The 121,896-nt window shown below is 39.5% G+C and overlaps 1 protein-coding gene and 1 long non-coding RNA gene across 2 annotated transcripts; one reads left to right on the forward strand and one right to left on the reverse strand.

Annotated features, from left to right (window-relative positions):
* Positions 1-36,964: 36,964 nt before the first annotated feature.
* Positions 36,965-104,776, reverse strand: LOC133094336 (uncharacterized). The gene is made up of 3 exons (XR_009701455.1): positions 104,679-104,776; positions 102,121-102,227; positions 36,965-37,049 (listed from the first exon to the last, which is right to left on the reverse strand). It is a non-coding gene; the product is annotated as an uncharacterized LOC133094336 (long non-coding RNA).
* NRSN1 (neurensin 1) lies at positions 104,757-114,679 on the forward strand. The gene is made up of 2 exons (XM_061194872.1): positions 104,757-104,945; positions 114,281-114,679. Exons 1-2 carry the CDS (start codon positions 104,757-104,759, stop codon positions 114,677-114,679), a joined length of 588 nt encoding a protein of 195 aa, XP_061050855.1.
* Positions 114,680-121,896: the final 7,217 nt, after the last annotated feature.

Genomic DNA, 121,896 nt, shown 5'->3' on the forward strand with positions numbered 1-121,896 from the left:
TTATAATAGTCTATTTTAAGCTAATAACTTTAACTTTGAATGTATACAAAAGCTTTACACTTATATACTCCCATCCCTGCATATTATGTTTTTGATGTCACAATTTACATCTTTTATTCACTGTATCCATTAACAAATTATTGTGGTTATTTAAAATATATATATGTATATATGTCTTAGAAATAGCTTAAAATAGTCTGGTGAGATTGGTTAATATTCTAACTTTTACAGGATGATTATGAATTATGTTTTCATAACCTGGGAGAACTTTCAATGCTCACTAGTGATAGAGAAATCCACCTTATAAATGAACTACTGAAGCAGTTACAAACAGAATACTAAAACAGAATATCACTCCAAAAGGTCTGGAAGGAAAGAATAAACTAATAGTATTTTAAATCAAAACAATCCAAATTTTCAGATAAATTTAAGCTACTTAGCCTAAATTCTACCCATAGTCCTAATAATATACAATTTATATAAAATAAATTCTCATAAATTCTCATATGAGTTCTTATAAATTTGTTGCAAGAAAACCTATGAATCTTGAATATATTTATCCACTGACAGACTATACATTGTCACATTATATCACATATTGTTGAAATTAATGTCATATACACAGACATATGCTTGGAAAGTACAAGTTACATTTCAAAAAAAAAGACCCCATTAGACATACACATAAATGATATACTTCCAGGAGATTGAATGTATTGGAAAGACACCAATAAAGGGCAGACTTAGCATCACTTAGGGAAGGACCATATTGAATATTTATAAAAACAAATGCGGCTCTTGAATTCCAAGGTATACACCCTGGGTAAATGTGCTAAGGATCCTGCAACTGGAAATACAAGTATACTTAAGATCTAACACTTCAGCTTACTAAAAAGCCAACAGAAGCGAAAGGCTTCTGGAGGTAGACATCTAACTCAAGAATTTGGAGATCATAAAGATGATATCAGCTGTATATTACTTCTTTCTAAGACTTTTGCAGCAAGATCCATAATAAGTCAATGGACTTATATCCAGTCTTACATTTTGTCTCTTTTTCTGACACTGATTGCCATGTTCTCTCCGTTGGGTTTGCTTGAGTTACTGGATTATTAAAATGGCTAATCCTTTTTGCCCTTCTCTAGATAGACTTCCTTTCTGTCTTTTAAAACTCCTTAATTTGCCATTATCAAACAACTGAATGGATGACAATCTTTCCAACTGTTGAGTGTGCCATTTGACCCTAAGTCCCACTATTAGAATGAACCTTAATACATCAACATGCCTTAATTGGACCTAAGTCTCAATAATTAGCTGCTTCTATTTATTTGTCATAGAATCTCAAAGAAACTCAAAGAATGTCAGGGGTAGAAAGGGACATAGGACTAATAATACAAACTATGATCCAATTATTTTCTCAAAAAAATCTATATATTCAGAAACCATTACATTATGTTTATGTTTAATTATACCAAGGGTGAAACCAATTAAAATGTAATAGTGATTCCTAACAACCTCTCAGTCTGCTCAATGCGCACCCTTATGATTATTCTTCTCGTGTGATCACAGAGCCTTCCCATTCTTACCCAAAGTGTGTCCTAGACTTTGACACGGTTATCCAGCCTTTTCAAGTATTCAAAATGAATTATTAAAAGTCTGATACAGTTACTCACCACAAGGGATCCAAGACACCAAATTTCATCAGTTCCTGTAAAGATTCCAACTCTACATTAAGATATATGATCTGCAATTAATCTCTCACTATGCCCCAAGTAACAAACAAAACAGTTCAAATTTTAGAGACCAAAAAAAAAAATCAACATAAATTCATGAGCTAGAATATTCCTAGACAATAAAATTGCCTTTAATTATGTAGTCATTAAGCAAAATGGAGTTTGGAAGGTAACTCATACCTGGGGAAGCACTTCAGGAAAAATGGGATAATCAGTTAGTCAACTGAGCTCTTTGGTTGACCAAACTAAACTATGAGGTTTATTCTCTTGGTTAGGTATATGGGAACTAAAGATCTGAATGTAGAGTGGATTTCAAATGTTACTTATGATCCTTGTAATTGTGGTCTTCTTCCTGTCTTATAGCTGGGTGCTTATATATTACTACACTGCCATTATCCTAAGCAAGGAGTAAAATTTCTGAGTCATAGGGCATATTTATGACCAAAGACTCATCCAAAGTAATTTCACAATTTTATTTCACCTACAGTGATGAGCCTTCCAATTACTCTACATTCTTGTCAATATTTAGAAGTGACAGTCTTAAATTATAACCATTATAGTGGATAAATGATGGTATTGTGCCAGCTTTAATTCACATTTAATTCACGTTCACATTTGTGGTTGAGCACAAAGGTTTGTTTGGCCTTTGGATAGCCTCTTTGTAAAGTGTTGGTTCAAGTCTCTAAACAATTTTTTCTTCAATTACCTTTCCTTATGGATTTGTAGGAGTTTTTTATGTATTCTGATATAAACCTTTTGCACCTGTTCGTATCATAAATCTCTTCTCCCAGTCTGTGACTTGCCTTTTCACTCCCTTAATGGTGTCTTTTGGTGAAGAGAAGCTCTTAATTTTAATGGATCTTTCTCTTTAGTGATTTTGTTTCCTGTTTAAGAAAACTTTGTCTATCCCGAAGTAATAAAAATAATCTCTTATTCTTTTTCTAAATTCTTTATTATTTTATATTTCACATTTAGATATGCCTTCCACATGGTATTAGATTTTGCCATGATGTCATTAAGGATAAAGTTTCATTTTTTTTCCATGTGAATTTCAAATTGGCCTGGCACTCTCCAATGGAAAGATCATCCTCTACCCATTCCTCTGAAGGGCCACTTCTATAGTAAATCAAGTGTCCATTACATATAGATCTCTCTTTATACCAATATACAATAATAATTACTCTAGCTTTGTAATAAGTTTTGCTCTCTGGTAGAGGTGTTCTTCCAAAATTGTCATGGCTATCCATGGCCTTTCCATTTCCATAAATATTTTAGAACTAGCTTGTGAATTTCCACAAAGAAACACCTACTAGGGTTTAGACGGAACATACCTTCCAATTCACTAACCTTATCTTCTGCTGTTTCCAGTCTGTTGTTACACCCATCAGACGAATTCTTAACTACAAATATTTTATTTTTCAGTTCTGAAATATTCAATCGATTCTCTTAATGGATTCCAATTCTCTATTGAAATTCTCCATACTTTTATCTATTTTGTTCATCTTTTCCTCCATATTCTTAAACATATTACTCAGTTATTTTAACCATATCTGATACCTCCAATAACTTTACCACCCATATGTCTTTTCTGTTATCTGTTTTTCACCCCTTCCTTCCCACCTCCCCTGCCACCCGCTGTTACTTTAACATGCCTCATAAATTTGTATTGGCTGCTTGACCTTGTGGATAAAATATTGTGCAGGATCTGGATGATGTTATATAATCTTCCAAAAAGGGTTAAAATTTTGCATTTATATGTTGGGTTTTTGTTCATTCACTTGTTTGCTGTTGTTTTGTTCTAGTTGGTTCTGTTTCATTTTGTTTTACAGGAAGGTAGCATAGGAGCAGATCGTTTGATCCTGCCAAGCCTTTGTTTTAGGTTATATTACCACTGGGCTACTTCAGTTTCCCCTGACTACTGGAGCGCAACACTCACTCCTAAAACATTCGCTTTGCTTTTGGAGTGTGGCCATTACTTCTAGAGCCTCCATAGTCCCAATATTAAGCCCAGAAGATTTACCAAGATGTTTATCTTGAGGGACACAAACTTGAATCTATTTTTTCCCAGTACCTAATTATTGCTCAAATCTCTACTCAGATCTTCTGACTCCTAGCTGCTATTTTCTGCTGGGTCTCTTTGAGACTCACGTGTACAAGTGCACCTTAAAAGTTGGTTGACTACTTAAAGGGAAGTTGTAAACAGATTTGGGGTCTCCTTTTCTATTTTCCCTCATCGCTGAGATTTTTCCCCTCTCTAAGATATTGACCAGCTGCTTTGTGGCCCTGAACTCTTACCTCTGTGCCAGCAGAGCAAACTGCCACATTCTGATTCATTTCCAAATAGAGGATTTGTAGATGTAATAAGTTACCATCCCCCAATCTTATAGTCTTAATGAACCAATCTATTCCTAAGTAACACAACATCCCATGTATTTTTGTTCTTGAGTCACTTTATTAACTGGAACACTGACCTAGAATCATGCAATGCTAAAACTAGAAAGGATTCCATAGATTTTTTTCATCCAACACCTTCATTTCAAATATGAGAAAAATAAGCTACACCCAGAGATTAAATAGGTCCAAAATCTCTAATATTCTATTAAACAAACTCCTACTTCCAAAGCTTTATATAGACTCTCTCATTGTGCTACATCTTATCATTTTCTTCTCTCCCTCTCATTCTTTCTTTTTCTTTAATTTTTTAAAATTTATTTATTTATTTATTTTTGGCTGAATTGGGTCTTTGTTGCTGCACACGGGCGTTCTCTAGTTGTGGCGAGCGGGGGCTACTCTTCGTTGCGGTGCATGGGCTTCTCATTGCGGTGGCTTCTCGTTGGGGAGCACGGGCTCTCGGCGCACAGGCTCACTAGTTGTGGCTCGCAGGCTCTAGAGTGCAGGCTCACTAGTTGTGGCGCATGGGATTAGTTGCTCCAGGCATGTGGGATCTTCCTGGACCAGGGCTCGAACCCGTGTCCCCTGCACTGGCAGGCAGATTCTTAACCCCTGCACTACCAGGGAAGTCCCTCTCCCTCTTGTTATAATAAGGCTTTTTAAATTGATCATGAAGTTTTCTAGTTACTACCACAAAGTGACAATTCTACATCCTCACTTTTCAATATGGTTATTCTTGAAAAACTTATCTCCCTAAGTATGTTGGTTGCTTAAGCAAATTTTGATAATGTTATGCTCACTGCTCTCCCTATCCTTGAAGTGACAGTAATAAGGATTTCTTCTTCAGCTGAATCCAAGAAAATGTTTGCCTCATTAGCTCAGGAAACACTGTCACAAGCTAATTCATTCAGTAGCAGAGGCAAGAACAGATAGCATATGGTTTCACTCTGCAAATGTGCTCTCAATACATTAAAAAACAAAACAAAACAAAACAAAGCAACACATTTATCTATGTCTTTGTCACTGTGGAATTAATGTCCAACAAACAAAATCTATACACGGTGACTGTCACACAAAAGTAGCTTTCATTTCTTTCCGAAATAGACAACTTGGCCCACAAATTAATTCATCTTCTCATGAAAACTCAGCTACTGTTGGAATTAGAACCAGAGTCTTATGGAAGAATTGATACAGACATAGTCAGCTGGGTAAAGTTTCTATTTCTTCTGAGCATACAGGGACAATATTTTTTCCCCTGATATCCACAAGTAATATATCCAATAATAAAACTACAAACAGAAGTCACAGTAAAAACTGCTTTTCCCTCCTGGCCAAACAGTTAGGCAAAATTTACCAGCCTCCCCCCTTATAATTAGATGTCACTGTGTTCTAGTCAATGGAATGTGGTCAGTTCCAGATCTGGCCCATGAAGACCTCCCACCTATGATCTTACTCTCTTTCTCCATCTGTCAGGTGCATGCAGAGAAAGATGGGCCATTTAAAGTGGTAGATCCTTATGATGGAAGATGCCTGAAACCCAGAGTAACTTGTAGAGAAGAGTTCCCCAAACGCTGTTACTGTCGATCTACACTGGACTACGCTATTTTTAGAATTTAAGGTACTATTTGATTTCTTTGCAATATAGAAAGTTTCCTTCCTAATCCCTACAACTTTTATTTCTTTTTCATGATTTATTTCACTAGCTATGTTCTGCGGTAAAATGTTGAATAGAGGTGGTGATATCTGGTATCTTCTTATGCTTCATATTCAAAGGAATGTTTTCAACAGCTTGCCATTATGACGTTTGCTGTAGGGCTTGTTAGGAACGCTTCATCAGATTAAAGCTTTCCCTTTATTCATACATTGCTAAGAGATTTATCACGAACAGGATTTAATTATAGGCTTTTCTGCATCTATTTAATAAACTGCATGTTTTTCCTTTTATTTTATTAATACGGTGAGTTACATTGAGTTAATAATATTAAATGAACCTTGCATTCCTGGAATAAAACAAGCTTAGCTTAATGTACTATCATTTTTTATTTTATATAATATATTATCATTTTTATATTTTTATATCATATTTGGTGTTCTCTGTGTTATTCAGGATATTTCCATCCATATTTGTGAAGTTTGCTAGTAGTTTTCCTTTCTTATAATGCCCTTACTAGGTTTTACTGATAAAGTTATGCTGGTTTCATTAAATGAGTTGGAGACTGCTTCTCTTTTTCTTTATTTCTGCTAGATTATCTGTTAATATTTGACAGAATTCATGTTTAAAGCCATGAGTACCTAAAATATTCCTTGTAGAAACATTTTTAATTGTATATTCAATATCTTGAATAGCTAGAAGACTTCAAATTTTCCACAGCTTCCTGTATCTTTTATAAAGTTGAAATTCCCTAATTATTTGCCTATGTGATTTAAATTTTTTAATTTACTGGCACAAATAATGTGTTATTGATCATATCTTTACATCATCATTACATCAAGATTTGTACTAATGTCCTCTTTGTTATTTCTACTGTGTCCCTTCTCTCCTCTTTTTTTTAAACTCAGTCTCACTAAAAGTTTATCAATCTTATTAGTCCCATCAAACAACCAGCTTTTGGCCTTGTTGATCATCTCTAGTGTGTATTACACATTTTAAATTTCTACTGTTACAATTTTATTTCCTTCCTTCAACTTTTGTTGAGTTTATTTTCCTATATTTTCTAACTTTTTTTAACATCTTTATTGGATTATAATTGTCTTACAATGGTGTGTTAGTTTCTGCTGTATAACAAAGTAAATCACCTTTACGTATACATATATCCCCATATGCCCTCCCTCTTGCATCTCCCTCCCACCCTCCCTACCTCAACCCTCTAGGTGGACACAAAGCACCGAGCTAATCTCCCTGTGCTATGCAGCTTCTTCCCACTAGCAATCGATTTTACATTTGGTAGTGTATATATGTCCATACGACTCTCTCACTTCGTCCCAACTTCCCCTTCCCCATCCCCACGTCGTCAACTCCATTCTCTACGTCTGCATCTTTATTTCTGTGCTGCTCCTAGGTTCTTCAGAACCATATATTTTCCCTTAGATTCCATACATACGTGTTAGCATATGTTAGCATATGGTATTTGTTTTTCTCTTTCTGACTTACTTCACTGTGTGTGACAGACTCTAGGTCCATCCACCTCACTACAAATAACTCAATTTTGTTTCTTTTTATGGCTGAGTAATATTCCATTGTATATATGTGCCACATCTTCTTTATCCATTCATCTGTCGATGGACACTTAGGTTGCTTCCATGTCCTGGCTATTGTAAATAGCGTTGCAATGCACATGGTGGTACATGACTCTTTTTGAATTATGGTTTCCTCAGGGTATATGCCCAGTAGTGGGATAGCTGGTTCGTACAGTAGTTCTATTTTTAGTTTTTTAAGGAACCTCCATAGGGTTCTCCATAGTGGCTGTATCAATTTATACTCCCACCAACAGTGCAAGAGGGTTCCCTTTTCTCCACACTCTCTCCAGCATTTATTGTTTGTAAATTTTTGAATGATAGCCATTCTGACCGGTGTGAGGTGACACCTCACTGAAGTTTTGATTTGCATTTTTCTAATGATTAGTGATGTTGAGCATCCTTTCATGTGTTTGGTGGCAATCTGTATACCTTCTTTGGAGAAATGTCCAATTTTCCAAGCACCACTTATTGAAGAGGCTGTCTTTTCTCAATGGTATATTCTGGACAGCTACATGTAAAAGAATGAAAATAGAACACTCTCTAACACCATACAGAAAAATAAACTCAAAATGGATTAAATACCGAAATGTAAGGCCAGACACTATCAAACTCTTAGAGGAAAACATAGGCAGAACACTCTATGACAGAAATCACAGCAAGAGCCTTTTTGACCCACCTCCTACAGAAATAGAAATAAACACAAAAATAAACAAATGGGACCTAATGAAACTTAAAAGCTTTTTTGCACAGCAAAGGAAACCATAAACAAGACCAAAGGCCAACCCTCAGAATGGGAGAAAATATTTGCAAATGAAGCAACTGACAAAGGATTAATCTCCAAAATTTACAAGCAGCTCATGCAGCTCAATAACAAAAAAACAAACAACCCAATCCAAAAATGGGCAGACGACCTAAATAGACATTTCTCCAAAGAAGATACACAGATTGCCAACAAACACATGAAAGGATGCTCAACCTCACTAATCATTAGAGAAATGCAAATCAAAACTACAATGGGGTATCACCTCACACCAGTCAGAATGGCCATCAACAAAATGTCTGCAAACAATAAATGGTGGAGAGGATGTGGAGAAAAGGGAACCCTCTTGCACTGTTGGTGGGAATGTAAATTGATACAGCCACTATGGAGAACAGTATGGAGGTTCCTTTAAAAACTAAAAATAGAACTACCGTACGACCCAGCAATCCCACTACTGGGCATATACCCTGAGAAAACCATACTTCAAAAAGAGTCATGTACCACAATGTTCATTGCAGCTCTATTTACAATAGCCAGGACATGGAAGCAACCTAAGTGTCCATCAACAGATGAATGGATAAAGAAGATGTGGCATATATATACAATGGAATATTACTCAGCCATAAAAAGAAACAAAATTGAGTTATTTGTAGTGAGGTGGATGGACCTAGAGTCTGTCATACAGAGTGAAGTAAGTCAGAAAGAGAAAAACAAATACCGTATGCTAACACATGTACATGGAATCTAAAAAAAAAAAAAATGGTTCTGAAGACCCTAGGGGCAGGACAGGAGTAAAGACACAGATGTAGAGAATGGACTTGAGGACATGGGGAGGGGGAAGGGTAAGCTGGGACGAAGTTAGAGAGTGGCATGTACTTATATATACTATCAAATGTAAAACAGCTAGCTAGTGGGAAGCAGCCTCATAGCACAGGGAGATCAGCTGGGTGCTTTGTGACCACCTAGAGGGGTGGGACAGGGAGGGTGGGAGGGAGACGCAAGAAGGAGGAGATATGGGGATATATGTATATGTATAGCTGATTCACTTTGTTATAAGGCAGAAACTAACACACCATTGTAAACCAATTATACTCCAATAAAGACGTTAAAAAAAAAAAAAAAAAAAATATATATATATATATATAAAGGGGGAAACTCCAAGAGTGAAATTCCTCCGGGGAAGGATTCAAGAAGTAGTCAGCATCTGTCTGCCGCTAAGGAAAAAAATTCTGTCATAGGCTATTGCTCACCCAACTCTACCCATGCTTCCTCAAGATTCTCAGTGAAAGACTTATACTTTGGTTCCAATTTTTCATATCTGAAATAGGAACTGAAGAACTTGATAAGGCACAATATCTTTTCCCAGCACAGGAAGTTCCCAATGCACCAATCTGCCACATTCCAATGCTTTGTGAGTTGGATTTTGGAACTGAGACTACATTTCCCTGTAGTAACAATGATATTAATTGCAAATTAGACCCCTAAGCAAGTTTACAAAAGCCTGCCCAATTTAAAATGCTGCTGATACTCTGTAAACTAGCAATGGAAAACAGAATTCTGTCACATAACTAGGGAATAAATTTTTTTAAATGTTGAGTAAGAAGTAATTTATCTTGAATGGCACTGCATAAAGAAAGCAAGGTTTAAGAAGGATCATTAAGAAGGAAGATTTTGAAGAGGCTTTCTGGTAACTTTAAAAATTCTGATGGATGACAGAATAGGTTAATTAGCTATTGTCTAATTTTAGTTCATAAATTTTGGTTCTTCTTATTCTTAGCATAGCTTCAATACTGTTGTTGGTGGGGTTTTTTTGTTTTTGTTTTGTTTTGTTTTGTTTTGTTTTTCCTGAGGCATAACCACCCATAGAGATGGTTGACTCGGGGCTCTTCTCAAGGTTGTGATGGTGTTGAGAACTCATACACGGTATAAAGAGAGTGGGGAGGGGGTGGTGAGTGAAAAGAAAGAGGTCTAAATCAGAAGTTCTCAAAGTTTAGCATGCATCAGAATTCCTTGGTGGACTTGCCAAAACACAGACTTCTGTGCCTCATGCCAGATCGTGTGATCAATAGGTCTGGGATTGGGCAGAGAATTTTCATTTCTAACAAGTTCCCAGGTAATGTTGATGCTGCCAATCTAGGAACAACACTTTGAAAACAAAAAAGTCAAAACACAGAAGGTTCAAACCAGAAACAACACTAAAACCTTGCAGCAGGCACTGCTGTTGGCCGGGCTGGTTGTACATTATCATGATGCTTAAGGATGTCGTGTCACTGACCGACTGCTAATGATATGAGTGAATGGGTTGGGAAGGACCACTATGTCAAGCCTTTTCCAGTGTTCTGAGATGTCTGAAAGCAGGTAAAAGGATTAATAGTTCTTCCCAGATTTTTATTATTCTTCTTACACTATAAGGAACAATTTCTGGGACTATCTGAGATAATTTCAGAAGCTGATTTAACCCTTTTAGACCACAAACACACTCTTTAAAAGGTGTCATTTTATAGCTTACTCAGCAAGTATGGATTAAGTGACTACTACTTGTAAGACACTGTGATAAATAGGAGATGTGGGGTGGGGGGTAGAAAATGATTTCATCTAAAGGCAGAGCAGTCACGTATATGAATAACTAAAGTCAAAGTATCCTAAACACATCCTAAGACTGATACAGGTAAAATGCAACAAGAGTTTAAAGGTGGGAAGGATGCTCTCTACCTGGAGAAACAAGTCAAGAAAAAAGCAACATTTGGGCATAAACTTGACTAAGAGATAAGGATATGGATTTAAGGAATTGGGAGTAAAAAAGGGAAATGACAGAAGAAAAATATGTGCCCAGGAAGAGATAACCATGTGAAAAAAGTTATACCAGTGAGGGTAGAACATATATAGAAGAACAGCAAGAAGTTCCAGTTGGCTGGAGTTCAGGAAGACTAGAAACGTAAGCTAGTGTTAGATCATGAGGCCCTTAAATAGCAGCAAATGAGTTTGGAATTGACTAGGTATCAGGAGAGCTCTGAAAGTTTTTGAGTATAGAAGTGATCATTTGGAATGATGTTTTAGGGTAATTTATTGAGCAGCAGAAAGTTTGGAGGTGGTAAGAAACCAGGGTGGGGCAATAAGGAGAGAGCAGGGGAAAGCTGTAATGGATAATGTAGGGTAGAATCATCACTACCCAGATTTGAGGTCAAGAATGAGAGACAGAGATGAGAAAAAACGGACCCTAATGTTTTAAAACTTAGTGACTAGTCAAATGGTAGCATATTCAACAGGAATGTGGAAAGTTCTGAGAAATATTCCAATGCTAAGAGAATAGCTGTACTTTATGGGTATCACGGATTCTCACAACGTAAGTGGGATGAAAATTTTGTTATAAAATCCTAACCTTGCCTGGTTCCATTATTCAGCCCCACTTGCCTTGGACTACAACCCTGAAGTCAATGGCTATCAATTTTTTTACCTCAATTCACATGTGAGAGAGTGTAAATACATAACTAAAGCAAAATGTCAAGAAGTACTTGTACTTAACCTTCGCACATATAATGCACTCTGATATTTTCTATCCTGTTCCATTTCACTTTTTAAAAATAGTCCTTGCAGTCACCAAATTGATTCCATGGCTCATTAATGGGTTGCATCCCAAAGTCTAAAAAACACTGTCATAAGCTGTAAGATTCAGCAATTATGTAGATGGTATTGAAAGGGAAGAGCAACTTCTACCATATATAAGGGGAAAACATATGTAGATGGAATGCATTCTTCTTACTCTCCAGAATATTTTACATTACTTGTCCACAAATGTAAGATACCTATAACTATCAAGGCTTAAAATAATGGACAACTACCCCCCGTACAGAGGACTATATTCTGTGTCTAATTTAACAAGATGCTCAAAGTATTAGACACTGCTCATTTGTGTACCTTATGAAAACTTAGTACTGTATATGAAAACACGTATTTATAACCTAAAAAAACTGAGATGGGGAAGCTGAGCATTACATTTCAAAGGCAACCTTCACTCTATGAAAGAATTATTTCAATAAGTTTAAATAGAAATAATTCTCCTAATGCACTAAGTCGCTAATAAAATTAACTAACCACTTGACAGAACCAGCTAAAGGGAAACTAGGTTAAATACCACTGTCAATTTCCTTTTAATCAGAGAAGAAAAGAGAGCACTGAAACAGGAAAGATGTTCTAAGGAAAGATGTCTCCATTTATAAAACTGTTCTTTATACCCAACTTTTTAAGGCAGGGATGTTGCAGCCAGTGGTGATAGAGTATGCCTTGCTCCTCAGCTAGGCCTGGCCAGAGGGTAAGAATTGTCCATGGATAAGCTGGGGGTATAGTTTGTTCACTCACTAGCTTTTATCAACCATAATATTGGGTTGGCCAAAAAGTTCGGGTTTTTCCATAAGATGTTACGGAAAAACCCGAATGAACTTTTTGGCCAACCCAATACATCACTTTAGTGAAACAGATTCCACATACGCACTTCCCTGACGGAAGACTGGGAAAAAACAGACAAGTGGATTGTCTTGTCACAACCAGTTCTTACTCTATAAGGAACAGAATAAAAACTAACCCAAAGTGGGCCTTACCAATCATAGTACACACATGTTATTCTCTAAAAACACAGAGAGTTTAGTATGTTACACACATTTTACAGGTAGATAAACTTGAGTTCCAAGAAGTTAAATACCTTGGCCAAAGCCAAATAGCTGGAAAGTGCAGAGCTGAGGTTCGAAGGTAAATTCCTTCCTTTCTTACAGTCCCCAATATGAAATAAAAGGAAGTTGCACAAGAGCAAGTCAACTGATTTCTAGCGTAGTCCTTTACGGAGCTTTATTCAAAAAGATAATTGGCTTCAGAGTGTATGTTTGAATATACAGTATACGCAGTGGGATCTGCAATCAAGACCTTCAACAATAAATCTTCCCAGATGCTTGGCTGGTGAGATTGTTTTCCCTGTTTCTTCCACCCACTAATCTGTCTACTTCCCTCCACCTTTGAGTTTTCATTTCTTTCATCAGTAGCCATGGTAACACCCAAAGATAAAACACAGGCAGGAGAGTCTCACAAGCATCTTGAAAGGCGGAAGCTTGCCAGCATTTTTCATCAGGGTAATACTGTGTACCACACAAACAAAGCAGCATCCTTCTCATTCTTCCCCATTCATTTCCCACCCACTTAGTGGCAGCCAAGGCCATTTGTGAAGCTTAGTAGATGACTGTCTGGTACATTTGTATTCATAAACTTGCAGATCAGTCTTTCAATGTTTCAAAAAATGCTTGAGCTGGAAATGGTTGGATTTGCCTCACCCTTCCCTATTAACCCTTTCCTAAGAACTAGGAATTAGCCAGAAATGAGCTTTTCTGTGAGATGGTCTGTTCATTGTTTACGTTAATCAGAGGTGATTTTAAATCATAGCACTCCTTCTGGCCTCCCACATAGACTGGGTATTCAATCTCATTTTACTACAAAGAGGCTCTTCTGAATTTTCTGCTGGATTGTGAATAGTGAAAGATAGGAGAGTGGAATCTGAAAACAGGCTTGGTTCAATGTGTTTTACTTAAAAACAGCCTTGATTAGACTCATGAATATCTGGTTCACCCAGCCAGAATACCTAATTTTTTATTGCATTGCCATAAATCAGAGGAGATTACAAAATTATGATCATCTGTCTGGAACACATTAATACATGGAGAGTTTGTAGGCATGAATGCAGTGTGGATGGGCACACTGTATGTATGTTTGAGGACAGGTGTGAAAACAATAGTCTTTTTTTTTTTTAAGCTTTATTATATCTCCAATTGCCTGATTTGGCACTGATGATTATTATTTAGAGTTCTTCATTATTTTTTATGGGCTTTCTCTACAAAATACTGATGACATTCTAATGGACAAAATCCTTAAACAGCTTATCTCTTTAGGATGCAAGACACACTGACCTCATGTTTCCTTGACCACCTCAATTCTAGCAATAGATGTTTTGTAAGAGCCTATTAAGTCACAGCCACCGATGCTTATATACATACAATAGCTCATTCATTCTCCCCACAACCTTTTGTGGTATGGATTTTTCGTCCCTGAGTCACACAGCAAAGTAGTAGCAAAGTGGGAGTGAGATGAAGACCCTGTGACTGCTCACACTCTCTTCTTCCAGCTTCAAATCAATTACCCAGAGCTGCAGCACTTCGTTGGCATTTGAAGGTATTCCCCTGACTGTGAGCCCTCCTTCTGACCACTGTATTTCTTACCTTTGCATGTCTTCCACTGAGTTCTTTGGCCCATTATCTCTTCTTCGTCATAGTGCATCAGCATCTTTAGCACAAAATCCTTCCTAGCTCGACCAGTTCAGCCTTTTGTTCAGCTGCACACTTGATTCCTACAAATCTGTTTCCAATTCTTCAACTGTACTCACCTTGGCACTTACCCACCCTGAGTAAATCCTACACCTGGAGGTCACTGGCCAGCAATGGATAAAGGCAAGAAAACAAGTGGATTGTTTTCACATAAAGCAATGCTAATCAACCCCAGTTTAGTTCTCATCATTCCTTTCCATTCCATTCCATTCCTGTGGTAAGCCTTTACTACATCTCAATTTGATCCCCAGTCACATTCCTCAAACTCTATTCCAAAACTTTTGCCCTCAAACTCCTAGCCACAGTCCCTCATATCTTTATCTTAACAATAGGTTCACGTTCCATTTTACCAAAGTGATTGAAGCCCTTTAACACAAAATGCACAGCTTTCTCCTCTTCATCTCAATCATTTTTTTTTTCTCTTTCTTCCACCTTAGGGGGAGAAAAATGATTCATCTCAGAATCTCAACCATCATGTATTGCCTTTCAACAAACTAAATGACACAAGAAGAAAATAATCAGTCAAATGCAGAATATGAGACATTCTACAATATAAATGGCTCCACATTTTTAAATGGCATGGGAGAAAAGGATTATGGGGGAAAGACTGTTAGAAATTGAAAGAGGCTTAAAAGAAATAATTACCAATGCAATGGATAGACCTTACAGTGATGCCGATGCAAACAAGGTGTATATAAAAGGACACTGGGAGACAACTGACGACAATTAAATAGGGGCTGGGTATTAGATGACAGTGAGAAATTGATGTTAATTTTTAGGTCTGATAATAGCGTTATGGGTGTGAAAACAAAGGTCCTTATTAGTTTAGAGACACATACAAAATTATTATGAGTGAAATGATACATGTTACCTGGAATGTGTTTCAAAAGACTTTGGCGACTCTTTTTTTCCAGTGTGGGGAATAGATGAAACAAATTTTTGAAAATGTTGACAATTGTCAAAGCTGGGTGATGGGTACCTGGGGAATTATAGATTGACTCTACTCTTGTGTATGTTTGAGAATATATATATTGAAAATTTTGAAAAAAAAACAAAGTGTAGGGGAGCAAAATTTGCCACCCCAAAATGTGTCTCTTTGGCATGAGTATTATTTTAGGCTGATTATTTTCAAGAAACAAACTACACAGAAAGTCTTTCTTTTCACACCCCCTTTAGCTGCCTAAAGAATTTAGATAAAGGGCCTGTTCCCTAAATACAGCTATCACCAGAGGTATCTGCAAAGAATATGGGCTCCGTGGGGTGGAGGAAACTCAGCAGGGCCTAAAGAGTAGAGTCCACTCTGTGTCCCATTGTCTGTGCGTGGCCCAGAAAACATTTTTTTACCAAACATTTGCTTTTCCATCTCCATGTGAATTGCCTTCCTCCCCTTTAAAGTCCCAAACCACTACCCACAATGTCCTCTTTTGTCTTTAGCTGAAGAGGGTATTTAAGGTGAGGGCTTCAGCCATTTTGGCGAATTACTCAGTTCTCCTGGGTCTCTCCCATGTACCCACGTTATTAAACTTTTGTTTAACTTTCTCCTGTTAACCTGTCTCATGTCAATTTAATTCTTAGAATAGTCAGAAGAACCTAGAAAGGTAGAGGAAAATTTATTCCTCTCAGACAAAAGCAACTAAAAATCTTTTTAAAATCATTATTTAAAACTCATTCTTTTTTTCTAACATCTTAAATCTCCCTCTATTTGGTTGTTCACCCACCCTCCGCCTTCAAACAAGCTGGCCTCTTCTGTCCTAATCTTCTCTGAATAGTACTGTTTCCGGAAGCTATAACTATCTCCCTATCTTTCTTGACACCCTGAAATTTTAAGAAAGGAGTCCAGATCACTTCTGCCTTTCCCAAAATTGCATTCACTCCTTATCCCCCCCATTTCCTCTCACCCCTGGCAATCTGATTTCTGCTCTCATCACCACTTTGCCAGTTCTAAAAATCTAAGGTGCTACAGGACTAACCTTTACACAAACAGAAGTCTGTCTCTCTGTCTCTTTCTGCAGCCACCGTCTCTTCTCTTCTAGACCATTCAAATGCTTTATTTACGTTTGTTAACTCACATAATCATAATCATCCTAACAATCCTATGAGGTAGGTACTATTATTATCCCCATTTTAGAAAAGGGAAAAATTGAGGCTGAGGAAGGTTGAATAACTTGTCCATGGTCACACAGCTAGTAACTGGTGGGGCTGACAGCCTGGGCATTCTGACCTTTTGCCCATGCCCTTGACTGTTATGCCAAATGCCTTTTATTGGAGATTAGCATAGGACTCCTTCTTCTCCACAAGCCTGTGTGTGTGATGTACAATGCCACAAGGAGATAAGTGCATTCAGGACTGTAAAAAATTAATAAACAGAAACCTCAATTAAGTAGAGTCTGGAGACCAGAAGGGTGAGCTTTCATGCCCTGTGATGACAGCAGAACCCAACAGGAAGAAGAAAGGCTCCTCTTCTTTCCTGGCAAGGACTCAGCCAATGAAAAACCATGGACTCTGTTTTCTAAAACCCTCCCAACTTCCTTTGCCTCCCTATAAAAGTGTTCTCCGTCCCTTGCCGTGCAGGGACTTGCACATATCTCGCCATGGTTGCAGACTCCAAACTGTAATTCTGCTGATCCCAAATAAACTCACATTTGCTAGAGAAATATCTGGCAGTCTATTTATTTCAGGTCAACATTTTGGTGGCCCTTACAGGAACCAGAGAAGATCCCCGAAGGCTCCAGGGCTGGTGAGCAAACAAATGCTTTACCTACAAATTGAGCTCCTTGAGCTCACTGCTTTTCTCGCCAGCCTTGGAGTTTGAAGGTACCTCTTTCTCCTGAATCCAAGATCACACTCTCTTTGCATTTGAAGCTCTCCAGGTTTTATTCAGGATCTGCTTAAAGGCTTTGTCCTTCTGAGTAAGGCCTTGTTCTGTATGTGAATACTCATTTGACACTTTGGTCTGATTTTGAGATTAGACTGTTTTAATCAAAGCTGGGTGAAAATGTCTTCAGCCCATTTTTTCAGAAACAGAGGTTGCATCTCTGAAGCTGCCAGTTTTTCAGCCTTCAGCCTATTCCTCTGGAAGGGATATTCTTGGGAAACTGGGTAAAAAAGACTTCGGTATGGCTCCTCCAGGATCAAGCTGTCTCCTTAGAACTGGCTGGGATTAGCCTACAAGCAGTTTGAATTGAGTTGCTTGAGCTGTTTGAGTTGTTTGAAAATTGTTCTTTTACTCCAGAGAAAAACCTCTGAGAAATGGGACCCTGGTTATCTAAATCTTCACACACACACACATACAGTTGCTCTGGACAATTTTATGTTTAAAAACCACAGTCCTTCCTCAGGCACATTTCTAACTAAATGAACAGACCTGACCAAAGGCAATTTAGAATACCAATGGCCATTACAGGGAACTTTTGAAATCCCAAACTTAATTTCCTTAAAACTGAATTAGACTACAATAGCTCAAAAATTTCCAAAATTGAGTGGAATGCTTATTACTTCAATTGGTATTTTGAGGTCTCCCTCCCAACATTATCAGGGGTATAAAATTGTGTCCCTGCCAAATAAGATTTTAAGATTAACTGAGGCAAACAAACAATTGAGAAAGATAAAATGGCTCCCAGAGCCTCAGGCTCTTCTTCTTTGGCTACTTTGTCTCAGGCTCTATCTCTTTGCGCCATCTTATCTCTCTCCTTTGGCTCCTGTGGACCAAACTCCACCTCCAGTGGCCTCTTCCTCTTTCCCTTCTGTGTTGCCTATACCTCCTCTATACCCTCAATTCCCCCACACAAACTTCCCCTTTTCACTGAAACTCTCCCCACTCTCTTTTCCTCTGAACTTGTCAAAACCTGTCCCTGTAAAATGAAGCCTTATGAGGATCCAGAAGCTAAACCTTTAATTTCTTATATTCCTTGGACTAAAGCTGAACTGCCAGCCATAGTCAAGGATTTTCCCCTAAGTAACTGAAGATTCTCACAGATTTGCTGAGGAATTCAACATTATCACACATTATTATTCACACTTATCAACCTGGTTTCTCTGACATATACCAGCTAGTTTATATGCTTCTCAGTGAAGGCCAGGCCAGCACTGGGTGAAAACCACTACCTGGGAGAATCCTGAAAGATCTCTAGAATTACAGCTGAGAGACCAGCCCGCTAACTTATTGTGTGATCATGCTCAGGCAATTGCTAGGCAACTTCATGGAGCAATTCCCAGGGCTTTTTCAAAGTCTGTTGACTGGAACGAAATTCAGCCTTGCACACAAAATTCTAATGAACCTGTTCATGACTATTACAATTGACTTCAGATTATTTTTAAAGAAAATCTTGGTCTTCCTTCAGATGTTGATTCTGCCAGGTAGTTTTCAACTCTATATTTATTAATGGACTGAACTGGGATCTTTCCTTTCTAGTAAAAAGGACCAGGATGGAATTGGAAACTGTCCATTCCAGATTTAGTTAATCTGGCAAACCAGCTCTCTCACAATCTAGATAAGTCACCTAAAAGTAAGACTGCAAAGATTCTTAATCTTCACCTCCAGAAAATAAAGGCTCCTAAATGAAACCAAAATCCTCCTAGTTTCTGCTATTTTTGCAAAGATCCAGGACATTGGAAAAGAGATTGTTACAAATTTCAATACTTCTAGATGCCTTCAGTCCTCTAACCTGCCTTCCTCTAACCTGCCTTCCAACTGCTCCCAGTTCTCAATGACAGGGCTCCAAGGAACTACAGGAGGTTTTCCCAATCCTCCCTCTTAACCAGCTTGGAGAAACATTTCTCCAGATTGCGGATGAATCTCTTCCAGTCCTAAATGACACTGGAGCCACTCTCAGTGCTCAACCTCACTGCTGTAAAACAGCCCCTGCCTCAGAGTACTAAAACAGTTCAAATAATGGGGATTTCTAATGAACCTCAAGAGGTTCCTATCTCTGAACCTGCTCCCTTTTGATTAGGCCCTTTGAGAGATACACACCATTTTCTCCTTAGTCCCTCAGCTCCTACTCATTTATTAAGCCAAGACTTCCTAGAGAAGTATGATGCCAGAATTTCTTTCTTCCAAAAAAAGGAAATAATTGTAGAATTTGACAGTAGTCATAAAAGTACCCAAGAAGGTGAATTAAATGACCAGTGACCCTCTGACATCTTTTATTTGTTCCATCTCTGATGGTACTAGAGCTGATTCTGGAAACACTGATCATTTGTCCTCATTGAATCAGCTACCACCTTTCTTATGGGTAAAATCACCAACTTATGCTGGCAAAATTCACAGCACACCTCTCATCAAGATTCAAATAGATCCCTCAAAACCTCTTCCCAGAGTTAACCAATACCCTATAAGTAAAGAAGCCCTTCAAGGCATAAAACCCATAACAGAGATTACAAGGCTCAAGGCCTCATTATCTCTCGTACTAGCCCCTGTAAGACTCCAATTTTACCCATAAGAAAATCTAAGGGCCAAAGCTGGAGCTTTGTCCAGGACCTCCCAGCAATAAATGACATTGTAATCCCTCAACACCCTGCTTTTCATAACCTTCATACCTTACCAACATCCATTCCTACCAGAAGTAAATTATTTACTGTAACTGATTTATGCAGTGCATTCTTTAGTATTCCAGCTAATGAAGCTAGCCAATACCTTTTTTGCCTTCACTCAGGAAGAAAAACAATTCACCTGGACAATAATGCCTCAGGGTTTTACTCAGAGTCCTTCTTATTTCTCACAAATCCTGACGGCCGATCTGGATAACATAAAGTCCCCTAGAGGTTCTATTTTGTTGCAATACGTGGATGATTTACTTCTTTGCTCTCCTTCTCAGCCTCCTCACAGGAAAGTAGCATCCACTTGCTAAAGCTTTCAGTCTTAAAGGAATGTAAGGGTGCCAAAGAAAACTTGCAGTTTGTCCAAACCCAGGTTCAATACTTAGGGCATCTGATATCAGAACAAGGGCTACACCTACATCCAGATAGACTTCACGGTGTCCTAAGTTCCCCCAAACCCAAAACTAAGCACCAATTGCAAGGTTTTCTCAGACTAGTTGGTTATTACCAAAACTGTATTCTAAATTTATCTCTTATGGCCAAACCTCTATATGTTTTACTAAACAATAACAATCCTGACCCAATTTTATAGGAAGAACCAGAAGACATAGCCTTCAAGGCCTGAAAGGAGAGTTTGATAAATCCACCTGCCCTTCAGCATCTCAATTAGCAGATTCCCTTTTTGCTTTTTGTATATGAAAAGGAAGGGAATGTCCTTGAGGTACTCAGCCAAAAACAAGGGCACCCCATCTACTTATGGGGTATTAGAACCAGCAACTGGCCCAGTGGCACTGGGATACCCCCTTTGCCTCACAGCCATTATGGCCACTGCCTTTTTGGTTAATACCACTGAGAAAATCATTGTGGGGACCCCTATAGCCATTTTTATACCTCATGAAGTTGAGGTTCTCCTGAATTCTCCTGACACTCAACATTTCTTAGCCAGATGCCTCACCTCCTATAAAGTCCTTTTGTTAACTGCTCCTCACATAACTCTTTTACACTGTAGTAACCTTAAACCTGCTGCTCCTCTCCCCTCCATCACGGACAAAGTCCTTCACAACTGCTTAACACTGATGACTGATGGACTACCTCCTAACTCCTCCTGATGATCTGCAAGAAGCTCCCTTGGGTAATGTTGACTTCTCAAGGTTCACTGATGGGTCTTATTTAAAAGGTAGCAGTGGCAAATATTGTGCTGAGTATGCTATTGCAACTCTGTTTGATGTTGTTGAAGCAGCATCTTTACCTATGGTTACTTCAGCCTAACAGGCTGAATTATACACCCTTACATGGTCTTGTACTTTAGCCAAGGACAAAACTGACAATATCTATACTAATAGTATATATGCTTTTGAAGTAATTCATGATTTTGGAATATTGTAAAAGCAATTTGGATTCCTTAATTCCAGTGGAAAAAATATGTTAAATGGCCCCTATATTCAGAAATTATTGGACGCAATACTTTTGCCTGCTGCTTTACCTGTTATTAAGAGTCTGTGGCATTCTGAACTTGACTCTCTGGAAACTAAAGGAAACCAACTTGCTGATATTTCCTCAAGGAATGATGGCCTTAAAGGGACCAACAGCAGCCAAACATCTGTCATGGTCCAAAGGGATTTTTTCCCAAGTAATAACTTAGAAAAACTGGCTAGGGAAGCCCAACAATTGGCCTCAGAAAAGGAAAAACAAGATTGAAAATTCAACAATTTTTGGTTCAATAAAAATAGTTTGGTTTGGACCAAATAACAACCCAGTCCTACAGAAGACTAAAATTCCCACTCATCACCACTGTACATGCATTAAACCATTGGCCTACTGACAAAATTATAACATTCATAAATCAGTACTGGTGCAGAAACATTAACAAGGCCATAAAAAGTGCCTACCTCACTTGTCCCACTTGTCCAAACTACAATCCAAGAAAGCCTGTTTGTTCTCCTCTCAGACATTTTAAACTACCTAATGGACCATTTGAGGTCTGACAAATGGATTTCATACAGTTTCCTCTATCTCATGGATATAAATATGTTTTAGTCATGGTCTGCATGTTTTCACAGTGAGCTGAAGCCTTCCCTTGAAGACAGGCTGCTGCCTGTTTTGTGGCTAAAATCCTTTTGGAAAAGATTATGCCTACCTGGGGAACTCCTCATTTACTGGACAAGTACTTCAAAAAGTCTGTGCTGTTTGGCTGGTTTTACAAACACTTTCACTGTGCTTATCACCCTCATCCTCTGATTTAATTGAACACATAACAGCATTATTAACACTCAACTGGAAAAATTTGTAGAGGTCCTCCAAATACCTTGGCCAAAGCATTGTGATTGGTCCTTCCAAATCTCAGATCCACCCCTTGTGAAACTCATAAACTCTCACCCTTTTAGATAGTCACAGGATGCTCAATGCACTTGGCTCCTGCTTCTTTTGACCGACTACTGATAAAAAGGAGTATTGCCCATATTGTTTTTATTAAAATAAAAATTGCCTTTATTAAAAGTAACCATGTTTTGGTAAAGCAATATTTTTACAGTGCATTCTCATGAAACAAAGACCTTAAACATCACACCTTGCAACGTAGAGATTTTGTCTATTGGAAAAGACATCTCCAAAAGAACTCTCGTTAATCTCACCAGAAAGCCCCCTATCAGGTACTTCTAACCAAGCTTTATGCCACCAAACTCCAAGGAATATACTCTTGGATGCATATAACACACCTAAAGAAAGCACCAAACACTGACTGGACCCTCACATCATCTGATGACCTAAAAGTAAAGATTTCTCAGAACTGAAGCAAACAGCATCTGATGAGACAGCTTTCCCAAGATAACTGAACCAGGCCTGTTGGAAGTTTGTTGCCAACCCTTGATGATGACATAACACTTCAGATGATCGCCAATGTCTATCATCTTAATAACATATGGACTTTAGATAAAAAGTGCCTGAGAGTTCTTCCTCCTATTCCTGTGTTACTCACGTGTGATCTCAATAGGTTTGTAACCTGTACTCTACCTCTGACATGAAACACTACACCTAGGAAAGGTCCTTCTCAACACTGAGGGACAAATAGCTGCTGAAAATAGAAAATCTGACTCTTGATCAGTGATGGCTTTTAGAGAAAGATCTTGATCACAAGGGGGAAATGTAAAAAATAAATAAACTGAAACCTCAATTAAAGAGAGTCTGGGAATCAGAAAAGGGAACTCTAACACCCTGTGATGACAGCAGAGCCCAATAGGAAGAAAAAAGGCTTCTTTCCTGGCAAGAACTCAGCCAATGAAAGGCCATGGACTCTTTGGCTACTACAGTCCTCCCAACTTCCTTTTCCCCTTTATAAAAGTTTCTTTTTCCCTTGCTATGTGGAAACTTGTACGTGGACCACCATGGTGGAAAACCCCAAACTGCAATTCTCTGTTAATTCCAAATAAACCCATCTGTGCTGTAGAAATTATCTTTATTTCAGGTCAACAGCACTTGGAGGTTCTTTCACAGTGTTCTGAAAAATCACACCTAGGATTTTAACCTGAAATCGGACACCTCATACATCAATCTATCTGCTCTACTGAGTTTTGACTTCTTGAACGCATCAGTTATGACCTACTTGTCTTTGTTTCTCAATTCAAAGGAGATGTTCAACCACACAAAGATTCTGTCCATTGAATGAATAACTGTTTCACCTGAGCATATTTACTTGGCTCCAATTGGGAAACTGGGTATGGAATATGCTTGCTCTGGTTGTCTTATCTATCAAATCTTAAAAGGTCCAAATTTAATAAACTTCAACAATGTCATACCAAGATCCACCTGATTCAAATCTGTCCAAATATCAATTACAGTACCTTTTAATAATATGAAAAAAATTGTCTAATTTATTACATCCAGAAATTAACACAGAACTGCTACTTGCATTGTCAAGTTCATCTCATGCTGATTGATTCTGTTGCTCATGACAAAGGTTTCAAAAGTACTGAGTTGAGGGCTTCCCTGGAGGCGCAGTGGTTGAGAGTCTGCCTGCCGATGCAGGGGACACGGGTTCGAGCCCTGGTCTGGAAAGATCCCACATGCCGCGGAGCAACTAGGCCCGTGAGCCACAACTACTGAGCCTGCGCGTCTGGAGCCTGTGCTCCGCAACAAGAGAGGCCGCGATAGTGAGAGGCCCGCGCACCGTGATGAAGAGTGGCCCCCACTTGCCACAACTAGAGAAAACCCTCACCAAAAAAAAAAAAAAAAAAAAAAAGGAAAAAAAAAGTACTGAGTTGACCAAAAAGTTTGTTCGGGTTTTTCCGTAACATCTTGTGGAAAAACCCGAACAAACTTTTTGGCCAACCCAACATTACAAATCTGATTCATGATCAGAATCACAAGATTTACAGTGATTATTATTTTAACTTCCCTTCATTCATTATTAATGCCAGTTCATCTCAGGAATATCTGATTCTGTTTAGCCTAGTTGTTTTCAGTTGTTTGGATATTGCATATTCTAAATTGTTGGAACTTGCATACCATGCCTTGAAGGTTTCTTTCTTCCCAGGCAATCTGCAGGGAAAGCATGGTATCAACACACCTAGAGGAAGGGTTGTGTCTTATGCCTCTTTCTCTTTCAGTATGTACTACAGATCCTGTCATACACTAAGGACTCAGTATACATTTGTCAAATTGAATTGACTTACATTCTATCTTGAATGACTGATATTTGAATAATTGTCAGTATTACTTGGTCTTATTTGGAGGGAGAAGGGCTTATTTTAGGGAGCACAATCTTGTAGGGGCAGAAGATTTTTTTCCCACTTTCCCTTCTAGTTTCTTTTGCTGGCCTAATAATTAAATTAACATAAAAGAGATTAACAGAAGAAAAACACTTTAATTATGTGCGTACAGGATCCCCATAAAGACATGAGACTCAAAGGCATTCAGGCAATTGAGGCTTATATGCCATCCTGAGTGAAGGAGAAGGGGGTAAGGGTCTGGGGCTTCAAAGGGGAAGAAGACAATACACAGGAAGATGAGAAGAGCAAATATTTGGTAAACAAATGTTTGCCTTGCCATGCAGATAAGTCTTCTTGATATAAAAAGTTATCACTGGTAATAGCTCTCCTCTTGGTACAGGTCCCCTATCTAAGAAACAAAAAAATTTTTAGGCAGTTAAGGGGAAGGTAAAAAGTTCTTCCTGAGTCTGCTGGGCCTTTATTGCCTTCAACTCAAAATAATCCACATGCCAAAGTGGCATATTTTGGGGTGGCATATTCTGCTCCCCCTCAATCTCTGAGTTATGACTTCCTGGTTTTTCTATTACATTTCTTCACATATATAAATTACATTAATAGAATCTTAGCAAACCATAAGAACATTTTAGATTTTATCATCTAGTGCCACCAGTCTTGCTTTTGACAAAATTAGATATTAACTTTTGATCACACATATTTGCAGAATATTAAGCTTTAATAAAGTTGAAGATAATATTATTAAGTTTTATTAATCATTTGCAAACTGGTGTCCTAGGTATTCTAAAGAGATTGTTACTACTTCTTTCTTTGTTTATTAACTTTAAACCATAGAGTTTCTTTACTCACATCTGTTCTCTTTTTCATTTTAACATTCTGCCAGGTATTAAGTATCTTTTGTAAAGACTGGAAAAGGAGGGTGTTTTCTTGTGTAGAATGATGGTGCATGCTTGAAAAATATGTTATAGGTACAAAAACATGGCACAAGTAATAAAAAATACTATATGAAAGTTCTCAACCAAGCCATAAGGATAGAAAGACAATTAATGCCAAGTGAAGTAAGAAAAAGAGCCAATGCACAGCTTATTGCCTGTGTTACACAAGAAAAACAAAACAAAAAATCCTGTTTCCAGCACTTTGTGAACCTGCTAAAGACTAAATGGAATCGGATATATAGGCATTTCTCTGATAGTTAAAAGAGGTTAGTATCCAAGTACTTCGTAAAGACGTTAATTAAATCCAGTTTCAGTCTGTGCTAAGGCACTGTTGTGTTCAAGTTGTAAATAAATTAGAACTGTTCTAAATAGATTAAGTACACTGCACTCCAAAGAAAAACAGGAGTTTCAGCATGTACATAAATGCATTGTGAATTACCTCTTTTAGGAAAAAGAAAAAGGAAAAATAGAAAAACAAAAGTGAGATATTATTAACATCACTGAAATTCACAGACCACAGTGCTGCTGTTGGTGGGCCTCTCATACATAAATACATATTAAGCCCCTACTATTTGTGCATCATACAAACATACAGTGCCCAAAGGCCTTCATAATCCAGTTGATTAAAAAACACATAAACACAGAAAAAAGCATTGTCATGATTGTCTACATAGAAGATCACAAGGGATATACCCCAAAAAAGCTCTAGAACTAATACATGGGGTTAGCAAGGTCACAGGATACAAGATCAACACACAAAAATCAATTACATTTCTATTCACTTATAACGACCACGCAGAAAACAAAATTTAAAAACACAATGTCATTTAAAATCTCTTCAAAGAAGATGAAATGCTTAGGTATAAACCTAACAAAACAAATACAGGATCTATATGGAGAAAATTACAAAATGCTGATGAAAGAAATCAAAGAAGGCCTACATAAAAGGAGAGAAATATTGTTCATGGATTGGAAGACTCAACATAGTAATGATGTCAACCCTCCCTAAATTGATCTATAGATTTAATGCAATTTCCATCTAAATCTCAGAAACATACTTTGTAGACATAGACAAGTATTCTAAAATTTATATGAAAAGACAGGCCAGAATAGCTGAAATAATCTTGAAAAAGAGGAATAAAATAGGATGAATCATTTTATCCAATGTTAAGGCTTACTGTATAGCTACAGTAATCAAGAGAGTGTGGTATTGACACAGAGATAATCACATAGATCAATGGAATAGAATAGAGAACTCAGAAATAGATCCACACAATTATGCTCAACTGATTTTTGACAAAGGTGCAAAAGCAGTTCAATGGAAAAAGTATAGTCTTTTCAACAAATGGTGCTGGAGTAATTGGATATCCATAGGCAAAAAATGAGTATCAACCTAAACCTCAAACCTTATGCTAATATTAACTCAAAATCATCACAGACTTAAATGTGAAACAAAAACTATAAAATGTATTAGAAAATACATACGAGCAAATCTTTAGGACCTAGGGTTAAGCAAAGAGTTCTTACACTTGACACAACCAATGATATTCATAAAAGAAAAAATGAATTAACTAGACTTCATCAAAATTTAAAAATATTTGTTCTGTGAAAGACCCTGTTAAAAGGATGAAAAGATGAGAAAATATTTGCAAACCGCATATCAGACAAAGGACTAGTACTTAAAATATATAAAGGACTCTCAAAACTTAACAACAACAAAACAAACAAGCAATCCGGTTAGAAAAAGGACGAAAGAGATAAAGAAATATTTTACTGAAGAGAGGATACAGATGGCTAATAAGCACATGAAAAACATGTTCATTATCGCCAGCCATTAAAGAAATACAAATTAAGACCATGATGGGATATCACTACATACCCACCAGAACAGCTAAAATAGAAACTCATGATAACACCAAGTGCTGGCAAGGATGCAAAGAAAATCAATCTTTCATACATTGGTGATGGGAATATAAAATTGTACAGCCATTCTGGAATACAGTTGGGTAATTTCTTATAAACACTAAACATGCATGTAAACAACAGTGTCCTATTATATAGCACAGGGAACTATAATCAATATCTTGTAATAACCTATAATGGAAAAGAATCTGAAAAAGAATGTATATATACTATGTTTAAATATACAGTATATACACAAATGAATATATATATCCAGATTTATGTATCTGAATCACTTTGCTGTACACCAGAAACTAACAGAACATTGTAAATCAACTATATTTCAATTTGAAAACAAAAACAAAAACACACACAAAAAAACTAAACATGCAGTGACCATATGACCCAGCAGTTGCATTCTTAGGCATCTATCCCAGAGAAATAAAAACTTCTGTTTACACAGAAACTTATTTAATAGCAGTTTAATTTATTATAGTCAAAAACTGGAGAAAACCCAAATGTCTTTCAAGAGGAGAATGATTAAACAGATTGTGAAAAAAGACAAAAGGTAAATATGTCAGGTGACAGATGTGTTAACTCAATTGTGGGAATTTTCATAATGTATATGTATATCAAATCATTATATTGTACACTTTAAATATATTACAATTTTATTTATCAATTATATCTCAATAAAGTTGGAAAAAAAAAAGAACTATGGTACATATGTACCATGGAATACTACTCAGCAATAAGTAGGAACAAACTACTTATGCTCATAAAATCTTGAATGAATCTCAAGGGAAATTCATTGAGAGTGAAAAAAAAAGCCAAACTCAAAAGGTTACATACAGTATTCCATTTATATGTCATTCTTGAAATGAAAAAATTAGAGATGGAGAACAGATTAGTGGTTGTCAGGAGTTAGAGATAGGCAGAGGGGGAGATGAGGATGGCTGTAAGAGAGCAAGAGGAGAGATTCTTGAGGTGATGGAATTGTTCTGTAGCTTGACCATGGTGGTGATCATATGAATCTACAAATGTGGAAAAATGAATAAAATTAAATACACATACACACAGGAGGACAGGTACAACTGGTGAAATCTAAGATGGATGGATTATATCAGTGTCAATTTCCTGGTTGTGCTATTATACTATAGTAATGCAAGATGTTATCATTGGAGGAAACTAGGTGAAGGTTACAAGGGATCTCTCTGTATTATTTCTTACAACTTAACATAAATCTACAATTTTTTTCAAAATAAAAAAATTATTTTAAAAAAAGGCATTGTCACTTAATAATCTAGATAATGCGTACCATAGGAATTCATAGCAGTAGAGAAAAGTATGGTCTGGAGCTACAAGTCAAAGACAGGACTTTCCTAAGTGAGTTCATGAAGTATGGTAGGATCTGCTTAGGCATAAAGGAGAGAAGTGACAGCTTCATTCATAGAGTAAAAATAAGGAAGCAAAACTTCCCAGTTTCTGCTAGGAAGATGAGGTAAGCCAAATTTCAATAACATGGTGGGCAAGCAATGGAGTTCCTCTGCCCATTTTTTAATCAGGTTGTTTGTTTGTTTATATTGAGTTGTATGAGTCCTTTATATACTTTGTATATTAACGCCTTATCAGACATATAATTTGCAAATATCTTCTCCCATTCAGTGGGTTGCCTTTTCATTTTTGTTGATAATTTCCTTTACTGTGCAGATGGTTTTATACTAACTGGACCAGAGGAAGCAAAATCAGCTCAGATTTCATTCCTTCTTCTCTTTTGAAAAAATGCATCTTTCATTTTAAAAGGGTAGAACAAACATGTTACAAAGGAACAGGGCCTAATATTCATCCATTCCTTCACTGATTCATCAAATAAAATACTAGGCTCATGCAATATGCTTGGTATTTTGCAAGAGGTACAAAAGTGACATAAACATGGTATAGAAATAAAAATGTGACAAGGGTCTAAAAGTGAGCAAAACCAGGTGGCATCTGTTTCCTCAAAAAGTTTACCAATTTAGTGTAGGAGACATGTTAATTCAATTGTCACCCAAACAAATGTAAAATTATATTTCCAACGTGTGATGAAGAAGAAGCTTACAGGGCCATGACAGCATATATTAGGAAGATTTGATTTAGAGGAACAAAGGATTGTGTGAGGAAGTGGCTGGGAAAGGCCACTTTCCAGGAACAGATGACTGAGCTGGGATCTGAAGATGAATGGGTGTTAAATTAGGAAAAAAGCATGGCGGAGAAGAGCCTGCCTGGCAGACGAATTATGAATGCAGGAGCCTCTTAATAGGGAAGCAAGGCGTGCCTGCTCAAGTGCTATAAAGAAGAAGGCAGAGTGCAGTGTAGCTGCAGAGGTAGGCAGGGCCCCCCGGACCTCACTTTCTAAGCCATGGTAGAGATTTTATCCCAGAACAAAGGGCATTTGTTGATGGGATGGTATAATAAGATTTATATCTCAAAAAGACCACCATGCTTATCAGGATTAGACTCGTGGTGCCCAATTAGGAAATACTGCATTAGCCCAGGGGAGAAACGATGTATTTTGAACTGCTGTGGGAGAAATGGAATTAACAAGAAGGGGAAAATGCGAAAAGTATTTTTAGAAGGTATAATCCATTGAATTTTTTGATGGATTAGATATGGAGTAAGAAGGTATCCATATGACTATTTTCTAGTGTCCCAGTTTGCAGAACTGACCAGATGGTGGTGCCCTTCAACAAGCTAAGAAACAGTGAAGACCCCAGCTGGGGCTGGAAATCATAAGTTCAAGATAGTTTGAATTATGTTTGAGACATCCAAGTGGAGATACCAAATTGACAGTTGGATATGTAATTCTGGCACCCAGAGGCAAGGTTTCAATCAGAGAAGAGATTCTAAGAAAGCCTTCTGCTGATTCAAAGATGTTAAAATCTCCCACATAGATATAGTTGTAGACATAGAGATACAGAGAGAGACATATATTCAGGTATTAAGAGAAATTATAGAAATAAACTTGTATTTATGGTTCCAAATACTTTAAGAATTATGCACTAAAGTATCAAATACCAAAAGAATGCAAATGGACAAATATTTTGAAGGGAGAAAGGCTGATTCCACAAACATAAACTGGTGAGTTCAAAGTTAAGCACCAAAGGACCCTAGAACAGATGAATAAGAGGATGATTTGTGAGCTCTTCAGAAAGAAAACCATAATCACTAGGTGCCCGAACAGGCCAAAGATTAGTCAAACTCATTCTAATCCTTTTGTTTAAAGAATTATCATTAAAATGTGTCAGACTTAGGATCTGGATTTCAGCAAGGCATTTGACAAACACTCTTAAAATACCCTTATAAACAAAGAACAAGCTAGATGATGACATTGATAGGTGCTAGAGAGTTGGCTGCAAAGGTAGATTTGTGGTCCATCAAGAAGAGGGTAATGGTGATCTGCGGTGCTTTTACTACAGTGCTGTCCTTTTTCTAACATTATTACGACATTTACATTTTAACATTTGGCTGTGAGAATGATATTGATCAAATCGGCAGATGATAAGGTTAAAATTTAAAATAAACAAACCCTGAATCCTAATGTTTCCAGAGGAGTCAGTAGTTTATCAACTGGTGCTGATTTTGCACCCCCTCCCAAAGATATCTGGTAATGTGTGGAGACATTTTTTGTTTTCATTACTAGGGGGAAGGGAGGAAAGGGGTGAAGTGGTGTTACTGACATCTAGCGGGTAGAGGCCAGAGATGCTGATAAACGTCTACAGGATGTAGAGGACAGCCCCACCCCTGCCCCCATCAACCAGGAAAGAATTATCCATTCCAAATATCAATAGTACCAATGTTGAGAAAACCTGACATAAATGAACAGATTAGAACAAGAATTCAGATGTAGCAAAATAAATAAAGATCGTTATAACATCCTATATTTACTGCCTCCCAATATCAACTGTATAAATCATGGGCAAGGTATTAGAGTCCCTTCCTCCCACTACAGTAGGGGCTGGAATGAGTCTTCTTGCTCCAGCTATTCATTCAAAAAATATAAACCCATTTCCAGAGACTGATTTACTTTCTCAGGGCTTCTTTTTCTTTCTTTGTAGAAAAAGAGGTTGAACATGATGGTATTTATTGTAGGCTAGAAAATGCCCCCCCCCCCAAAGATATCCACATCCTAATCTCTGGAATCATATTTGGATAAAGGAGGTTATGTGTGAGATACGTGCATAAAGTTAACAGGTTAGATAACAGGTCCCAGGGGTCCATTCAAATATGATTCTATAATTCTACTGCCATTAGGAGGAGTGGAGTAAGTCAAGTTTCTATCCTACATTTGAAGATTTGTTCATTTAATGCTTAGCTTCTTTTCCAGACCAAAAATTGTGACTTCTTTTGCCCTTACTGATGGTATTATCATCCAACATTAAAGCACTCTTGACCTTCTCTGAATACTCCAAATTCTTTTGGACTTCACAGTTGTAGAATCTCTTATAGAAACCAGCCCCGAATCCAGGTGTGACCAATTATAAGCAGAACTAGATAACAGCTGCCTATATTCTATTTTCCTGCTAAAGTACCTACCGACACAAACTCACATTTGCTTTTCTAAAATGGTGAACAGTTCAACCTTGCCATCTTTTCTGAGTATTTTTGAACTTCATTTTGTAAAGATCTTGCTGATCCTCCCCATACGAATAAGATAAACTTGGCAGGAATTGAACTTAGCTCTATTTGTTTCTGACCTCTAATTAAATGCTAATCCTATCCTTCAGAGGGCTGATGTCCTCAGCCAACTTATAGTGTATTTTCTCTTCCCTTTCTCATGTTCTCCAACCAACTAGATAAATAAGAAAGGACCCAAGAGAGAACTCTGAACCCTCCTCTTTGGCTGTGCCTATAAAAGAGAAAAGCAATGTGGAAATCAAAGAGCCAGTTATTTAAGAAATATAATATCAAACTACTGTTTTTTTCCTAACATTTTAACTGCCTCTAGACCAGCAGAGCAGTTATTATCTCCTCCCAAGCCGAAAGTGCTTCATCAATTACCATTTTCTGGGCATGACCTATTATGCCCATGACTCCAGCCTGTGATATAACTACCTAAGAGAAATCAAAACTTTGTCAATTGTTTCTAAGTATTCCACAGAAGCCCACAATTCTAATACAGGTTCCCCTTTTTAGAAAGAGATCCTTGAAAGGTACCATTAATATGCATTATTATTTACAATATCCTCACTGTGATATTATAATTTATAATAAGAAATACATATTTGGCCTTCTTCCCCACTCCTGGCACAGAGCTCTAAAACTTCTGGAATTTTCTAAGTGATGAGAGCAATAATGATGTTCTTCAATTATGTTAATGAGATGAATTTGGAAAGCCCCTAGGTAACCTAAGGATGGGGGCTGGTTGTCAGAAGGACCAACCGTGTGATTAGACAGTTGGAACTTTCAGTCCCACCCCCTCACACCAACCTCCAGGGAAGGGAGAGGGGCTGGAAGTTGAATCAATCCCCAGTGGTCAATGATTTAATCAATCATGACTCTATAAGGAAGCCTCCATAAAAACCAAGAAAGGACAGGGTTCAGAGAACTTCTGGGTTGGTGAATACATAGCGATTTGGGGAGAGGGGTGTACTCAGAGAGGTCATGGAAGTTCTGAGCCCTTTCCCCATACTTGCCTTATGCATCTCTTCTATCTGGCTGTTCCTGAGCTATAACCTTTTAAAATAAACTTAATATGGTAAGTAAAATGTTTCTCCAAGTTCTGTGAGCCATGCTAGCAAATTAATGGAACCCAAGAAGCAATCTATTGTAATCTCCAATCTATAGACAGTGGGTCAGAAGCACAGGTGATAACCTGGATTTTCAACTGGCCTCTGAAGTGGGGCGGGAATGGGGGAGTCTTATAGGACTGAGCTTTTAAACTGTGGGTTCTGAAGGTATCTCCAGGTAGATAGTGTCAGAATTGAGTTGAATTGTAGGACACCCAGCTGGTGTCAGAGAACTGCTTGGTGTGGGGGAAAAAAAAAACCAACGTATTAGAGATGGGTGCAGAATTGTACCCACCAAAAACACGTAACAGTAGGTACTAAAGGGCACACTACAAAAAATTATATTCGCAGCTACTTAGACTTGCTTCCACTGAACATAAAAACCTTGTCTAACCTATTTTTGTATGCCATTTTGATTTCAATTGTCCTGTAACAAAATTCATGAAAACCAGTTTTAATCAATATGCCAATTTTATTTCTGAAACATGCAAACAAATCAGTAAAGTTTTATTTGAATCCACTGACAATAATATACAAGTGAATTCTAAAGTCAGGATCTTCAACTTAAATCTAAGCTTGCATCAAAAAATGGGAAAATGGAATGTTATATCCTAAGGTTGTTTCTGTTTTCTTTTATAGAGACAGAGCAATTCACTCATCAACCAACACAAATTCACTGAAATCCCAAAAGGTACATGATCATCGCCAATAAAAATGACTGGGTTTGAGATGCATTTTATTCATATAAAAATGCCATGTAAATGCTGAATAATTATAAGTCATTATTTCAAATCTGATTTGTGAGGCAAAGCATTTGTTTGGCAAAGACTTGTTCCTCTGCTCCTAATTACTCAGCAACCATGAAAATGACTACAAATGATTGACACCTTATTTACAAGAACTTTCATATTTTCAGGCTATAACATTTATGCTTATAGTGACAGTTCTTATTTAGTCCACCTCATGGGGAGTCACAAAAGTTTAGACATGTACAGTGAATAGCAAAAATATTTTCTAGGAACTAAAAACTTGGCTTCCACAAGCAAGACAAATAGCATGCCTTCAAAAACATGATCAACTGGTATATTAAAGTGAGTTTACTAAGCCAATTAGGTATAAACTATTTATTAGCACAGAATGTATTAAACTCCATTCTCCCTAAAAGCTAAATGACTACATCTTTCCTTCATCCTATATTCTATCAAGTATTATGGTAGTTTTCAAACTGTGTTCAAAAGGGCCTGAGGCATCCTGCTCTAGGCCAGAATCCTACATGTGATCTTTCGGGCCCAACCATAGGCTTTGCCTGGCAGGCCTCATGTTGAGAAAGCTGCCATTCCCACCTTAGACTTGGTGCAGAGCCCGTGCCCTGCCGTCTCTGCTGTGAGTTGCCTTCCACCCACCCCACCCACCCACTGGCCATGCTCATATTTGCATTCCTAGCCTAGGCACCTCCTTTCAGAAGCCTCTTTGTGTATGTTGGGGGAGGGGGGCAGTGTCTCCATTCTCCTAGGCCCCAGGTCCATAAAATGGCAAGAGCCTTTGATTTGGGGCTCCCTTAGCAATGAGACCACCCCATCTCCTATCTGCACCAATCCATCTGATCTCTGTCCAGTGCTAGACCATGGGGAAAAATGGGACATTGGGGAAACTAGCACCCTTTCTTTTTGGCTTCTTGCTTACACCATCACAGTAGTGAATAAAGGCTTAATTGTTACGTTCCATTTGACTTGTCCTGATTGAACACTACCATACCTGGAAGCTCCTTAATAAAAGAGTTCCATGGAGGCAACTTGAGGACGTCATGAGGGAGGTGAAGTCAGGTAACAACAGTCCTCCCAGCAACCCCTCTTCCCAAAACACACCTACTGGTTTCCATCAGAATAGCTCTGAGTCTACCTGTTTTATATGTTGATGTTATGAGCAAGATTTCAACGGAGAAAAGAATTGTTCAAGGCTTACCATAGCGCTTGGTACATCAATATATACTGATAAAAAAGAGATCAATAAATATTAGTTGTTACGATTACTGCGAATTTAGAAAACATTATACTAGTAGTTCTAGTTTCTAGATTCAAAATAGTCCTACCATTTTGGAAAGGAAAGAGCCCAGCGTAAGTATCAAGGTCAGCATTCATTATGGACATTCACCCTCAGACTAGGGAGGGCTCCACCATCACAGTAAAGAGGGATCTTGAGACCACAATGAAGTTGTAAACAATATGACAGATGTTAGAGCCTATCATTACCGGAATCTTCCACTCAGAGAGAGGAAAGAGATAGAAACATGCTGTAATTGGGCTCACAGATGAACAGAGATGAGGATTCTCACCATCATCCTGGTTGTCATCATACCCTAACAGCTACTGTTCAGTGAATACTTATAAACACACACCAGACAGGAAACTTACATGTTGTCAAGACTAATCCTTTAACAAAACCCTGAAGAATAATCTCCATTTTACAGATTAAGAAACTGAAACTTGAAGAGATTGAGTAACACTTCAAAGGTCACACAGCAGGTGAGGAACTCCAGCTATATTTTAACCAGTTTTATTACAAACCTCACGCTTTTATCCCCTACCAATAATGCCCCCTCCACCAACGTTCCAACTTGCATAGAGTTAAATAATATCTGTCCTATAACTTATCACTGTATTGGGTGCCTTAATAACAAACAACTAATTCTTCTAAACTACCAACAAAGAAACACTCCCAGATCATCAAAACAAACTACCCATCACTTGCTCAGACATATGCAGTTAAAGAAAAGCAAACAAACAAATTAAAAACAAAAATCTAAGAGCCTCACAAAATTTTCAAGCAGTCATTGGCCCAATCCATATTTGATCTCTTAACCTTTCCATGTAACCGTCTTCTCTCCTAGCATGAATGGTGAACATGAATCTCATCAGCAAACTGCAGAGATATCTGATTGGACTTTTCCCCTAGCTCCTGAGATCACTTTCAGTTGCTCCACCCACACTCTCTCTCTTGCCCTATAATCCAAACTAGGTCTTCTGATTGTGCCAATAAAATAGAAAGATGTTAAACTGGCCTATGTGGGATGTGAACACTTTACACCACGGGTTTTATTTACCTATATTTTAATTAATTAATTCACAGTTCACAACCCCCCACTCACTCTTAGCCTACTATAAAGTGCATATGTTCAAAGAGAGAATGTACATTTCAGAATGTACAACACCTTAAAATTAGCCCACTGCCCAGCTATTTCTCACTTGAATTAATTTGCATTCATGAATAATTAAGCCAACAGGGTGTATTTCTGTGTCCTCATGAATGCCCTGTCTCTCACTAGTCAGTATGACTTTATTGTTAACCACTTCCCAGAAAGCAAATTTCTCCCACAACTTCTCTATGACTTTCATGGTCCTTTAAAAGAGCCCTAACTAGCTGCTAATCGATTCACCCAAAATTCAATGAGGTGTCACTATAAGTGATATAAATGGAAAGTTTGCAATCTACTAGGACAGGTGTCACATGGTCTCCACACTCAACCAAAATATAGATGCTCAGTGCTAGTCAGGGCACAGCTGACTCACTTGGTGAAGGATGCAGATGACTCACTGTGAAATCCAAAGATACCACCGATGAAAATGACTCTGTCTAGTGATGTCTTTCCAATCTGCCAACTTAGTTATAAGATTGGAGGGCTGTATTGCCCATTTCCTGTGTGGTTCTTTTTTCTGCCTGAAAACAATAAAAATATCCAAGTCACTTCTAGCCAGGCTGACCTGTGTCTTTTTTTTTTTTTTTTAAAGACTATTTATTGTCTGTGTTGGCCAATTATGTTCCTTTTTTATATACTTAAACTTATTTATTTGTTTGTTTATTTTTGGCTGCGTTGGGTCTTTGTTGCTGCACGCGGGCTTTCTCTAGTTGCTGAGAACGGGGTCTACTCTGCCACGGTGCCCACGCTTCTCATTGAGGTGGCTTCTCTTGTTGCGGAGCACGGGTTCTAGGCACGCAGGCTTCAGTAGATGTGGCACACAGGCTCAGTAGTTGTGGTACTCGGGCTCTAGAGCACAGGCTAAGTAGTTGTGGCACATGGGCTTAGTTGCTCCGCGGCATGTGGGATCTTCCCAGACCAGGGCTCGAGCCCGTGTCCCCTGCATTGGCAGGCGGATTCTCACCCACTGCACCACCAGGGAAGTCCTGACCTGTGTCTTTTTTGATGTTACTCCAAGACCATAAAGGGCAATGATTATAAGAAAGTGGTACTAGAACCACTAACACACTTGAAGCACAGTGACACTGTGCTCATTACCACCACCTGGCTGAGATGTGATACTGACAGAAACTGCAACTGTTTCTAAGTTGTGTGCACTCATACAGAGAGGAGCTGAGGTCAGTGAGGCAAGGAATGGACTCTGGACAAGGAACATTTGTATTTTAAAAGGAATCGACTAAGATGCCACTGATTCCAGGTTTCAAAATGTCGGTACCTCTGTAAACCCTTCCACAAAATAATAATAGCAATGATTATTATTTGTGGAGCCCTTACTATGTGTTAGGCATTATACTAAGTGTTTTAATCACATCATCTCATTTAATCCTTGCAACCCCAGGAAGCAGGTAAGAATGACCCTCTATTCTTACCTGTGAGGCAGTTGAGCAAAGTGGTGATGGAATCTAGAGCCAATTGCTTAGGTTCAAATCTGGCTCTGCCACCCATTAGCTGTATCATCTTGTTCCTACCCCATGGAGTGGTTTGGATGATTCAAGGAATTGACTTATGGAAAATACTCAATGTGCAGGCTAGCTATGATTATTGCCATACCACCAATGGTTAGCTGGAAGCCACAGAGTTGGGAAGGGCATGTGAGGTGTGATACAACAGCTCCCTGGAGACCTAGCTCAAAGCAGCACTGCTAGCGAGGATGGTTGACACTTAGGGGCAGCCCTCATCAGGGATGTTAAGACACATCTTCAGCCTTCCATCTGCTGCTTGTTTATCCATCTACATACCAGGAAAAGGCAAGAAGATGCTATTTCTCTGTTATCACTAAAATCAGATCCCTGTTTCTAGGAAAAGAATGCACCCACAGTTCTAGTCCTTAAGTACAAATTCTGACCCAGTGGCAGTTGTCTATTCAGGATGAATCTCCCTCAGACTAAAGTAAGTATAGTTCTTGTTTTAAGTGGGGTTCCCTAGAAGCAGAGCCTGAGACAGGGATTTAGTGAACATGATTTATTGAGGGGGTGCTCCTCAGGAAAAATCTGAACGGGAAAGAGAGAATCAGGATACGGAAAGGAAAAGAATTAAGCAAGGATGTGGTCTCAGGTAAACTGTAGCCTTAGCCTGATCCATGGAGGACTCTAGAACATAAATCACACCAGAAAGTTATTCCCACTTTGAGGCAAGGAATCTGGTACCTTTTTTGTTTTGTTTTTTTTGTTTTTGTTTTTTTGGTATCCTCCTATTAGTGAGTCATTGGCCATGAGATGCTTCCAGGGTGAAGCAGCTGCAATCAGCCAAGGGCAACTCCAGGAGAGGCAGAGGATGCAGGTGGTGAGCCCAGAGTAGCCAATCCCCACATGACCTGGAGGATTTGGGCAGAGCACCAACAGCATCTACTACAGTCCTATCAGGCAGTAGGACTATAAAAACAAAGTTATTGCCCCTCACACCCTTTATACAGGCACATGACTCCATAAAGAGCTTAATCCAATAGATTAAAAGACAAATTTGCCTTCTTACTTTAAAAAAAAAAATCAAAATAAAATCTCTGAATCCTAAAGATCTACCCAAGCCAGGCAGATTCTCCAAGACTCTTTGTTTTAGGAGGGGATGAAACAGGCTGGGGCTCCAATGAGAAGTTCCAGTTAACGGACCTCTTGCCCAGCCCCTGAATAAATCTGTTCCTCTGACTTAGTTTTGCCAAAATGGACCCAGGCAAATGGAAATCATTCCTGACGCTTATTGGCAGGCTACCATATTTCCTACCTCAGAGAAAGTCAGGGCAGGGGAGGGTGTTCCCAACCTCCTTTCTCTAAGAAAATTACAAGAGTGGGACAGTTCAGTTACAGGAGTGTAATTAATGTCATTAAACCACTGTTGGGGAATGATTATGCCTTAAATTTAGAGGTCACCTCCCTGTAGGGATTCACAAAGGAAAAATCCTCACCCTTACATTGTCTTACTCATCCTGACAGCACCTCCTGTGAGACAGGCAGACAATCTGCTTTGCTCTATGAGGCCTCTCTGGGCAAGAACACACATTTAATTTAGTATCCTCTGGTACTTCTCCTGGAGGTCTTGTCTTCCATATCCCTTCCTGGGATGTATGCAGGTCCAGTGCTCGGGACAGTGGCACAGGGCACCACACTTAGAACTGCCCCATGTTTGGTTTAATGTTCTGATGTCATTCTCCTAGAACTCTTCATAATTTCTGAAGAAAGGGCCACGTATTTTCATTTTACACTGGGTCCCACAAATCACGTAGCCATCCCTGGATGTATGTTTTGAGCCGAACCTGGGATATGAGGAAATACTGCAGCACCCTGTAACCTCTACAGGGATTGTGTACCCCATGGGTGTGCTAGTCATTAGTACTGTCGACCAAGTATTTTGGGTTCTCCTTCCAGACACAGGTAGGATTGAACCAAAACTTGTTGTTGATGAAATGTGAGGAGGAAATGATGATGTCACATCTGGGCAAAAGGTGCAGAGGCCAGCGCTCCATTCACCACATTGCCTTTCTCCTGCCTGGGTCATCAAGATGGAGCTTCCCTCAACCAATCCCCAAGAAAGACAGAGCCCCCAGAAAACCTGTAGTAAACACGTTCTGTGAACAGAATAAACCTTTGTGGTTTTAAGCCACTGAGATTGTGGGATTATTTTCTCCCATACTTAGCCTATCCTGATGGATGCAGAGGGTCATAAACAGATTCTCAGAGCATCCTTTGCAATACTTAGAGACAGCCTGGGAGAAGAAGCAGCGTGAATGGTGACAATGTCTGATAATGGGGAAGAAGACTCCCACACAAAGATATGATGGGTTAGAGGAAACCCACAGAGTATTGTTTAGTACTGATTTAGTCCAACTATTCACCACTGAACCTCAGAAAATATATACCATTAGCAGGCCTCACTTGTAATGGTCTCAACAGCAAACGCATTTGAATCAGAGGAAAAAGAGTTTGATTAAATTTGTATGTCCTTCCATCCCCACCATTTTGCTCCTCAAATACTCAGCAAATGCAAACTGCTTCTTTCTTAGGATGAGGAAAATAAGGAAAGATAAAATGACCCTAAAAGACCCCAAAAGTTTCCTGGGGTTGACTAGTGAAGCTCAGCAAATAAACAGTATTTTAATAAAATGCTTGATGAGCTTGGGAGATGCAGCAGCTTAAAATAAAATCACCCTATTTGATATTTGTCTCTCTCACAAGCAAGGAACCAAGGTCAATGTGAATTTACAGTAGCCCCTGGAACAGCTCTGTAAAGAAGGGTCTTGTCCTGCCTGCAAGTTGGAACATCTGCAGTGTTCTTTTATTCATGACCAAATGTTTCCAGAGTGATTAAACTGGCATTGTAAATGTGCAGTCTATATCAACTGAGTGACAAGGATTAAGTGAGATTCAGATTAAAATGCTAAGGGAGTTTGTACCAAGATCAAGCCAGATATATAGTTAACACTAAGAAAATACGTGCTGAAGAAGAAATGTAAAAACAACCACCTAGAGAAAACTTCAGAATAACAAACTGCACCAGAGAAAGTGTCTTGAATGGTAAGTCAGTCAGTGGCGGCTGAAATTACCTTTTTGAAAGTACAATTGCTCAGCAGTATTTAGAAAAAAAATATGCAGCCAAATAAACAACAGATATATTCACAGTGGATATGGTTCAAAAAGAAGGTACAATAATAAAGTCCATTTTATTGATACAATAAATGTTGATAAACAAATTTCAGAACAAAATATAAGTTGGAAACCAAAAATTAAGAACTGCTAGATTTATTACTTCAAAAGAATAAAAATGCTTTGAGTCTTACAGAGCTTTTCTCTCCCAGAATCCACAATTGAAAGCCAAAATGAATGGAAATTTATTATTTACCAAATATTATTGTAATAGATAGAATAAAAAAAGAAAACACCATTAGAAAAAATCTGTAACCACTATATGAACAATGTCTTAAATTTTTGTTGTGTAACGAATACAGAAATAAAATCACAAATCCCTTGCCAGTGACATTTAAAGTGACCTGAGACACTGATTAATTAACACACAGCCCTCCATATCTGCAGGTTCTACATCCTTGGATTCAACCAACTATAGATCAAAAATATTTTTTTAAAAATTCCAAAAAGTTCCAAAAAGCAAAACTGGATATTGCTGTGCACCCGCAACTATTTAAATAGCATTTACATTGTATCTACATCTATTTATATAGCATTTACATTGTATCTACATCTATTTATATAGCATTTACATTGTATTAGGTGTTATAAGTAATGAGATGATTTAAAGTATACAGAAGGATATACGTAGGTTACATGCAAATACTCTGCCATTTTATATAAGGGACTTGAGCATGTGTATTTTGGTATCCACGGGGGTCCTGGAACCACTACCCCTCAGATACCCAGCGACGACTTTAAGTATGATGTTTGAACTGATCCCCCTCCAACCTCCCTGTCTATGGATTTCTTACCTTCTCTAAATCAGCTCACATTCCATGGAATTTCTACCCCACTGATCTGCAGGTCTTTGCTACAACCTGCATTTTTGGATCTTCAAAGAGAACAAGAAGGGCAGCAATAGACTGGCATCTGTATAAATTCCAGGTAGCAGATGTAGGGGAGCAAAATTTGGCACCCCAAAATGTGTCCCTTTGGCATATAGATTATTTTGAGCTAAAAACAATCAAGGCCCAAAAGACTCAGGAAGAAACCTTTACCTTCCCCCTAACTGCCTAAAAGAATTTAGATAGAGGGCCTGTTCCTGGAAGACAGCTATCACCGGAGCTTTCTGCAAAGAATATGGGCCAAGTGTGGTGAGGGAAACTCGGCAGAGCCCAGAGAGCAGAGTCCGCTCTGTGTCCCATTGTCCGTGCGTGGCCCAGGAAACATTTATTTACCAAACATTTGCTCTTCCATCTCCATGTGAATTGCTTTCCTCCTCCCCCGTGAAGTCCCAAACCACTACCTGCAACATTCTCTTGTTTTCAGCTGAAGATAGTATTTAAGGTGAGGGTTACTGCCATTTTGGTGAGTTACTCATTTTTTGGGGGGGAGGGCAGGGGGGTATCTCTCCCATGTATACATGTTAATAAACTTTTGTTTAATTTTCTCCTGTTAATCTGTCTCATGGCAATTTAACTCTTAGACCAGCCAAAAGAACCTAGAAGGGTAGAGGAAAATTTCTTCTTCCCCAACATGGCCTTCTGCCTGAGAAATTTCCCAAGTTGGCTTCATGGAAACACTCCTTCCCAGACATACACCCCCTTGATCCTGAAGCACTGAATGGGAACAGTGGAATGGTGATTCCCTGTCCATCCTCAGTGCCAAATGAGAATGAGGAAGAGGCCAGGATAACGTAAGTTAGAGGCCAAAGCACAGCACACTGGTTAAGAACAGGGCCTCAGAGTCCATCCAGCCTACGTGCAGACAACATATCTGTTATTGCTCTAGTTTCCACATCTGTAGCATAGGGATGGTAATAGTACAAAACAGACCATAAACCAAATAATCTTTATACAGAACTTACAGGTTATCATGCACACACAAGTCAGCAATATATGGTTGTCATCATGATTATAGTGAATTCTCTCTCTTCTGGGAAAAATTTAGAGACACTCTGAGCCTCTTGGCTCCTTCCATCCTCTTAGAAGAATCACATATCTCTACTTGTGCGTTATGGATGCTGATTCTATCAAGTAGGTGAACAGATGTGGCTGTCCCAAAATTGGACAGAAAGATAAAATACAGACTGTTGAAGAAAGGTCAGGAGGAGGCAGCTGCACAGGAAGAGTAAGTCAAAAACAACATTCAAGGTCCAACCCCTGACGAGGTGTTAAATGACGGGTGGGAGCAGTCCCTGCTGTAATCCAGTTAACATTTAGCACCTAATTATCACTTCTCAGTGGAGTCCAGACTAGATTATTGTGAACTGCAACCTCCAAGCTACACAGGAAATATCTGATGCTACTAAGCAACAGATTCAATCATTTAACAGGCACTGGCTATCCAGAAGCAAGTAGCAAGAAATGCAGAATATTACTCTAGTTAATCAGTGAAACGTCATCCCTTTTCTGGATCAGCCTGCAGTTCAGCAGATTCTAGCCAAACAAGATGTGGATGATTTAATCCAAGATTTCCTTCTAAAATGCCTTTTATAACCAGCAATCATGAATATAGCAGAAAATACTGTCTGAGATTCCAAACCTAGATTTTCCTTCACATAGGGTACAAAGCAATGCTAGTGATTCACCACCTTTGCTTTGGGGGGGGGTGGGATGATAAATTTCCTAATCCTTTCAGTCTTCAAAAAAACCATTTTCTCAGTATGTAAGTGGGATAACTTCTAGGGATAGAATGATGACTAAAACACAGGTCCTACCCTTGAGAAGCTCTGATACGGAAGTCTAATATGGAACACTGAGAGAGGGGGTAAAGGTTTTCAAAACAGTAATAAGTATAACAAAATCATTTGGAAAAAAAAGATGGTGGGAACCTACAAGACAGAGCACTTAAATCTGCCTAGGAAAGGCTTGGAAGGCTTTCCACATAAGCAATGATATTTATGTTACATCCTGTATTAACAATACAGGCATTGTTCTTACTGACAATTCCTTGGCCAGGGTATTTGAGTACCTGCGTTCCTCTGCTGGAACTGCCAAATTAGACCTCAAAGTCCATATACCCAACCTGCTAGATACTATCACTTTTCCATGACACTCCACCAACCTGTGATCAAACAGTGCATATGCACCCTCCAAGAAACACACTGATTTTTATTCTATAAAACTGAGTTGAATATTTTTGCTATTGAATTACACTAACCCTCAGGAAAGTTGAAGAAGGACTCACACACAATATATAACACACATACACACAAACACAAATTTATTTTGTAGGTATTTTAGAGAAAGACAGGACTTCAATGCTTTTAAAATAAAGGCAAAAGATTTAACTCTACATTATAAAATTTTTCAGGTCATATTAGGGTACCTGAAGAGAGAGGAGAAATTAGGGTAGTATATAAGGAGAAAGGATGAAAAAGAGGGGAATATAAAAACATCCTATTTCCTCATTCCTAAGACATTCCTTCACAGACCATTCTCTGAAATCAGAATGCATCATACAAGTGATAAAGTTTTATGATCACGAGGTAAATGTAATGCCAAAGTTTTGTGAAAATCTTCCCGTGACAATTTCTGAAAAGATCAAAAAAGCAGCAGCATCAGAGCACACTAGAATTGGTGAAATGTAACAAGAAATGAGGGAGACACTTGGGGCAGTTCCATAGGCTTCAGACAAGCACTTTTGTAGAAGATGAATTGCTCTTTTCACATTGTAGAGTTCCCTGGAATTTGAGGGACAGCAAACTATGCCCTGGTCATCCTGCTCAACATAGAAACTGTCTTTTGTACCCTAGAAAACACATTCTATTTGTCAACCATTGCAATGTCAACCAAAAGCAACCATTGTTTTTTTTTTTCAATAAGCACCTTTTGGGGGGAAATTTTTACAGTTTTTCAAAGTATGAAGAAATGACTTAGAATATTAAAATTGAAAAATGAAGGGTATTTAAGTGTTAAATTCTTGGTTTTACAGACTTAGAAAATCGAAAGACAAAAAAATTAAGTGATCTGTGCAAGACTGTATTTAAAGTATACTGAGAACTCAATATTCTAGATAGCATGTAGCTTTTTCTATTATGCCATGCTGCCTGTTCTTAGGTTTTAGTGAGTCCTTCGGAAAGACAAATGTAAATTTACTACCTATGCCAAAAAGCTGTTACATCATCTTATCCTAATCTTTAGGAGTTATGGCTGCTTCAATTGGTAATACCTGAAAGTTACACTGAACCTTTCAAATCAAATCGACTTCTCATCTAATTGGATCTTAGTTTATACAATATATACTGTGTTTTCACTGCAAAAAAAGTGCCAATTATTAGAACATTCACCTCAGGGATACTGCATACGATGCTTGTTTAGTATATAACAAACTCAAATAAAAATGAAATAGAACTCCTTCTGATATAACTGTACAAGAAGCAATATTCATAGATCTTCAAATACTCTTACAAAGTATTAAGAAGTTCTTCTCTAATTACTGTGGCCAACAGCAATCCAGTGCTCAGCCGTAGAAATATCACTCCATCTTCTACTGCAGGGTCTCCTACCTAGGGTTCACTTCACCTCTTTCAGGCTCTCTCATCTCTTTCTTCCATTCTTGTTTCTGGTGGTATTTCTTGGGCTTAATTTATTAAGCTTTCAAGAAGAATACCAATCAAACACATACTTTCCCAGTCCCATTCCCACTTTAAGCTTTTCAATTCCCTTCACTATAAGAGGTTCTGAGAGTCTCTCTGGAAAATATTCCCAACTTATTCCTTGTTTTAGACTTAAGCACTGATGACCTATATTAATGCACATGTAAAATGGCAAGGGAAATTTATGAATTGTGCATTATCAGCCATTACTACTGGAGCTTTAATTTGTTTATCAGGTTGAGCTGCCAGTAACCTAACAGGGCACCAAGGGAGGGACACAGGAGGGATAAATTTTGATTAAAAAATGTCTACATCATGGGTGCTCTCAGAGAAGGCAAGCATAGCTAAGCAAGCTCAGGGAGCGGTGTCAGGAAAACACTAGAGGCAAAAAAGAAAAACAGTAACAATAGGGCTCCAGGAAGAAATTTTCCTTAGTGACCTGGGGTGAGATCTGACCTCTGAAATACTGTCTTCATCCTTCTCTCTCTCTCTCTCCCCTCGTCCCCCCCGACCCCGCCCCACCCTCTCTGTCTCTCCCTCCGACACACACACGTACACACACAAAACAAATGCTCACACACCATTCCTATAATTTTAGCCCCATATTCAGAGGAGAGATAATATTCTACTTCATGATGACCATTATTGCTATTGTTATGTGGTTAATGAGTTAATATATGCAAAGCATTTAGAATTGTTCCACATATATGGTAAGTACTAGGTAAACGTTAGCATTTATTATCACTATGTCCATCTATTTATATATTTTTCAAACAAAATTATTGAGAATTTCCTAAATGCCTAGCTCTAAAGTAGGTGCTATAAAAGTAAGGGAAACTAAACATGATTCCTGATTTTGAAGATCTTGCCGTGATGAAAATACATGAAAACAGGAGTGGTGCTCAAATCCTTCTGATAACCTTATGAGTCAAGTGTTATTATTCCCATCATACTCATGAAGAATTCGCAATTCAGAGAAGTGTCTTATGAATCCACATTCATGAAATCAGAAGTTAAAACCAGGTCTGTCAGAGAGACCTTCACGATGGCAGAGGACTAAGACGTGGAGATCACCTTCCTCCCCACAAATACATCAGAAATAACATCTACATGTGGAACAACTCCTACAGAACACCTACTGAACGCTGGCAGAAGACCTCAGACCTCCCCAAAAATATTTTTTTCTTTTTCTCTTTCTGTGAGTGTGTATGTGTATGCTTCTTTGTGTGATTTTGTCTGTATAAATTTGCTTTTACCATTTGTCCTAGGGTTCTGCCTGTCCGAATTTTTTTTTTAGTATAGTTTTTAGCGCTGGTTATCATTAGTGGATTTATTTTTTGGTTTGGTTGCTCTCTTCTTTCTTTATTCTTTTTTTTTCTTTTTTTAATTACTTTTTAATTTTTTATTTTTAATAATTTTTTTATTTTAATAACTTTTTTACTTTATTTTATTTTTTTTCTTTCTTTCATTCTTTTTTTCTCCCTTTACTTCTTTTTCTTTCACACTTTACAAAGAGCATCCTTTATTGTGCATAAAAGTCACTGAGAAAAATAAGGATCAGAGTCACTGGGATTTTCAAAGAGATGAAATGCACATAAACATAAAAAGGAAGAAAAGCCATCAAATATGGTCTAATATTTCTGTTCTTTAGGAACTATTCTGTTTCTGTCCAAATCAGGAAAAATACTCTAAAAACACTTAAGTAGTAGACATTTTCGTTCCTATATATATTATGTTCTCAAGGCATTTTGTCTTCTTTGATTCAAATTACATATCATGATGTGGTCAAAAACAGACATATTTCTATTTTGAATTTTGAAAGTTAGAAAGGTCAAATAATTTTCAAAAAGAAACAGGTCAATAACAGAGTCAGGACTCATAATTAACATTACTAATTCTCTATCTCAAAATTTGACCATGAATGTTATCCATTATGAAATTTGAAAAAATACAATTGCCTTAGGTTGTCCTATTTCAAAGTTAGATCACAAAAGTGACCTGTAAAAATTGAGCATTGAGGATGAAATGTAAGATCATTTTATTTCTTCACATTTCTGCTCTTATAAGAGTCATCTAAAGTGAGTATTTCTACAAGTCTCCATTCTAACCAGGGCATGTATTCTGGATAATGTCTCTATACATATATCCACTGTATGCTTGTATAACTTACTATTGATTTAGCATTTATTTAAATGTAAGCAATAAAGTACTTTAAATTGTTATAGACAAAAGAAAATCAACACGTAATCACCAAAGAAGAATATCTGTTCTACTCTCTGAAACAATATATTATCTATAAAATGTATTTATGTTAGAAATCGAAAACTTGACATGCTCTGTCTCTTCAAAGCTTCTTGTAAAATAAAAGTATTAAATTCTTACTTACATTTCCCAACACATGTGCATGCTCACATACAGATGCACATACAAACATTCAATAAGTAAAGGGAAAAATCACCTATATAATCATATAAAAGATCTTTTTAAAGCCCTCAGAATGTGTACTATCACTATACAGGTTTGTGATTTGTTAAAAATAGATCTAAACTCACCAAGTAAGCAAGATAACTTCATGATCAGTCTTCAGAATAGTTCATAGAATTTAAAAATTGCCTATAAATAAAATGACTTACAGATCTCTTTGTTACTCACATCACTCTGTTGTTGGTCAAATCAGTCATACAATCAACTGGGTCATTCTATCATTGGATGATTTGAATAATATATATATATATTTTTTTTTTTTATACAGCAGGTTCTTATTAGTCATCAATTTTATGCACATCAGTGTATACATGTCAATCCCAATCGCCCAATTCATCACACCACCACCCCCACCACCCCGCCGCTTTCCCCACTTGGTATCCATATGTTTGTTCTCTACATCTGTGTCTCAATTTCTGCCCTGCAAACCAGTTCATCTGTACCATTTTTCTAGGTTCCACATATATGCGTTAATATAAGATATTTGTTTTTCTCTTTCTGACTTACTTCACTCTGTATGACACTCTCTAGATCCATCCACTTCTCAACAAATTACCCAATTTCGTTCCTTTCTTTGGCTGAGTAATATTCCATTGTATATATGTACCACATCTTCTTTATCCATTCGTCTGTCGATGGGCATTTAGGTTGCTTCCATGACCCGGCTATTGTAAATAGTGCTGCAATGAACATTGGGGTGCATGTGTCTTTCTGAATTATGGTCTTCTCTGGGTATATACAGAGTAGTGGGATTGCTGGATCATAAGTAATTCTATATTTAGTTTTTTAAGGAACCTCCATACTATTCTCCATAGTGGCTGTATCAATTTACATTCCCACAAACGGTACAAGAGGGTTCCCTTTTCTCCACACCCTCTCCAGCATTTGTTGTTTGTAGATTTTCTGATTATGCCCATTCTAACTGGTGTGAGGTGATACCTCATTGTAGTTTTGATTTGCATTTCTCTAATAATTAGTGATGTTGAGCAGCTTTTCATGTGCTTCGTGGCCGTCTGTATGTCTTCTTTGGAGATATGTCTATTTAGGTCTTCTGCCCATTTTTGGATTGGGTTGTTTGTTTTTTTGATATTGAGCTGTGTGAGCTGTTTATATATTCTGGAGATTAATCCTTTGTCCGTTGATTCATTTGCAAATATTTTCTCCCATTCTGAGGGTCATCCTTTCGTCTTGTTTATGGATTCCTTTGCTGTGCAAAAGCTTTGAAGTTTCATTAGGTCCCATTTGTTTATTTTTGTTTTTATTTCCATTACTCTAGGAGGTGGATCAAAAAAGATCTTGCTGTATTTATGTCAAAGAGTGTTCTTCCTATGTTTTCCTCTAAGAGTTTTATAGTGTCCAGTCTTATATTTAGGTCTCTAATCCATTTTGAGTTTATTTTTGTGTATGGTGTTAGGGAGTGTTCTAATTTCATTCCTTTACATGCAGCTGTCCAGTTTTCCCAGCACCACTTATTGAAGAGACCGTCTTTTCTCCATTGTATATCCTTGCCTCCTTTGTCATAGATTAGTTGACCATAGGTGCGTGGGTTTATCTCTGGGCTTTCTATCTTCTTCCATTGACCTATGTTTCTGTTTTTGCGCCAGTACCATATTGTCTTGATTCCTGTATCTTTATAGTATAGTCTGAAGTCAGGGAGTCTGATTCCTCCAGCTCCGTTTTTTTCCCTCAAGACCGCTTTGGCTATTCATGGTCTTTTGTGTCTCCACACAAATTTTAAGATTTTTTGTTCTAGTTCTGTATAAAAGGGCATTGGTAATTTGATAAGGATTGCATTGAACCTGTAGATTGCCTTGGGTAGTACAGTCATTTTCACAATATTGATTCTTCCAATCCAAGAACGTGGTATATCTCTCCATCTGTTGGTATCATCTTTAATTTCTTTCATCAGTGTCTTATAGTTTTCTGCATACAGGTCTTTTGTCTCCCTAGGTAGGCTTATTCCTAGGTATTTTATTCTTTTAGTTGCAATGGTAAATGGGAGTGTTTCCTTAATTTCTCTTTCACATTTTTCACCATAAGTGTATAGGAATGCAAGAGATTTCTGTGCATTAATTTTGTATCCTGCTACTTTGCCAAATTCATTGATTAGCTCTAGTAGTTATCTGGTACCATTTTTAGGATTCTCTATGTATAGTACCATGTCATCTGCAAACAGGGACAGTTTTACTTCTTCTTTTCCAATTTGTATTCCTTTTATTTCTTTTTCTTCTCTGATTGCTGTGGCTAGGACTTCCAAAACTATGTTGAATAATAGTGGCGAGAGTGGACATCCTTGTCTTGTTCCTGATCTTAGAGGAAATGCTTTCAGTTTTTCACCATTGAAAATGATGTTTGCTGTGGGTTTGTAGTATATGGCCTTTATTATGTTGAGGTAGGTTCCCTCTATGCCCACTTTCTGCAGAGTTTTTATCATAAATGGGTGTTGAATTTTGTCAAAAGCTTTTTCTGCATCTATTGAGATGATCATATGGTTTTTATTCTTCAATTTGTTAATATGGTGTATCACACTGATTGATTCGTGTATATTGAAGAATCCTTGCATCCCTGGGATAAATCCCACTTGGTCATGGTGTATGATCCTTTTAATGTGTTGTTGGATTCTGTTTGCTTGTATTTTGTTGAGGATTTTTGCATCTATATTCAACAGTGATATTGGTCTGTAATTTTCTTTTTTTGTAGTATCTTTGCCTGGTTTTGGTATCAGGGTGATGGTGGCCTCATAGAATGAGTTTGGGAGTGTTCCTTCCTCTGCAATTATTTGGAAGAGTTTGAGAAGGATGGGTATTAGCTCTTTTCTAAATGTTTGATACAATTCACCTGTGCAGCCATCTGGTCCTGGACTTTTGTTTGTTGGAAGATTTTTAATCACAGCTGCAAAATCATTGCTTGTGATTGGTCTATTCATATTTTCTATTTCAACCTGGTTCAGTCTTGAAAGGTAATACCGTTCTAAATATTTGTCCATTTCTTCCAGGTTGTCCAATTTCTTGGCATACAGTTGCTTGTAGCAGTCTCTTAGGATGCTTTGTATTTCTACTGTGTCTGTCGTAACTTCTCCTTTTTCATTTCTAATTTTATTGATTTGAGTCCTCTCTCTCTTTTTCTTGATGAGTCTGGCTAATGGTTTATCAATTTTGTTTATCTTCTCAAAGAACCAACTTTTAGTTTTATTGATCTTTGCTATTGTTTTCTTTGTTTCTATTTCATTTATTTGCACTCTGATCTTTATGATTTCTTTCCTTCTGCTAACTTTGGGGGTTTTTTGTTCCTCTTTCTCTTCTTCCTTTAGGTGTGAGCTTATATTGTCTATTTGTGATATTTCTTGTTTCTTGAGGTAGGCTTGTAGAGCTATAAACTTTCCTCTTAGAACTGCTTTTGCTGCATCCCATAGGTTTTGGATGATCGTGTTTTCATTGTCATTTGTCTCTAGGTATTTTTTTATTTCCTCTTTGATTTCTTCAGTGATCTCTTGGTTATTTAGTAATGTATTGTTTAGCCTCCATGTGTTTGTGTTTTTTACGTTTTCTTCCCTGTAATTGATTTCTAATCTCATAGCGTTGTGGCCAGAAAAGATGCTTGATATGATTTCAATTTTCTTAAATTTACGGAGGCTTGATTTGTGACCCAAGATGTGATCTATCCTGGAGAATGTTCCGTGTGCACTTGAGAAAAAGTGTAATCTGCTGCTTTTGGATGGAATGTCCAATAAATATCAATTAAATCTATCTGGGTCTATTGTGTCATTTAAAGCTTGTGTTTCTTTATTAATTTTCTGTTTGGATGATCTGTCCATTGGTGTAAGTGAGGTGTTAGAGTCCCCCACTATTACTGTGTTACTGTCGATTTCCTCTTTTATAGCTGTTAGCAGTTGCCTTATATATTGAGGTGCTCCTATGTTGGGTGCATATATATTTATAATTGTTATATTTTCTTCTTGGATTGATCCCCTGATCATTATGTAGTGTCCTTCCTTGTCTCTTGTAACATTCTTTATTTTAAAGTCTATTTTATCTGATATGAGTATTCCTACTCCAGCTTTTCCTTTGATTTCCATTTGCATGGAATATCTTTTTCCATCCCCTCACTTTCAGTCTGAATGTGTCCCTAGGTCTGAAGTGGGTCTCTTGGAGACAGCATATATATGGGTCTAGTTTTTGTATCCATTCAGCAAGCCTGTGTCTTTTGGTTGGAGCATTTAATCCATTCACGTTCAGGGTAATTATGGATATGTATGTTCCTATGACCATTTTCTTAATTGTTTTGGGTTTCTTTTTGTAGGTCCTTTTCTCCTCTTGTGTTTCCCACTTAGAGAAGTTCCTTTAGCATTTGTTGTAGAGCTGGTTTGGTGGTGCTGAATTCTCTTAGCTTTTGCTTGTCAGTAAAGCTTCTGATTTCTCCAGCAAATCTGAATGAGATCCTTGCCGGGTAGAGTAATCTTGGTTGTAGATTCTTCCCTTTCATCACTTTAAGTATATCACGCCACTCCCTTCTGGCTTGTAGAGTGTTTCTGCTAAGAAATCAGCTGTTAACCTTATGGGAGTTCCCTTGTATGTTATTTGTTGTTTTTCCCTTGCTGCTTTTAATAACTTTTCTTTCTCTTTAATTTTTGCCAATTTGATTACTATGTGTCTCGGCGTGTTTCTCCTTGGGTTTATCCTGTATGGGACTCTCTGCGCTTCCTGGACTTGGGTGGCAAATTCCTTTCCCATGTTAGGGAAGTTTTCGAGTATAATCTCTTCAAATATTTTCTCTGGACCTTTCTCTCTCTCTTCTCCTTCTGGGACCCCTATAATGCGAATGTTGTTCTGTTTAATATTGTCCCAGAGGTCTCTTAGGCTGTCTTCATTTCTTTTCATTCTTTTTTCTTTAGTCTGTTCCGCAACAGTGAATTCCACCATTCTGTCTTCCAGGTCACTTATCCGTTCTTCTGCCTCAGTTATTCTGCTATTGATTCCTTCTAGTGTAGTTTTCATTTCAGTTATTGCATTGTTCATCTCTGTTTGTTTGTTCTTTAATTCTTCTAGGTCTTTGTTAAACATTTCTTGCATCTTGTCGATCTTTACTTCATTCTTTTTCTGAGATCCTAGATCATCTTCACTATCACTATTCTGAATTCTTTTTCTGGAAGGTTGCCTATCTCCACTTCATTTAGTTGTTTTTGGGGGTTTTATCTTGTTCCTTCATCTGGTACATAGCTCTCTGCCTTTTCATCTTGTCTACCTGTCTGTGAATGTGGTTTTTGTTCCACAGGCTGCAGGATTGTACTTCTTCTTGCTTCTGCTGTCTGCCCTCTGTCTCCCTTTTCTTGAGCCATGTGGCTGACACGGTCTTGGTGCTCCGGCCGGGTGTCAGGCCTGTGCCTCTGAGATGGGAGAGCTGAGCTCAAGACATTGGTCCACCAGACACCTCCCGGCTCCACGTAATATCAAAGGGTGAAAGCTGTCCCAGAGATCTCCATTACAACACTAAGACCAAGCTCCACTCAACGACCAGCAAGCTACAGTGCTGGACACCCTACGCCGAACAACTAGCAAGACAGGAACATCACCCCACCCATTAGCAGAGAGGCTGCCTAAAATCATAATAAGGTCACAGACACCACAAAACACACCACTGGATGTGGTCCTGCCCACCAGAAAGACAAGATCCAGCCTCATCCACTAGAACACAGGCACGAGTCCACTCTACCAGGAAGCCTACACAATGCACTGAACCAACCTTACCCACTGAGGGCACACACCAAAAACAATGAGAACTATGAACCTGCAGCCTGCGAAAAGGAGACCCCAAATACAGTAAGTTAAGCAAAATTAGAGGACAGAAAAACACACAGCAGATGAAGGAGCAAGGTAAAAACCAACCAGACCAAACAAATGGAGAGGAAATAGGCAGTCTACCTGAAAAAGAATTCAGAGTAATGATAGTAAAGATGATCCATAATCTAGGAAATAGAATGAAGAAAATACAAGAAACGTTTAACAAGGACCTAGAAGAACTAAAGAGCAAACAAACAATGATGAACAACACAAAATATGAAATTAAAAATTCTCTAGAAGGAGTCAATAGCAGAATAACTGAGGCAGAAGAACGGATAAGTGAACTGTAAGATAAAATAGTGGAAATAACTACCACAGAAGAATAAACAAAAAAGAATGAAAAGAACTGAGAACAGTCTCAGAGACCTCTGGGACAACATTAAATGCACCAATATTTGAATTATAGGGGTCCCAATAGAAGAAGAGAAAAAGAAAGGGACTGAGAAAATATTTGAAGACATTATAGTTGAAAACTTCCCTAATATGGGAAAAGAAATAGTCAGTCAAGTGCAGGAAGCACAAAGAGTCCCATACAGGATGAATCCAAGGAGAAACACGCCAAGACAAATATTAATCAAACTATCAAAAATTAAATACAAAGAAAAAATATTAAAAGCAGCAAGGGAAAAACAACAAATAACATACAAAGGAATCCCCATAAGGTTAACAGCTGATCTTTCAACAGAAACTCTGCAAGCCAGAAGGGAGTGGCAGGACATATTTAAAGTGATGAAAGGGAAAAACCTACAACCAAGATTACTCTACCCAGCAAGGACCTCATTCAGATTCGACGGAGACATTAAAACCTTTACAGACAAGCAAAGGCTAAGAGAATTCAGCACCACCAAACCAGCTTTGCAACAAATGCTAAAGGAACTTCGCTAGGCAGGAAACACAAGACAGGGAAAAGACCTACAATAACAAACCCAAAACAATTAAGAAAATGGTAATAGGAACATACATATCGATAACTACCTTAAATGTAAATGGATGAAATGCTCCAACCGAAAGACATAGATTGGCTGAATGGATACAAAAACAAGACCCATATATATCCTGTCTACAAGAGACCCACTTGAGACCTAGGGACACATACAGACTGAAAGTGAGGGGAAGGAAAAAGATATTCCATGCAAATGGAAATCAAAAGAAAGCTGGAGTAGCAATTCTCATATCAGACAAAATAGACTAACATAAAGACTATTACAAGAGACAAAGAAGGACACTACATAATGATCAAGGGATCAATCCAAGAAGGAAATATAACAATTGTAAATATTTATGCATCCAACAAAGGAGCACCTCAATACATAAGGCAAATGCTAACAGACATAAAAGGGGAAATTGACAGTAACAAAATCATACTAGGGGACTTTAACACCCCACTTCCACCAATGGACACATCATCTAAAATGAAAATAAATAAGGAAACACAAGCTTTAAACGATATATTAAACAAGATGGACTTAACTGATATTTATAGGACATTCCGTCCAAAAACAACAGAATACACTTTCTTCTCAAGTGCTCACGGAACATTCTCCAGGATAGATCATATCTTGGTTCACAAATCAAGCCTTGGTAAATTTAAGAAAATTGAAATCATATCAAGTATCTTTTCTGACCACAACGCTGTGAGACTAGATATCAATTACAGGAAAAAATCTGTAAAAAATACAAACACATGGAGGCTAAACAATATGCTACTAAATAACCAAGAGATCAATGAAGAAATCAAAGACAAAATCAAAAAATACCTAGAAACAAATGATAATGAAAACACGATGACCCAAAACCTATGGGATGCAGGAAAAGCAGTTCTAAGAGGGAAGTTTATAGGCATACAATCCTACCTCAAGAAACAAGTCACATGACAAATAAACAACCTAACCTTACACCTAAAGCAATTAGAGAAAGAAGAACAAAAAAACCCCAAAGTTAGCAGAAGGAAAGCAATTATAAAGATTAGATCAGAAATAAATGAAAAAGAGATGAAGGAAACAATAGCAAAGATCAATAAAACTAAAAGTTGGTTCTTTGAGAAGATAAACAAAATTGATAAACCATTAGCGAGACTCATCAAGACAAAAAGGGAGAAGACTCAAATCAATAGAATTAGAAATGAAAAAGAAGTTACAACTGACACTGCAAAAATACAAAGGATCATGAAAGATTACTACAAGCAATTATATGCCAAAAAAATGGACAACCTGGAAGAAATGGACACAGTCTTAGAAAAGCAAAACCTTCTGAGACTTAACCAGGGAGAAATAGAATATATAAACAGACCTATCACAAGCACTGAAATTGAGACTGTGATTAAAAATCTTTCAACAAACAAAAGTCCAGGACCAGATGGCTTCACAGGCGAATTCTATCAAACGTTTAGAGAAGAGCTAACACCTATCCTTCTCAAACTCTTCCAAGATATAGCAGAGGGAGGAACACTCCCAAACTCATTCTACGAGGCCACCATCACCCTGACACCAAAACCAGACAAAGATGTCACAAAGAAAGAAAACTGCAGGTCAATATCTCTGATGAACATAGATGCAAAAATCCTCAAGAAAATACTAGCAAACAGAATCCAACAGCACATTAAAAGGGTCATACACCATGATCAAGTGGGGTTTATCCCAGGAAGCAAGGATTCTTCAATATACGCAAATTAATCAAGGTGATAAACCATATTAGTAGGCATAGAGGGAACTTACCTCAACATAATAAAGGCCATATGTGACAAACCCACAGCCAACATCGTGTTCAATGGTGAAAAACTGAAACCATTTCCTCTAAGATCAGGAACAAGACAAGGTTGTCCACTCTCACCACTATTATTCAACATAGTTTTGCAAGTTTTAGCCACAGCAATCAGAGAAGAAAAAGAAATAAAAGGAATCCAAATCGGAAGTGAAGAAGTAAAGCTGTCACTGTTTGCAGATGACATGATACTTTACATAGAGAATCCTAAAGATGGTACCAGAAAACTACTAGAGCTAAACAATAAATTTGGTAAAGTAGCAGGATACAAAATTAATGCACAGAAATCTCTTGCATTCCTACACGCAAATGATGAAAAAACTGAAAGAGAAATTAAGGAAACACTCTCATTTACCATTGTAACAAAAAGAATAAAATACCTAGGAATAAACCTACCTAAGGAGACAAAAGACCTGTATGCAGAAAACTATAAGACACTGCTGAAAGAAATTAAAGATGGGAGGATTAACCAAGATGGCAGAGTAGAAGGACGTGCTCTCACTCCCTCTTGCAAGAGCACCAGAATCACAACTGGCTGCTGGACAATCATCGACAGGAAGACACTGGACTTCAACAAGGAGGATACCCCACGTCCAAGGACAGAGGAGAAGCCACAGTGAGACGGTAGGAGGGGCGCAATCACAGTAAAATCAAATCCCATAACTGCTGGGTGGGTGACTCACAGACTGGCGAACACTTATACCACAGAAGTCCACCCACTGGAGTGAAGGTTCTGAGCCCCACGTCAGGCTTCCCAACCTGGGGGTCCGGCAACGGGAGGAGGAATTCATAGAGAATCAGACTTTGAAGCCTAGTGGAAACTGACTGCAGGACTTCGACAGGACTGGGGGAAACAGAGACCCCACTCTTGGAGGGCGCACACGGAATAGTGTGCGCATCGGGACCCGGGGGAAGGAGCAGTGACCCTGGGGGAGACTGAACCAGACCTACCTGTTAGTGTTGGAGGGTCTCCTGCAGAGGCGGGGGCTGGCTCTGTTTCACCGTGGGGACAAGGACAGTGGCAGCAGAGGTTCTGGGAAGTACTCCACGGCGTGAGCCCTCCCAGAGTCTGCCATTAGCCCCACCAAAGAGCTCAGGCAGGCTCCAGTGTTGGGTTGCCTCAGGCAAAACAACCAACAGCGAGGGAACCCAGCCCCACCCATCAACAGTCAAGTGGATTAAAGTTTTACGGAGCTCTGACTGCCACAGCAACAGTCAGCTCTACCCACCACCAGAGCCTCCCATCAAGCCTCTTAGATAGCCTCAACCACCAGAGGGCAGACAGCAGAAGCAAGAAAAACTACAATCCTGCAGCCTGTGGAACAAAAACCACATTTACAAAAAGGTAGACAAGATGAAAAGGCAGAGGGCTATATACCAGATGAAGGAACAAGAAAAAACCCCAGAAAAACAACTAAATGAAGTGCAGACAGGCAACCTTCCAGAAAAAGAATTCAGAATAATGATAGTGAAGATGATCCAGGACCTCGGAATAAGAATGGAGGCAAAGATTGAGAAGATGCAAGAAATGATTAACAAAGACCTAGAAGAATTAAAGAACAAACAAACAGAGATGACCAATACAATAACTGGAATGAAAACTACACTAGAAGGAATCAATAGTAGAATAACTGAGGCAGAAGAACGGATAAGTGACCTGGAAGACAGAATGGTGGAATTCACAGCTGCGGAACAGAATAAAGAAAAAAGAATGAAAAGAAATGAAGACAGCCTAAGAGACCTCTGGGACAATATTAAACGCAACAACATTCGCATTATAGGGGTCCCAGAAGGAGAAGAGAGAGAGAAAGGTCCAGAGAAAATATTTGAAGAGATTATACTCGAAAATTTCCCTAACATGGGAAAGGAAATAGTCACTCAAGTCCAGGAAGCGCAGAGAGTCCCATACAGGATAAACCCAAGGAGAAACACGCCGAGACACATGGTAATCAAAGTGGCAAAAATTAAAGACAAAGAAAAATTATTGAAAGCAGCAAGGGAAAAATGACAAATAACATACAAGGGAACTCCCATAAGGTTAACAGCTGATTTCTCAGCAGAAACTCTACAAGCCAGAAGGGAGTGGCGTGATATACTTAAAGTGATGCAAGGGAAGAACCTACAACGAAGATTACTCTACCTGGCAAGGATCTCACTTAGATTTGATGGAGAAATCAAAAGCTTTACAGACAAGCAAAAGCTAAGAGAATTCAGCACCACCAAACCAGCTCTACAACAAATGCTAAAGGAACTTCTCTAAGTGGGAAACACAAGAGAAGAAAAGGACCTACAAAAGCAAACCCAAAACAATTAAGAAAATGGTCATAGGAACATACATATCGATAATTACCTTAAACGTGAATGGATTAAATGCTCCAACCAAAAGACACAGGCTTGCTGAATGGATACAAAAACAAGACCCATATATATGCTGTCTACAAGAGACCCACTTTAGACCTAGGGACACATACATACTGAAAGTGAGGGGATGGAAAAAGATATTCCATGCAAATGGAAATCAAAAGAAAGCTGGAGTAGCTATACTCATATCAGATAAAATAGACTTTAAAATAAAGAATGTTACAAGAGACAAGGAAGGACACTACATAATGATCAAGGGATCAATCCAAGAAGAAGATATAACAATTATAAATATATATGCACCCAACATAGGAGCACCTCAATACATAAGGCAACTGCTAACAGCTATAAAAGAGGAAATCGACAGTAACACAATAATAGTGGGGGACTTTAACACCTCACTTACACCAATGGACAGATCATCCAAAATGAAAATAAATAAGGAAACAGAAGCTTTAAATGACACAATAGACCAGATAGATTTAATTGATATTTATAGGACATTCCATCTAAAAACAGCAGATTACACGTTCTTCTCAAGTGCACACGGAACACTCTCCAAGATATATCACATCTTGGGTCACAAATCAAGCCTCAGTAAATTTAAGAAAATTGAAATCATATCAAGCATCTTTTCTGACCACAACACTATGAGATTAGAAATGAATTACAGGGGAAAAAACATAAAAAACACAAACACATGGAGGTTAAACAATACGTTACTAAATAACCAAGAGATCACTGAAGAAATCAAAGAGGAAATCAAAAAATACCTAGAGACAAATGACAATGAAAACACGACGACCCAAAACCTATGGGATGCAGCAAAAGCAGTTCTAAGAGGGAAGTTTATAGCTATACAGCCTACTTAAAGAAACAAGAAAAATCTCAAGTAAACAATCTAACGTTATACCTAAAGGAACTAGAGAAAGAAGAACAAACAAAACCCAAAGTTAGCAGAAGGAAAGAAATCATAAAGATCAGAGTGGAAAAAAATGAAACAGAAACAAAGAAAACAATAGCAAAGATCAATAAAACTAAAAGCTGGTTCTATGAGAAGATAAACAAAATTGATAAGCCATTAGCCAGACTCACAAGAAAAAGAGGGAGAGGACTCAAATCAATAAAATCAGAAATGAAAAAGGAGAAGTTACAACAGACACTGCAGAAATACAAAACATCCTAAGAGACTACTACAAGTAACTTTATGCCAATAAAATGGACAACCTGGAAGAAATGGACAAATTCTTAGAAAGCTATAACCTTCCAAGACTGAACCAGGAGGAAACAGAAAATATGAACAGACCAATCACAAGTAATGAAATTGAAACTGTGATTAAAAATCTTCCAACAAACAAAAGTCCAGGACCAGATGGCTTCACAGGTGAATTCTATCAAACATTTAGAGAAGAGCTAACACCTATCCTTCTCAAACTCTTCCAAAAAATTGCAGAGGAAGGAACACTCCCAAACTCATTCTATGAGGCCACCATCACCCTGATACCAAAACCAGGCAAAAACACTACAAAAAAAGAAAATTACAGACCAATATCACTGATGAATATAGATGCAAAAATCCTCAACAAAATACTAGCAAACAGAATCCAACAACACATTAAAAGGATCATACACCACAATCAAGTGGGATTTATCCCAGGGATGCAAGGATTCTTCAATATATGCAAATCAATCAATGTGATACACCATATTAACAAATTGAAGAATAAAAACCATATGATCATCTCAATAGATGCAGAAAAAGCTTTTGACAAAATTCAACACCCATTTATGAAAAAACTCTCCAGAAAGTGGGCATAGAGGGAACCTACCTCAACATAATAAAGGCCGTATATGACAAACCCACAGCAAACATCATTCTCAACGGTGAAAAACTGAAAGCATTTCCTCTAAGATCAGGAACAAGACAAGGATGTCCACTCTCACCACTATTATTCAACATAGTTCTGGAAGTCCTAGCCATGGCAATCAGAGAAGAAAAAGAAATAAAAGGAATACAAATTGGAAAAGAAGAAGTAAAACTGTCACTGTTTGCAGATGACATGATACTATACATAGAGAATCCTAAAACTGCCACCAGAAAACTGCTAGAGCTAATTAATGAATATGGTAAAGTTGCAGGATACAAAATTAATGCACAGAAATCTCTTGCATTCCTATACACTAATGATGAAAAATCTGAAAGAGAAATTATGGAAACACTCCCATTTACCATTGCAACAAAAAGAATAAAATACCTAGGAATAAACCTAACTAGGGAGACAAAAGACCTGTATGCAGGAAACTAGAAGACACTGATGAAAGAAATTAAAGATGATACCAACAGATGGAGAGATATACCATGTTCTTGGATTGGAAGAATCAACATTGTGAAAATGACTATACTACCCAAAGCAATCTACAGATTCAATGCAATCCCTATCAAATTACCAATGGCATTTTTTACGGAGCTAGAACAAATCATCTTAAAATTTGTATGGAGACACAAAAGACCCCGAATAGCCAAAGCAGTCTTGAGGGAAAAAAACGGAGCTGGAGGAATCAGACTCCCTGACTTCAGACCATACTACAAAGCTACAGTAATCAAGACAATATGGTACTGGCACAAAAACAGAAACATAGGTCAATGGAACAAGATAGAAAGCCCAGAGATAAACCCATGCACATATGGTCAACTAATCTATGACAAAGGAGGCAAGGATATACAATGGAGAAAAGACAGTCTCTTCAATAAGTGGTGCTGGGAAAACTGGACAGCTACATGTAAAAGAATGAAATTAGAATACTCCCTAACACCATACACAAAAATAAACTCAAAATGGATTAGAGACCTAAATGTAAGACCGGACACTATAAAACTCTTAGAGGAAAACACAGGAAGAACACTCTTTGACATAGATCACAGCAAGATCTTTTTTGATCCACCTCCTAGAGTAATGGAAGTAAAAACAAAAATAAACAAGTGGGACCTAATGCAACTTCAAAGCTTTTGCACAGCAAAGGAAACCATAAACAAGACGAAAAGACAACCCTCAGAATGGGAGAAAATATTTGCAAATGAATCAACGGACAAAGGATTAATCTCCAAAATATATAAACAGCTCATTCAGCTCAATATTAAAGAAACAAACACCCCAATCCAAAAATGGGCAGAAGACCTAAATAGACATTTCTCCAAAGAAGACATACATACAGCCACGAAGCACATGAAAAGATGCTCAACATCACTAATTATTAGAGAAATGCAAATCAAAACTACAATGAGGTATCACCTCACACCAGTTAGAATGGACATCATCAGAAAATCTACAAACAACAAATGCTGGAGAGGGTGTGGAGAAAAGGGAACCCTCTTGCACTGTTGGTGGGAATGTAAATTGATACAGCCACTATGGAGAACAATATGGAGGTTCCTTAAAAAACTAAAAATAGAATTACCATATGACCCAGCAATCCCACAACTGGGCATATACCAAGAGAAAACTGTAATTCAAAAAGACACATGCACCCGAATGTTCATTGCAGCACTATTTACAATAGCCAGGTCATGGAAGCAACCTAAATGTCCATCAACAGACGAATGGATAAAGAAGATGTGGTACATATATACAATGGAATATTACTCAGCCATAAAAAGGAATGAAATTGAGTCATTTGTTGAGACGTGGACGGATCTAGAGACTGTCATACAGAGTGAAGTAAGTCAGAAAGAGAAAAAAAAATATCATATATTAACGCATGTATGTGGAACCTAGAAAAATGGTACAGATGAGCCGGTTTGCAGGGCAGAAGTTGAGACACAGATGTAGAGAACAGACATATGGACACCAAGGGGGGAAAGCGGCGGGGTGGTGGGGGTGGTGGTGTGATGAATTGGGCGATTGGGATTCACATGTATACACTGATGTGTATAAAAGTGATGACTAATAAGAACCTGCAGTATAAAAAAAAAAACAACTAATACTAAAATTTCACTGGGTTATTTGTATGGAAATATGTTAATATAAATGTTTCAGACATTACATGAAATTTCTAAAAATCTTATATGTTCTGGTATAATGTTATAAGTCATAATCCTAGTTATTACTTTAAAATGTATATCTCAGAAATAACTAATTTTCTTGTCAACTGCATTATTATGAACTTTCATCAAATCTTTAACCGTGGTCATTTTTAAGTCTTTTGTCATTTTCAGACAGTGCTGGGTGTACTCTGATGCTTTTGCAAATATGTTCCTATAAAAGGGTTTCATCTTCAAGAAATTCATGGAAAAGACTCTGACAAGTACAGGTTTCTGGTAACTGACTGTACTGCTGAACTGAATGAATAAGCATATTTAGAACTCTAATGAAAAACTGACGAACTCATAAAAGTGCTAACAAAAGATCAAGATAAAAAAAAAATTAATTACATGGGACTGAGTGAACTGATGAGGATGAGTATAATTTTTGTGACTTTCTGTTTGAATTAAAAAAAAATCCCACAAGGACTCAGAGGCAAAGAATATACAAATCAGTTTTCACTGCAAAGTAAAGGAGCTGTTACAGTGGAGGATTATTGGACTGAATGTCAATACTATGACATAGTATGAGTGTGTTTCATGTCCACACATGGACATGAATTCATAATTCATGCAATTCATAATTGCAATCATTGTTGCTTTTGTTGTGGTCATCCATGTACAATGCTTGGTGTCAGTCTATTTATCTCTTGTAAAAATAAAATACAGTGTGTGTGTGTGGAAAAAAAAAAGAAATCCCCAGCAAAGAAACCAAGCATGTCCTCAGAAGCTGTACACGTGCTTATGTGATTTCAATGTTCTGCTTTAAAAAAAAAAAAAAAAGAAATTAAAGATGATACCAGCAGATGGAGAGATATAGCATGTTCTTGGATTGGAAGAATCAACATTGTGAAAATGACTATACTCCCCAAAGCAATCTACAGATTCAGTGCAATCTCTTTCAAACTACCAATGGCATTTTTCACAGAACTAGAACAAAAAATTTCACAATTTGTATGGAAACACAAAAGACCCCAAATAACCAGAGCAATCTTGAGAAAGAAAAACAGAGCTGGAGGAATTAGGCTCCCTGACTTCAGAGTATACTACAAAGCTACAGTAATCAAGACAGTATGGTACTGGCACAAAAACAGCAATATAGATCAATGGAACAGGATAGAAAGCCCAGAGACAAACCCCCGCACATATGGTCACCTTATTTTTGATAAAGGAGGCAAGAATATACAATGGAGAAAAGACAGCCTCTTCAATAAGTGGTGCTGGGAAAACTGGACAGCTACATGTAAAAGAATGAAATTAGAACACTCCCTAACACCATACACAAAAATAAACTCAGAATGGATTAAAGACCTAAATGTAAAGCCAGACACTATAAAACTCTTAGAGGAAAACATAGGAAGAACACTCTATGACATAAATCACAGCAAGAGCCTTTTTGATCCACCTCCTAGAGAAATGGAAATAAAAACAAAAATAAACAAATGGGACCTAATGAAACTTAAAAGCTTTTGCACAGCAAAGGAAACCATAAACAAGACCAAAGGCCAACCCTCAGAATGGGAGAAAATATTTGCAAATGAAGAAACTGACAAAGGATTAATCTCCAAAATTTACAAGCAGCTCATGCAGCTCAATAACAAAAAAACAAACAACCCAATCCAAAAATGGGCAGAAGACCTAAATAGACATTTCTCCAAAGAAGATATACAGATTGCCAACAAACACATGGAAGAATGCTCAACATCATTAATCATTAGAGAAATGCAAATCAAAACTACAATGAGATATCATCTCACACCGGTCAGAATGGCCATCATCAAAAAATCTACAAACAATAAATACTGGAGAGGGTGTGGAGAAAAGGGAACCTTCCTGCACTGTTGGTGGGAATGTAAATTGATACAGCCACTATGGAGAACAGTATGGAGGTTCCTTAAAAAACTACAGATAGAACTACCATACGACCCAGCAATCCCACTACTGGGCATATACGCTGAGAAAACCATAATTCAAAAAGAGTCATGTACCACAATGTTCATTGCAGCACCCTTTACAATAGCCAGGACATGGAAGCAACCTAAGTGTCCATCAACAGATGAATGGATAAAGAAGATGTGGCACATATATACAATGGAATATTACTCAGCCATAAAAAGAAACGAAATTGAGTTATTTGTAGTGAGGTGGATGGACCTAGAATCTGTCATACAGAGATGGACCTAGAATCTGTCATACAGAGTGAAGTAAGTCAGAAAGAGAAACACAAATACCGTATACTAACACATATATATGGAATATAAAAAAAAAAAAAAAGAAAGAAAATGGTCAGAAGAACCTAAGGGCAAGACGGGAATAAAGACGCAGACCTACTAGAGAATGGACTTGAGGATACGGGGAGGGGGAAGGGTAAGCTGGGACAATGTGAGAGAGTGGCATGGACATATATACACTACCAAATGTAAAACAGATAGCTAGTGGGAAGCAGCTGCATAGCACAGGGAGATCAGCTTGGTGCTTTGTGACCACCTAGCGGGTTAGATAGGGAGGGTGGGAGGGAGAAGCAAGAGGGAGGGGATATGGGGATATATGTATATGTATAGCTGATTCACTTTATTATAAATCAGAAACTAACACACCATTGTAAAGCAATTATACTCCAATAAAGATGTTTAAAAAAAGATAAAATAAAATAAAATTAATTAATTAATTTAAAAAAACAGGTCTGTCCAAACCAAATCAGAGCTATAGCTCACAGTGTAGGATGCATGGTTGCCATAGCTACAGCAGACTTGTGGTTCAATAGCTTGGGCACGGTAAAAAAAGAGCAAGGTAGAACTAAATGTACTTGGGAAACCAGTCTAAGTTTCAGAGAGGAGGTAACACTTGAGCAGAGAGGATTTCAAAAAGAAGAGAGGGTAGGGAGGAAATGAGGCATTTCAACCTAAGGAGCAATCTCCTACTGGGGTTTGAGTGATGGGGATCAAATGAGCTCTGATAGCTATTTAAATCCAATACTTTCCACTTCCTTGTTTGGGACAGTTGATCTGTTCACTCCAGTAGTATTTATCGAGCAACTACTCTGGATAAGGCACCACATTAGGCACTGTCATGGATACAAAGAAGATTCCAAAGCACACTCCGCCTCCAAGGATCTTCCTCGAGGAAGGAGCTGACTAGGTTAGCTCACTCTTTTTTTCTTGGCTGCGCTGCACAGCATGTGGGCATCTTGGTTCCCCAACCAGGGATCAAAGCCGTGCCCCCTGCATTGGAAGCGCTGAGTCTTAACCACTGGACCACCAAGGAAGTCCCAGTTAGCTCACTCTTTATCCCTTTTCTTCTGGTCTCGCAATGCATGTGTAGTTCTCCTCCCACCCTGGCATAGAAAGCAGGTATAAAATGTTTCTGATTAGAGCATAATTCCTGTTACTCTAAGACTGACTATCTCAAATAACAGAATACAGGTTATAAAGAATAATTTTATTTTCAGGAGAAGCAAAAATGTGTCAGTGTCCAAAATAATAAATTTGAAAAATAATTAGGGCTCTAGTTTAACCTAGACTATGAATATGAAATGTGATCCAAAAGTGAGTTGACAGAGAGAGTATGACGTTTCCATGGAGCGCACTTAATGATGAGGAAATCCAAGCTGGAAATATGAAGAGGTGAGCTCATGGTGCAGGCTGGGGAGCAGAGTCAGAAATTGAATCCAGGTATAGACCAAATGTTAATGAGCCTTCTTTGAGCCTGGTAAACACTATGAGAGATTATGTAGATGGAAGGAAAGTGATTAGAAAACCTACTGCATTTCTAATAAATTTGAAAACTTATTACATTTTCTATGATTGTATGACAAAGCACGATTACACCACTTGTGCACACTCTATTTGCCCCAGGGAAAGCTCACTGGGTGAACAAGATGTGCCCCCTTTTCCTGTGCGTTCCATAGTCAAAGTTGATAGGAAAACGTGTAAATAAGCACTACTGTTACTACTAATGATAATAATAGTAGCTAACATGTAAGGACTGTCTTTTATGTGGCCAGTGCTTTATCTTTATTTTCTCTAATCCTTACACATACTCTGAGGCAGGTATTATTAACTCCATTTTACAGGTAAGTTGACCAAGACTCAGAGAAGTTTAGAAACTTTCCCAAAATGACACAGCTAGTAAGTAGAAAACCCAGACTAACTTCAAACCCAGATTAACTCGAAAGCCCATAGTTAAATGCCTACTCCAAAAGGCTCATATTGCTCAGAGTAAGAGAAGAGATCGCCATCTCAGACATGGTAACTGGTGGCTGAACAAAATAACAACGCAAGAGACCTGGATTCAAATCTTGGGTGTGCCACTTGCTGACTCTGTGAGCCTTGAGCAAGTCACTAAACACATGGACCTTATGTACAGAATGGAAGTGGTTCTTGAGAGAATTAGTATATCTCATTTCATGTTACAAAAGTGCCAGAACAATACATAGCACATAACAGATTCTCATTTAAAGCAAGTTGAACTGAGTAACCAAGTATATTTCACTTTAGGAAACCAAAACTAATATGCTAAAATTAGAGTTAACCAAACTCATATTTCCATTTCCAAAGAAAAGGATTCCCCTAGGATACCATTAACAGAAGGATATTCTTAATGTGTGTAAAATATAATTTAGTTTATAAATATTAACTTTATACAGCTTCCCAGGCACATTTATTTCATTTAGCAAAGTGTACCAGAAGTCTAGTAATTGAGACAACACATTCTCCTTGCATTTCTAGATTTTAAAAACTGATCTCAAATCATTAGAAACATCATAAAACTTAATCACTCTATTATTTAATATTCAAATCAATGATGACTTACAAATGGTGAAGGAAACCAGACTGTACTATGTGCCTCTCACATGCTAGGTTAATTACATAAGTTTCACTAGGCAGCTTTACTCATCCTTATGAGTGTCAGTCATCCAAACTCCCAGAGGAACAATCAGTCTAACTAGAGATTTCTCTCATCTGTAATTATAGTGACTTCAAATATTCTCTTATCATCAGACTATGTCTCCCAATTTTGAGTTTGAAAAATGTGTTCATGGTATCTTTAATTTAGAGCCAATTTAAAGCATGGATTTCTCAGGAAGGAAGGAATGGAGGGAGGGAGGAAGGAAGGAAGAGGGAAAGAAATAGAGAAAGAGAGAAAAAGGAAAGAAAAAAAGAAAGGAAGGAAGGAAGGAAGAAAGAAAAGAAAGAAAGAAAGAAAGGAAAGAGAGAGAGAGAAAGAAAGAAAGAGAAAGAGGGAGGAATGAAGGAAGGAAGGAAGGAACCTTTCCCTTCGCCCACACATGGACTACATTAGGCATGCAGCACACTCATTTATCCAGGAGATTGATGTGATAGCCACAAGGGATTCATTTACCAGGGGAAACTACAACCCTCAAAGAGGCAAAAAGTATGAGTACATCAGGCTTAGCAGTTAAGCCTCGTGCATTTGCAGGTCTATCTGTCCTACCATCCCCCACCCCAACCTCCCCGTACCTTTTTATGTATTTCATGGTCTTTTGTAGAACTAATCAACTGCTGGATGAGGTGTGAATTTGGGCTCCTTTGCTTGTATTTGGCAAGACTGCTTCCCCTACCCTGACAAAATAATTACCTGTGAATACCTCCTAGCAGCCCCGTTCTCTCTTAGATGAAAGAACAGTGGGTACCCGTGCTCACCATTGCAAAACAAGAGAATAAATGAAGTGATCAAAACACAAGGCTCTGACCTGGGGCCAAGGACAGAGAGCCTGCTGGGGGTTCTTTTCGACACTGTTTTCCTCAGCATCAAGTACCACAGAGCACAAGTCCGAGGAATGCCAGCAGAATAGATTTAATATTGCCACATGGGAGGATGGAAAAGCCACAGGGGCAAAGGAGCTGTTAGGAGAGAGGCCCCTAGTAACAGGGAGGCTCAGCCTGGAAAGTTTTCCCAGAGAGGGAGAGCTTTTAAAACATGGAGGAGAAAGAGAAGGTGAAGCAGGAGAAGCTGCCTACCCTAATCGGAGACAGAACAAGGGGAGGCCCCACCTGCACAGGGTGTCAGAGCTAGTTCTGCGAACACCAGCTCCCTGTGTTATATTAGCACTTAGGGCTACATTTTCATTATATTTGCAGGAGCTTGCTTCCAAGTTACCTTGCAATTTCTCCTTAATTGTTCCACCTAGATCTGAGCCTCCAGCTGGTTTTAAATGTCTCAAGGGCAGGAACCAAGGTGGCCATTTCATTTATAACTTTCTGCAGGGCTGGGCAGCAAAAGAACATTTGTATAATGCTTTCTAGCTTACAGATGGCTTCTTGTACATCAGCCCATTTGTTCTTCATCATAACCCTGAGAGGTGGGAACTATTATTATCCTTATTTTATGTGGTCAGTGCACACATGAATGCTGCTTTATCTGTGGATGATTAGTCCATTTTGTTAAGAGGCTAATATATATACATATACTTTATATACTGGGTACCTATAACATATATAGAGAGAAGAGGAAAACATGCACAATTTTGTGAAAGACGAACGATATACAAGTTAAAGGCTTGGAGAATTTTAAATATAGGCTTTAGTTTCGAATACCTCCCAGGAGTATAAAAGCATGTGACAAAAAAATGAGATTACCTAAGATAGGCCTTGGTCTTCAAGTACATCCAGCTGAGAGGCTTGCAGAATTCCCTGGAAGAGAAGTTCCTTATCTGTCAGCACAAGGGGTTCCCCAAACCTTGTGGACACCAAGCACCATCTACAGCTGAGTAAGTAATATGTCTTATACATACATATCCATTTTATAAGTGATGCAATCATACTCAAGAATTATTTCACTCACAGTAGCCTTTTATCATATATGTATTCTCAAACAATTCCTAGAAGAATAACTGCTTTCACATGAAAGCCATCATATGGGGTCTCCACACAGTAGATGGTCTTACTGCCCAAGAGCCAGTGTAATATCTTGGAATGGACCCTGGGTTCCTGAGCCCCAGATGACCCTCGGGACATGTGTGAACAGGTCAGATGCCATACTGGAGAACACACCATAAGCATCAGCTACTCCTGAATGATGCTTGACCTCCTTAATCAAAGGTCTCTTCAGATCGCATCTGTGCTTTGTTCTAAAGAGACTTCAATCAGGGAAAAGGGCTCATCTAAGGAGAGAAACAGTAAAGAGAGAAGATGGCTCATCACCATCACGATCGTCTTCACTTGTCCCAGCTGATCCTATTTGGAAATCCAGGAAATGCTCTGACAGAAATCAGAAATCCATCTTTGTCTTCCTCATCAACAGGATCATTATCATCATCACTTCCCCCAGAATAAAGCTATGCATTCAATATGATTTCAATCAAAGCCCGGTAAATTTCTTCACGACACATTCAAACTGATTCTCGAATTCATTTGGAAGAGCAGATGGGCAAGAAGAGCCAAGATAATTTTATAAAAGGGCAGAATTGGGGCTTCCCTGGTGGCGCAGCGGTTGAGAATCTGCCTGTCAATGCAGGGGACACGGGTTCGAGCCCTGGTCTGGGAAGATCCCACGTGCCGCAGAGCAGCTAGGCCCGTGAGCCACAATTACTGAGCCTACGCGTCTGGAGCCTGTGCTCCGCAACAAAGAGAGGTCTCGACAGTGAGAGGCCCGCGCACCACGATGAGGAGTGGCCCCCACTTGCCACAACTAGAGAAAGCCCTCGCACAGAAACGAAGACCCAATACAGCCATAAATAAAATAAATAAATAAATAAATAAAATTTTTTTTAAAAAAGGGCAGAATTGGAACCAGCCCTCCCACATGTCAAGACATTAAACACTATAGCAATTATATAGTATCCGTGTCTGAATAAATGGATTATTTGAAGAGAATCAAAAATAAAACAGAGCTCTGTATATGTAGGAATTTATTTGATAAAGATGACACTGTAAATCTACGAAGAAAAAGATTAGTCAATAAGTGATGTTGGGAATAATGGACTTTTTCTGAAGCAAAAAAAATTTGTTCATATGGAGATTCTATATGAATTAAAGACTTAAATATAAAAAATATACATATAGCTATAAAAGTGCTAAAAAAATTAGGGAATATCTCTGTGACTTTGAGGATAAGGAAAGTTCTCCTTAAACAAGATGCAAAAAAAGTGTAAAAAAATCACAAAAAGAATGATAAATATAGGCACATCAAAATTTAAACTTCTATTTATCAAATGACATCATAGACTAATTGAAACATATGGAAAAATTGGAAGAAAATATTTGCAACATAGAGGACAAAGGATCAGTATCCCCTATTAATAGTAGAAAAATGGGCAACATATATTACCAGGCAGTTCACAGAAAAGGAAATATAAATGTCCAATAAAGATGTGAAAGGCTACTCAATCCCACTGGTCATTAGCACATTAAAACCACAAATGATATATCTTTTCTTTTTTATCCACAAGATTAGCAAAACTGTTAAAAGTGTTGACAAGTTTGACAAGAGGATAGGGAAAAGAACTACTCTTGTGTGTTGTGGTTTGAAATTTAAACTGGTAGAGTCACTTTGCTGGTCATTGTGCAGAAGTGGTTGAAGCTAAAAATGTGTGCACCTTATGATCCTACATATCTAATTCCTGATGGCTTCCCCTAGAGAAATACTTGCACAAGAGAGTTGGAAAGGTATTTATTGCAACATTGCTTTCGTAAGTGAAACACTAGAATTTACCTAGATATCCATCAATAGGGAAATGGCTTTAAAACATATCATGCACACTTAATAAGGGACTCTGCAGTAGTTAAAAATAAAGTTATTTTACATCTATTAACTTGGATAGATTTTGAAAACATAGTGAGTAGAAAAAAAAGCTGTAGAATAATACTATTGATATGTACTTTCTCTGGGGCAAAGAAAGAAATTTTATATACTTCAATATACAGCAAAAGACCAGGAAAGATACACCAAAAAATGGCAAGAGTAATTACCTCTCAATAGAGGGGTAGAAGGCTAAGAATGAAATTTTTTAAAAATAATTTTTAATAGATTTATTTATTTTTATTTATTTATTTTTGGCTGCGTTGGGTCTTCGTTTCCGCTCGCGGGCTTTCTCTGGTTGCAGTGAGTGGGAGCTACCCTTCGTTGTGGTGCGCGGGCTTCTCATTGCGGTGGCTTCTCCTGTTGCAGAGCACGGGCTCTAGAGCACAGGCTCAGTAGTTGTGGCGCATGGGCTTAGTTGCTCCGTGGCATGTGGGATCTTCCCGGACCAGGGCTCGAACCCGTGTCCCCTGCATTGGCAGGTGGATTCTTAACCACTGCGCCACCAGGGAAGTCTTAAGAATGAAATTGAGGAGGAGAAATGGCTTGAAGGAAATGGCTTTGTCCTTATCTATAATATCTATAATATTTCAATATTTTTACAAGGGATGACATATCTGTATAAAATTAAAATTTAATTTAAAACTGAAACTGTTACTTGGTGTTTGTTGAAAATTTATGTCAGACACTATGCAAAGTCCTTTATGGGCATTACTTCATCCAAAACCCAAAACAAGCCTCCATGTGTTACTATTCCCATTTTACAGGTGAGAAAGCTGAGCCCAAGAGATAGTAAGTTATGGGTCTGCTGTCTTCTCCTAGAGTGAGTTTAAAGGGTACTTAAAGATAGCATTTCTCCTGGCTTGCTTAAGTCTTTCTCTAAAACGGATGTTGGGAACTTGAATTTCTGGGTCATAAAGTACACACAGATTCAGCTTCAACAGATTAAGTCAAATGGACCCCTCAGGGTTGCTATGCCAATTTATACCAGAGTAACCCTTTCAGCTGTTAGAAGAGGAGAGACTCTGGCCCAGGGACCAGAAGACTAGTTAGTCCCAGCGCCCATGGTCACCATCTTACCCACTATATCCTACCACAGAACTTCATTCCAGTCCCAGACTGACGTTTCACACATGTTGAGCTGATGGGGCAATGGTTGACATCCACTAAGTGACAGTCAAAGGCCAAACAGTGTTAATCTTCCATTGAAGGGGCCCTGCAGCTACTGGCAGTGGGTTTCAATTGAGTTTTCTTTAAAAGCAATTTTCTCCTCAGTGATGTATCATAAAGAAATGAGACAAGTCTCATTTGGAAACACTAATGAATTATTTAGCATGGGCCAAGCAAAAAGGAAACACAACCTCTGTTAGCCTCATCTGGGGTAAAGGAAGGCAATTTTGAAGACACAGGTTAAGAAGAGTACAGGACATGGGGGAGCGGAGAGTTATGTATTTTTTTTTTTTTTGGCTGTGTTGGGTCTTCATTGCTGCACACGGGCTTTCTCTAGTCGTGGTGAGCTGGGGTTACTCTTCGTTGTGGTGCGCGGGCTTCTCATTGCAGTGGCTTTTCTTGTTGCGGAGCATGGGCTCTAGGTATGCAGGCTTCAGTAGTTGTGGCACACGGGCTCAGCAGTTGTGGCTCATGGGCTCTAGAGCACAGGCTCCATAGTTGTGGTGCACGGGCTTAGTTGCTCCGCGGCATGTGGGATCTTCCCGGACCAGGGCTTAGAACCTGTGACCCCTCCGTTGGCAGGCAGATTCTTAACCACTGCGCAACCAGGGAAGCCGAGAGTTATGTATTAAAACAGCTCTCTACACAGTGCCCCTCCCTCCAGGGGACCTCCCATCCAAATCTATCCTGTACCAATTCACAAATCTTGATACAATTCCATTTGACTGATGTTGTCCCTGTTTTTCACTAACCCAGGAAATAAGGATAAAGTCCCTCAGTCTGGCATTCCAATCTCACTCTGCTGTTTCCCCCCTTTCTGGTCTTTGCCTTTATTCTCCCATAGAAACAGGATGTGGCTAAATTTCTGAGCTTCACAAATGTCTTCTTCTTTTTCTAATTGAGGTAACATTGGTTTGTAACAATGTTTCATGTGCACAATATTATATTTGACTTCTATATACACTACAGCATGCACACCATGAAGAGTTCAGTTCCATCCGTTGACCCTCTTTATCTATCCTGACCTCCCCTCATCCCCCTTCCCCTCTGGTAACCACTACCGTATTCTCTGTATCTATGTGGAATACAAAAAAAACCAAGCAAACAAACAAAAATAAATAAGCCAAACAAAATAAACACGAGTGTCTGTAAAGAGCCTATCCCCACTGGTACTAAGCACCCCCTTACCTCTGCACAGAGGAGACCTGACTCGGGAAACTTAGACCCGGTTTGTCCTCACACCAACAACAGGCCAGACCTGTCCAAATCTAAAATCCCAGCACACTCTCTAAAGATTTCAACTAAGCTTGACAGCAGATTCAATCACAAGCATGTGTGATAAAGAGGAAAACGTCAACTTACAGCAGCCATTTCTGCCAGCAATGGGAACAAAAAGATGTTTCTCCACAAAGTAAGCTTTTTGAAGAGGCAGTCTGCCGCTAAAATGGCTCTCCAAAAGAACACAAAAACAAACCAAAAGCAGAACAACAACAAGTTCGTAGCATTTACCAATGTCTATGGTGTAAACACTCCTGCTCTGGCCCATTTCAAACTATCCGTGGGCCCTAAATTCTTGAATATTGAACGATCACCTCTTTCAAGCCAGCACTGGCAGACTCCATCACACAGAAGACTCTGATTGGATTCTTTTAATAGGTAAGGTAAGCCCAAAGGCAGAAAAACAAATAGCAACTGAATTATCTATCTGTTCACTGAAGCTGGCAGTTCACTCAAGCAACTAAAGCAGTAGAAGGAGGAGTTTGTGGAGGAGAGGAAGCCAATGAGAAACTTGTGATGATCTCCTCTGAGGACCTTTAAATCAGGCAGGTTATGTTCATTTGATTTAAGTGATTTGCAGTGTTGTAATATAAATTCCCTCTGTAACTCTGAAGCTCTTGGTACGATCAGGCTCCCTCTCAACCCTGTGGAGATAGTATTCTTGGGAGCAAAAGCACACCAGAGGGTTTCTAGCATGGAGTAATATTCATTAATTCAACAGGGTGCTGAGGCTGAGACAATCCCAATAAACTGGATGAATTCAGTAGAAGCAAGTAAATAGAGTTAATGAAGGAAAACAATCCATCTCATCCTATTCATTCAAAAGCCCCCCAGAGAGACTGGGCGCATCCCACTGCCAGAAGAATAAAGGTTCAAGTGAATTCCATTTGACTTTCAAAAGCCAGTGTGACCCCAGTGAACATCTGTATTACAGAGTCAAATTAAATTGTTTTCTTTCATGTTTTGCCTTTATGTATCATGTCTTAGACACCAAAAAATAAAATAAAATGAAATAAAAATACGGCAGACTGGAAGAGTCAGTCCCAGTGTCAGTTGATGTGAGCCTAGCAGAAAATAAAGTTGGTTATGAGCAAAGTATGTGGCCAAGAAATCGTAAGCAGAACGACAGATCTGAACCGAAGTCCAGGAGGCAAGCATGGGAGAGGGAGGAATAGGAAGGAAGGGTTTTCCAAACGGGCAAGTGAGGTTCTGTGTCTAGAAAGTCAATACAGTTGAGTAGGACAAACACTGAGTGAGCCAAAGATAAATGAGCAGCACCTCCGGGACCAGGGGCTCAGCAGAAGCAGAAGGGAGAGGCCGGCATCCCAACACATGGCTCGGAAGCTAAAGGGGCAGCTTTCCCCAGGTGGCTGGACGCTGATCATCAAAACAGCAGCAGATGCTCTGTGCCCAGGCATGGGGTCCCCTCCTCCACGTGGGTGAGCCAGGTTGTGGCTGAGGTCTGCTAGAAAGAGGCGGGATCACAGCCTGAGGCTACCTACAGCTGACAGTCTCCTCTGGTGGTTTTAATGATCTCTCAGCTCTGCTCACAGGGCACGTGGCAACACTGTAGGCCACAACTTCTTTGATTCAACTACAGGCGGACGACCAGTCGTCATCTTTTGCCGTTTTTTTTCCTCTCTGTGCGAAGCCAATTCTTAAGGAGAGGCTCCTGCCAGCTGAAGTTTAGTTCATCCCTTGTAATGAGCCTGCTGACTCTAACTGGGCAACTATCTTTCACCTTTGGAAACCATAAAGGAAAACACAATATAACAGCTTTGGTGAGAGGAGGGGAATATTTTAATGGAAAATTTGACCATCAACAAAATAAAAACCAGGAAGCATTAGTGAACACCAAATACCCCAGGGGCCCCATAGCAGCTGTAATGTAGACCAGGAATGTCACATCTGGCTACGTGGAGTCCTTTTTGTCCCCCTTTGCACAGAGAACAATGAACTAAAGGAGCAACAGACTTATGAGAGGGCTGATTATTTTGAAACGCTTGCACATTTGTTTTCCATAGGAATAAATTCTTTTGGTCTTTAGCCCCATGCAGCTCAGAAGAGAAGGAGCTTGGCAATTAGCATGCCACTTGCACACTCAGAAAATCTCACACAGTCAGATACACCCTGGAATTCATCTTGGTGATATTATTAAGTCTCACTCAGCTCTAAATTACTGATTCTGAGCTCAGAAATGGCACCACAGGGGGCTGAAAGAGGTCATTTGGATTCCCAGCGTTTCCACGTCCTCCTGAGTCTTCTGGCCAACACACCATTGCTGAAGAAATTAGGCAAGAATCTAAGGATCTAACCATTTCTCAAAGCCCTCACTTCTCCCCAGCCCCCTGACACCCCCCAACTCTGACCCCTGTCCTTTCCTGGAGGTCTTCCCACATCCAATCTCACCCCTTCCCAACTTCCACGTAGCAACGCAGAGTGATCATTCTAAAGAACAAATCTGATTATATGATTGCTCTGTTTAAAAGCAGGTTAAGGTCTGCTTAACGTGATCTGGCCTCTGCTTTCATCCGTAGCTTTATCCTTCACCACTGTCCTCACCACATGTCCCCTGCTCCAGAGACATTAAATTTCAGGTCCTGGAGCACCCTTCTTCTCTTCAGTCTCTGGACCTTCCTACTTGCTGTGCCCTTGGGCTGAAACAATGACTCTCTTGCATCTTTGCCTAATTAAGTCTGATTCACTCCTTCCAGGTTGGATGCAGTTTACTCTGGGAAGCGTGTCCTGATCCCAAGGCCTGAGTGAGGGACTCAGCAGTGCTGGCCAGCATCTGCCGCAGCCCTTATCACACACTCCTTTGTAATACGCTCTGATCGCTTGTCTGGTCATCGCGGCCACACTGTCAGCCAGAATTCTGCAAAGCCACAGGATATGTACATTACTGCACAGAGTACATGTACAATCAATACCTACTGACTATATAAAAGAAAACAAGAAGCATTGAGTAAGTATAATACACTGCATCCGCATTATCTCAAGTAAATTAAAGAAAGATAGTAACACTTGCATAAAACCTTAACATTTTTTTTCTGATTTTGTGTGTGTGTGCAAATCTCTGAGCCCGTCACAAGTGTTAGATTAGGAGGCTGACAGGCAAGTGTTAGTTTGAAACCTCAGGAATTACCCCAGGTGAAGTCTGGCCCCCATGCAGAGAGGCAAGGAGAGACAGAAGAGAGAGGCCATCCAGACTGGTAGGTGGTGGGTTTAATAAGCAAGGGGACTCACCTGTGAGGCTTATCTGGGTGGCTGCAAGACCAGGAGATCTCCGCACCCCACTCCCCACCAGAATCTTAAAAGCTTACATAGAGCCCTTAACTGGGTTCAGTCACATATTCAGTCCAGATGTTGATTCAGTCAACAGCACACTCTCTCTAGGCTGTGTCCTTGAAAACAGCTCCCACTGTGGGAACAGTGGGCAGAGTGTATATTCCAAGGATGGAGGAGGGGGCGTGATTGCCTGGCTCCAGCTCAAGGGTCAACTGGCAGGCACATCCTCTCGATGGCCTCCTCCAACAGCAAGCCATGAAAGTCGGGAGATTTGCACCTTGCCTAAAGTCCTCGTGCAAGATCTTCCTAAAACCTGCGCTAGATGCCCTCCACTGCACAGGCAACCCATTACTGCACATGGGGGAAAAATATCTGACTTCTGGCAAAGAGAAGAGCCTCAATGGGTTCTTGCATGCAACATTTAGAGAGCAAAAGAAGTCACCATGCAATCTACGATTATCTTCAGAGAATTTTTAGGTTGTCAACTGTTTTCCATTTTCTTCAAATTCTTGGAAGAAAAATAATCACATTGCAGACAATTTCATTTGTCCATTTCATTTTTTAATGGGAATATATTAAGGTGAGAGGAGAAAAAAATCTAAGAATCAAAGAAAGAACCATTTTCATGACACTATCTAGCATCAATCAAAGGGCAAATGCAGGGAGGAGACCAGCTGAGGTAGGAGAGGGAAGCTGGCCAATAAGAGAGCCCAGCTCGTCTGTTTCTCTGCTCTCTTGAACTTGTTATTGCCGAACAGACCTTGATTCGAGAAAGTGCCACCCACTCCCAGCAGCTGCTAAGAAGCCCTGACTAATTACCTAACTGTCAGAGAGACAGAATGAGAGAGAGAGAGAGAGGGAGAGAGAGAACCACAGCCAGTCGTTCCTAACTGCCTCCAAGGAAACAGTGCAGTTGTAAGGGTTTGAAAGCATTTGGTGGTAACAGCCCTTCCTCATCTGTCCTCCTTACAAAACAGTCTACAAAAGTTTCTTAGCAGCAAGAAATCAACAACAAGACATTAAGCACCCACTATGTTCCTGGCCTTGTGTTTGGTGGACTCCAGTATTTAAGGAAAGTGTAATAGGCAGAGCCTCTGCCCTCACAGAATTTCAAATCTCACTGGAGAGCAAACGCACATGGAAGAGAGAAAGGTACACCGTGGACAGAGAGCTTTGTTGAAAACAAAAACATTTAAGTCCAACTTGCCAAACCACAATGAAATACCATTTCACAACCACTAGAAGGATTAAAATCAAAAAGGCTCAGAACACCCAGCTGGTACTCTCTTACACTGCTGGTGGGACTGTAAAATGGTGCAACCACTTTGGAAATCTGTTTGGTGGTTTCTGATAAAACTAAACATATACTTAACCCAAAGATCCCACTGTGGTACACAAAAGACATGAAAATATATGTCCACCAAAAGGCTTGTATGAGAATGTTTATAGCGTTCTTACTCATATGTAGTCAAAGCTGGAAATAACCTCAAATGCACACTAACAGGAGAATGGATAAATTGTGGTATATCTTTACAATGGAATGCAACCCAGTGATTAAAAATAGTTATCTACTGATATATGAATGAATCTCAAAATATTATGTTGAATGAAAGAAACCAAACACAAATGAGTATATACTGTATGATTCCATTTATATGAAACCCAAATACAGGAAAAATGAATACACTGTGAGAGAAATCAGAAAGCTGTGGAGAGTACAAGTTACCAAAAAGATGCAGAGAACTTTCTGAGGGGGATGGAAATTTTACATATCTTATTTTGGGTGGTAACTATATAAGTGTATGTAACTGTCAATATTCATCAAATTTGTCTTAAATCCATGTTTTATTTTATGTTAATTATTTCTCAATTAAAAAAAAGAAAAAAGCCTAATTTGCCAATTTGGCAAAAGGAGCCCTATTCAGAGTTGCCAGATCTTCCTGGTCTGTATAACTTTACTACCAAGTCCTTCCTTCTTAAAACTTTTATATGTCCCAAACCTCCCAGAAGAGGGACTTGTCAACATCTCCAGGTTTTGAGAATAGATACGGTCTTTGGGGAAGGCAGATATTATTATTCCATTTTACAATAGGAAACAGAAGCTCAGAGAAGTTAAGCAACTCTCCCAGTGTCACCCAGCTGGTGAATGACAGAACCAACATTCAATGTCAGACTACCTGTCTTTAAAGTTGATGTCCTTTTCAATACCCCTATGACATCATTCTATAGGGTAGATACTTCCCAAAAATTCAGTACCAAGATTCTGCATCTGGTGTTTCAAAAGAAGGAGGAAATTTTATGACCCACAGAGTTTCTCAGGGAAGGGGAGATTAATACCCATTAACAAGGAATAAGAGATTTACTCAAGAACAAGGAAAAGCAAACCCTTGCAATGTATCTAACAAACAAATCTTAACCTCCAAAAGACATAAAGACCTCCTACAACTCAGTGAAGAAAAGCCATTGAAGAATGGCTGAAAGATCTGAAATAGCAATTTACAGAAGAAATAAAAAAGCCAAAAAACATGCTCAATCTTTTTAACAATTAAAGAACCACAAGGTAAATAATGAAATATGAATTTTGTCCATAAGTTTGTCAAATGTTTTTAATCATTGATAACATCCTATGTTGGCAAGAATTTGGAGTATTCATATATGTAATGTAAGAGAGTTAAATTGGTACAGCCTTCTGGGAAGACAACTTGGCAGTATCTATCAAAATATAAAACATAAATTCTCCCCAACTCACAATCCCACTTTCATTGTACAGAAATACTAACACAAATCCACAAAGACATATGTCCAAGGATTTTCATTAAAGCATTGTTTGCAATGAGAATAATTAGAAGCAATATAAATGCCCATGCAGAAGGAATTGATTAAATATATGACACTAAACCATAGTAAAATACTATGCAACTGTTAAAAAGAATCAAGTGGTCTTAAAGTAGCAAAGAAAGGGTTATACTTGTAAAGTTGTCTATGTGATAAATAACTAAGTGGAAAAAGCAAGCTGCACAGAATATAAGTAAAATGTTGCCATTTTTATTTTACAGCAAAGTAGGCAGGAGCTAAACTATGCCCTGAGCAATGATTCCTCATTCACTAGACTTTCAGGTATTGAATAAGATTATGTATTTGAGCATAGTAGGAACTCAAATACGATTTGAAATTTAATTTCAAGAATGTTAATTAAAGTAACCAGCAAAGAGGACAGATGCTGATTCTTGGCAGGAATCCTAGGAGTTGAGGCAAGGTCCCATCTTGATAATCCACTAAAATATAAATGACAGCAGTGTTGTTTCTTCAGTACATCAGAGTTTATGAAGTACTTTCACGTGTATTCTCTCATTTAATTTAATACTCTCATCAATTTCTTGAGGTTGGCATTGTCATCCTCATGCTGTGACAAGGAAATCTTCCAGTAGGTTAAATGAATAACACATGCCAACTCTAGAAAGCCAGAGATCAAATCTGATCAATTCCCCCACAGGATCCCAGGCTCCTATCACAGTACATCACAAAAAGGGTGAGGGGGCACTCAAAAATTTATTTGATGAATGTGTGAATGAGTGAGTGAAAGTGAGCAAATTTGCCCCCAGGTCTTCAGTTTGTTGATTGAACCGCTTTCTGTTACCGACTCAGGTCCTTGGACTCTTTAACCAATAGAAATTGAGCAGAGGCCAGAAGAGGAATTCAGGCAAGGCTTTACTGGGACTCATGCTGCAGCACAAAGGAGCGAAAACAAGTAACAGGTGCCCTTGCTCGCTCCCCGAAGAGCGCGACCTAGTCCCTTTAATGGGGTGAGGGTGGGGGCAGATCGATGGGCTGGGCAGGTGGGATGTGATGGCTTAGGTGCTCTGCTGACCCCTTTGGTGGTGCTGTGTGTGGGGATCACGTGCAGTACCCTGCTTTTGCTCCCAGCACCTCAGAAGTGGCTGTTCGGTTTTGGCCTTTTTGTATCTTGTTGTTCATAATTTGCATGCAATTATTTTTAGTCCCTTGTAGTTTCTTTGTATTCTGTTGCTCGAGGGAACGCTTGTCTAGGTGTAAGTGCTCCAGTAAAGGGTCCCAGGTCCCGGACTATCTCATTTCCACTCGATGCCACCACGGCCAGGAGGTAGGCAGGCAGGAGGTGATCAATATGAGACAAGAAGGTCTCAAGAACAGAAACCAAAATGTCCAGCAGCCTCATCCCCATCTCCTATAGCAGTGAGAGCCAAACTCTCTAGGGCAGAAGCAAGGGCACCTAGTTCTGAGCGCCTCTGCGGCACAGACTTAGCAATGCCAACAGATGCCAGCAGGGCAGTCTCTGGGGCCCTCCCATTACTGTGAGTTCTAGCTCCCACAAACTCCCTGATGTCTCTTGCATCAAAACGTGGTGGAGTGCGGCAGAGACCTGACTTCACATCTCTGCTCTGCCCCTCACTACCTTCATGGACTGAGGCAAATCATGTAACTTCTCTGAGCCTGTTTGTTCATCTGCAAAAGAGAGATGCTAATAGTTGCTACCCAGCAGGTATATGAAGGATTAATGGGATCATGAACAGCATCTGATACCTGGCAAACACTCAATAGTTTGCTATTAGTTTCTAATTATGACATGGTAGGTAAAACATCAAAAGTATGGCCACAGAAGATCTGCAGAGAACACAGGAAGCCAAGATTTATGTGTACAAATGTGTGTGTGCATGTGTATACATTCGTGTGTGTATGTGTGTGTTTAAGGAGAGCGGGGAGTCTGGGTCCTGAGCAGAGGTGGTTTAGTGTTTTGATAACAGAGAAAAGGCTATTTAGAATAAGCTCTCTGAAGAGTGAGGTTCTCAAACTGTGTTAATGCCCTTTTGGAAAACCATTAAGACAGTTCTCAGGCCCAGACTAAAGGTTGGAGTCACCCCAGGCATCTCTCCCCTGCCTGAGTGGCCTCTCTAACATCCTTTCACACACATGGGTACAATCGGGGCTCCTGTAGAAAGAAGGCATTCTAATTGGAAGCTTGCTGTTCCATCATTCAGCCCCCCAAGTAGTAATGTTTCGTTATCTGATTATTGTAAAGAATGAAAGTGATGCCACAATTTGCTGAGCTTTTGTGATCCAATCGCATTTGTTAATCAAGAGTCTCTATTCCAACATGGTACCAAAGTGTTAGTCCTTCAAACTGGAGATGCCTCCATTAGCAATTTTTTTCAGAGTCTATAAACACTGGGGAAATGAAAAGAAATAGCTTTTCTGTTATCACTCTCATCTCCCACCGGAGATTCTTCACACTCCCGTTATTAATAGAGCAGTGCCAATCACAGGGACTCAGCTGTGTTTTTCCCACTGGCAATGTTGCCACGATACTCTGAGCAGGCTGCACCAGAGGGGCAGAGCCTGGGCTGGGCTGTCTCTCTCACTAAAACCCTCTAATACAAGATCTTAAGAAATGTCATGGAGTGGCACAGGCAGCAGAGGAAGGGAAGACTTTTCAGAACAATCATGTGGCTCCCCACACCACACCAGCCCCTGCTCAAAAACTGAGCATCTCCCCAGCAAAACTGCCTCTGCTTTCTGTTTCTTTCCAAATAAGTAAAAAAGGGCAGCTGTGGTATACTCCTCACCAGCCTGCCAGAATTCTAATGAGTTCACATGGGGATAGCCTGCAAGGATTGGTGGAGGCCGCCCATGGCACTTAGATACATAGTAATGCAGAAAGCCATAGGGTTGCAGGGGGCAGTGAGGAGGGAGGGAGAGCCGGCTGAGTATTGCTAAGGTAAAAGGAAACCGGTGGCCCCTTCCAGTAGTCTCTACATGAGTTGTCTGCTAGAGTCTCCAAGTAATATTCCTAAAAAGGCCAACACAGAAGTTTCTGTTTTGGGACACCAACACGTGTAGATCATTGTCCTAATGCTGAGTATATAAAAATGAGCATAGCACAGGTCTGGCCCTTGAGGAACTCGCAAGCTAATATTAAAAGGTCCTTGGAATTCCCTGGCAGTCCAGTGGTTAGGACTCCACACTTCCACTGCAGGGGGCACGGGTTTGATCCCTGCTGGTGGTCAGGGAACTAAGATCCCGCATGCCATGTGGCACGGCCAAAAAAAAAAAAAGAAGGTCCACCTGCTTACCTGTTGCTCAGATTTTAAAAAAACAATGACAGAATATGATACTGTTACAGCTTGAACTGTGTTCCAGAAAAAGATATGTTCTAAGCCCCCAGTACCTGTGAATGTGACCTTGTGTGGAAATAAGGTCACTGCAGATGTAATCAAGTTGAGATCAGATCAATTAAGGTGGGCTCCAGTCATTATAAGTGTCTTTATAAGAAGAGGAAAATACCAGTGAAGACACAGACACACAGGGACAATGTTATATGATGAGAGAGGCAGAGATTAGAGTGATATAGCTGCAAGCCAAGGATTGCCAGCCATCACCAGAAACTAGCAAGAGCCAAGGAAGGAGTCTATCCAGAGTCACAGAGGGAGCACGGCCCTGCTGACACCTTGATTTTGGATTTACAGCCTACAAAACTGTAAAAGAATAAATTTCTATTGCTTTATGCTACCCAGTTTATGGTACTTTGTTACAGCAGCCCTAGGAAACTAATAAACTCACCAAATACTGTTAAATGAAAAAAAAAAAATAGAAAACACAAAACTTTTATTCGCTAACTAGTGAGTTAGTATTTTTCACTATATGTTTACTGGCCCTCTTAGTTTCTTACGTGACTTATTACAGGAAAGGTAATTCTTGAGGTTGAGAATTAGTCAGCTCTGGGTGCTCCAGGACTGACCCCTTGGCCAGTCCCCTTGAGTCTCCTTTGCTCTACTCAGAGCAGGAACTCAATGCTCTGAGGGTTAAAAATCTCCCCTCCATTGCCCCTTAGTTCCCTTCCAACCGTTGGTCTGGCCACTGACCTGAGCTTCTTCTTTGGCACAGAACAGATTTAATGCAAAATTATTTAGCTTCAATTACTCCCAGTGTTTCAAACACATTTCCTGTTCCAGGACTACAGAATTAGTACAAGTACAATAGCTTAGGAACATTAAACACTGCATAAATTGCCTGATGGGACTCACTGTTGTCAAGCTTTTGGCTGACCTTCCTTGGAATTTAAGATGGGTCCAACTGGGCAAGATGCATATTCCCTCCTGTCCCTTTCCTTCCTCACCCAAGCCCTCCACTCTCAAAACCCAACACTGTGAGGTGGGAATTCACAGGCATGAGAATCTGCAGACTTGCCCTCCTCCCTCCATGCCCCTCCCCATCTACAGCAAGCCTCAGACTCTCTCCCTCTCCAGAGGAAGCTGGTCACAGGGAAAGGCTGTTGATAGGGGGGCAGGGCATGATCATTTTACAGGACACACTTTATGGCATCAGTTGTTTACTGAGTAGCTTCAAACTATTCACCTTGTTAATATGTAGAGATTTCTAAATATAATCTGCAGTCATTACTGTAAAATTTTTCACAAGTAACCTATTATCTTTTTTAATCCCAAAATAATGAGTCTCAAATTGGGACTACTCAAAGTAGCTATCGAGTATAAACCCTGATTCTCTTATAGCCTTTATGTGTTGTTTTATGTACAAGCATGGTTTTATGTACATGTATGGGTTTCCATACCAGACTATGAGCTCTTAAGTTCAGGGTCATGATTTATTTAATTGTGTATCTTCCTAGCTTGTACCTTGCATGGTACATGCTCAATATAGTCAATGTTTTTTTTGTTTTTGTTTTTGAAAGATTGTCAAAAGCTTAATCTGAACATCTTCAGCCCCGAATTGGCACAGGATGGAGGGACATGTAGAGAGAGGTACAGAAATAATCAGGATACCCTTATGGAGTAGTAGTTGGAGCAGTTTAGACAAGGTCTCTCGTATGAGGTGACCTTTTAATTGAGCCTTGAAAGGTGACTATAATTTCATCAAATGGGAAGGGGAAATGATTCAGGAACCAGCACAAGATGGTGTACAAGCAAGTCTTCGGAAAACTGTAATTAGCCTGGTATGGCTGGAGCATAAGATGGAGAGAGGACCCAACGGAAACTTGCAAAAAGTTGCAAAGCGTTTTTCCAAATTAGCCCTTCACCAATAATGAGCACAATCATTGTACTGTGGTTTCTTCCTTACTTTCAATCCAACCAGTCTTTCTCTCATTCAGCAAGCACACTGAGTATCTACAGAATTTGGGGCACTTTGTTAAGATTCAGTATCTGCGTTAATCCCACCCCTACAGTAGATCATCCATTGCTTCAGAAATGTTATATGGATGTTTAATGTAGTTTGCCTTAGCTCTGATCTTACAGGATAAGCTAGAGATTGCATCTTTAGTTCCTTAATATCTTTCCACACAATCTGCATAAACGATTTATAGACACTGTTGTTTAATAAATGCTTTCGAACTGAGTTAAGCTAACCTCGAGTGGAAGGATAGCAGAAGGAAGAGGGTTAATAGGCAGAAAGAATAAATGTGAAAAGGAAGACCTAGAAAGGAAAATATTAGTGCAAGGAAGGAAAATTAGAACTGAGAATAAAGGAGAATTAATTAAAAGATGTTAAAGAGCATAGAATCTTAGGTCTAAAAGGGATGAATCTGAGGTTTAGATGGATTTCTAGAAGCCACCACTTAAGGATATCTAAATTTTGTAGAAGGATAAACAGGCCTCTAACATTCACTCTAATGTCAAGGTTCTAGGCAGCATACAGCAATATTACTTTGACTCATATTTGACTAGGCAACTGTAAGACTATTTAAATACCCCTCCCAAAGATGTGGCCCTTATGCCCACATTCTGAGCCATCTGGCAAAAGGTGGAATGGTAGTTACAGCAGCTGAAATAACTCCTCAGTACTGGGAAAATTAGGTTGATAGAATTTCAAAGCGTTCTTTAAAAATCACAATACTCTTTCTTCGTTATTTCAAAACTAGAGTGTTCAAGTTCTGAGCCTGTGAAATCAGAAGACCCTGCCTGGATTGCATTATGTATCCATATGCATTATTTCTGACAGGCCAAGTTAACAACACTGTTTCTAACTTGTGCGAATCACACTGCTCTTCAAATTTGCTGCTTCCTGATAGAAGAAACATTCCTCCAAAGTCCTATCTCTCCATTATGGTCTTGGTGGGCATATGGGCATCATAATAGTGACACATAACTCTCCTGTACTGTTGTTATTACATCAGGTTCAAGGGGACCTTGGGCAAAAGATGACTAATGACACCCCCTCCTCCTTCAGTGTGGCATAAATGAATCAGACACCACACCAGGAAGCAGTGGAAATAGAAGAAGACTATGAATCAGGAGGCGTGGGTCTTAAAGTTGTGTCTCTAGCTAGTGATGAACTCTTACAAAAGTCCCTCTTGGCATCATTGATGACCTCCTCTTTAAAATGTGTCCCCATTAAACTTTAATATTACTGACTCTTGACTAGTCCCCCCAATCTAATTGAATTGCTATGTATTGTGAAATAGGTTTTATATTTTCATTGTCTGAATATTTTGGAGAACAAAGTACTCTACCCAGGTACTTGGATACCTGCTGAGAAAAACCCAGCTTATGCTTCTTTGTCTCCATGACAGCAATTTAAAACAGAGAAAGCCTGCGGCACTGATTCCTCTGAAACTTAGAGAAGCTACTTCATACGAGGTCTGCCATTTAGTTAGATGGAATTTTTTAGGGCTTGTGCATGCAACCAGCAAAGCTGGAGCCGAGGTAAGCTAGGAGAAAGAAGCTATTGCACACACTTAGTCATTTTACATTATAAAATCATGCTTCCATTTCTTCAAGAATTCAAAGCATTCATTAGACTATCAGGTTATACTATTAGACAGAACCCAGAATGGAAGAAATCCGTAGTCACTTACTCCACAAGAGGCAGGGACATCATCAAATTCTTTGATCTACTCCATTCATCTTACAAAATAGTATAAATACACTAATATTGTTACTGATGGTATTTATATTTGCCATGACAACAAAGAGGGAAGTCATCCAGCTTTAACCTAGAGAACATAAACCTTCAGAAGGCAGCTATCATGATTGCCAAGCATTTATTGAGCATGTGCTAGGAACAGGAATTATAAAAATTTGAGAAGCTTCAAATCGAATTGGAAGAGGTAGGACATACGCAGAAAAAGAAAAAAAAAAAAAGAATCCAGAAGTAAAAACACTTCGATTTCTAGAGCTATGAGGGTCCACAGCGGGCATTTCACCAGTCCCATCTCTGAATTTCCTCCCTATAGTCACGAGTTTAAAAATCTCACTTATGTTTCAAGATCCAGGCCATTCGCAGACGTATAGAATGGACTTGAGGACACGGGGACGGGGAAGGGTAAGCTGGGATGAAGTGAGAGAGTGGCATGGACATATATACACTATCAAATGTAAAACAGATAGCTAGTGGGAAGCAGCCGCATAGCGTAGGGAGATCAGCTCGGTGCTTTGTGACCACCTAGAGGGGTGGGATAGGGAGGGTGGGAGGGAGGGAGACGCAAGAGGGAGGAGATATGGGGATATATGTATATGTATAGTTGATTCACTTTGTTATAAAGCAGAAATTATCACACCATTGTAAAGCAATTATACTCCATGTTAAAAACAAAAAAAATGACCCAGGTCATTGACCATACTTTTCTCAAAGGCTTCCCAGATCTATCCCATTTATCCACATATCAGAAGTAATTTCTCAGCTCTTTTAACTCCAACAGCAGCTTATCTATTTCTCTCCTAGGGTACCTTCTACCTTGCATCATAATTATTTATGTACATGTCTTATTTCCAGGGCCTGATTAGATTAGAAACTTCTGAGAGACAGAATCTTATATATCTGTGAATCTCAACATAACCTAGTACAGAGCACTGGCCATAATAGGTAATATGTATTTGAGGAGTGAATCATTCATTGTAACCTGCTCACTTGACAGTTTAAAGAAGTAAGAACTAGAGAAACTATTAAATATCTTGTCCAGGGTCACACTATCAGGGCTGATGTTCAACTGGGAAGCTCCAGTACGACCTTACAGGATGCCAGAATATTGAAACACATCTGTGTCAGTTCGTAAGTAGCTACTGATCCCAAGTGGCCTCCTGCTGTTCCAGCTGTTCCAGAATATCCCTCGGAATCTCTTGGGTCCCTCATCCAGCATCTACAAAAGTGATAACCAGCAGAGCAGGGGACTTCCAAGACACTGCTAGTTCTGCCGCTGACATCCATCTGGATTGTTCCATGCTCCTGCTGAACCAGTTATTAATGTTTTGAATATCACCACGAGCATAAAATAGTGACTTACAGGGCTCTGACAAGAAACAAATGTCTTACTGCTCTCTCCAATACATTGATGCTAATTTAGCATATGATAAACTGAGTTCTACAGAACAGAATTCACAGCAGTGAGTTCTCAGTGACCGGACTTTTTAAAAGAAGTTGAACCAGACCTCAATGTTGAAAAAATAAGAAGGAGCTGAATAAGCAGAGTTTTGGGAGGTCACTCTGAGCATGAAAATGAAATCACAGAATGGCTTAGGAGCAGATCTTTGGTATGTTCTGTGTTGGCTACATAATTTGCAGAACCTGGTATAAAATAAAAGTGAAGAGCCTCTGGTCCAAAAAGCAGGAAAAAGTCTTTTTCCTTTCTTGTGGGATCTCTCTCCCAACCTGTCATGTGTTCTTTATTTGCTATTTAATGTTGTGCTCCCTTGAGCACAAGATAATCACAGAGCAAGTACATACCCTGATAGGAGTCCAGGGCCCCAGTTATATACATATGACCTCAATTCTCTCAGTGTCCCCACCAAGCCCAGAGAGAGCTGAATGAGTGGCTGGGAATCTGTCCTGGGAAGGTGGGTGGGGAAGCAGCAGGAGGTGGGACCACATGTAAACCAAGGCTCCAAACCCCCAGCACATGCTCCATTTTCCCATGAGACTTCACTTACAAAACACAAATTAAAATATAAAATTATTAAGAAGTTCAAGATGGCAACCACAGAGCAGCTTTCAAGCACAGAGCCCTGTGTAATTGCACTGGCTGCATGCCCATGAAAGTGGAGCTGGATGTGTCCAGAAGGCAGCGAACAACAGAGTTAGGTGGGAATGTGGGGTCAGTGTAGGGGAGGAGTAGGATGAGGTGGGGCAGGAGAGGTGTAACCTGTAGGGAAAGCCCAGAAGCCACGCATTGCAACACACAGCTTAATTTCTATGTCCCACAAATCAGTTACTTTGGGGACCCAAATAAAATTAAGCAATAACAAAGTTTCTGGCTACCCCTTTAAGACCCTCCCCTTGACTTGCTTCTCCAAAACACTAAAAAAGGTAGTCTAGAAGGAGAGGAGAGGAGAGGAGAGGAAGGAGGGGGCAGAAAGCACACTTGAAGAAATAATAGCTGAGAACCTCCCAAATCTGGGGACAGATTTGGATATCCAAATTCATGAAGCTCAAAGCTCACCAAGTAAAATCAACTTACAGAGATCCTCTCCAAGACACATTATAATAGAACTATCAAAAATCAAAGACAAAGAGAGAATCTTAAAAGCAGCAAGAGAAATAAAGCTTACAGGGGAACCCCCATAAGGCTATCAGGAAATTTTTCAGCAGAAATCTTACAGGACAAGAGAGATGGGATAATATAGTCAAAGTGTTGAAAGAAATTGCCAACCAAGAATACCTTACCTGGCAAAGCTGTCCTTCAGAAACATTAAAGCGATTAAAGAGATTAAAAACATTCCCAGACAAACAAAACCTGGGAAAATTTGTCACCCGCAGACCTACTTTACAAGAAATGCTGAAGGAGCTCTTCAAGCTGAAATGGAAGGACACTAATTGATAACATGAAAATATAAACCACACTGGTAAAGGTAAGTATATAGTCAGAAAACTATAATAATGTAGTATGGTGGAGTGTTAACCACTTAACTCTAGTACAAAGGTTAACAGACAAAAGTGTTACAAATAACTATAGCTATACTAAGTTGTTAATGAATACACAATACAAAAAAGAGGTAAATTGTGACATGAAATAGGAGGGGAAATAGGACGTACAAGGAGAGGAGGCAAAGGATAGATTTTGTGTGCAATCAGAATTAAGTTATCAGCATGTAATAGACTATTATATCTATAAAATGTTTTATGTAAGCCTCATGACAACCACAAAGCAAAAACGTATAGTAGATTCACAAAAATAAAGAGAAGGGAATCAAAGCATACCACTCTAGAAAATTATCAATTCACAAAGGAATGCAGCATGAAAGCAAGAAGTGAATGAGGGAATACAAAACAGCCAGAAAATAATAAGATGGCATTAGTTAGTCCTTACTTTCCAATAATTACTCTAAATGTAAACAGATTAAACTGTCTCTCGAAAGACAGCAAGTGGCTGGATGCATTCAAAAACAAGATCCAACTCTATGATGCCTGCAAGAGACTCACTTCAGCTTTAAGGACACACATAGGCTCAAAGTGAAGGGACGGTAAAAGATATTCCATACAAGTGGAAACCAAAAGAAAGCAGGAGTAGCTATACTTTTATTAGACTAAATAGCTGTTAAGTCAAGAACTGTAACAAGAGACAAAGAAGGTCATTATACGTTGACAAGGGATCAATTCATAAAAAAGATACAACAATCTTAAGTATACCTGCACCCAACATCAGAGCACCTAATTATTTTAAGCAAATGGTAACAGATCTGAAAGGAGTATAAACAACAATACAGTAATAGTAGGGGACTTCAATACCCCACTTTCATCAATGGATAGATCATCCAGAGCAAAAGCAATAAGGAAACAATAGACTTAAACTATACTTTAGACCAGATAAACCTAACAGACATGTACAGAACATTCTACCCAACAACAGCAGACTACACATTCTTTTCAAGCACACATGGAACATTCTCCAGGATAGATCATATGTTAGACCACAAAAAGAGTCTTGGAAATTTAGGAAGACTGAAATCATACCAAGTATCTTTTCTGACTGAAATGGTATAAAACTAGAAATCAATAATTTAATATTATTATTAAATTATTAATAATAATAATAAATGAAACTAGAAATCAAGAGAAAAGCTTGAAAATGCACAAATATATGGAAATTAAGTATCACACTTCTGAAAATATGAGTCAAAGAAGAAAACAAAAAGGAAAATCAAAAAATACCTTGAAACAAAAATGGAAACACAACATAACAAAAACTGTGGAATGCAGCAAAAGCAGTTCTAAAAAAGAAGGTTATAGTGATAAATGCTTACATTAAGAAAAAAGAAAGATCTCATATAAACAACTTAATTATCTCAAAGAATAGAAAAAGAATGACAAAATAAGACCGAAGTTAGCAGAAGGAAGGAAATAAAGATCATGGCAGAATAAATAAAATAGAAACAACAACAACAAAAAAAACAGAAAAGGTCAACAAAACTAAGAGCTGGTTTTTGAAAAGATAAACAAAATTGACAAAGCTTTACCTAGAATAATCAAGAAAAAAAAGAGAAGACTCAAATAAGTAAGATCAAAAGTTAAAGAGGAGACATTACAACTAATACAGCAGAAATACAAAGGATCTTAAGAGACTACTGTGAACAATTATAAGCCAACAAATTGGACAACCCAGAATAAATGGATAAATTCCTAGAAACATAAAACTTACCAAGACTGAATCATGAAGAAATAGAAAACCTGAACAGACCAACATGAGTAAGATTGAATTAGTGTTCAAAAACTTCCCAACAAAGAAAAGTCCATGACCAGATGGTTTCACTGGTGAATTCTACCAAACTTTTAAAGAATTAACACCAGTCCTTCTCAAACAGTTCAAAAAATTGAAGAGAACACTCCCAAACTCATTCTATGAGGCCAGCGTTACCCTGATTCCAAAGCACAAGAAAAAAATTACAGACCAACATCTCTGATGCATAGAGATGCAAAAATTCTCAATAAAATATTACCAAACTAAATTCAACAGCACATTAAAAGGATCATACAAATTGATCAAGTGGGATTGTTAGCACTGGGACTCAAGAATGGTTCAACAAATGCAAATCAATAAATGTGATGTACAACATCAACAGAATAAAAGACAAAAATCATATGATCATCTCAATAGACGTAGAAAAAGCTTTTGACAAAATTCAACATCATTTCATGATAAAAATTTCAACAAATTAGGTACAGAAGGAATGTACCTCAGCATGATAAAGGCCATACATGACAAGCCCAAAGCTAACATCATACTCAATGGTGAAAGGTTGAAAGCTTTTCCTCTGAGATCAGGAATAAGACAAGGGTGCCCACTCACCACTTCTAATCTACGTAGTACTGGAAGTCTTAGCCAAAATAATCAGGGAAGGAAGGAAGGGAGGGAGGAAGGGAGGAAGGGAGGAAGGGAGGGAGGGAGGGAGGGAGGGAGGGAGGGAGGGAGAAAGGGTATCCAAATTGGAAAGGAAGAAGTAAAGTTGTCTTTGTTTCTGAAAGATATGATCTTATATAAAGTCCTAAATACTCCATCAAAAAAAAAAAAGTTAGAACTAATCAGTAAATTCAGTAAAGTTTTAGGAGACAAAATTAACACACACAAGTTAGTTGTGTTTGTATATAGGTATACCTCTCATTTTGTTGTACTTTGCTTTATTGCGCTTCACAGACATTACATTTTTTACAAACTGAAGGTCTGTGGCCACCCTGCATCAAGCAAGTCTATCAGCACCATTTTCCAACAACATTTGCTCACTTGGTGTCTCTGTGTCACATTTTGGTAATTCTTGCAATGTTTCAAACTTTTTCATTATTATTATATGTGTTATGGTGATCTGTTATCAGTGATCTTTGATGTTACTATTACAAAAAGCTTATAACTTGCTGAAGGCTCAAATGATGGTTAGAATTTTTCAGCAATAAAGCATTTTTAAATTAAGGTATGTACATTTTTTAGATATAATGATATTGCACACTTAATACATTACAGTATAATGTACTTAATAAATTACAGTAACTTTTATATGCACTGAGAAACCGAAGAATTCATATGATTCCCATCATTGCAATATTCGCTTTGTTGTGGTAGGCTGGAACCAAATCCACAGTATCTCCACAGTGTGACTGTATGCTAACAGCGCAATACCTGAAAGAGAAAAAAGTACTCCCTCCAGTCACCTGCTCCACCCGATCAAGGCTAAGTGCCGCTGTCGCTCCTGCCCACTGCACCCTCTGTCCACACTGATCTGCAAAGCAAAGATTTCCTGCAAAGAGGGAGGCTGGGCCTCAGAACTGACCAAACAGAATTTCTCAGCCCAGGATTTCAGAAAATGTGAAATTGGATCTTGATCATTGGGAACCTGCCACCATCATGAAGCAGAAAAAAGCAGACAGACATCTGTTCTGTCCAGGAACACAGAGAGCATACTAATCACAAGCTATTGCCTGGTACAGAACACTGTGGCCTTGGCATGGCAAGCTCACAGCCAGGCAGGCAGAGGCTGACCAGGCTGCAGTAATCCCTGGAGCAATCGAGGCCACCACCAAAGTGTCCAGTGGCTGAAGGCTCTGCCTCTCAACAGTGAGTAAATGAATAACATGGAGTCCCTTCTCCATCCTCCTCTTAGGGACCCTAAATTTGAGGAACAAATCTGAGAACTGAGCCTGCAAGCTGAATCTTGTGCTTTTTTATTCCCTAAGCCTGTCATAATACTCTCTTCTCTCTTCCTTTTATCCAAAACTTATCCACCTGTCTCTCCAGATGCCATCATTCATTTACTAATTTATTCATTTACCATAAATGAGCGCTTAATTTTTACAAAGTGATGTACTAGTCATTGTATAGATTACACAGTGAATTGTAGGTAAATCCTTCCTTCACGATGTTTACAAGCCTAACAAGGGAGAGTAAATAGATATATAAATAATGCCAATACAAGGCAAAAATAAAAGTGGCAGTACAAGACAGGTAAGGATAGATATATTCATATATATGTATATGTACATATATATATTCAAAATAAAGAACAATGAATCATATTCAAGCCTATCAAAGAAGGCTTTATGGAAAAGATACTCGCCGTGCCAGGACCAAATGGCCAGCACTTGGAGACACAGATATGAGGGAAGAAGCATAGAGAACCACTGAAATAAATGGAAGGAAGAAAGTACAAGCTGTGTTTGAAAAACACCGAATATGTTCAGTGCGATGAGAAATGAACTTGGAAGGGGAACAGCATCCCTCTGGAAAACAACTCAGGAATTGGCAGTCTCTCCTGACCTCTCTCTTCTCTGTGACTTTCCAAAATGCTTCTGTTTGTATCTCACCCTTTGTGCTCTAAATGGCAGACACTAAATAAATGTGTGTTGAATAATGAATTAATAAGACATTCGCTGGTAAATATTTCTATGTAATATAACTCAGGGAAAATGTGCAGTGTGTTTGAAGTGAAAACTTAACTGCTTCAAAGTGATCTTCTCTGTTCCCTAATGTTTGCAAAACTCATTAATAAAAACTATGGTTTGTAAAATGCAAGATAATGGTGATAACTCACATTTTAAGGGCATCTTGGGGTGTTTAACTGATATCTTACTTTATCTCACTAATTCATGTTACTTCAGATAGAAAGAAAACCAAAGGCAGATGCACTAGTGAATCTGGAAGACCTGTATTGCCCCCAGGTTCCTGGATAGGTATGTCCATCCCTGTGTTACTTCATCAGAAACTTCCAGAAAGGCCAGAGATGGCACAGGTTGGAAACAGATCTGGTAAAAGGAGATGAAGCAAGTGGATAGTGCCTAGGAAACTTAGAAGGCTTGAGACTCCAAGCTGAAAATATTCATAGGCTCCCAAAAGGTTTAACTAAATCATCAACATCATCATCATCACATCATCATCATCACCACCATGGCTATCATTTATTGAGTAATTTCTAAGAAACAAGCATTGTGATAAATGCTTTATAAATATAATTTTATTTAATTCTCATAACTACCATATGAAGTAGGTATTACTATAACCATTTTTTAGATGGAGAAAATGGGGTCTACAGTGGTGAAGCAACTTGACCTGGTTAAACAGCAGGAGGTTATAGAAGCCAGGATTAAACCCAGGTCTGATTCCAAGCCCTATTTAGACTAACTCTCTGGATTAATGGATGATAGATTCTTCGTGCATTGTCAAAAGAGACCATCACACTTAGCAGAAACCAACAAGAAGTCAGCCACGCCCTTCCCAAAGACTAACCTCTGAGAGATGTACAACTCTGAGCCCCTGAATTTTTCCACGTGTGCTGATTCTTTTGGACTTTCAAGGATAGGAAAACACAGTAGCCACGTCACAATCTAAGAATAAATAAATCTTCACCAGATCCACACACTGAATATGGAAAAAAGCAAGTTAACAAGCCACATGTCAAAACTCCTGAAAGATGCACTTTCATGAAGACTGGGAAGGGAGAAAGAAGTGGCACCTACAGGCTTAAGTGGTGTTGAAACTGGGACATGAGTTGCGAACCAAAAGAACATGGAAGACACGGCCATCTTTTGGTTCTCCTCGAAGCATCTGCTCGACATTTGCTTTGATATAGCCACTGTTTAATAAAAACAGAGTTGTTTCTTAGTTTTTTTAAGCAAAATATCACTTATACCCTAAATCCTCTCCAGGAGATAACCTTGTAGATTCCAGTGCCCCTCCACCATTTAGCAGCTGTGTGACCCGTGACGAGCAATTGTGAGCCTGTATCACCACGGGGGCAGGTCACTTCTCTCTATGCCTCAGCCCCCTCATTTGTAAAATTGGAATAATAAAGAATAACCCCCACACATACAGCTGATATGAGGATTTAATGATTTAATATGCATATAATGAATATATATATGTACGATACTGAAAGCAACGCCTGGGACATAGTAAACACCATGTAAATATTGGATGTTATTATGTGTAGAATGGCTGTGCAAATATTAACTATTTTAGTAATCATTTTCAGCATTATGCCACTTACCAGGGGTCTGCAGAAAGTCTCCTGAAGCAGGGGTCGTTGTATTTATATGCTAACCTGCCCACACCTACACACATTTTTCTGAGGTGTTCACAGGTAATTTTCTAGTATGTTCTTGCCTTCGTGCATTTGTGTGTTTTTCTTGAATATCATCATTTAATTCATTTTCTCCATCATTCTTCCATCTCACCCATGTAAGTCTAAATGACCTTGGGATCGGGGGCGAGGGGAGACACTGAAAGTGCCCAACGCTGACAGAAGTGAGAAGGTTCTTTCAGTTGGGCACCGCTCTGCCAGCCAAAGTTCCTCACCTCGGGTCTCGTCAAGGACAAAAAACAGGGTCCGGATAAGCCTTTACAAATGGGGGGCTGGGGCGAGGGAGGGGTGTGGAAGAAACACACAGCAGGTCCGTCTGCCTTCCCCATCCATCTAAAAAATACGTGTATGGAGCCTGCTACGGCCAGATACTGTGCTGGGCAGGAGAAGAAAACTGAACAAGGCAGAAGGCAGAGAAGATGCCCGTCCCCGTGGCGCTTCCGCAGAGCAAAGTAACCAGCCTCCCAGAGGGCCAGCCACCCTCCTGTGCGGACAACCAGACTCGGGGCGCCGGAAGCGGGGCTGGCCAATCCGGGCCCCGCCCACTCGCCTCACGTCCGCGCAGCGCCGATCCGGCCCCTTCGGCGGCGGCTGCGCGGGCCTCGGATGCGCGGGCACGCGGGACGCCCAGCTGTCAATCACGCGCAGGTTGAGCTCAGCTAGGCTGGAGCGGCGGCGGCGGTGGAGGCGGCGGCGGCGGCGGCGGCGGCTGTGGCGGCGATGGGACCCCAGCGAGAGATCTGCGGCTAGCAGGCTGCATTTGCTCCACGGGTCAGGGGATCGCAGGGGGCAGGTAAAGCCTTGCGGAGCCCAGGGGTGAGGTTTTCTAGGCTCGATGTGTCCTCCCGCTCCTCCTTTTTCTTTCCTTCCTCTCTCCACACGCACAAATATTCATATTTTCTTTCTCTCTCTCTCACTCACTCACACACACACACACACACACCACACCCCTAACTCGTTCACGTTTATTATATGGACACAAATCTCTACAAAACCCACGCGTATTAAAATCCACGAACACGTACAAATTAGGAGTAGCCAACTCCATGCTTTGGCGGTTTGTGGTTTGTGTTATGTAAGAATTTGGGAGGTATACAGGGAAAACTCAGGAGTTTCTTTCCTGTGAGACAAGAAAAGTTGTAATATTAGATAAGAGTAAAAATGTATGTATTTGGAGTTTGCAAAGCTGATTTGATTTCTTTTCCAGGCTGAATTTACCCCCTCCTTGCCTTCCCCACTCCTCTGCCGTACCTAAAGACGTTTGAGTTTCTGATATGATCTCAGCACCTACTTCTTTGTGTTGTTAGAAAGGGGGCTTGGGTGGGGGTCCTACCAAAGCTGATGACCTCAAAGAAAACAGAGCTGGAGTTGAACAGCTTATGTTTACTTAATTGGTTCCTGGCTCTGTAGCAGAAATGTTTTCAGCACCTTGAAGAGCTCCTTTGGCTCCAGACCAGGCCAGCCTTTGGTGAAGGGCATGTGTGGAATCAATCCCCTCAAAGAAAAGGGGGAAGGCGACAGATAAAAAGAAGGGACATTTAATGAGAGAGACAGGCACAGATGAGAGACAGACAGACAGACTTGTTTTCTTTTACTTATCCAGACCCAGAATCCTAATATAATTTGCTTCTTTGCCCAAATCTGCTCACATACCACCCACAAAATAAAATTTCAGGACAAATAAATGAGTCTTCAAGAAGGTTGGCTTGGCCGTGGTACATACAGACTGAACCTGGAAAATACTGAAAACAGTTTTTCAGGGCTCAACTAGGCTTACACACCTCAAGTCTTTGAGATTCTCCTGCATATGGATGGGGAACTGTTCATCAGAAAGAATTCTTAATGCCTCTTGAAAAATATAGCCCCAGTTATTTTATTTCACATGACTACAGTAATGTAGGAAACCAACAGCTCTATAGCTGGCAATGGCTTTTTAATTAAATCTTGCATGGGCACCTGCTTTTCTTAGGCAGATGGAAAGTAAAATGATCGTGATAGGAAGAAAATGGATATAGGAGTAAAAATCAACCTAATGAGTAAATCATCCAAAGAGCCTTAGTAAGTCTAAAATGCATGTAAATGGATCAGAAAATACAATGGCTATAAGATTAATTTATTTTACACTATAATGGGACAGGCACCAAAGAGATCAAGTCTGGAGTATCTGGGAAGCAAGTTATCTTTTTCTTTACAATTTGTAAAACACAAATTGGTCTAGTTGGTATTATTGACTACATGGAATAGAATTATATCAAAATGAGAATATATTTGTATAATGTGTTATAGTTTACATAGCCCTTTTCATTTATATTGTCTCATTGACTCTATAAACTCTCATGAGAGCCCATTAAAAAGTTATAACATATGTTATACTTTTGTAAAAAAGAAAAAACTATCTTTGCTCTTGAACAGGAAGTCCTTTGTCAATGTTTTTGTCAATATTAAATGATTCTTTACAAGTTATAAAAATGACTTATGAAGTTTAGACTTTTATCTGGATCACATTCTGCAGAGATTTTTGTTCTTAAATAGGTTTGAAGAATGAGCCATTAAAAGGAGAGGTCAAAGAGCAAACAACAAGAAGAGGAAGAGGAGGATTTCAAAGGTAAGACTCAAACCTTGTCACATGTAAATTCGTAAGCACCTTCTGGTCTGCACATCGATAAAGAAGAGGTTTAAAGAGAATATGGGTTCTTTTTCTCTTCTCATTGCGGTTTTGGACTTTATTTTACCTTACTTAAAAGTACATCTCAAAGGGGCAAAGTAATATATAATTGCGTATCATTACCCCCTTTTTTAAAAATTATAAAAGTGGCTGCATAGCCACTGACTTAGAGGAAATAAAAACTCACAGTGCAGAGCAACAATCTCTACCACTATTCCAGGACAATAAAATATCTCTGAAATGGTTCATTGGTAGAAATACATTTTCAAGTTTTAAGGTTATGCTTATATAATTCCAGAATGCCTGATTTAAATATGAAAAAGCTGTTAGCAGGCTTTCATGCCTTCCTGCATCCACTCTTGAGTCTAACTGATTCTTTTAAGTGAATTGACCTTTTGGTGTAGTGTTGGATAAATGGTCTAAATCAGCTATGCGCCTATACCTTGAAGCACTGGCCCTGTGGAAAAGTGTCTCTAATGGGAACTTCACTCTCATTATCTCAGAATGATTTTATGGGAGAGAAAAGCAGTATGAAAACTTGAGTGATCTTTCAAAGAGAATAAATAGAACAGGGCCTGTGCCTGGCTTCACAACTGACTCACACATAGAGCCATGGGAAAACACTCATCCTTTTTGTGCCTCAGTTTTCTGCCTCTCTTCTCTCAAGGAGACCATGAAGACAAATACTGTAAAATCTCTGGTATTCTTAAGGTTTCATGAGGCATAAAGCCTTATTTCTATTTCCATGGCTATGAACATTTTTCAAGTAAAATAAAGAGTAACTGCTTCTATTAGACTGAAATTCAAATTTCCAACAAACTGATACTGTAGTGTAGTAGTACACATATAGATCATGGTAACACATACATGGGTTTGTTTGCTGAATAGAGTAATCATTCAAGGGATTCTCAGCATTTATACTTCTTCCTGCTGCAAATACCTCATTTTGGTGCCCATTTTGTTGCACTTACTGCCTCAGAAGTGTTTCTTCTTCTAACCCAAGAGTCAACTGAGAGCAAAATGTGTGCCCCACTCATCTTTGTAAGCACCGTCTCACATAATCTGGCATATAACCAGTGGTTTAAAAACACCGAAGGAAGGGAGGAATGAAAAATCAAGGACCACTCAGGCCATCATCCACACCAACCCATCTGGAACTCTGTGCCAAGAAATTTCAAAGTGGTAAACAGGACAGAAAATGTCCCTGCCCTGGTGAAGTTTACATTTTATCATGTACAAGGTCTATCAGACCATCAAATAAACCACATAACAAAGGATCAGGTAATAACAAGTTCTATGAAGGGGAACAAATCTAGACAAGGGGATAGAGAGTGACAGAGGGCTGATATTTATTATGCTCACTGTAGAAAGCCTCTCAGAAGAGTGTGGGGGTTTGAATATCCATTTACTGTATAACTGTGCATGCGGTTGAGATAGATACCATAAACAAATAATAGAAAGAAGAAAACCATGGATGGATCCTCACTTCTCAGCAACCATAAGGCCCTTCAGGAAAAATAAAAACAATTCCCCCTTCACAGATGACCAAGTAACCAGACACCAATGCTGCCTGTGCTCCACCACGATGGCCATGCTGGCGGTGAAGACGCAACAGGCTCCACCAGAGTGTTTATAAAATGAAAACTCACAAGGACTCATTTAAATACAATACTGGAGAATATTTTCACTCACCTCCCCCTATGCATGTACTTCCTAGGATGTTAAGTCTTTCTCTCAAGAAAGGAGCCCCTTCAGGGTCCATCACTAACAGCAGCCATAGATTTAACATTACTGTTTTTGCTGCCACTACTACAACTATTGAAACACAAACACCACAATTCTCATGAAACCTTACTCATTAAATAAATGCTGAGGCGAGCTGAAACGCCTTTGCACATACCTTCCCTTTCTTCTCAACCCCAGTTTATCGTATACTCATTGCCCAGCTTTTAAAGTGACTTTTATGAAATGACCTCATGTATCCTCTTTACGATACTGGAGGTGTCAATCAACCAAGTAGATTCCAAATAACTGTAACATTTTCTATATTGGGACAAAAAGTTTCCTATGAGGAATGTAACTCTCTGTTGAGATTTTGCAAGTGCAAAATTTCTACTCTAAAATGTTATATTTTAAAATACATGTTCTACCAAGTGATCCTCTCCTCTAACAGTGAATTCCAACAAATTATATGTTTGGAAAGATGTATGAAACCTCTAAGACCCCCGCAGGGACTACTATTTTAGGCAACATACACTATACTGAAATAACTTATTGAACAAATAAACAATACACAACCATTCAGTCTACTGAATACCAAGTAACTAACCTAACTAGTAGCTTCTATACTCTTTTAAACTAAAGCTTCATGCACACTATAATAAAGCAATCTGACAATCAATCATTGAGAGCATGGGAGGAGATGGGAAATCCCTAAACCCAGTTGTTTATCGAACAAAAATAATCGACTCATTCTGTAAATTCATGGCCAAAGACGTGAAAAATCAATGTCTAGAAGGAATTAGAGGTTATCTGGTCCAGCCATCTTATTTTAAGGATGATGCAACCATAGCCCCGAGAGGTTACTGAGCTTACCTGAGATGTCAAAACCAGTAAGTTGCAGATCAAGAACTAGCATTAGAGCCCATTCTCTGCTCTGTGTGGTTATCACAGCGCAGGCCGTGTTCTTGTACTTTGTATGCCTGGAGGAGAGAATAAGACTTGTTGGGATTTCTCTTCTGGAATGTATCTAACATCACTAAAAATCCATTCTGACTTAGAGTAGAGCCATCTATCACTCAGGCTCAAAAGCATTTGTTTTATGACATTTTCTATCTCTTTTATGATTTTACCTATATTGTGTTTAACCAAGTTGGACTACTGAGTCTCATCCTATAAAGCAGAAACATTTAACCTAGTGTGCTGGAAACAAGCAGTGCAGGGAATGACTACAATATGTCACAAGGTCCTGCTCTGCACCAAAGCTAAGTCCTGAGAAAGAATGATTTTAGCATCTAAGGAAGATAACTCTTACTGTTGCTATGAGGGATTGTTTTTATTCCTATCATATCTATTTTTGTCCTTTTTTCATGTTAAAGTCTCCAATGCTTTATTGAAAACCTGAACATATATATTTGTATGAGTTGGTTCTGATTATGCAAATGTATGATTCAATCTATACTCCTGTTTACAGTATTGTCATCTTTCATCTGCTCCCTGACTCATGATATAACCTTTAGCAGATGATTTTTCTATGCCTCAGTTTCTTCAGTGACAAAGCAGACTTAGTAATACTAATCCCATTTCCCCTTGACTGAAAGTTTATTAGAATGTCTTAAAAGAAAGTGCCTTTAAAATTATTCTACTTGGATATCACTAGTAATGGGCCCTTATTAATCATCTTCATTGTGTAAGCATTAAATAAAAGGTACTGAAGAGATCATCCTAGCATTTAAAATATGAAAACTAGGTTAACAAAAGAATTTGGTCCATCGGACATTGCGGCTCTAATCAGGCAAAGTCCCTTCTGAAATCTTGATTTTTTTATGAAATAATATCCTTCTGAAATGTTAAAAAGCAAAAAAACAAAAAAAAATTTCCTTCCCTGATCTCTCCTCCTGGGTGATTTCTTTAGATGGTAGCTGGACCTGAGACAGGAAGAAGTCACTAGGAGGTAGGCACTAAATGTAACACTGACCAACACTTTAAAAGATGAGGTTATCAGTCACCATCAGTTATACCTGTTTGCATCATTTTTCTAAGGTCAGGGCCATATTTTCCTGAATTTGACCATATGTTCTAACCAAAACCCACTTGTGGCTGAGGGCACACATTTACAAGATATTCTTAAGGGTTCACTTTGTGGCTATGGGACAGTGGGTCCCTGGGTTCAACTTTGACTTTAGCCCCATGATTCTATACAACCAAACTAAGTGGCCACACAGGAACACCTGCTAGAATTTTAGATTAAGTTTTTCTTGTAGGTAAACATTACTACTTGGTTTCTTGGCAAGTAATTGGAAACATTTAATATGTCTTCTTATTGCCTGGATTATAGCACAGGTCCTGAGAACCTGGGTCAGTGGGAAAATTATTCTCCTTCTATATTGTTCCTTGCTTTGTCATGTTGAGACAGGGAAAACTGTCTAGAGTTTAAAACTATGTCCACACAGGGAAAACCATCTAGAGGATAGTTGAACAATCTAAAAAAGTATTTCACATTTCTAGCTACCTATTTATCTGCTTATATGGAGATCAGAAAACCAAAGAACAAACAGAATAACTGAGAATTCTCTTACTCACCAAAATTTCTGCCCTTCAGTAATTCCTTTTTTTTTTTTACCATGAATTATTAACCACATGCCTCTCTCTAAGGTCAAATTAGATCAGATCAAGTTGAAATTTCCATCTGAAGAAGGCACAGTCCCAAGCAACCCACCCAGAGCTTAGTTTCATTAAACAATTCTCTGCATTTTTTATTTATAGTAGACACTTAATGGAAAATAGTAAAAGGTAGGTCTACCCTCTACATTATGCTCTAGCATCCCACGTGGACAGATGTATCCACAAGTAATGCCTGAAATATCTGGAGTTAGAGTCAGTGAGGTATCAATTATTGGCCAAGCCATTTGTGATAAAACATGAAGCGTAAGTTGCTCAGCAACTTTTTAATAAAGCTTCTGTACAACTTGACAATTGTTAGAGCAAGATACATGAGATCCGAAGGCAAAATTTCAAATAGCTACGTAACACCATGTAGTTCCCACAAGAGAACATGGTTAAGCATTGAAGAGGACAGTCCAGGACAAATTCCATCTGTAGCAAGTGAGAGTGCCTTCCTAATCCTTTAACATGGAAGTGTAAAGACTACTGGATTCTAAGAGATTTCTTGTCAAGACACTGAAAATCTCAGCTTCTTTGTTGCCGTTACTCATGTGCTTCCTGCTTAAATTTTTGCATCATCTAAGTGAGCTGTGCTGTTATGTCTCGTTTCATTTATGGAGAACCAGTTCTAGTCATTGAGTGTTTGGGATAATTTTGCGTTCAGTAGACAAGAGCAGCTTGGGTAAAAAAGGCAGGTCTTTAAACGTGTCTTTTCTTGCCAGAAAAAAGCATTGTTCAAGCAGGCTGACATTATTCAGCCTGGTTCTTACCTTTAATTTGCCTTTTGATCCTGAGGCCAGAGCTCATGTGGTTGATGCCTGTGGGTGCTGTCATTCCAGCTGGGAAGGATGAGTTCTTGCAGCAACGTTTGTGGGTCCAAGCAGGCACAGGCTGCTACCGAGGGCGGGTACCAGCGCTATGGAGTCCGGTCCTACCTGCACCAGTTTTATGAGGACTGTACCACCTCGATCTGGGAGTATGAGGATGATTTCCAGATCCAGAGATCACCTAACAGGTGGAGCTCAGTATTCTGGAAGGTAAGTAAACAGCATGTGTTTAACTCAAGAAGTGGAGAAGTCATTTGATACGGGAAATAATTCAGCTATAGAGAACTGAGAAGTCTGGGACTCTGTGTGTGCATCCCTCTCAGTGACACTAAGTGCAGTTTTCTTCCTTAGGAAAGGAGACTATAACCCTTGGGCTGGAGGAAGCCTCTACACACAGCACAATTGTTGATTTGCAGGTTAAACATAAATAGATATAATTGCCATCGTTAATTATTATTTTTGCTATTGTTATTAATGTGCCACTAAATTCACCAACTATGACAGCCATCCAAAGGCAAAACATGCTTTAAGCCTCCCTTAAGGTTTGATAAGCATCATTTGACAAATTACAATAATTATTAAAAGAAATAGTTGGATACTAGAGAGAGTTAATACTGAGACATAATACAGTGGTCAGTCTGCCAGCTCTGCCTCTCCTGGATATGTGGTCATGAGACTTTATGAGCTTCAGCTTCCTCAAGTGGAAGGAGCCTCACTAGACAATAAGTTCAGTCATTCAGCATATAATTAGTGAGCATCTACTCTGTGCCAAGAAGTTGCAAAGTACCGGAAATTAAAGTGGTAAATGGGAGAAGAAAAAGTCCCTGCCCTCAAGGAACTTACAATCTATCGTGGGAAACAGACCATAAACAAATAAACCACACAACAGAATGGTAGTGGCAAGTGCTATGAAGAGAAATAAATCAGAATAAGAGAATAGGGAAGGATGGAGAACTGGTATTTAGTTATGCTGATCACAGAAAGCCTTTCAGAGGAGATGACCTTTGAGCAAATACCAGGGAGTAAACCATAAAATTACCTGGCTGAAGGTCATTGTAGGCTGGGAAAATAGCAAGTCCAAAAGCTCTGAAATGGGAACAATGGTGTGTTTGAAAAATAGCAAAAGATCCAATCTGGTTGGAGAGGAATGAGAGAGGGGAAAGAACAGGTGACGGATTCAGAAAAATAACAGGACACAGATGATTTGTGTGGAGCCTTGTAGGTGACAGTGAGGACTTTGGCTTTTACCTTGAGATCCATGGGAAGCCACCTGAACATTTCAAGCAGATGAGTGACATGACCTGACCAGTATTTTAACAAGATCATTCTTGCTACAGTAGGGAAAATAAATTATAGGAAGGCAAGGATAGAAGCAGCTAGATTATTTAAGAGGCTGTTAAAGTATCCAGGCAAGAATAATCGTGGCTTAGATTATGGTGGTGTTAATGGAGATGGCGAGAAGTAGTCAGATTTAGCATAAAGTTTGAAGGCCAAGCTGTCAGGACATGTTGGCAAATTAGAAATGAAAGAAAGAAGAGTCAAGCATGACTTAGAGACTTGCAGCCTGAGCTCTTTAGTGGATGATGTTATAATTCACTGGGATGGAGAACACCAGGAGAGCAGTGGGATGGGTGGGGAGTCAAGAGTTTGATTTTGGCATTGCTACACTGGAGTTGCCTATTAAACATGCAAGTGGAGATCTCTAGTAGCAATTTAAATATACCAATCTTCAGCTCATGAACTGGGAGTCGCTGATATATACAGTGTATATAAGGTACCAGACTAGATAAGATCACCTAGGAAGAGAGTATAGACATAAGAGAGACGAGGGCATCGGATGTTCCAACATTTAGAAATCAAGAAAAGGACAAGGATGTAGGAAGGGCTACTGAGAAGGCACAGCTTTAGATGATGCCTCGGATTCCCTCCAGGTCTAATATTCTGTGTTTTGCAGGTTTCTGATCATCCCCAACTCTCGCCCAAAAAGATCCCAGAAACTTTGACATTGATACTGACATAAATTTACAATGTACTGGCAATAGAGTTTAACAAGAGGCAATGTAACATAGTGATGATTATGAGCACGGACTCTGTCCTCAGATTACATGGGTTCAAATCTCAGCTCTGTAACTTTGGGCAATTTAATTGACCTTAAATGAGCCTCTAATGGTGATACTTATAGTACCTACCACATAAGTTGTGAGAATTAAATAATAGATGCAAAGAGCTTAGAACAATGTCTGGTAGGCACTCAATAAGCACTTAATATATTAGCTCCTAGTACCAGATGTCATATGGAACACTGAGTTCTGAAATAGAAATAAAACTGGAAATCTAGTTAATAAATAAAATATTGGTAATATAGTTGCTACTATGGATTACCCAAGACCTGTGTTGATTCAAAATCTTACTAGTGTCAGGCACTCTGTATTAGAATTGGTCAAGCCAGCCTTCTTATTCTGTACAAGTGTCACCTCTGATGACTCCGTACTGGCCTGGACCAATGAAATACACAGCCAAGCTTGGCACATCTCGTATTTACCCAGGTAAGTGGGTGGTTGCTTCTCTATATGTCAAAAAAACAAATATTTGCCTCACAGGTCTATTGTGCCAAGAGCCTAAAATGCCACTGACATACAGAATATTGCAAATGCTAGTGGTTCCAAAGCACTAGTGGTGATATGAGTTGTGAAGCTATAAATCCATCAAATAATACATGGGTACGGATTTACAATAAAGAACTCTCAGTAAATTACCAAGCCTAGAATTCAGATTTCAGTATTTTCTCTCTTCTGTTTTACGCAAACAAGATCCAAAAGTTATTTGTTCCCTGTTGTGCTGGACCTACTTCAGAGAATAAAACCGGGCAAAAGTCCATGGCCTCACAGAGATTACATTCCAGCAAAATCCAAATCTTAGACTCACATCCTAACCATAAAACACTAGACTGGGCACTCAGAAGCCTACAGTCAACCTGAAAAACCAAAGAATTCACTGTCTTAGACACCTCACCTCTACCAAGGGAATAAACCAACCATTCTTGGGTTTCCTCCTAGGGAATATAAGGGAACTCATGCCAGTGAGCGTATGAAGTGCTTTGAATCAACACAGAGAAAAGCACTGATTATGCACGTGTTTCTATTATGATACTTTTTTATGTTTTTTCTTTCATTTCAATCTGCATCTTGTAAGTGGTTCAAGATGTGGGCTCCCCCTTCCCCCTCTTCCACTATAGCATTGCTGAGGCCACGTGGGTCTCTCACTGGGGGCCACGCTCACAGAGCCTCAGGAGGACTCTGCCGCTGAGCCAGCTCCTTAGCAGTGGGCAGCAAGGAGGGGCTTAATGAGAACAGGGATTGGAATCAAATGGGCCTGAGCTAGAAACTTTGCTCTACCACATGGACAGATGTAACCTCGCTCTCACAATGCTGTTCTTTCTACACGTTTATATGTCCACTGTGCACAAGCCTCTGTGGTGGGCTCCGGGATTCAGTTGTGAACACAACACTGTTCTTCACCTGACGGAGTTCACAGTCAAGTAAGGAAGGTAGATGTGTACAGAGATTGTTACAATCCACCGTGCCAGTTGTTGCAGTACTTACTGGACAGACCTGATGCAGCCTGGGGAGGAAGTGACTCCACAGAAGAGTTCACAGGAACAGAAAAGCACTATAGAAAGAAGAGCATCGCAGAAGCTGCGTCATGAGAGAAGATGGCATGCTCAGGAGATGCCAACAGTTCACTATGGCTGGGGTAAGAGTTAGGCGTGGAGGACAAAGGCCAAGAGATGAACACGGTAACGTATACAAGAGCCAGATCACAGAGACTCGGCAAGGCTGTGAAGTAGAAATTTCTCCAGAACCTTCCTGCTTGATTGAGCACAGTGAGAAGGTAAGATAATAAAGCTAGGCTTTCTTGGGAAGGTTGTCTCACAATCAGGTGTAAACAGCCCCTACACACACACACACACACACACACATACAGTATCATACACATTCTCTGTGCCTCATAGCTTCTGGATTACTGCATGGTGGCCTCTGCCACTGCTAATTTACCTGCAACTGCTGCCATCTGCAAAAATCTATGTGACACGGTCCCATCTACCCCCTGCCACCCACTGCCTCTGCCTAAGGACCTAACAGGCTGTGGTGGAATTTTTCTTTCTCATCCTTGCACTTGACCTTGACTAAGACTGTTGCTACTTGATTGTGCAGTAGATAGCTGAAGTACTGCAGGTATGAACTAATGGGAGCAGTCTTCTTACCCCAATCATTCTTTCCTCACCCCAGGGTCCTCCTCCTCCTTACCTTTCCCTCAACCAATATTAGAAATCTCCCAAAGGGTGTTAAATAGCAACGGGCAGGTACAAGGCAAGACCGCTTCCTCCACAGACTTACTAAAAGTGAAAATGATGCTGGTACCTCTCTTTTCTCTCAAGACCCTCCTCCTACCTGTCCCAATCTCTCCAGTTTCCCCCTTAAGCTAAGTCAGAGTTTAAACTTATATCTTGGATTTCTCTTCAAAGTCTTGCTAGATATTAAGGAGATGGTTTTATTCTAGAAATGAATAAGGAAGTCCCTTAAGAGGAGAAACCATGTGGTATTATTTTAAAAAAAAAAAAAATTTTCTCAGATGACACTTGAAAAATGGACAAAGGATGAGACTAGCCATGGAGACCATCAGAATGCTGTTGCAATGATCTGGGCAAGAGTTAATAATGCTCTGTTACCATTAGAGTAGCTGTAGTGATGGAGAGACAAGATTCAAGAGAATTCTATGAGACAGAATCAATAAGATTTAATTATCCATTGACTACGAATGTGAGGAAGGACTCAGTGAATGGGCAGGTGGCAGGAATGCAGAAAAAATGGGAAGGAAAGAAGAAAGGAACACCATTTTGAATATTTGGGTTTTGCAGAGCCTTTGGGACATTTTTGTGTAGATCCTCCCATTGGCTGTCATAAATGTGGGGCTACAGCCCAGGAGAGAAATCTAGGCTGGAGTTGGACATTTGGAAGTCACTGGTATATAGGTGGGAGCTGAAACTGTGGCCACAAATTAAACCGTAGAGAGAACATATTGAGTAAGAGATGTGAGTCAGGGCTGGAACCCTGGGGGACACCAATAATTTAAGAGTGTCTGGCAAAGCAGGTTAAGAGTGAGTTGTTAAAGACAGAAGCAGAAGAGAGTTGTGTCAGGGATAACCATTGCTGAGGGTTTTAAGAAAGCCTAAGTACTTAAAATCAATGACCGCAGAATATGCAAATGAAGAAAAGAAAAACTGGATTTGACAATTAGGAGGTCATCAGTGACCTCAGAGAGAGGGATTTCAGTGAAATGGTGGAGGACTAGGCTTGGCTACCAAGGGTAGGAATGAGTTCAAGCAGTAGTTAGTGGGGGACACAGGGCTCTAGAATAGGTTTTGAAGACGGAAGCGACTGAATGTGCTGACAGGCTGGAGGGACAGAGCCTCTGTAAGGCAGTGGAGCCAATGCGGGATCCTACTACGCAGGTGAAGGAGGGCTGTGGAGACTGTACCAGGTGACGCATATGTGGAAGGACCTGATCCCAGCCCGGCACTGGTCATTGCTTTGCAAAGCTGTGTCCCTACAAGCAGGTCAGGCAAGAGGGTCAGGAGAGACGAGTTAGAATCTGCCATCACTCTGGCAGGTGACAGCACTCCGAGCTCAGGTCCTGCTAAGGAGCAGTGGGCAGCAGCCCTCAGGGCTGATGGAGAAGAAGAAAAGCCAGTCTTCACTCTTGCTGCGCTTCTTCTGAATTTTACCTCTAACCCAGAAGGCTTCTTTCCCATTTAGCTCCATCCAGCAATCTCCCCCCACACGCCGCTCTTCCCTGCCATGCTGGTTCTTGCTTCCACCAGTCATTACCGCCTCCTCTCTGCCAGAACAGCTGCGTTGCTCCTGCTGCCAGCTCCGCTTATTGGAGTGAACTGCATTTTCAGATCTCATCAGCTCACAGACAGACCACGAAGGGGATGCTGGTCAAAACAACAGCAGCTTCTGGCTTGTGGCCCCCAGCAGCAGAATTTCTGAAATCCAAGCTCTCCCCCCTGTCCAATCCTCCTTTCCAACAGCAGGGACTGGGTTTTCACCCATCCTTCGCACAGTCAAGAGAGTCATCAGAAGTCACAGCACAAAAACTGCTCTTGCTGCTGTCTTTAAAGTTTGCTTTTCATCACCTGAAGAGGCCCTTCTCTCTCCCTATTGGTGTTGATCTAACATCCCACACCAGCAGGCTACTCTGGGAAGCCCCTCACCCAGCAGCACTGCAACTCTTTGCATGGCTCCAAACAGAGCTGGTTTGCTCTCTTAGAACCTTTAAAAAACCTCTGTGTTGCATTTCTTAAACTCTCTCTATTTAAAAGAACCCCTTTTCTCTTAGACCTGGGACCACTTCAACTTAGAGCTGTGTCCAGAGACAAAGTTTATGATACCATATGGCATCACTCCCAAAATTTTTATTCCATTCAGTACTCCAAGATGGTACCAGGATTAAGCTGATATATCCCAGCATCCCTCCTCACCACTACTACACTCTCAGGGAAGTATTCCCAGCATCTTCCCTTCATGCCTACCATCCCACGCTCTCTCTGACATGTTTGAACAGGTTTGGAGTCCCTCTCTGGGCACATCTTTTGGGGATCATTAGACTTGCATTGATGGCACCCTCAGAATCCTGGGCATTACATACTATTCATTACGTCATGCTCCCCTCCACAGATGGCGGGCCTCTCTCTGATCCTCTGATTTAACAGGGAAAAGGGAGAAGGCTTGGGGAGGCCAGCCACTTTCCAGTTCTTGAAATAAGCAGGAGTTCTGCCATCTGCAAGGCAGGGTTTGCCTTTTAGCTTCTGAGTGATATTCCAAGAGTGGATTTTAATCTATAAAGCACTGCTCAACTGAGGAACAGACTGCTCTGAGAATCAGTCACCTGGCTCCGGATTCAGCAGTCTGGTGGTTTAAGTTAGTCAGTCAGGAATATATATTGGACACAGGCTGGACTGACTGCTGCGGAGAGAAAGACAGAAATAGAACATGGAGCACCCTGGCCTCCCTTGCTCTTAAGAACCTTAGAAACGAAGATGGATACATTTTTGCTGCCCTCAATTTTTGAGAATCTGTACCAGTTCTTGAGGAGGGAGGTAATTTAGTGACATATGAAGCATGTCACCATGGATATTTAAGTTAATTTAGTTTGTGCATTCAGAATATTCCAACATGAGTCATCTTTTAAATATTATAAATAATGGTTAGTCTTTGAAGGTGAATTTATTTGACACCATTCTTCAAAAAATGTAGAAAACCATGCAAAGTGTGATATTTTACAACCCAATTTTTTCTGCAGTACTTATATCTTATGTACAATAGTTTTTTTTTTTTTCAGAAGACATTACACTGACTCTTTTTGTTGGTTTTTCAGTTTCTTTACACTATTACGTAATGGAAATTTGTTCGTATATGGTGACTAAAACTTTACTGTAATTTTTTTAAAATTATAGAGGTAATGTACAAAATAGTAATTGGTGAAGTATCATGGGAGAATGAAAGTGGGGAGTGGGGCTTACAAGTCATGCAGACCTGGGTTAGAGACCATGTGCTTAAAGAGTGGACTTTGAACTATGTTTCTTCAACCCAATAAACCTCAGTTTCTTATAGGTGAAATGGGGATAAAAATATCTACATCTCATAAGATGCTGGTGAGGATTAAGTGAAAAGCACAGTGCCTAGGTCATAATCGATGCTCAATAATACGAGCTCTCTTCCCCCCTTTGTTAGAGTGATGGATTTGCGAATGTTTTCTATTATCCAAACCTTCTACTAAAGAAGTATCTAATAAAGTGTATTACCCTGAAACATAGTAAATAAGTTAGATAAATATACTTTAGATGTTCAAGATTAAATGGTGTTATACATTTGGTTATACTTCCAACCTTGTTATTTTAACTATAAGCAATTAGGAACAGGAGGAAATGAAAAATGTGTTTAAAAAATAAGCTGTATTAGCTGTTCTTTATTCCAAGTACTGAGTGACTGTTGCAATGCTCTTGCCAATGTAGCATAATTTTACAAGAGGCACATTTTCAAATAATAATAATAATATCTACTTATTACAATGTATGACTTAGGCAGGCACAGGGCTGAGTGCTCTCATGCATGGTCTCATTTTGTCCTCACAGCTTTATGAGGTAGGTACTATTATCATTTATCATTTTATAAATGGGAAAATTAACGAGAGTATTTAAGTAACTTTCCTTCTATGATTCAAGTACTAGTTGGCAGTGCTAGAATCCAAGCCTGAGTCTGTTAATTCCAAACCTCTGAGCTTAAACCGCCAAATGGTATATTACTTTCCATTTTCAGTGGGTTACATTTTATTAGAACTTGAGCTAATGCAGTTTCATCTCCATCTGCTGCTCTTAACATTTCTCAACATCTGCACAAGTAAAGCCCAAACAGCTACATGTTAGAAGAGAAAGAGCACTGGCCTGCAGGTCAGATCTGTGGCTTCTAGCCCATCCTCTGCTACTTGCCAGTTGTCTATCTTTGGGGCAGTGACCTACCCTCCACGAGGCTACATTTCCTTGCCTATAAACTGGTAATGATGGTTCCTTCTTCACTTGCTTGGGGAAGGAGTAGTTACACAGATTGTCGATGGCCACCTGCCGAAATCACCTCTATGTTGAACAAGTTGAGTATATTACTTATCACAGTGAGAGAGAATGACACCATAGGGGCTCCTGGGCATTTCAGTAAGAGAGTGTAAGAAAGGATGTATTATAGGATGTGGGCTTTAGTTGGGTGACTTGGGGTTGCAGGGGTTTGGGAAGTCTACAGGAGCCACAGTTCACTCTGGATTATCAGGAATAATCCTATGATTGGGTATCTTAATAAGTCTTATCTATACAGAGAGCAGACTAGAGTGAGACTAAGACTGTAACTGTAAAGAAGCAGCAGTCATTTATATTGGGTGGGGTGGGAGGTGCGCAGAATCTTGTGGTTTGCACAATGACCTTGTTTTTGTCTGCGCTTAGACAAAATTATAAAGTGGTCTTGGTTTGTCACACTTCATCATGGGTACAGAATGAGCTTGTCTGATGTTGAGGTTCTCCACGATTGATTGTGCCCACAAAACAACATGCTATCAATGGGGGCCCCAGGCCAGCTTCTAAGAACATCAAAGCCTAGTGGATAGAGTAAGGCCAGCTCCTCGGTATCCGGGCTGCTTTTCTCTCGCTCAAGACCAAACAAGACAACATAAGCCAAAGGGGGCTCTGTTGATTGCAAAGCATTGGACAAACGGGAAGGTCAAAGGAAAAATCAAGGCAGTGCTGCAGTTCCGGGTTGGCATCAAAATCAGAAAAGTCCTCCTTCACCTTCTTTTTTAACTACAAAGTTGTGCAGGCTTCTCATACAAATTAGAGGTGACTGGGGAAAGTCTCTTCTCTCAGAAAACAAGGCCAGTCCTGCCCTGGAGACCTGAAGTACCAGGTTTACTCTGTCTTATTTCATTGTGTCTTTTGCTAGGTTGGACTCATCTCGGGCACAGTCTTCGTGATTCTCGGATTGACTGTCCTGGCAGTGGGCTTTCTTGTGCCCCCCAAAATCGAAGCCTTTGGTGAGGCCAATTTCGTGATGGTAGACACACACGCTGTCCAGTTTAATGGAGCCCTTGACATGTGCAAGCTGGCGGGCGCCGTGCTCTTCTGCATCGGGGGCACATCCATGGCAGGGTGCCTGCTGATGTCGGTGTTCGCAAAAAGCTACTCCAAAGAAGAGAAATTCCTTCAGCAAAAGTTTAAAGAGCGAATCGCAGACATCAAGGCCCACACCCAACCCATTACAAGAGCTCCAGGCCCGGGAGAAACAAAGATACCAGTCACTTTGTCCAGGGTTCAAAATGTCCAGCCCATAGCGGCAACCTGAAACGTTTTCCAGCCCGGTCCTCCCCTCTGTAATTTACGCCCAGTGTTACAAGGGAGGAGGCCAGTTTGGGAAATGATAAGGATTTGGCATTGACCTGCCCCAGGGCTGTGCTGGGCTGTGCGCAGTGTGGTGTGTGAGCTCACACTCATTCCGTTCAGTGGCCCTGGGGACCGCTGATGCCATGGGTCAGCCTAGGCACATGCACCCGGCTGCTTAAAGAGGTGCTGCTGGGTGCCCACCAGGAGCTCTCTGGAACTCCCCTTCATATAGTGTGACTTTGTGTCATTTTCTGTGTTCTTGGAAAGCGCTGAACAGTTTAGACCAGCCTACCAATGGCTGACGTGGTCCGTTTTACTTTCTAGTATTGGTTTTTCTAATCTTTCCTGTGTGGTGCTGCCTTCCATTCCTGTCTTACTACATGTAAGATATTGTCGTGTGTTCACAGAAAAATCACGTTCCCTGATTTTGACCCAAACTTTGGTCTTTTAACTCTAACTTAACATGAGGTTCTTGAAATCAGACACAAACGTATCAGAATTCTCCATAAGTCTTTTTTTGTTTTCTCTATTTTTTTCCCACTTAAAGAGCTCAAATTGCCAACTTTAGAATCTTGGGAAAGAAATTAATATTAGGAGAATCTATTTATGCAGTGTACAAAGGCACTGAATTAGAAGCCAAGAAATTTGAGTTCCTATTACTAACTAGCTGTGTGATCTTGGGGAAAGCACTTAACCTCCCAGGCCTCAGTTTCCCCACCTGTAGAACGGGCATCCTGGTCTGTGATGTCTGAGATTCCATTTTTGCCGTGCGTCATTGTGTGTCCACGACCAAGGATGTTTACAGTGTTCTTGTGGCTCTCACCACAGTGGGATTCTTCCAGACCTGGACTCCCAGAAAGTCACCAAATCAGCAGCCTCCATGCCACCTACTTCTAAATATTCAACTCCAGCAGTTTATACAATGCAGTCATATTTTTATAGAAACAAAAGTAAGCCATCCTCCAATAAGAAACCCCTGAGTAGATATTAACCTTAAAGAGGGTTTTCTTTCTCAAAGAAGACATTTTCCTCTCCAGTAAAATGTTCATCTCATCCCTTTACACTTTTATTTAATCTGTGGATTTAAACTAGCCTGAGGGAAATGGAACACATGACCTTGGTATCCTCTCAGAATCTGTGCCACCTTCAAAGTCTGTCTTTTTTTTTTTTTTCCTTTCCTTCACTAGATAAATAAAATACGTGAACAAGCAGAGCTCGAATTGCATGGTCATTCATTTGGTGTGGCTGTTTTCTCTCCAACATGTAATTTTCCATTCTGAGGCTGAGTGAGCTCTGCTGGTCCCCTGGCGAAATGGAAGAATAAATGAAGCAATTAGTGCTTTTGTGCACATGGTTTGTTTTGCATCGTCCAGCATAAAACACGGGGCAAATCAGCATCCTTAACAAGGATCATTAGCTAGGTTTGGGAGAAGTTGTTCTAGTTTCCTCAGGTTCTTACCTTCCTGTGGCAATGCCATTTTACTTTTGTTCTTTGAAGCCTTATTCAAGTCCCCAGGCACCTGTTCAAGGCAACATCGTGAGGCTTTCCATGTTGGCTTGTGTTGTGTACCAAGAAATCTTTGAGGATGAGATGACTTTTAAAAGCCTCCAGAATGAAAAATGACTGTAGGGCTTGGGAATTTTTAGGTGCAGGCATGAGAGCAGCCATAAAAAAATCAGCTCTGTGCCTCAGACAAAGGCCTCAAAGGAACAGAGATGGAGGAAGTAGGAGCTGAGTCTGAAAGAGGGATTCAGCATGCCCTGTCTTTCCTGTCCTGCCTAAGCTTTGTGGAAGCAGGTACTTGTAAGGACCCTCCCAGTCTGTGGAGCAGGGATTGAGGGATATTGGAGGAAAGCAGAGGAAGGAGGCTGAATGGTATTAGGAAATACAGCTTGATCTTTGGAAAGAGTACAGGCCTGTGTAATCAGAGGGTGGGGAGCAGCCAACTAAAGACTTCACAAAGCCATTTTCAGGCCTGTCTGGGCAGATGTCAGGGGTATGGCAAACTGCAACAGTCCTAGAGCCTTGGTCTCAGCCTGCTTGCTGGCACTGAACCAATCCATCCCTTCAGTACTGAAACTTCTAAAGCAAAGTAAAACCACACCCCTATAGTTGGGGAAAGAGGTGGACAGAAGATGCTGGGACTGCAACAGAAGAAACTCAGAAATGAGTTCTGGCCTAGAGATCACGTAAGCTGAGGCACGTGGAGTCAGTAAAACCTCAAATGATGTAGGACCAACCCAGGCAGAAAACCCCACACCCACCCCACATCAGCTCTGATCTAGCAACCTCCATTTGCTCAGGCACTTCCAGTGACTGAAGCCCTCCTTCCTCACAGGACAAGCCACTACATCTTCTGATGGCTCTAGATGGTTAGAAAGCTTATCTTCACATCTTCCCAAAATCTGCTAACCCTTCCACGTCTTGGGCCAAATTCTCGAATTCAAGGTTACCTCCAAGCCTAACCCCTCCTACAAAGGACCACCTAACCCCCAGTCCATCACCACCACCCCAGGCTACAAACGTTTCCATTCAATTATTTTCAATCCTGTCACCTCTTTGATTATCTTCTTCAGGGAGACATTTCTATAAAATCTCAATGTTCCCCGTTTGTCCATGTGAAACTGAGCAGGACCCTGTGGGGCTCCTGGACACAAGAGCCTTCCTGTGTCCCCTTCCCTGAGTTCCAAAGGGCAGTTTCAAACAGTTGTAATCAGGGAAAGGAGGAAATGCAGAGATAAGGGAGGAACAGTCAAAAAACAATAGCATAGCCTTGGGGGCAGGGTCCTGGTTCCCCTTCAAGGGATACACATCACAACATCTTAGAACTGTTTTGCAGATACTGAAGCCCCCACCAGGTGGGAGAAGTTAACGGTATGCCACCCACTAGCCGGTAGACCCCAGACCAGCTGGAACCAGAAGGTTGATGATGCTGACTCCCACTTACCTCACCACCAACCAGTCAGAAGAATATCCATGAGCTGATCACACCCTCTTTGAACCCTTGCCATAAAACTTCTCACTACCCCTTCCAAGTTGGGACACACAGTTTTGAGAGCATTAGCCCACTGTGGCCCCCTTTGCCTGGCAAAGCAATAAAGCTATTCATTTCCACCTCACCCAAAACTGAGATTTAATTCAGTGTCGGGGTACAGAGGCCGGATGCAGCTTCACATGCCACCTATTAAATGGAGTCCCTAGAAATTTTCAATTTGACATAGGTTGTAGATTCCCTGACTTCATTAATTGCCTTGCTTACTATGTACACAGTACCTCAAGCCAGAAAACTGATGTGTAAGCAGCAACTCCGTGTGCTTCCAAGGCCTCCTGTCATCTGGTCCAGCTCCTTTCTAGTTTTATTCTGACACATGCCCCGGAACCCTGCATCCTACTTGTACTCAACCACTCTCCTCTCTAAATGTGCCTGCACTTTCATGCCACTGTGCCTTCACTCACCATGCTTATTTTACCAGCAATAACCATCTGCCCATTCTCTGCCTGTTGAACTCTTCATTCAAGGCCACGTCAAGATACGATAGCAATAAAGGGAAGAACTAACATGTACTGAACGGGAAGCACCACTGAAGCATTTTGTGTATAGTAATTCATTCAAGCCTCATGTTAGGGGAAACACTGACTGAAACGGCCCGCCCTGGCCAGGCAAACACAGTAACAATATGCATGAGTTATTTTATGACAGGAGATCCTGGTAAAGAACATGGAACAAGCCACCATCAAGCGGAAGAATACGGGAAAGGTCAAAAGGAGAGGGGAGACACCAGTCCACATGTCCTACCAACCTCCCAGAATCCTCCTTGCTGGAATCCATCTTGGCTGAGCGGTTCTGCTCGCCACCCGAAAGGACCCTGAGTCAGAATGATTGGCCAGAGACAACCCAGAAACTAATCCCATCACCATTAAACCCGAGACTGCGAGCCACGTGGCAGAGCAGTCCTCCTGGGTTCCCTTACCCTCCTGCTCTCCACCTGGCTGCCCCTTCCCAATAAAGTCTCCTCCTTTTCAGCACGTGTGTCTCCTCAGACAATTCATTTCCAAGTGTTAGACAAGAGCCCACTCTCGGGCCCTGGAAGGGGTCCCCCTTCCTGCAACACTCACAAAAACCCTATGAGGTTGGGGCTATTATCATATGCCCATTATACAGGGGAGAAAACAGGCAAAGAGAGGATAACTTGTCCAAGGAGAACTAGTAAGTGACAGAAGCAGGATTCAAATCTAGGCAGCCTGGCTCCAGAGGCTGCAGGCTACACTTTCATCCAATATTCTCTTCTGCCTCTAGAAAGTCACCTTCTGTCTGCAGCTCTCTCTCTCTCTCTCTCTGGCTCTCATTCTCTCTCTCTCTCTTACTCTCTCCATGGTTCAGACTTAATGTCTCTTCCTCAAGTGCCAGCATGTTGTACAAACATATTCTATTGCACTTATTATAGTGATTTGTTTCCATATCTGTTTCTTCCATTAGAAGCTAGACTATTAGCTGCTTGGGTACAGGGAGTGTATCTTAATGAGTGGTGAACCCTCAGAAATGAATATATAAAAAGCTATGTGCTATTATATGGTCATTTAAAACAATTATTGCATTTTTACTTAGAGCCAGGCATTGTGCTGGCACTACAGAAAACAAAGAGATGATTAACAGGAACACTAAAGTTTTTTCATATCTAATGTGTGTGTGTGTGTATGTATGTGTGTGTGTGTGTAGGGGTTAAAAAAATGGATTTTTGGAGAGGACTAAAGACTGAGAGTATAGATTTGGGTACCCCTGAGCAAAGCTCTCCTCAATCTAACATTTGGGGTGGGGGGAGCCTGGTCTAATGGCTAGCTGGCCATTACTATACGTAAAAGCAAAATTCTCCAGCCAAGCAGCCCTGCTCTGGGGCGCAGAGCTACCAGCTGTACTTCCCAGTCCTGGAAGAAACTGATGGAAGAGATAGACCTGCCTAGTCATGAGCAAAGTAAGTTGTCTCCAGCAGTCCTAAATAAACAACCAGATCTTCATCCTTAAATATGAAAGTAAAATCAGAATCATCAGACATCTGAGGGAAAACCAGCACCTTGAAAGAGTATATGCGTATCATAGACTTCATAGGAAACATAAGTATTTCAGAAATCACAGGAGAACTCTAAAAAAAAATCCAATTAGTCTTCAGGAAGAAATTGCATCTGTAAGATAAAAATAGAATACTATGAAAGGGAACATCATATAGTTTTAAAATAACTAATGAATAAAAGAATAAGTTGAAGAAGTTTTTCAGAACGTAAAATCTCCCTCACCCATTTAAAATTTTTTTTAAAAAATGAGACAAAAGGTAAAAGACATAGAAATTTAATCAAAGAGAAAAATATAGGAAAAAAGATTAGAAGTTTTAAATGAATTAACAGCAGAAAATTTCTCAAGGCTATAGAATACAAAAATCTTCAGATTGGAAGTACCTGCTGAAGATTCAGCAATGTGAACGGTTAAAAAAGGTCCCATGTTTTTGTGAAATTTTAGGACAGAAAAGATAAAAAGGATCCAGGAAGCTTCCAGAGAAAACAACCAACATCTATAAAAAAATAAAAATCAGACTGGGAAAAGAGAAGGGCTGTGATTTCATGCCACAGATGGTAAGGTAACTTTTAGTCTATGGAAAATACATTTACTCTTATCAACAAGGGGGGAAAAAAGCAATAGAAACTCCAAAAGGAAAATTCAGAAATTTACAAAGCCAAAATAATGCAAACTGTTTACTTGTTTTCAACTTTCAGAATCAAACTATAGACAAAAGTCTAAATTATGATTATGAAACTGACTGCATATGTGATAAATCTGATGATGTTAGAATAAAGGTAAAGCTAGCAAAAATCTGTAAGCAGAAGGGAAAAGATAATAGGAGATAATGGTAGGAATACTAATGTCCTCACCTAATCTAGTGAGAAGTCAAGACTAGCTGTTGAATGTTTATGGAAAGAAATAATGGCCTAAGTTTATAATTTGCAATTATAAAGATAACCCAACTAAAGAACTAAAAATGAAACATAAACATTGGAAAGGAGAGATGAAATAACATGAGATGTAGAGAAAGTCAATTAATCCCTCATCTTTCATTACAGGAAATCAATCATTACTGTGTCAGTTAATAAATCAAGATATTATAAATAAGTACATTATTTAGGGTCATGCAAGAAGTCACTAGAAGAATTTCAAACAGGAAACATTAAAAGAGGTTGCCCTGAGAAAGGCTGGGGGAGGCCAGGGGTAAGGTCAGACTGTATTTATTCACATAATGAAGACAAGACAGATGCAGTTCCTGCCCCTGTGGTCTTTATATAGACTGTAAGCAAATTACTGTTATATTAAGTTACAGAAAGGAGTATCAAGGGATCTTGCTTAAACAAAGGGATTTTTCCTAGATTAAGGTTCTGGGAAGGACTCTCTGAAGTAATGATGTTAATCTGTGTCTTGAAATATGAGTAGAAGTTAACCAGAGTGATCCTGGCCTAAGGAGAAATTTGTTCTTCTGGTGTTGGGGGGCGGGGGCAGTGGACTATGGGAAGAGAGATGAGCTTTCAAGGCAGAGGCAACGGCACCTACAAACTCACAGAGCCAAGAGTGAGCATGGCACGGTGAAGGAACTGTACTTAGTACCTTCTAGATGAAGTGACCACATGCCCTGGGAAGAGCGTCTGGGATGCCAAGGCGTCTGGGATGAGCGTCTGGGATGCCAAGGCCACCCAGCCGCACGACCCCAACCTCCAACATGAACAACACCCCCTAGAGTTGTGCAACAGGCTGCATGAATGATCAGGGTGAGCAATAGTGCAGGGTAAGGTTTTCTACAGAAGACATAGATTAGGCCAGAGGAGACAAGAGAAGCTTGAGGATAGCAGAGGACCGCTGAGAGCAGCCACTGTGGGGACAGCAGCTGGGAGTCGATCAGAAGTGAATACAGAGCTGATGGAGGAGAGGAGATGCCCGGTGCCCCAGTGCTTGAGTGCTCTGGCTTCCTCTCCAGGTCCCTGTCTCCAGCACATCCCCAACCTCAGAGGCTAGTCCAGAGGACTCACTCCCTTGTCACTTCCTTTGCCTTCTGAGAAATGAAAAACGCCAGCAAGAAACTCTGAGCTTCTCACTCCCATATCTTGCCCCTGGATAAATTTACTATCTGCTCTAGGGGGTAAAA

Source organism: Eubalaena glacialis, chromosome 7 (assembly GCF_028564815.1).
Source record: "Eubalaena glacialis isolate mEubGla1 chromosome 7, mEubGla1.1.hap2.+ XY, whole genome shotgun sequence".
Lineage (NCBI taxonomy): Eukaryota > Metazoa > Chordata > Mammalia > Artiodactyla > Balaenidae > Eubalaena > Eubalaena glacialis.

Excerpts from the sequence above, each read along its gene's own strand:
- NRSN1 (XM_061194872.1), top strand. The coding sequence starts at position 104,757 with ATGAGTTCTTGCAGCAACGTTTGTGGGTCCAAGCAGGCACAGGCTGCT. Across the intron at positions 104,946-114,280 it reads GGAGCTCAGTATTCTGGAAG|GTTGGACTCATCTCGGGCAC; the intron begins GTAAGTAAACAG and ends GTCTTTTGCTAG.